Raw genomic sequence first — 144179 nt, forward strand, 5'->3', positions numbered from 1 at the left:
CGATGTCGACGGCACTGACTGTGCTGATGATGCTAACGGTACTGTTGATGCTGTTGGTAAAATAAGTCTAGCTTGTAAATCACGCGCCATTCTTGTCAAAATTTCTATTCTTCCTCTTATCATTTTGGTTCATTCATCTGATTTATGGTTAGGGCTAGAATAGATAATCTCTAAGACTTTAGAGATTACATAATTACCGCAGAACATTTCTCCAATGAAGTTATGAATCAATACTTCATCGTTTGTGGTTGTTGGTATTCCTTGGTATCTACAGGGTATAAGACGTCGATGCTCGTAGGACAGATTGTGAAGTTGAGGTTTGCGATGCGGTTGTTGTTGGTGGTGGTAATGGTTATGCTGCTGGTGCTGCTACTGGTGTTTGTAACCTTTGCACCATATTCTCCAAAGCCACTACCCAAGCGCGAAGCTCGTTGACTTCTTCTATCACACCGGGGTGATTGTCGGTTCGGACAAGCGGATAAATGAAATCTAGAATTTGATGTAATATGTAGTCGTGACGAGACACTCTGGAAATGAGAGAGAAAATGGTGTTTCAGATAGGTTCGCCGGTAAGTGCTTCAGGTTCTTCGCCAAGAGGGCAATGTGGCGGATGGAAAGGATCACCTTCTTCTTGTATCCAATGATTGAGGAGGCTACGAACCCATCCCCAATTCATCCAAAATAGATGATGGCTGATTGGTTGATCCATTCCGGTCACACTGCTTTCGGAGTTTGAGTGAGATTCCATTTCGAAATCCGAGGGACTTGAACTAATGACGAATTCCATTTCGTACGATTTGAATAATGGATTGATTTTTGAATATTGGATGGTACTCTAACTATATAGAATATCTATATATATATATAGAGCAAAAGGTTTCATAGATTAGGGCGGAATTTACGAGATATGTCAGGCAAAGTTTACAGTAATAGATACGATAAGATATGATTTAGCAGATACGCTAAGATATGAACTTTGTCTATACACTATTCATGCAATCAATGCAGAAAGACGTGTCTAGACTAAGAATGATAAGCAGATAATTTTCGACACCAAATGATAAGCAAAACTTTTTGACATGCAGACCAGGTTCAAGTCCAGACTTATTAATATAACCTAACAACTACTAAGTCGAAGTCCAGACTCACTAATGCATCCTAACAACTCCTAATTAGACACACTAATGCAAGACCTGGTTCGCTACGACCACGCTCTGATACCAACTGAAAGGACCCGTCCTAATCCATCCGGACGAAGTCTATATCGATTATAAACGATTCACAACAGTTGATTACATCGCGAGGTACTTGACCTCTATATGATACATTTTACAAACATTGCATTCGTTTTTGAAAAGACAATCTTTCATTACATCGAAAGTTGACGGCATGCATACCATTTTATAATATATCTAACTATAATTGACTTAATAATAATCTTAATGAACTCAATGACTCGAATGCAACGTCTTTTGAAATATGTCGTAAATGAATCCAAGTAATATCTTTAAAATGAGCAATTGCACAGCGGAACACTTCTTTCATACCTGAGAATAAACATGCTTTAAAGTGTCAACCAAAAGGTTGGTGAGTTCATTAGTTTATCATAATCAATCATTTCCATAATTTTAATAGACAACAAGATTTCAATTTTTCCATAAACATACATCTCATATCAGGCATTTCGCAAACTGCATAGAGATAAAAATCATTCATATGGATTGAACACCTAGTAACCGACGTTAACTTTAATGCATAGAATATCTCCAAAACATAACCTCTCGTCTGTATAATAATCTCGAAGTACTAAAGCATTCATACCCCGAATGGGACTTGTCAAGGTCCATAGATCTATCTTTAGGATTCGCGTCAATCAGGGGCCAGTTCCCTAAATTCTTAGGTTACCAGACTTGAAGGGCGATATTCGGTTTAATAATCCAACCATAGAATGTAATTTTAAGTACTTGTGTCTATTTCGTAAAACATTTATAAAAGCAGCGCATGTATTCTCAGTCCCAAAAATATATACTGCAAAAGCATTTAAAAAGGGAGCAAATGAAACTCACCTAATGTATTTTGTAGTAAAAATACATAGAACGACATTGAACAAGTATAGGGTTGGCCTCAGATTCAAGAACCTATATCATTTGTATATTTATTAATATTCATAGCTGTAATTGAGCACATATATATGTAAATGTATTAATTATATCATTTTATGTTAATAATAATATATATGTTTTACATGTTCATCTTGTATATAAAAAAATATTAAATTTTGTTATGTTATATGTGTCAAATATATATATTTATGTATGTATTTCATTTGTTTATCGAAACAGTAGTTCTAATTATACTAAGTTATTATTAGTAAAAATAATGGTAATAACATTAATAATATACTATGTTAATAATAACTCTATTAGTGATAACAACGATGATATTAATAGTAATACTTGTAAAAATATTAATTTTACTGTTCGTGATAGTTATGATATTAATGATAACTTGTATTATGTTCATAATAATATTAGTAATCCTAATCATAATCATAATAATAGTAATAATACAACTATTAGTGATAATAAAAAATTTCATATTTGTATTTATAATCATAATAAATGAGAATTTTATCCTAATACTTTTATTAGTAATAATAATGTTAATAACTATAATATTAATACTAATAACAATAATAATAATAATAATAATAATAATAATAATAATAATAATAATAATAATAATAATAATAATAATAATAATAATAATAATAATACTTAAATCTATTGTTAACAATACTAAATATAATACTTTTAATAATTATAACACTAGTAGTTTTAAAAATAACTAATAATAACAAAATAATAATAATAATGAAATTGATAATAATAATAATAATAATAATAATAATAATAATAATAATAATAATAATAATAATAATAATAATAATAATAATAATAATAATAATAATAATAATAATAATAATAATAAATTTTGGCATTAAAAACTACCTTAGAAGCCCTTTAAATAAAAAGTTGCATTAAGCAAGGATCGAACCCGAGACCCCTCGTTAACCTCAACACCCTCACAACCATTGAACCGCCATCTGTTTTTATGTTTAATTCTATATCCCAATTATTCTTATCTCATTTTATTTTTCTGTCATTACTTTCTACGTACATCATCATGCATCATCTCTGTCACTGTTCCAGCCCAACATGAGTTAAATTTACGGCCCAAAGGAAAACCGGAGCCCATCAAAATTCTATAGCAAACCCCAAATAAACGGCCCAACTTCTATTCTATTTGTTTTTACCCAATTCGATGGCCGATGGGTTACAGTTCATGCAGCAAAATTCAATCTCCAACAAGATTATCCTATTATTAACTTCAAGTGGGGTTTTGGGTTGATGATAGAAGTTTCAAACGGAAGGAACACAAAAAAAAAAAAAAAAAAAATATCGCATGCACTCAATAATAATTCATCATCATGGATTTTTCTAATCTTCATGACCCACCCTTTCAATAAAAAAAAAATTATATCCGCAAGACTTTGTATCATCTTGGCCTCAAACTTTAATTTATGATTAATTTATTATACTCTCCATTATTTGTTACAATATCAACGAAAAAAAAATTGAGCATGTGGGGGTGAAATGTCGGCCAACAAAGAAAAGGAAGAGCACTTAATTAAATTCTTGGTGTTTGTGGTTTGTAAACGTCAAAAAGAAGGAAAGGAGTCAAGAAAGAAAGTTTTCTATCCATTTTAATATACACTCCTATAATTCCACTAACTAATAAATTGCCAAGTGTGGTGTTTTGTTTGGTGAATGATGAAAAATGGCTGTAGCGGTTTGGTAGTTTATAAGATGGTTGATGTAGTGGCGTTTTCACTAAGAGGATCAAGAAAGAAGAAGGAAGAAGGTGATGCTCACTGTGGTGGTGGCCGTGGAGTTGGTTGATGTTTCCGTGGTTTATAATTCAAATTGTAGAGAGATACGATAAAGGTGAAGGTTCACGATGATGGTGTTGGTTGGTGTTTGCAAGGGTTTGAAACAGAAGGAAGTAGAAAGTCTTGCAGTAGCATGAAAGTGGAACAAGGGTTAGGGTCGATGGTGATTTTGTTTGGGTAACGAAAAAAAAATATATAAATGTATATCTGGTTTAGCTTCGGTTAATAGCAGGAGGTACACGCTTACAATTTGCAGTGATAGTTAACTTTGTATATAAGTTATAAGTGAATAATTAAAGCTGTAAAGATGGTACTATCAGTTTGTTTGTACTGAGAAAGGATTAGGACGTCTAACAAAATGGGGACGGGAGGATTCCTTCAGTACGTAAAATAAATTAAAAAAATTAAAAGCTGATAGTCCCTCAACTGCTCTTGTATGCTACTGGAACAAAAGGGAATCAAATTGTACTGGATTGGGAGCAAAAATCAAACAATACTATAGCTTGATCACGATTGCAAACAGATTACATATTCTTTAATTTCCTGTATGTATAATTTTGTATATATATTTATTTATATATATCTGGTTATATATGAATCTGATTATATCTATATTACATAAATCTGATTACATCTGTAACTGTATTTATATACGTAGTTATATATAATTTAAATCTGATTATCAATATATTAATGATTAATGATAATAATATTATTTATAATAATAAGAATGCTAATATTAATAATAATAAATGATAATAATAAAATCATAATAATAATAATATCATTACTAAATATGATAGTTTATATATTTCAAGTAGGAATGCAATTAATAATTATTAATAATAATACTAATTATAATAATACCAATGATCATAATCATTTTTGTATTAATAATACTATAACCATAAAACTTATAGTTATAGATTATATATATATATATATAATTTTTTTAAATTAGTATTAATACTAAAATTTCTAAAATAGTTTGTACATAATAAATTTCATATTTGTATCATATTTTTCATATTTAGTTTAAGCAATTAAATCATATATTATTATGTCAAATTATTTTATATACATATATTTATATTTATATTTATATTTATCTATATAAACATTTATTTACAATTAATAGTTAGTGAATCGTCGGGAATAGTCAAAAGGGCAAATGCATTCATGAAAAATTGTTCAAAATTTTGAGACTTGATTTAATAAACTTTGCTTATCGTGTCAGAATCATAATAAGATTTAAGTTTAATTTTGGTCGGAAATTCCAAGGTTGTCACATTCGTGTCAAAAAATTACCTGCTTATCATTCTTAGGGAATCACTTGCTTATCATTCTTAGTCTAGACACATCTTATTGCATTGATTGCATGAATAGTGTATAGACAAAATTCATATCTTAGCGTATCTGCTAATTCATATCTTAGCGTATCTGTTATTGTTACCTTTGCCTGACAGCTTCCGTAGATTCCTCCGTAACTTATGGGATTTTAGTATTATATATGCATATGTAAATTATGTATTGCAGGGTACTAATCTACATCCTATAATCTATTTCTTATCGAAAATTCTTCATCTGATCGTATGAGATGAATCCCTCAACCAGTTCGAGTCCCTCAGATTTCGATAGCTATTCCGATAGTTATTCCGACAACTATTCTGAGATGGAGTTTCACCTAAGCTCCGAAATCAGTGTTACCAGAATGAATCCACCAATTCATTTGATGGGTTCGTAGCCTACTTATTCATTGGAGACAAAAAGAAGGTGATCATTTCTATCAACCAAATTCACCTCTTGGCGAAGAACCTGGAGCACTTACCGGCGAACCTATCCGAAACACCATTTTCACACTCATTTTCCGAATATCGCCATGATTATATTCTATCCACAATTCTAAATCTCATTCATCCGCTCGTTCCGACCGACAATCATCCCGGAATAATAGAAGAAGTCAACGAACTTCGAGCTCGAGAAACAAATTTGGAGAATATGGTGCAAAATTTACCAGCTTCAGCAACATCACCGGTACCAACAGTACCATCAGTAACAGCACCAGTATCATCAACAATCCATGCCTCAACATCTCAATCTGTATCTCGAGTATAATCATCGTCCTACGTATTGTTCTACATCATTTACCTTCGTTCTACATAGCGATTATGTAATCTCTACAGTCTTAGAGATTATCTATTCTAGTTCAAACCGAAAAGCAAATGAGTTTCATATCATATTGACTCATTAAATCCATGATTACATCTGAAAAAATTATATATATGAAAATATATGTTTTCATAAAAATTGTAATTAAAAATTCTTTTGTACAAACTGTTAATGATGAAAATATTTTAACGGGTAGGTAATACCCGAGGAATATTTAGATTTCACATTAATAAGTTACACTGTACATTCTTTGAATCTGATTCAACGGTCATTTATTATCCTACTTACATCCACAGATATACGTATCCGTTCATCGCAGAATAACCATTTTCATTCAATTTCATATTTGGATTTTGACCTATCAGAATCCGACAAGTGGCATAATGAAGAAAACATTAGACAAAATAAAATTTGTTAGAAACAAACAAATTAACTATGAGAAATTTTGTTAAGAATCCACGCTAACAAAATCCTAGCTAACTGTTCCTAGCTAACTGTTAATTCCTGATTACATTTTAATTATCGCAATTTATTTATCGTAATTTAATTATCGCAATTTATTTTATCGCAATTTAATTTTCGCAATTTAATTTATCGTCATTTAATTTCTGTTATTTATTTTACGCACTTTAAATATCGGGACATGTATACAAGGTTTTGACATATCATATCGACGCATCTATATATATTATTTGGAATAACCATTGACACTCTATATGCAGTAATGCTGGAGTTAGCTATACAGGGTTGAGGTTGATTCTACAATAATATATATACTTTGAGTTGTGATCGAGTCTGAGACATGTACACGGGTCACGATACGTATTAATTAATTCGAATATTATATATTAAACTACATATGAATTATTGAATTGTTAACTGTGGACTATCAACTGAGGACTACCAACATTGGACAAATTAAAATGAATTAAAATATTGATTATAACATATGAAACTAAACATTTCTTCAAGTTTGCCACTTGATTTCATCTTAAACCGCATTTGTATCTCGACGATTACAATCTGCGTTCAAACCTTTCATGATTCTTGAAAACACCTCAATCGAGAGGATGAACCAACCATACTTCATCTATAGAAAGAAAGATTGATGCGTATAGTTATGCGCCTGAAAACTCTCGGAAACTGAGTAAACGTTTAACGCGTAGCTGTGCTAATTCCTTTAGCGTTATTATTACCGAAAATAACTTTGCAGTCTCTTTCCAATTTAGTCAATTTTGTCACAGCTCCAACAAGTCAACTTTGACTTTTCATTCGAAACAACCTTATTATAACATTGATATATATGCGTGCTCTTTTATTGTTACCAGGGAACCTTTTATATTCCATCATATTACCAGCAGACGTACCAGCAACCTCGTTGCTCCTTGGCTTAAATCTCTTCGACAAATCACTATATTTATCTATTGAAGTCTTATCATGAACTCATTGGCATCTTGTAACGAGAATTGCCATACCAAGTATCGAGAAATCAACAATCAGTATTTTGAATCTCGCGGCGTTTCTACATCAAAAGTTATACATATACATATAACATTTATCTCATAGAATTATCATCTTCCATTCTAAAATTTTGAAGAGCATTCAGTCTACAAATCAATACTTTGAATATTGAAAAGTTGAATGAAGTAGCAGAAACTGTAGACAACGTAAACGACCATAACAGTCAGAAGTTTGATGGTAAAGAAGGATACGTTGGAAAAGCTCAGAAAAGTTGGAACTGAAAAACGGATTGAACTAACCACGAAGGAGACCAAGGACAAATACAAGGACCAAACCCTATATTCAAAGAATCCAGGTAATTCTGGATCCGATGAAATCTTTAGAGAATATCTTGCTCCGAAGTCATGTTAAAATCTTGCGAAAAATTTTTTCTTATCAACTTTCGAACTTAGAAATTCCAAAATATCATCATAAATATCTTCGATATTTCTGAGGATATTTTCATAAATATTCTTGTCCGAAATTATCTACCTCTTCGTGATTTCTGTATTCTATTATATTGGAAACTTCTGTAAAATCTAAGTATAAACTATGAATGAATTGTGGAGAAGTGTTGGGAATTGAAGCATGGGTTGGTATAATATAATGATGCCCAGCCAACGTGATTATATTACAGTAAGTCATGCTGAGTTTCTAATGGGACGTGATGGTTCACAGTAGATCATACCATCATCATGTGTCATGTTACATAACTCTTTCATTCTACTTAACTTCTGAACATATCAAGAAAATGTATTCTTGATGGATCTATCTTCCGTGATGTTGATAAATTTGAAAATCAAATCGTGCTATCACCTTCATTCCTGCTTAGAACATTATAATCATTCGAAACTCTATACCTACGAATTCTGGACCGTTACTCGCTTTACTAGAGGTCGGGAGGATAATAAAAAGGCAAAGAGCTCCAAAATATAAGATAAAATATAAAGCCCAATAACAACACGGAGGTTACAAACCGTGGATATTAATACGAATAGCAATATAAAGACACGGTATAATTAAGAATGGTATCACCCAAGTTAATAGTAGAAGTAAACAGATTGTTCCAGTGGAAGTTGGAAAAGGAGAATGATTGTTGCGATAGTAAGGATAAGGACAAGGATCGGAACTGGATTAAGCATTTTTACAATCCTTTGATTTTGGGAATTGAGTATAGAAGTGGTTAAAATAATGGAACGAAAGAGGTTCATTTATAGTGGGAGTATCAGACGTTGAAATCAAAACAGATTATCACATTTAATTATAGAGATCTTAATTTCTTTAAATTCCGAAGAATCAAATCTTATTAGTAAGATTTTCTCTAAATCCCTTGAATTTCGGAATTCAATCTTGACTACGTCAAAAGATAAGGCAAATCTATATTTCCACATCTCGCTCTTTTGTGATAACTTTACTCATACGCTTCGGATAATCAAATTTTTTTATCTATATTACTCAACGATGATAAAACTCTATTTATCAGCTCATATTCGTCATGAAAGCATTTTTATTGTTAGCTATGACGACCTCACTCAAATTTCGGGACGAAATTTCTTTAACGGGTAGGTACTGTGATGACCCGAAAATTTCCGATCAAATTTAAACTTAATCTTTATATGATTTCGACACGATAAGCAAAGTCTGTAATGTTGAGTCTCGAAAACTTTGGAACAGTTTACATGAATACATCTTGTCCTCTTGACCATTCCCGACGATTCAAGAAACCAATGGGTAAATAATTATGTAAATATATACATATACATATAATATATATATATATATATATATATATATATATATATATATATATATATATATATATATATATATATATATATAAGTGTATATATAATAATTTAAATTAATAATTATACATTAAACAATTATAATTAATAATGTAAGATCATAAACAAAAAAAAATTAGGTTACTATTACAATAACATATATAAATAGATATATAATATTATTATGAATCTATATAATATATATATAAATGTAAGAACATATATTAATAAAATACAATGTAAACATTTGGAAATTTAAGATGTAAGGTTAATATATTATACGAAAAATACAAGTTAAAAGTATAAATGTTATATTAATATTATGATCATTACTTTCATTATTATTAATAAAATTAATATTAAATATCAATGTTTACATATAATTAACACTATTATGTTCCTTTATATAAATAAAATACAAAGATATAAATATGTGCGTTATATACAAGATATATATATACATAAGGAAATCAGTATTATTATTTATTATTATTAGCTTTATTATTATTAATTTTATTATTAATATTATTAGAAAATTTAATTATTATTAATATAATTATAATTAATTATATATATAAATTGTGCGTTTATATAACAACTCCAAAAATCAGATTACCAACTCAACTCCAAAATCAGATAAACAACTCAATCAATTACTGTATTAAACTTTGTTTGGATCTCCTGAATTATTAAACATCATAATCGATCGTACGAGGCCGTTAGAAGTCGAGTTCCTCTTTATTTTTTTATTATTATTCGTACATGTTGGTTTATTCTGTGTCGACAAGATCAAGACTACAAAACAAGTATAAACGAATCCTATGACTGTTTAATTCTCATTCTTACCTCATAAACACTTTAACTACAATTCAAGAGAGAAAGGAAGAGAAATCAATTCTATTACATAGCAAATCAATTCGTATCATACTTAACAGTTTCAATTATTCGATTATAATATATATAAAATGTCAATCGCTACTACAAATATATAAAAAGAAAAACAGAAAAAATAGAGGTCGACCTCTGTTTTAAACTCAAGAACACCATCTTCGAACTTCACTAACCGGATTCTTGTACACAACTATTATAATCCAAGAACACCACTCATTCACAACCTTTGGTCTTCATCATCACCAACGACAACTTTCCATCGCTTTCGAATCACCATCATCATCGAAACCATTTCTGTTGTTATAACCAAGAACCTTTCATCCACCACCATCTCCAACACCTAAACCGTCACCTTGTTTCACTTTTGGTTTTCTTCCTCATCATGTACAATCACCAAGACAATCATCACTTTGATCATTGTTTCTTCAACCATCGATCACCACCCTCTCTTCTCTCTCTTTTCATTTGTTTTGAGCCATGAAGCCATCACATAACCGCTGAAAACATTTTTGCTACTTACAGCTACAACCATCATTGCTACTATGAGTTAATGATGATGATGCTTCGAATATATTAAGAAACATTTATTTACTTCTTGTGGTCTTCCGCAAATAATGGTACAACGAAGGCAAAAATTCTTTTTATATTATCATCTTTTTGTTAATGATTTTCTTGTGGGACAAAGAATGAAGCTTATGGCCGACACTTTTATTCCCCACTTGCTAAAATCTTATGGTGATGCTAGTAATACAAATGGAGAATCCAAGAACTAATTCGTATCCTTTTATATAAACTGAAAACACAGCTGCATACAAACAACTAGATTGTCTTTTTAGTTGTTTTATTGCTAACCGAACCCTACCACACATTGTTCAAGTTAAATATATTGTTGGGCCGACAGTGGGTGGGAATAGATGGTATACAATCACTTCTTTTTCTTATTTAATTCGTATGATTGGTAGCGGTATTCAATTTGTTCGTTTGAGCAGCTGGAGGAAATCAAACAACCCACAATATTTTATTTAGACTACAATAATTAGTGGGGCTTTTAACTTGTGAAATACAACCGTGATTTTTGTTTTGGGCTGCCATTTCACTTTGTTTGGGCCATAAGCTTTGGCCAAGAACCAGCATATGTTATTGATAAAATGACGAGGGGATTTGGATTAGTGAAAATGATTATGAAGAACGAAGGTGGTAACGATAAAGTTGATTATGATGATGGAGGATAAGTGAGATTAAAGATTTTGTTGATAGTAGTGAAGACGAAAACAAAACAAATCGTGATTAAATGAAATAAAAATCGTAACTAGATAAGAAAAGTAACAATGGTTCAATGGTTGGGCGTGTTGTGTTTAACCGAGAGGTCGCGGGTTCGACTCCTGGCAGAGACAGTTTTATATTTTTTGGAGCTTATACTCTTAAAGTAGTAAATTATTATTAGTATTATTATTTTCATTATTAGTATTATTATTAGAAAAAGTATTACTATTATTATTAATATCATTAACATTATTATTATCACAAGTATTATTAATATCATTATTATTAACGTTATAATTATTATTATTATTATATTAGCATTATTATTATTATTATTATATTGTTTTATTATTAAAACTATAACATTATTATTAAAGTTATTATCCTTATTAAAATTTATATTTTTAAAATTTACATTTTTATTATTACTATTATTACTATCACTATTATCATTATCCTTAAGCTAGTATTACTACAAATTATTAATTTTGCAAACGAAAGATATATATATATATATATATATATATATATATATATATATATATATATATATATATATATATATATATATATATATATATATATATATATAAAGTATACTAATATTATATAAAATTTTGTTTTAACAAGTATTATTGGTGTAACATTAATTAAATATCAAATGAGTATCATAACGTATTATAAGTATTAATGAAATTATATATAAGAATATTAATCTTAATACATACCAGAATATATATGAACTTAGTTGATTTATATTATAATGTGTTAATATATATAAACGTGATATAGGTTCGTGAATCCGAGGCCAACCCTATGATTGTTAAATGTCGTCATATGTATTTTTACTACAAAATACAGTAGGTGAGTTTCATTTGCCTTTTTACCCTTTATATTTTTGGGCTGAGAATACATGCGCAATTTTTATAACTGTTTTACGAAATAGACACAAGTAATCGAAACTACATTATATGGTTGAATGATCGAAGTCGAATATGCCCCTTATACTTGGTAATCTAAGAATGAGTAAACCAGTCTACTAATTGACGCGAATTCTAAAGATAGATCTATTGGGCCTAACGAACCCCATCCGTTGTAGCGGATGCTTTAGTACTTCGATGTTGTTTTTATCATGTCCGATGGATGTCCCGGAATGATAGGGGATATTCTTATATGCATCTTGTTAATGTCGGTTACCAGGTGTTCAATCCATATGAATGATTTTTGTCTCTATGCATGGGACGTATATTTATGAGAAATGAAAATGAAAATCTTGTGGTCTATTAAAATGATGGAAATGATTATTTATGTTAAACTAATGAAATCACCAACCTTTTGGTTGACACTTTAAAGCATGTTTATTCTCAGGTATGAAAGAAATCTTCCATTGTGCATTTGCTCATTTTAGAGATATTACTTGGAGTCATTCATGACATATTTCAAAAGACGTTGCATTCGAGTCGTTGAGTTCATCAAGATTATTAAAAAGTCAATTATAGTTGGATATATTATGAAATGGTATGCATGTCGTCAATTTTTGATGTAAAGAAAGTTTGTCTTTTAAAAACGAATGCAATGTTTGTAAAATGTATCATATAGAGGTCAAGTACCTCGCGATGTAACCAAATGTAATGTATTCGTCCAGATGGATTAGGACGGGTCATTTCAACCAAAGCCATAAGGTGGACTTTGGACTGGTCTTGCAGTTGAAGGATATCCAGTATCTTCTTCGATAGCAGGTTTGAAGTGAGTCATTACTTCAGATGGTTTGAAAAGAATTATCTTGTCGTTTTTATTAACGCTTGGCATCCTATCATTAGGAAAGAGACTTTGATTAGCATTTTATGCCAAGATTATCAAGGCAAGGTTGTTAAGATTATAAGGCAATCCTAAGTGCTTTAAAGTCTAAGGCAGGAAAGGTTATAGTTTCCTAGATTGCTAAGGCACCCTAGCTAGCAAGTAAGGCACACATAAAGATGCAATCCTGTTTCTCTATAACAGCCTGGTTTGCTCTGATACCACTCTGTAACGTCCTCCAGATAGAGTCCGGAAGAAACGTCACTAATATCAAATAAACCAACATATTATAATATACGAGAACAATACTACATGATAAAATCAAACTTTATTGAGAGTACGCAGCGGAAAATGAAATGTCGTTACAAGAATTGAAATTACAATAAAGTAAATATTTCAAATGCAAGAATAGTAAATGCGATATCTCTTGTTCCTAAGTCCAAGTAGCATCACATAAGCAGTAAGTAAGTAAGCTTGAATCCATCAGCACCTGAGACAAATATGCTAAAGTGTCAACCAAAAAGGTTGAGTGAAATCATAGGTTTAACAAAAGTAGTTATTGTTGTTTTTAGACCACAAGATTTAGTTTATAAAGTTGATCTCCCGCAGGATCAAAAAGTAGATCTCGCAGATCCAAAAGTTATGCCAATGCGTGATATTTAGACTAAACGTTCAAGTTTGCCCCAAAGACAAGTTGTAGTTTATACTTTTCGGTTTAATTTCATTATTAAGTAATACAAAGACTTAGTCAAATGTATCGGGGGCGTTACTCCCAATAGGCCTACCCCCAATAATTAAGCATGCATTCAACGAGCAATTAAAAATATCACTGTAGGGACTTAGTCGAACGTAGCCGGGTATAGCATAGTTTTAATAGTTGGCACTTGTGTCTAAATTGTAAATAGTAAAAGTAGCATGTGTCTCACCCCAATAAAATTAAATAAGTTTGCTAGCAATAAAGAGTGGGGCTATGAATTCACCTTAGTAAGTAGAGAGAGAGAGAGAGAGAGAGAGAGTTATTCCTCGGAATAGAAAGTTAGATGAGTGAGCAGAAAAGTCAACCTATTGACATTTAAGAGTAGTAAGTGTTTTTGCCCAAGTTTAAGTAGATGTTTAAGTATGATAGTGTTGTAAGTATAGTTCGTTTTAATAAGTTTCCTTTCCTAGTAAGTTTCTATTTTTAGAAAGTTTCCACTTTTAGTAGATTTCTTATCTTAGTAAGTTTCTATAACTAGAAAGTTTCTACTTTAAGAGTGTTTTCCATTTTAGGATACTTGCCGTATTAGATAAGCTTCCAATCACCCATTTCCCTTCGAATGGCCATTTTAGGTCTAGGGGCTTGAGCTATAGGATCCTTTAAATCGGAAATCCAAACCCTTCCGCCTAGAGTTTCGTAGAAACCATTCATCAAGAAAGTTCGAAGATCTATACATCTCTAATACATATCCCAAAATGTTTTTATGTGTTATAATATAAGTAGTAGGTTATAGGTGTTAGTAATAGTAATAGTGTATACATGTTAATTAATAGTATAAGTAGTATTAGGGTTTCATTAATTAGGGTTAGTTAATTAAAGTAGTATTTTAATGATTATGGTTTAGGGTTTTGAGGATCTAAATAATATGAATGTTAAGATCATGCACGAATATGATTATGAATATAAACATGAATTGAAAGAAAGATTTAAAAGTTTTAAGATTTTGGATCATACCTTGTTAATGATGATGAAGATTAACAAGAAACAAGAAGAAAACTTGGTGATGAAGATCAAATAACCCAAATAATGAAGAACACGCTTGAAAATCTTGATAAACACGAAGAACAAGCTTGAAAATCCGAATACCACAAGAGAGGGAGAGGGAGAGATTGTTTTTGAGAGAGGATTTTGGTGTGATTTGTGAATGAGAAACTAGGAGTCTAAGGGTGTTTATATAGTGCAAGTATTAGAGTGTTAGTCAACATAAGGATGTTCTAATTAATGATTTTATTTTATTTTATAATTTTTAGTCAACAATAGGTGGTACAAGTTTATATATATATATGATTTTATTTTATTTTATAATTTTTATTTTATTTTTTAGTCAACATAAGGATGTAATTGTTTAAGATTCTTTAGTCTCATTATTATTATTATTATTATTATTATTATTATTATTATTATTATTATTATTATTATTATTATTATTATTATTATTATTATTATTATTATTATTATTATTATTATTACATTTACTACATGATAAGTATTATTTACTTTTTACTAATTCATGACTTATATATATATTTTTTTATTTAGTTCCCAATTGTTTTATTATTTATATAAATGTCACTTTTTATTTATTACTTATTGGTTATTAGTTATAATATTACATAAATGCATAAATTTTAATTAGCAGTGAGTGTCGACTAACAGTTTATTATTTTCATCTTTTATTAACTTGTCAATTATTGCACAAAGTTAATTAATATGTTTTATAACTCTTAACACTTAACAATTGTTGATTAAAGTTTAATCATTAAGTTTTAATTATATTGTTTGGGCATTTAATATTGAAAAAATATAGAATGGAAAAATGAGGGTCGTTATATTTCGCTAAGTCACTGCGGATGGTTAAACAATCCGCACACCGCTAATATTCTGAAAACTATAAATAGAGAGTTTGGCCTCTCATTTATAAGTTGTTGATTCTCTGCCATTTGCCGAGACCTTTGTAATTTTCACTTGTGACTTTGCCCAAGGAATATTTACATTGAGTTAAGGTGAATCATGCTAATTAACAATTAAGACCGGGTCGGGGTGGTTGATCACTTGATTGAAAAATGAAAGACGATCATCATGGCCCAAAATAATCATCAAACATCCCATTCTCCATCTTAATATCAATGCACTCGATCCTTAATTAAGTAACTCTTTAATATAGGATTGATCACTTTTGTCAACCAGAGCTTGCATGAGTGGTTACCTGAGTTGCCCAATGAAGCACATCACCCGAGTTCACTTCCTGGCTATGTCAAATTTTTCAGAAAGGGAGTGTGACAAGAGGATGTACACAATGTGCAATTCAGCCAGTATTAGATCTCGCGCTTGGGAGGCTTGATTACTCGAGGTTTTACTCTATGGAAGTCAATGTGTTTGTTCGGGATTTCCTCGCTTACCAAAAAATACTATGTATTTATCTAGTAACCCAAATCTAATTTTGTTTACAGAACTAATTTTTTAATTGTTGGAGTTGTAAACATTAGGGTTGATAGGTTTTAATTTGAGAAGATTATAATAAAGATGATAAAGAGGATGACCATTGCAATTTTAAATAAACTTTAGGGACTAATCGTGTATTTTTAACTAACGATTTTTAATGAATTTGAAAATGTTTACCTCAATTTTAACAATATTGAAATCATAGTCCTTTTCCGTGTCCAATTAAAAATCGTAATCTTTTTTAAGGACTTAAGCAAATTTAGAATTACCTTTATTGTCAAATTAAGTAACTTAAATTCTTTTTTGGGGTCATTTTTGCCCTTTACAAATACCTAACCCCCGCTAGTGTACATATTATTTTTTAATTTCATATTACAATTAGTCAATCAAAAGGAATTAATGTAAATTGAAGGTGATAATGTGCAATTTTTGAATTTACAGTTGCATCTTTACATACATTTTAAAATTGAGTACATAATTTGGAACCAAGAAAAGTACTAGTAACAATTACTACGGATTAGACCGGGGTAGATACCTCTCCAAATTTGAGATGATGAGTTCAAATTCTATAGCGGATATTTTGTGTTTATTGGTGTTAAAAGTTTTGTTTGAGTGTGTTTTTGCCTATAAAAAAATGTTAACACTTAACAGCGATACGCTCGTTAATTCGTATCATAACTAATTAATTATTATCTATAAATATGAACATTAAACATCGTAATACTGCTCATACATAAAATTAAAACACAAATTCTAATTGGGGAACTCCGATATCATCGTTACGAAACTAATTGATGTGAAGCAGCCGGAGAAGGATAAGTTCCGGCGGGGTGAACTTTCCGGTCCTGCAATATTTTATTCTGTTTGGTGGGGTCTGCTGCCGCAACCGCCGATTCTTGTGTTAAGTTCTTCAATTTCTTCTTCAAACGCTGCTGCCGCAAGTTTACCTGAGCATAACTGAATCCGATCGAAGACATTAATTTTTATTTATTTAGTTGTTTTTTATTGTTTATAATGTTTTTTTATTGTGATATCGTTTTGAAAATGTTGAAGGGTTATTTATAGCAGAAGATGGGAAGTTGCTATTCTGCCTACTCAACAAATCCATGGGCCGACAATTGATTAAATTTTTTTAATGTAATTATTAATTTATTTTACTCTAGTATAATACTAGTACTAGTATATTAAAAACATAAATAAATATAACAAATCAATTATTTTATATTTTTATTTTTAAGCACGTCAATTTACATAACAATTAGACCTTTTTTAACACTGTCTGAAACGTCACGGGTAGATTGTGCATTTTTTGGTCAAAATATGTAGTCTGTATGTGACGTGGCGGTGTCATTTTTGACACTCATTAACCCTGACGCCCCATTTCTGTGCCAAATTCTTATAGGTCCTACCAGTTTTAGTTTTTTTTTTTATTAAATATGAATACAAATTATATGCTATAAAATAAAATACATATAAAATAAAAAAAGTGACAAATTAATATTTCATAAAATTTAATCATTACATAAAATTTAACCATTACATAAATTAATATATGTCAAGAATACATAAAATAAACTAATTCATGGTGCGGAATGTAGACAGAAGATTCCAAATATGCTCGACAAGATCTTCGATAATGCGTCGTGCATCGCCTTATCTCTTATCTCTCGGATGATAATGTCTTGATCCTGACCTCTATTCGTTATACGTTCGGGACGATTCTCCATGTCCTCGGTAATGAAAGCTTCCTCCCATCACTTAGCGCAAAACCATTATCTTCTAAAATCATATTATGTAATATGACACAACATTCCATAACTTTTCGCATCTTGTTTACTGACATAGTTCGTGCTGTTAGCCTTAAAATATGAAATCAACCTTGAAGAACCCCATATGCCCTCTCTACATCCTTTCGAGCGCTAGGTTGAAACCTTGCAAACTTAATCCTTGGCTCATCTGTAGGACACGAAAAACCTTTGACCAGAGTAGACCAGTCGAGATATATACCGTCCGCTAGGTAATACCCTTTGATGTACTCATGATCATTCACCTCAAATGATACGGGTGGAGATGTTCCGTTTTTTAGTTTATCAAAAATAGGTGATTGATTCAAAATATTTATATTATTGTTGAAACCCGTCATCTCAAAAAATGCATGCCAAATCCACAAGTCATGCGAAACAACTGCTTCAAACATAATGGTAGGTTCTTTATGATCACCCCGAGTGTATTGTCCCTTCAAAGCAACTTGACAATCAAATCCCAATGCATCCAATCAATATTCCGAGAATACCCTTGAAACCATGTTTCTACTCATGTTTACTATATAATAGTTAAACATCATATGCATTGGGAGTTCTCATGTAGTAAGATTTGTATAAAATGGTAATACATTTACAAAAGTTGTCTAAACAAAGTATTGAGACCGCCTCACTCATTTTTAATTATTCATCAAACATATCGGCGCCGGTTCAATACGCCAATTGGCGTAGAGCCGAAGTACATTTTTGTAATATGGTAAAAGTCGGCTGACCGATAGCATCGAAATGTTCGGTAAAAAATCTAAAATGTTCGGGAATATCAAAAATACTGTAATTAGAAATACCTTGTAAAATTTGGAAAAATAATTGAATCCGCATACGAAAACGTCTTTTAAATTTATATGACGGAAACACGGTCGCCAGACAAAAATATGAAAGGACCCGTCCTAATCCATCCGGACGAAGTCCATATCGATTATAAACGATTCACAACAGTTGGTTACATCGCGAGGTACTTGACCTCTATATGATACATTTTACAAACATTGCATTCGTTTTTGAAAAGACAATCTTTCATTTCATCGAAAGTTGACGGCATGCATACCATTTCATAATACCTCTAACTATAATTGACTTAATAATAATCTTGATGAACTCAATGACTCGAATGCAACGTCTTTTGAAATATGCCATGACTGACTCCAAGTAATGTCTCTAATATGAGCTAATGCACAGCAGAAGATTTCTTTCATACGTGAGAATAAACATGCTTTAAAGTGTCAACCAAAAGGTTGGTGAGTTCATTAGTTTAACATAAATAATCATTTCCATCATTTTAATAGACCACAAGATTTCATATTTCAATACACATCCCATACATAGAGATAAAAATCATTCATATGGATTGAACACCTGGTAATCGACATTCACAATAAACATATACGAATCTCCCCATCATTCCGGGATCCTCCTTCGGACATGATATAAATTTCGAAGTACTAAAGCATCCGGTACTTTGGATGGGGCTTGTTGGGCCCGATAGATCTATCTTTAGAGTTCGCGACAATTAGGGCGTCTGTTCCCTAATTCTTAGATTACCAGACTTAATAAAAGGGGCATATTCAGTTCGTTCATTCAACCATAGAACGTAATTTCAATTACTTGTGTCTATTTCGTAAAACAGTTATAAAAACCGCGCATGTATTCTCAGTCCCAAAATATATATTGCGAAAGCATTTAAAAAGGGATTAATGAAACTCACCTAATGTATTTTGTAGTAAAAATACATAGAACGACATTGAACAAGTATAGGGTTGGCTTCACGAACCTATATCATTTGTGTATTCGTTAATATATATAATCGTAATCGAATAAATATATATTTTATTATTAATGATATAATTTTTATTTTTAATAACTTATTTATTTTATTAAATGTATTCATTTCATATATATATAATTATTTATATAGTTAAGTTATGTGTATTAACTATATTTTATATATACTATCGTTTGTTTGTTAAGTTAATGATAATAATAAAATAGTAACATTAGTAATATTAATAATATTAATGAAAAAGTTATTTTTAAATCAAATGCAAATTTCAAAGTTGATAGATTTTTAATGAAGTTGGAACTGATAATATCAAATAAAATGATACATTTAATATAACAATCCTACTTATTAATGAAAACTTTGATAATAATAATAATCTTAATAATATTGATAATAATACTAAAATAATACTACTGATAATAATAATAACTAACATAATAATTTTTATAATGCTGGTGTAGTTTTGATAATAATATTAGTAATAACAATAATAATAATAATAATAATAATAATAATAATAATAATAATAATAATAATAATAATAATAATAATAATAATAATAATAATAATAATAATAATAATAATAATAATGATAATAATAATAATGAAGTAATAAAATAAAAATAAAATACTACTATATCACAAGAATATGTTCCAAAAAGAATATAATCGCCCTTGCCCAGACTCGAACACGCGACCTCTCATTTAACTCAAACATTCCTTACCATCTATCCACTTTCGATTTTTCTGATTATTACTCCACATCATTTAATTAAATAGGGTTTCAGTCCAACTAGAACACAGATCAGCAAGCCCAATTAAGCAATCCATGAAGCAAATTCTTTTAGCTCGTGATTTGGCCCAACTCAGCCATTTAAACACAGTCCAGTACACATATCTGGTAAGCAGGTTAAATAGTACTCCGTAGGTATTACTGTTGTCGGTTCAGAAACAGATCGAGAGTAGCAGAGCAATATGCAGGCGATCAAAATCAAAGTTCAAGAGTTCCACGGTTCATTAATCAACGATCAATTAAGCAAAATTAAAAGTGTCGATTAGGTCTTCAATTCATCTCAGCCTTTAATATCCTCGTTAGTCGTCATCATCATCAATCGATCCAATGATCAGTCAATAAATCGATGCAAGTATTTACTCGATTCAATGATTGATGTTATAGGTAATTGGTTCCTTGATCTTCTCTCAATTTTCATTCCTCTATATATTCTTCTTATGGATTTGATTGTTAATTACAGCAATATGTTGTGGGGTTCGATGGTGGCTTCTTAATCGGGGTGTCGGATTTAAATTGTATAGAAGGTGTTGTAGGTTTGATAAAGGTATTGAGTGTGGTCTTGTGTTGAACCAGAAAGCAGGACGGTATATGGTGATCATTTATTTATTTACCTATTTATATAAGTAAATATTTCTATTAGCTATCAATGTTTAACATATGTTATTAACCGATACCTGATTTATCTGTTTGGTTTGGGATATGAAGGATTTGGGTATCAAATTGTAAACAGGTTCAATTTGGTTAATAATATTAGATGGTTTTATGGTTTGATGCATACCTTAACATCAGAATTTAGTTTTGATGGTTTGTAGGTGTAGCAGCAGCATGTTAATAGCATAATGATGGTGCTTGGTTTTTGTTTGAACTCGAAATAAAAGGTGTCGGACAGTATAACTGTAGTAGCAGCTTTCTCAATTGAAATAGTCATATGAAGCCTGGTATGTAGCAATAGCATTCTTAGTTTTAATGATTGTGAAGGTTGTTGAATAATAACAGAAAGTATAGCATAGCAGCAGCTCAATAGTAGGGTTTCTTGATGATTGTTATGGTGATTATGGTTCGACAAAAGAGAATGGCAGCAGTGAAAGAGGATAAGATTATAGTAACAACAATAACAGAATTAGAGTGCTGAGATGTTCATGGTTGTACAAGAACTCGGACAGCAACAAATGAATTGTTTGGTGATAACTTTGAGTTAGTTTTGATGGGTTGCAGACGACAGAGGTGATGAGGATGGTGATCCGGTGATGGGAATCATAAAATGGTGAGTGCGTGTGGGGATTGATGAATTTGGTAATGGTTGAAGTTCAATATGCATATGCATATTTATATTGTATTTTGTTTAAGTGATATATATATAAAGAGAGTTGTTAAATGTCGACGTTCAAAAAGTATACAAGAGTGGGACAGAAAACAGAATGAAAAGGAAGAAAAAGAATACAGATGGTGATTCTTGTAAATCTGATTCGTACAACATAAAGACTTTTGTGTCCAGCACTTTGTTTCCATTTGATGTTGATATTAAACAAAATTTGTATTCATCTACTTTTATATTTTATATTTATTTAATAAATATTAATAATTAATAAATATTTTAATAATTCTACTAATAATAATAATAATTACATTAATAGTATAAATAATAATGGTAATAGTTATTAGGAAGTTGATAATAATAATATTATTAATGATAATAATAATAATAATTTTGTATTATTTTAGATATGATAATATATAATATTAATGATAACAATAATTAATATAATAATAATAAGAACAATACAAATAATAATTTTTACTAATAAAATAATACCAATATCATTATTAATAAATATGAATGTAATAATAATATAATTACTATAATTAAACTTGTAATTTCATTTAATATATTAAATATTAATATTAAATTTATTAATTATATAATATTTAACAATCATATAATAACATTTATTGAATATTGGATATTTATATGTTTTATATGTATTACAATATAATAATTATCATTAATAGAAACTCATATATTTTGATTCATAATATTATCATTTATAGTATTTTAATTATTCTATCTAATTGATTAAAGATTATTTTATTAGTTCAAAGATATTATATACACTTGTACTTATATATATATATATATATATATATATATATATATATATATATATATATATATATATATATATATATATATATATATATATATATATGTATGTATATATGTATATATATATATATATACATATATACATATATACATCTATTTACAAACAATTGTTCGTGAATCATCGGTTATAGTCAAGGGTTGAAATGTATCCATGTAAACTATTCTAATGTTTTCGAGACTCAACAATACAAACTTTGTTTATGGTGTCGAAATCAATATAAGATTAAGTTTAAATTTGGTCAGAAATTCCCGGGTCGTCACAGTACCTACCCGTTAAAGAAATTTCGTCCCAAAATTTGAGTGAGGTGGTCATGGTTAACAATAAAAATGTTTTCAGGACGAATATGAGTTGATAAATAGAGTTTTATCATCATTGGGTAATATGGATAAAATGATTCGATTAATCGAAACGTATGAATGAAGCTATCACAAAAGATCGAGATGAAGAAGTGGAGATTTTTCCATAACTTTTGACATAGTCGTGATTGAATTTAGAAAACAGGATGCGTCTTAACTTTTGACGTTGTTTTGGTTGAACTCCGGAATTTAAGGGATTTGAAGAAAATCTTCGAAATCTAAAAGATTTGATTCTTCTGAGAATAAGGAAATTTAGATTTCTATAATAAAATGCGGTGATCTGCCTCGATTCCTCTGTCTGATATTTTCACTATAAATTTTACCTTTTTCGTTCCATTAATCTTCACCACTTCAATACTCAATTCCCAAATTCAAAAGATCGCGAAATGCTTAATCCAGTTCTGATCCTTGTCCTTATCCTGATTATCGCAACAATCATTCTCCTTTTCCAACTTCCACCGGAGGAATCCGTTTAATTCTACTATGCTTTAGGGATTATTGTATTTATAATCATCCCGTGTCTTTATATTTCTATACGCACTGATATCCACGGTTTGTAATTTCGATGTTGTTGTTGGGCTTTATATTTTCTCTTATATTTTGAAGCTCTTTGCCTTTTTATTATCCTCCCGACCTCTAGTAAAGCGAGTAATGGTCTAGGATTCGTAAGTATAGGATTTCAAATAAACATCGTGTTCTAAATAAGAACTAATGTATTAGCACGATTTGATTTATCAAATTACCAGAATCACTGAGAATAGAATTATCAAGAAAATACTTTCTTGATATGTTCAGAAGTTAAGCATAATGAAAGAGTTATGTAACATGGCACGTGATGACGTTAGGAGCTGTGAATCATCACGTCCCATTAGAAACTTAGCATGACTTACTGTAATATAATCACGTTGATCAAGTGTCATTATATTATACTAACTCATACATCAGTTCCCAACATTACTTCAATAACATTCATATTTTAAGCTCGAAAGTTTACAGAATATAGAAATGAGCAGTTTCTATATGATGTAATACTGATAGTACGAAGAGATTAATGATTTCAGATAAGAATAGTTACAAAACTATCTCCAGAAATATGGAGGATATTTATAATGAAAGATACGATGATTTCTCGGAATATCTAAGATCAGCGGATGATAGAAACTATTGTCTGCAAGGGTTTAGAGTAAGGAGCAAGATATTCACTAAAGACTTTAGCAGACATTGAATCATTTGGATTCTTTAAAGTCAAACTTATTCTTTGTGATTTGTCCAAGGCTTTCTTCATAGTTTCGCATAATATGCTTTTCGATACTAAATTTTCTATCAATGTTCCGATTTAATGATACACAGGAAGCACGAAGAGGTATATAATTTCGGATGAGAATATTTATGAAAATATCCTCAGAAATATCGAAGATATTGATGATGATATTTTGGAATTTCTAGGTTCGATTGTTGATGGAGAAAGATTTTCCGTAAGATTTTGACATGAGTACGGAGCAAGATATTTGTTGAAGGTTTCATCGGATCCTGAATTACCTGGATTCTTTGAATATATGGTATGGTCCTTGTATTTGTCCTTGGTCTCCTTCGTGGTTAGCTCAATCCATTTTCCAGTTCCAACTTTTCTGAGCTTTTCCAACATACTATTCTTTATCATCAAGCTTCCGACGACTAAGGTCGTTTACAGTTGTCCGCAGTTTCTGTTGCTTCATTCAACTTTTTCAAAGTTCAATGTATTGATTCGTAGGCTGGGTGCTTTCCAAAATTTCAGAATTGAAGGTCGTAATTCTAGGAGATAATTGTTATATGTATACATATAACTATTGATGTAGAAATACTACGAAATTCGAAATACTGATTGCTGATTCTCGGTAATTGGTACGACAATTATTGTTACAGGGTATAGATGTATACATGATGGGGTTTCAATGAATATAATGATTTTTCGGAGAGTTCAAATTCATTGAAGTTGCTGGTAAGTTTACTGCTAATGTGGTGGAATATAAACGGTTCCCCGGTAACGATGACGACTGGCAAACTTATATATCGAGGTTATAATAAGGCTAATTCGAATGGAAGTCGAAGTTGATTTGCTGAAGCTATGACAAAATTGGCTAATTGAAAAAAGAGTTGAAATGTTATTTTCGATAATAACAATGCCAAAGGAGCTAGAACGGACACGTGTTAAATGTTTACACAGGTTCCAAGTGTTTTCAGGTGCATAACTATATGCATCAATCTTTCTTCTTCCATAGATGGAATGCGGTTGGTTCATCCTATCGATTGAAGTGTTTTCAAGAATTATGAAAGGTTTGAATCGCAGATTGTAATCGTCAAGATACAAATGAGATTTAGAATGAAATCAAGCGGCAAACTTGAAGAATTGTTTATTTTCATATGTTATAATCAATATTTTAATTCATTTTAATTGTCCAATGTTGGTAATCCACAGTTGATAGTCCACTGTTAGCAATTCAATAATTCATATATAGTTTAATTTATATTATTCGGATGAATTAATACATATCTTGACCCGTGTACATGTCTCAGACTCGATCACAACTCAAACTATATATATTATTGTAGAATCAACCTCAACCCTGTATAGAGAACTCGATCATTACTGCATATAGAGTGTCTATGGTTATTCCAAATAATATATATAGATGCGTCGATATGATATGTCAAAACCTTGTATACGTGTCCCGATATTTAAAGTGCGTAAAATAAATAACAGAAATTAAATGACGATAAATAAAGTGCGTAAAGTAAATAACAGAGATTAAATGACGATAAATAAACTTGCAAGAATATAAATTGCGATAAATACACTGCAATAAATAAATTACGATAATTAAATTGCGATAAATAAATTGCGATAAAATAAAATGTAATACGGAATTAACAGTTAGCTAGGAACAGTTAGCTATGATCTTGTTAGCGTGGTTTCTTAACAAAATTTCATATTGTTAATTAGTCTGTTTCTAATCAATTTTTATTGTGTCCATTATTTCTTCATTATGCCACTTGTTGGATTCTGGTGAGTCAAAATCCAAATATGAAATTGAATTTGAATGAAAATAGTTATTCTTTGGTGAACGGATACGTATTTCTTGTGGATGTAAGTAGGATAGTAAATGGCTCTTGAATCAGGTCCGAAGAATGTACAATGTAACTTATTAATGTGAACTCTAAATATTTCTCGGGTATTACCTACCCGTTAAAATATTTTCACCATTAACAGTTTGTACGAAAGAATTTTTAATTACAATCTTTATGAAATATATAGATATATATTTTCTTCAGATGTAATCATGGATTTAATGAGTCAATATGATATTAAACTCATTTGATTTACCGTTGGAACAAGAATATATAATCTCTAAAACATTAGAGATTACACAATCGTCATATATAACGAAGATAAATGATATAGAACATCATGTAGAACGATGATTATGCTAAAGATATAGGATGAGATGTTGAGGCATGGATTGTTGATGGTACTGGTGCTGTTACTGGTGGTACTGTTGGTGCCGGTGATGTTGCTGTAGCTGGTACATTTTGCACCATATTCTCCAGAGCCACTACTCGAGCGCAAAGCTCATTGACTTCTTCTATTACGCTGGGATGATTGTCGGTTCGGACGAGAGGATGAATGAGGTTTAAAATTTTAGATAGAAAATAATCATGGCGATATATTCGGGAAATGAGGGTGAAAATGGTGTTTCAGACTAGTTCACTGGTAAGTGCTTCGGGTTCTTCGTCAAGAGACAAATTCTGTTGGTGAAAAGAATCGCCTTCTTCGTGTCTCTATTGATTAAGTCGACTACGAACCCATCAGATGAATTGGGGGTGGCTGATTGATGGATTCATTCTGGTGACACCGCTTTCGGAGCTTAGGTGAATATCCATATCGGAATAGCTGTCGAAATAACTATCGTAATAGCTATCGAAATTTGAGGGACTTAAACTGGTTAAGGGATTCATCTTGTACGATCAGATGAAAGATTTTTGATAAAAATAGATTATAGGATGTAGATTAATACCCTGCAATACATAGTTTACATATGCATATATAATACTAAAATCCCATAAGTTACGGAGGAATCTACGGAAGCTATCAGGCAAAGGTAACAATAACAGATACGCTAAGATATGAATTTTGTCTATATTCTATTCATGCAATCAATGCAGTAAGATGTGTCTAGACTAAGAATGATAAGCAAATGATTCCCTAAAGATGATAAGCAGGTAATTTTCGACACGAATGATAAGCAAAACGTTTGACATGAAGACACGGTCGAAGTCCAGACTCACTAATGCATCTTAACGACTATCAGTTAGATATACTAATGCAAAACCTGGTTCGCTAAGACCACCGCTCTGATACCAACTGAAAGGACCCGTCCTAATCCATCCAGACGAAGTCCATATCGATTATAAATGATTCACAACAGTTGGTTACATCGCGAGGTACTTGACCTCTATATGATACATTTTACAAACATTGCATTCGTTTTTGAAAAGACAATCTTTCATTTCATCGAAAGTTGACGACATGCATACCATTTCATAATACCTCTAACTATAATTGACTTAATAATAATCTTGATGAACTCAATGACTCGAATGCAACGTCTTTTGAAATATGCCATGACTGACTCCAAGTAATGTCTCTAATATGAGCTAATGCACAGCGGAAGATTTCTTTCATACCTGAGAATAAACATGCTTTAAAGTGTCAACCAAAAGGTTGGTGAGTTCATTAGTTTAACATAAATAATCATTTCCATCATTTTAATAGACCACAAGATTTCATATTTCAATACACATCCCATACATAGAGACAAAAATCATTCATATGGATTGAACACCTGGTAATCGACATTCACAATAAACATATACGAATATCCCCATCATTCCGGGATCCTCCTTCGGACATGATATAAATTTCGAAGTACTAAAGCATCCGGTACTTTGGATGGGGCTTGTTGGGCCCGATAGATCTATCTTTAGAGTTCGCGTCAATTAGGGTTTTTGTTCCCTAATTCTTAGATTACCAGACTTAATAAAAGGGGCATATTCAGTTCGATCATTCAACCATAGAACGTAATTTCAATTACTTGTGTCTATTTCGTAAAACAGTTATAAAAATAGCGCATGTATTCTCAGTCCCAAAATATATATTGCGAAAGCATTTAAAAAGGGATTAATGAAACTCACCTAATGTATTTTGTAGTAAAAATACATAGAACGACATTGAACAAGTATAGGGTTGGCCTCGGATTCACGAACCTATATCATTTGTGTATTCGTTAATATATATAATCGTAATCAAATAAATATATATTTTATTATTAATGATATAATTTTTATTTTTAATAACTTATTTATTTTATTAAATGTATTCATTTCATATATATAAAATTATTTATATAGTTAAGTTATGTGTATTAACTATATTTTATATATACTATCGTTTGTTTGTTAAGTTAATGATAATACTAAAATAATAACATTAGTAATATTAATAATATTAATGAAAAAGTTATTTTTAAATCAAATGCAAATTTCAAAGTTGATAGATTTTTAATGAAGTTGGAACTGATAATATCAAATAAAATGATACATTTAATATAACAATCCTACTTATTAATGAAAACTTTGATAATAATAATAATCTTAATAATATTGATAATAATACTAAAATAATACTACTGATAATAATAATAACTAACATAATAATTTTTATAATGCTGGTGTAGTTTTGATAATAATAATAGTAATAACAATAATAATAATAATAATAATAATGATAATAATAATAATGAAGTAATAAAATAAAAATAAAATACTACTACCTCACAAGAATATGTTCCAAAAAGAATATAATCGCCCTTGCCCAGACTCGAACACGCGACCTCTCATTTAACTCAAACATTCCTTACCATCTATCCACTTTCGATTTTTCTGATTATTACTCCACATCATTTAATTAAATAGGGTTTCAGTCCAACTAGAACACAGATCAGCAAGCCCAATTAAGCAATCCATGAAGCAAATTCTTTTAGCTCGTGATTTGGCCCAACTCAGCCATTTAAACACAGTCCAGTACACATATCTGGTAAGCAGGTTAAATAGTACTCCGTAGGTATTACTGTTGTCGGTTCAGAAACAGATCGAGAGTAGCAGAGCAATATGCAGGCGATCAAAATCAAAGTTCAAGAGTTCCACGGTTCATTAATCAACGATCAATTAAGCAAAATTAAAAGTGTCGATTAGGTCTTCAATTCATCTCAGCCTTTAATATCCTCGTTAGTTGTCATCATCATCAATCGATCCTATAATCAGTCAATAAATCGATGCAAGTATTTACTCGATTCAATGATTGATGTTATAGGTAATTGGTTCCTTGATCTTCTCTCAATTTTCATTCCTCTATATATTCTGCTTATGGATTTGATTGTTAATTACAGCAATATGTTGTGGGGTTCGATGGTGGCTTCTTAATCGGGGTGTCGGATTTAAATTGTATAGAAGGTGTTGCAGGTTTGATAAAGGTATTGAGTGTGGTCTTGCGTTGAACCAGAAAGCAGGACGGTATATGGTGATCATTTATTTATTTACCTATTTATATAAGTAAATATTTCTATTAGCTATCAATGTTTAACATATGTTATTAATCGATACCTGATTTATCTGTTTGGTTTGGGGTATGAAGGATTTGGGTATCAAATTGTAAACAGGTTCAATTTGGTTAATAATATTAGATGGTTTTATGGTTTGATGCATACCTTAACATTAGAATTTAGTTTTGATGGTTAGGTGTAGCAGCAGCATGTTAATAGCATAATGATGGTGCTTGGTTTTTGTTTGAACTCGAAATAAAAGGTGTCGGACATTATAACTGTAATAGCAGCTTTCTCAATTGAAATAGTCATATGAAGCCTGGTATGCAGCAGTAGCATTCTTAGTTTTAATGATTGTGAAGGTTGTTGAATAATAACAGAAAGTATAGCATAGCAACAGCTCAATAGTAGGGTTTCTTGAAGATTGTTATGGTGATTATGGTTCGACAAAAGAGAATGGCAGCAGTGAAAGAGGATAAGATTATAGTAACAACAATAACAGAATTAGAGTGCTGAGATGTTCATGGTTGTACAAGAACTCGGACAGCAACAAATGAATTGTTTGGTGATAACTTTGAGTTAGTTTTGATGGGTTGCAGACGACAGAGGTGATGAGGATGGTGATCCGGTGATGGGAATCATAAAATGGTGAGTGCGTGTGGGGATTGATGAATTTGGTAATGGTTGAAGTTCAATATGCATCTGCATATTTATATTGTATTTTGTTTAAGTGATATATATAAAGAGAGTTGTTAAATGTCGACGTTCAAAAAGTATACAAGAGTGGGACAGAAAACAGAATGAAAAGGAAGAAAAAGAATACAGATGGTGATTCTTGTAAATCTGATTCGTACAACATAAAGACTTTTGTGTCCAGCACTTTGTTTCCATTTGATGTTGATATTAAACAAAATTTGTATTCATCTACTTTTATATTTTATATTTATTTAATAAATATTAATAATTAATAAATATTTTAATAATTCTACTAATAATAATAATTACATTAATAGTATAAATAATAATGGTAATAGTTATTAGGAAGTTGATAATAATAATATTATTAATGATAATAATAATAATTTTGTATTATTTTAGATATGATAATATATATTATTAATGATAACAATAATTAATATAATAATAATAAGAACAATACAAATAATAATTTTTACTAATAAAATAATACCAATATCATTATTAATAAATATGAATGTAATAATAATATAATTACTATAATTAAACTTGTAATTTCATTTAATATATTAAATATTAATATTAAATTTATTAATTATATAACATTTAACAATCATATAATAACATTTATTGAATATTGGATATTTATATGTTTTATATGTATTACAATATAATAATTATCATTAATAGAAACTCATATATTTTGATTCATAATATTATCATTTATAGTATTTTAATTATTCTATCTAATTGATTAAAGATTATTTTATTAGTTCAAAGATATTATATACACTTGTACTTATATATATATATATATATATATATATATATATATATATATATATATATATATATATATATATATATATATATATATATATATATATATATATACATCTATTTACAAACAATTGTTCGTGAATCATCGGTCATAGTCAAGGGTTGAAATGTATCCATGTAAACTATTCTAATGTTTTCGAGACTCAACAATACAGACTTTGTTTATGGTGTCGAAATCAATATAAGATTAAGTTTAAATTTGGTCGGAAATTCCCGGGTCGTCACAAAATAATCATTCCATAAGTTTTGTGCCGCCGTTTCACGATCTCGTGGAATATAAATTCGGGCTCTCGGAACCCGCTCGGACTCGAATTTTGAATTATCATCTTCTAATACTTGAATAAGCTCAATAATACACGCATCTTCCGAATTGGATTCGGAATTAAACAAATAAGATGCCATATTTTTTTTTATATATTTGTAATTAAATAAAGAGAGAATACAGTGTGTTGGTGTGAAGATAAATGAAGTGAAATGAGGTTTATATAGAAAATGTTAATAAAAAAAAGAAGAACCGTTGCCAACGGTCAAAAAAATACGCACCAATTAGAAGCCGCCGCGTGCCCTGACGGTGACTAATGTCTCGGAGGCGTCAGGTGTGACGCTGCGTCGGGGGCATCATGGGGAGTCAAATTGCGACAACGTGGGCGACGAAGATCCAAGATGAAGATCCAAGAACTTAATCAAAAAAAGTCGTTTATTACTTCTCGACTTAAAAGCCCTGAAGCTAAGGTTCATCCCTCTTCTACCAAAAAGGGCACAGAGGTGCCTTCTACTGCAGACTCGGGAAAAAACGCAAATACGTCGGCCCTTCTGCATCTGAGCAAAGGCAAACCCGGTCAAACACAAAGAACCTTGTTGGAACCCCCATTGTTTCAGATTATTCTTCTGAAACAAAAACTCGTAAGTCCATTTGCCTTTTATACGCATACAATGACTTCGAAATTTATGTTACCATGCATTTACAACATTCAACTTAATCATGTATATTTTTTTTTTTTTTTTTTTTTTTTTGCAGCTGAGCAAGTCAGCACTCCTCCAGAGTCTGGTGACCTGGCTCTCACTAAATATGAAGAAGCGTTTCGCACTCCTCCCAACTAAATCAATTAAGTACGAATTGATGGCTTCCATGGGTACTTATGAGCTTCTCCAGCTGCTGCGGAGGAGCAATTCCAAAAAATGAAACTTGCAATTCCTGACGATCTGCGTCAGGAATTTGTCAAACTTAACTCTGTTTATGCACATAATTCATTTGTGCAGAATTTTTACATGGCTTTCAACTTAGGCGCTGATATGATTGCTCGTCAAGAGCAGTTTTATAATTTCTTAAACAACGAGAAGTTAAAGCTTGAAGAGGAGCGCAAGAAGGCAACTCTTGCTCAGTAACAATGCTCCACCCTTACCACAGACCTCAAAACTGCTAACGAGGCTGTGGAGGCTCTTAAAAAGGAGTTGTCTGAAAAGGCAACTGAAGAAAACAAACTAAAGGCGGCACTTGAAGCCGCTAATAAGACAATTGAAGAGCGCACTTCAGAGTGCGATGAAGAAAAATTTTCCAGAGTTGCTGCTGAGTTAGAATTTTCAAGACTACGCCAACATCTACCTGTTTTTGCGCAAAAGGTGATGGACTCTCATGCAGTTTCTGAGAGATTTGATGTTTACGTTGCCGCACTCTAGCAACGTGAACGTGTTAAATTTCGTGCTCGCCTTGGCAAAATTTGCGAGCTGCCAGAGCCACTACCCGAAGACATAACAAATATGCTCTGCAGCAGCAAAGAGGCTGACGAATTATATGAACTTGCCAAGGCAGACATTGCTAAGATTCCCATCCCCAAAGTTATTGCTATTAGCAAAAACAGGGATGCTACCGCTGGGGACATTATGAAACTTGACCTCAGCAAAAGTGATAAACAGGCGCAGTAGTTTTTGCGCATTTAATTTGTAACAGGTAACGCAGCTGTCTCTACGTTTTATTAATATTAATGAAGTTCCTTTTATCGTAATCAATTGCAATTGTTTATTTTTATAGCGCTTAGTTTCAATTTATATTCGCAATCACTAAACTTGTCCTTTGCATTTTCAATCATTTACTATTGTGCACATAATAAAGATTTACTTTAGCGAAACAATCTTTTACTTGTATAATATCAATATACCTCGCGAATCTTCCAAGTCCGCCGAAACGATCCTTGGGAAAAAAATATGTGTTATAGTGAAGCATCTAAGTTGGGCAAATTCACAACTTAGGAAAATTATACATATGTTCCATCATTTCGCTAACACTTTCATAAAATATGTTTCAATGTAGCGGTCTTTTCCTTCGCAATAAATTATGCGTGTTTAATAACATTATGCATGGACTTTAACGATTTTGCAATTGTAAGTATTAAGCCACTAATCAAAGTGTCATTCCATTTCAAAGAAATAAACAGTTATCATTTTTTTTACAAGAAACTGCACATGCATTTCGCAGTACAAGGTTACATTTCTGCATACTTTTTACAACTTATGCGTAATATTATTTTAACAGCGTAGCATGCCATGCATTAGGAATAACTCTTCCATCGAGGTCTGCAAGTTTGTAAGAGCCTACCACATTGATTGCTATTATTTGGTATGGACATTCCCAATTGGGTCCCAATTTACCAACATTTTCTGCGCGACTTGCTTCATTATTACGCAGAACCCATTTGCCAACATCGAAGGCTAAAGCACGCACCTTTTTATTATAATATTTCGCAATTTGCTGCTTGTTATTCGCTTCTCTTATTGCAACCATTAATATGCGTTCCTCCACAAAATTTAAATTTTCGCACAAAACATCATTATTTGCAGTTTCATCAAAATTGGCTACCCTATGTGTTGGCACAAAAATTTCTGCGGGGATCATTGCCTCCGAGCCATACACCAAACTAAAGGGCGTTTCGCCTGTGATTTTCTTAAATGTTGTGCGATGTGCCCACAGCACATTGGACAGTTCATCAACCCATCCAGTCCGCTTTTTATTCAAGCGTTTTTTAATGCCGCTAACAATATCATGATTAGTAACTTCGCATAAGCCATTGGCCTGTGGGTGTGCAACAGAAGTAAACTTCTGCACAATATTAAGTTCTTCACACCAACTTTTAAAGGGATCTTTTGCTATTTGCGCCCCGTTGTCACTTACAATTTCACGAGGAATCTCAAATCGACAAACAATGTGCTCCCAAACAAAATTTCGCACTTGCACTCCTGTGATTGTGCGCAATACTTTTGCCTCTACCCATTTTGTAAAATAATCAATTTCAACAATTAAAAACTTCACGTTTTCAGCACCTGCAGGAAATGGCCCGACAATATCAATTGCCCATTTATAATACGGCCATGGTGAATTAACTGGAATCATATCATGTCTCGACTTTCTGTTTTGAAGCGCATGCCTTTGGTAACTTTTGCACCTTTTAACTATTTTTGCAACATCACCATATAGAGTTGGCCAAAAGTAACTCATCCGCATAATTTTTGACGCAATAGTCTTATAGCCAGAATGCAATGCACAAGAGCCGCTATTCACTTCTTCAATGATCACTTCTGCTTCTGCGGGACCAACACAACGCATTAATGGCCCATAATAAGATTTGTGATATAAGATGCCATTTTTAATGGTATACATAGGCGATCTTATGCGCACTAATCTTGCTTCATCTTTATTCTCTGGCAGTATATTATTGCGAAGATTTTTAATAGTTGGACTCATCCAATTTGGGCATTCCTCTTCAATTACCGCAACAACTAAACCGCCATCAATTGCTTTGCTGGGCAACTCCTCTACCCAAACTTGCTTTTGAAAATGTGAAAAAGTTAAGGCCGCAAGTTTGCTTAATGCATCTGCCTTTTTGTTTTGACTCCTTGAAACTTGTGCAAGCTCAAAATGCTCAAATTTTTCCGCAGTTTATTTTATCAACTTTAAATACTTTTGCATAGAGAGCTCATGCGCATCAAAGGATCCATTGAACTGATTGAAGACTAACTGCGAATCAACATATGCGCGTAACTTAGTGATGTTTAATTTAAGCGCAATGTTCAATCCAGCAAGCAGCGCCTCATATTCAGCTTCATTATTTGTAACATCAAAATTGAATCGTAGCGCATATGTATGTTCTTCACCGTTCGGGCTTGTTAAAATTAATCCTGCACATGCGCCCTCTGCACATGATGTACCATCAGTAAATAAATCTCATGTTTCACCTCGCACTAGTTTCAATTCTGTTTGCTCATAAATTACTTCCAATTCACCAGTCATTTCTGCGAGATAATCTGCTAAAACTTGCCCCTTCACAGAAGTTCGCAGAAGGTAAGTGATTTCATAAGATCCTAATTCAATCTCCCATTTAGCAAGCCTTCTGGATATTTCAGGCTTGCTGAGAACATGTTTAATCGGAAAATCAGTTAGAACGTGAATAGGATGTCCTTGAAAGTATCTCCGCAATCTTCTTGATGTTAGGAGCAGTGCGTATACAAAATTTTCCATTGGAGCATAGTTAATATCACTCCCTGTAAGTGCCTTACTTACAAAATAAATCGGTTTCTGCGTTTTCTCACGCTCTGCAACTAATACTGAGCCAAAAGCTTCATTTGCAATAGTAACATAAAGATACAAAATTTCGCCCTTTATTGGCGCAGTTAATGTTGGTAATATCGCCAATAATTACTTCATTTCTTGAAACGCACATTATGCTTTCGCAGTCCAGACAAAATTCTTCTGATTTAAACATCCTTTAAGTGTCTTAGAAAATGGCAGTTGTCTTTCCGCGACCTTTAACAAAAATCTGGTCAAAGCCGCTAACTTGCCTGTTAAGCTTTGCACTTCTTTTATTGTTTTTGGCGCAGTCATATCTTCAATTGCGGAAATCTTTTTGGGATTAGCCTTAATGCCTTGTTCAGTGATGTAATATCCCAAAAATTTGCCCTATTTTTGGCCAAAACTACATTTGAACGGATTTAATTTCATATTTATTCTTCGCAGATTTTGAAATGTTTCTTCGATATCATCCAACATTTCATCCTGCATTTTGCTCTTGATGACCAGATCATCTACATATGCTTCAAGATTGCCCCCAATTTGACTTTCAAATGCGCTATCTATCAATCGTTGATATGTCGCGCCAGCATTCTTAAGTCCAAATGGCATTTTGATATAGCAATATATACCTTTGCCTGTATGAAACACAGTTTTTTTTTCATCCTCTTCCGCCATCGGAATTTGGTGATATCCTTTGTAAGCATCAAGAAAGCACTTAAAAGGATATTCATTCAAAGATTCAATTTTCCAGTCAATTTCTGGCAGCAGATAGTTATCTTTAGGGCACGCTTTATTGATATCCTTGAAATCAATACACATTCGCCACGATCCATCAGGCTTTTTAACAAGCACTGGGTTCGCAACCCATGTTTGATACTTTACCTCTCGCAAAATGCCTGCTTTTACAAGCTTAGCAACTTCTCTAGATAGCCATTGCATGCGGTCTGGAGCCATACCTCTGCGCTTTTGAATTATTGGCTTTAGCGTAGGATTTGTATTAAGTCTATGTTTCGCTATTTTTCGCGAAACACCAGTCATGTCTTACTCACACCATGCAAAGGCATCCATATTTGCAATTAGCAGTTGCACTAATTTCTGTTTGATATTCTCATCCAGATTACTACCAACTTTGATTGTCTGTTCTGGATAAGCATGATTTATAATAGCCAAATTATTCTGTGCATTAGCTATATCTATTACTGTGCCTTGCATGTTAATATTAGCATATATTGGTTGTATGATTGAAGAATTCATTGTTGCAACACCTTTACACGTTGCGAATTTTATCATTCCATGTATAGTCGAAGGGATTATACCAAATTTTGACAACGCAGAGCATCCCAACAACATATTATAACGTGAAGCAGATCGCATAACGTACAGATCTAGCCATGCTTGGTGCATCAATTTCGCATCTGTTTCATCAACAAGCTCAACTTTGAGCGGCAATTGTCCAACCGGCCATGCGGATTCTCCTGCAAAACCAGATAGCGAAACCGTAGTAGGTATCAATTCTGCTTTAATGCTTTCTGGCAATTTGAGAAAGCATTGCTCATATATGATATCTACACTACTTCTTGAGTCCACATGCACTTTCATAATTGTAATCCCAGTGTTTGCAATTTTACAAGATACGATTACTGGCGAATCAATCATGCCATAATTCTGTATTGGCGGGAACGTTATTGGCGCGAGCCGCCATTTTCAAGCATTTCTGCAGCTTTTCGCTTATAACCTTTTGTTTGCTTATTATTTGCACAAACTAATTAATTATTACACATTTGTAGCTCTGCTAGCCGATTTCGCTTTATTTTTGCCAAATTACCAACTTCTGAATCATTTTTGAATTTGTTATTCCGTTGACATTAAAGCTTTGACAACTTCGCAGTTCTCTTAGCGACTGCATTATCATTTAACTTTTTCATTTTCTTCTCAAATCAGATAACCAGGTGTTATAAATGTGTCGTCCTGCAAATCATTAAACAAGAACATGACTATGATTGAATTCGCAATAAAATCATTCGATTGTACAGAAAAGATTTATCGATTTCAATTGTAATTAATGTCCCACGGATGGGGCTAATTGATAAATCCTAAATTAGATGTTAAGATCTAATTTAGGAATTGAGTGCAATGAGGGGTGAATGGTGGTGTTGATAATGTTTTTGGGACCTTATGATCGTCTTTCACGTAGATTCAAGTGATCAATCACCATGTCCCGTTCTTGATCGAATTACCTTGGTTTGATTATGATTAAGGCTTGGGCATGTTCACAAGCAAACCATAAAAACCTTAGCAATTGCATATAATCAACAACCTAAAATGAGAGGCCAAGCTCCCTATTTATAGGCTTCGGATTTCCGCAGAGCTAACAACCACGCAACACAGACATATCCACAATATTTCTGCGGGATACTTTTGCAGACATACTTTGTGCGCTGCTCCGCAGAGTTTAAGCACAGCGCATAATTACTTGTTTACTTCTGTGGTTATGTTTGCTTTTGTATTTGAGTTGCTTTTTGTACTTAAACTATACATGTATATGCCTATATATATGATCAATGGGGTGGTGAAGCCTCGTTGTTTTTGATCTCAGAGATTTATCAATGAATAAGTTCATCATTATTGAAAGTCATAATTAATTTATAATATTTTAAGAATTTTTATAACACTCACGTTAACATATTTAGAAGTGTTGTACATATAAGTAACTTTCACCTTAGAAATATTAGTTGTTATACATTTTCTACTGTTTTAACAAATATAAAGGTTATCATTAGAAAAATCGCTTTTCTAGCTCTTCAAGTAAGGTCAACGTGCAAAAAATATGAAAAAAATATGTGTTTACTAATTAATTTATAGATAACAGTTTATTAAAATTATTTTATTTTTATTTGTATTATAGACAATTAAACAAGTTACGATTAAAAAATCTTTAATTTATCTGCAACTCAATAGTTAAGATGCGTAATAATGGAGTAGTAATTACAAATACAGCATTATTATGCGATGAAGTTGATAGCACGGAAGATAAGATAAGCTTACCATAAGTAATACTTAATTGTTGCTTAATGGTCGTTACATTTTCATTTTACTCGTAGCTGATAAATTCAAATAAGATAAGATTGAGAAAAAGAGTGTGTTGGATAAAACTGAATAATTTAGCGTTAAGATTTAAAATCTAAATGGTTCGAAGATTATGAATAAAGTTTGTTGTAAATAAAAATAAGTTGTTTGATAATCATTTTAAATGAATAATATGAATTGAGTATAATTACCTTATTAACGTAAAAAAATACAATATACTTGTTAGTTAAATGTTCTGCATATGATTTGAGAAGGATATTATAGAAAAATTAGGTGCTTAGTGATTAAGAGAGTGTTTCAACTCAGAATGGTTCAGCATTGAATTCTGAATCATTCAGCATCATATGTCATTCAGAGGTCAGAAACAAACATGCTGAATGTAAAATGGTTCAGCATTCAGCAATGAATCATTTCATTAAGAGGCAAACAAATGCACCCTAACATCGATTTATATATATATATATATATATATATATATATATATATATATATATATATATATATATATATATATATATATATATATATATATATATAAAGATTATCATGAATAAATACTTATTCAAAATTTAAATAATAAAATTTAGTATTAAAAATGAATATTTATACTTTATAATTTATTCAATTGCGTTTATAAATATCAATATAGTAAGTTTAAACTAATTTCATAAGGCGATTAGGGTGATCGCTATTTTCACGGATCTGATAAATTTCTTCTGTGCCAGTGGAGGGCCGGGAATCATAGAAGGTCACTATGCCTATCTTAAAGGAGATGACAGATGGTTCTACAAAGTCTATAACGGTGCCAAATCGGATTTACACCTTATATCCAATCCGTATCAATCAAAGCTAATTAAACCGTCTACGACTTCTTTCGTTACAAATCTGCCAGAGGGAGTAGATCGTAGAAGACTATGATTATTGTGTGAACCATACGGCAAAATCATCGACTCGTATGTGGCGTTTAAGCGTTCAAAAATTGACAAGCGATTCGGATTTGCAAGGTTCAAGGTTGTGACTGATGCAGAGTGGTTTGCAAAATTGTTATCTACGATTACTATTGATGGCATGAAGTTTTTCGTTAAGGTAGCAAGGTATCAACGTGGAGAACCGAAAGGCGAAACACCTACAATGAAGAATGTTGGTACATGTTCTAAACAGATAATTAACAAGAAAACTCAAAATGGTAATCATTCGCAATCTGCTTCTTCTAAGTAACAGTTCATATGCCAACATTATTTTTGGACATGCCAACCAGGTAAAAACACCTACTATTCCTATTATTTTTTTGTGTGAACAAGATCTTGTTCAAATGTCCAACACAATGGAATCAGTTTTAGTTAAACTTAAGGATGTGAAAACTATGACTAGTATTCGAACAGTTTGCAAATAAGAAGGTTTTGAAGTTGTTACAATTCAATATGTGTGAGGATTATGGCTTTGGTTTATGTTTCCATCGGTGGATGCGTATGTAGCCTTTAAAATGAGTAACACATTGTAATCTCTTTGTTCGATTGCTAGGCCAATCGTTAAGAATTTTGTGTTGGATGAAGGCTTACATGGATGGAGATTTCAGGTATGCCATTATGTGCTTGGAAGTTGAGTTCTTTTAGAAAAATGGCAAGTCTACTCGGTCTGTTTGTGTCTTTTGATAACGAAAGTAATAATGTTATGTGTTTGAGAAGAGTTTTCATTGCCACAAAACAGGATTTTATTATTGTAGAAATAAGGGTTGTATTAATGGTGTCAAGTATGATGTATCTGTTCACGAGGTAGGTTCTTGGTCAATTAAATTGGAGGAGGAAGAAAATGTTGATTCCAAAGATGCGTGCTCCACGATTCCTGATGATAAATCCGTTTCGTCTGTTGAAGAACAGCAGTGAATAATAAAAATATAAGTTTAATTCACCTATTCATGTGGAGGAATTTTCACATGTGGAAGATATAGTACCTGATACAAAAGAATAGGAACAAACATAAGAGGTTCATGGTGATGGTATTTTCATGGGAATGAGTTTCCTTCAATCTAAAAAGAAATATGGTGCATCTTCACATCCACAACATTTAATATATGTTAAGGGAGATCAAGAAAAGAATGAGTACGAGATGTTTATCAAAGTTGGAATTAAAGCTGGGTTAGATGAGGTAAAGTGCCAAGAAATGTTCGAAAATTTGGCACAATCGGTGGAAGTTTTTATGTTTGATTAATGAAACTGTTATCGATCAATATTGAAGAGATCAAAATGTAGTGACCCAAACTTTTTCATGTTTATATATATTAAATGAAGTTGATATTTACATGATTAAGTGTTTCCAACATGTTAAGCAATCAAACTTGTTAAGACTTGATTAATTGAAATAGGTTTCATATAGACAATTGACCACCCAAGCTGACCGGTGATTCACGAACGTTAAAACTTATAAAAACTATATAATGACATATATATGATTATATATATAGTTAACATGATATTATGATAAGTAAGTATCTCATTAGGTATTTTAACAATGAGTTATATACATAAAATTGTGTTTATTGAATTAAGAAACTCGGAAAGATATATATAACGATTATCGTTATAACAACGTCTTACTAATTACATATGAATCATATTAAGATATTGTTACACTATGTTTAATCATGATAAATGATAAGTAAATATGTCATTATGTATATTAACAATGAACTACATATTTAAAAACAAGACTACTAACTTAAGGATTTCGAAACGAGACATATATGTAACGATTATCGTTGTAACGACATTTAAATGTATATATATCATATTAAGATATATTAATATATCATAATATCATGATAATATAATAATTTGACATCTCATTAGATATAATAAACATTGGGTTAACAACATTTAACAAGATCGTTAACTTAAAGGTTTCAAATCAACATTTACATGTAACGACTAACGATGACTTAACGACTCAGTTAAAATGTATATACATGTAGTGTTTTAATATGTATTCATAAACTTTTGAAAGACTTCAAGACACTTATCAAAATACTTCTACTTAACAAAAATTCTTACAATTACATCCTCGTTTAGTTTCATCAACAATTCTACTCGCATGCACCCGTATTCGTACTCGTACAATACACAGCTTTTAGATGTATGTACTATTGGTATATACACTCCAATGATCAGCTCTTAGTAGCCCATGTGAGTCACCTAACACATGTGGGAACCATCATTTGGCAACTAGCATGAAATATCTCTTAAAATTACAAAAATATGAGTAATCATTCATGACTTATTTACATGAAAAAAAAATTACACATCCTTTATATCTAATCCATATACCAACGACCAAGAACACCTACAAACACTTTCATTCTTCAATTTTCTTCATCTAAGTGATATCTCTCAAGTTTTATCTTCAAGTTCTAAGTGTTCTTCATAAATTCTATAAGTTCTAGTTTCATAAAATCAAGAATACTTCCAAGTTTGCTAGCTTACTTCCAATCTTGTAAAGTGATCATCCAACTTCAAGAAATCTTTCTTATTTATAGTAAGATATCTTTCTAATACAAGGTAATACTCATATTCAAACTTTGATTCAATTTCTATAACTATAACAATCTTATTTCGAGTGGAAATCTTACTTGAACTTGTTTTCGTGTCATGATTCTGCTTCAAGAACTTTCAAGCCATCCAAGGATCCTTTGAAGCTAGATCTATTTTTCTCATTTCCAGTAGGTTTATCCACAAAACCTAAGGTAGTAATGATGTTCATAACATCATTCGATTCATATATATAAAACTACCTTATTCGAAGGTTTAAACTAGAAATCAATAGAACATAGTTTAGTTAATTCTAAACTTGCTTGCAAACAAAAGTTAATCCTTCTAACTTGACTTTTAAAATAAACTAAACACATGTTCTATATCTATATTATATGCTAACTTAATGATTTAAAACCGGAAAACACGAAAAACACCGTAAAACCGGATATACGCCGTTGTAGTAACACCGCGGGCTGTTTTGGGTTAGTTAATTAAAAACTATGATAAATTTTGATTTAAAAGTTGTTCTTCTGGGAAAATGATTTTTCTTATGAACATGAAACTATATCCAAAAATCATGGTTAAACTCAAAGTGGAAGTATGTTTTCCAAAATGATCATCTAGACGTCGTTCTTTCGACTGAAATGACTACCTTTACAAAAATGACTTGTAACCTGTAATTCTAACTATAAACTTATACTTTTTCTGTATATATTTATAAACTTAAGTTCAATATGAAACCATATCAATTGGATTCACTCAAAACGGATTTAAAACGAAGAAGTTATGGGTAAAACAAGATTGGTTATTTTTGCTTGTTGTAGCTACGTGAAAATTGGTAACAAATCTATATTAATCATATCCTAGCTAACTTATATTGTATTATACATGTATTCTAATATATTATGTAATCTTGGGATACCATAGACACGTGTGCAAATGTTTTGACATATCATATCGACCCATCTATATATATTATTTGGAACAACCATAGACACTCTATATGCAGTAATGTTGGAGTTAGCTATACAGGGTTGAGGTTGATTCTAAAAATATATATAGTTTGAGTTGTGATTTAGCCTGAGACGTGTATACACTGGGTCGTGGATTGATTCAAGATAATATATATCGATTTATTTCTGTACATCTAATTATGGACAACTAGTTGTAGGTTACTAACAAGGACAACTGACTTAATAAACTTAAAACAGTAAAATGTATTAAAAATGTAAATATATTCTGAACATACTTTGATATATATGTACATATTTGTTATAGCTTCGTGAATCGACCAGTGGCCAAGTCTTACTTCCCGACGAAGTAAAAATCTATGAAAGTGAGTTATAGTCCTACTTTTAAAATCTAATATTTTGGGATGAGAATACATGCAGTTTTATAAATGTTTTACGAAATAGACACAAGTAAATGAAACTACATTATATGGGTGAATGATCGAAGCCGAATATGCCCCTTTTGCTTGGTAGCCTAAGAATTAGTAAACCGATCTACTAATTGACGCGAATCCTAAAGATAGATCTATTGGGCCTAACGAACCCCATCCAAAGTACCAGATGCTTTAGTACTTCGAATTCGTTTTTATCATGTCCGAAGGATTTCCCGAAATGATAGGGGATATTCTTATATGCATCTTGTTAATGTCGGTTACCAGGTGTTCACCATAAGAATGATTTTTATCTCTATGTATGGGATGTATATTGAAATATGAAATCTTGTGGTCTATTATTATGATTTGATAATATATAGGTTAAACCTATAACTCACCAACATTCTTGTTGACGTTTTAAGCATGTTTATTCTCAGGTGATTATTAAGAGCTTTCGCTGTTGCATACTAAAATAAGGACAAGATTTTGAGACAATGCTTGTATGATATTATGTAAAAACTGCATTCAAGAAACTTATTTTTGATGTAATATAATTCTTATTGTAAACCATTATGTAATGGTCGTGTGTAAACGGTATATTTTAGATTATCATTATTTGATAATCTACGTAATGCTTTTTATACCTTTATAGATAAAATAAAGGTTATGGTTGTTTTAAAAATGAATGCAGTCTTTGAAAAACGTCTCATATAGAGGTCAAAACCTCGCGACGAAATCAATTAATATGGAACGTTTATAATCAATATGAACGGGACATTTCAGTTGGTATCCGAGCGTTGGTCTTAGAGAACCAGAAAATTGCATTAGTGTGTCTTACCAAGTTTGTTAGGATGCATTAGTGAGTCTGAACTTCGACCGTGTTTTTCTTCAAAAACGATTACTTAACATTTTTTTGTTGGAAACTATATATTATTAACATGTAAATATTATGTGATATATTAATCTCATAACGTGTTTGATATTGTGTGATAGATGTCTACCTCTAGTACAAATCCCATTGATTCACCTAATAATAATGAAGAGTCAAATATATTTTGGGAAGATTCACAAATTCCCGAAGAGGAACCGGAAGAGGAGGAACCGGAAGAGGACGAACCGGAAGAAGAGGAACCAGAAGAGGATGAATCGGAAGAGGAGGAACCAGAAGAAGAAGAGGTTCCGGAGGAAGAAATATTGATACCTATAGTAAATCGACTAAATAAAAGAAAATCCTCAACCAACGGACCAAAGTTAATAATGGTCAATGGTGTTTCCGCCGAGGAAGCAAAATATTGGGAAGATTACCAATTTTTTGATGAATCGGATCCCGATGAGGATTCTGATGATGTTATAGAAATTACCTCGACCTAATTTAATAAAGCGAAAGAAAATAATAAGGGAAAAGGTATAGAAATAGAGAAACCCGATTCCAACCCCGATGAACTTTATATGTATCGACAACATCCGTATTTCCTAAAATGTAACAATGACCCGGGAACCTCTAAACCACCAGGTTTTTCTAAACCATTATGGAAAACGACGGCTCGTATTAGAGGAACACCTTATATTCCTAGAAAATTAGGAAAACGAACCAAGTCCGAAGAAGAAGAAACCAGTGATTCAGATTAGAAGGTTGTAATCATGTTGTGTATTATATGTATTGTAGTGTGCTTGTACTTTTATGTTCTATGTAAAAATTGCTTGTATTGTTTGTTAATTATCTTTTACGAATCTAATCCTTGTCTATTTTACAGTATAAAAACAAAATGGACGTTAAGGGTAGACAACCGAATATTTTAGAAGACCTACCAGAGGATATGATTGAGGAAATCTTGTCTAGATTCGGTCAGAATTCATCAGCACATTTAGTTATGGTGAAATTAACTTGTCAAACATTTGAAAGACTTTCCAAAAATGCCTTAGTTTATAAAAGGCTTTCCTTTGATAGGTGGGGTATATCACATTGGGGAGACCGTAAGTTACGCCGTGTTTTCTTTAAAGCGTTAAATGCGGGGAATCCAAATGCAATTTTACGCTACGGGTTAAGAACCTATTTTGACTCAACATATCCCAACATAGGATTTCGTGAATTAGAAAGAGCTTCTAACATGCAATATAAAGAAGCATGTTATGCTTACGGGTTAGTGATGTTCGCTTCTTACCAAAGTGAGAAAAAGAACATTGGATTGTAACTTTTAAATAAAACCTTCCCACAAGTGACGGATTCATTGGGGTGAGAAACAAGGTTTTTAGATTATTACGGGGCTGTTGGACATTACGAAACCCTCATCCTTTTGACAACATTACAACATGCTGCCTAGCCAATGGTCATAACGGTTATTTTCCACAAGACCAAGGATGGGAAGTCGTCTTAGTAAAACCAGAATGCATGACTTGTTTCTGGACTTATGAATTACGTGTCTTTATTTCCTTTGCTGAACAACTTGCGTATTAACTAGATTTATCTTCAAAACTGTCATGTATCAAAGTGTACTATATTTCATATTATATGTAATATAGCAATGTTGTAAGATTAAAGAATATTTATATGTGATATATTATTATAATCAGATTTTCATATGGAATTGTAGTAGTTGAATTGTATATTAGCTACTAAGTATGAACTTAACGGGTAGGTAGTACCCGAATTTAAACTTATAAAACGCTAATATGAAGAAAAAGCTTTTATAAATGAGTTCATATTATGCTACGAAATACTATTGACTACTCTAAATATTCTGTATGATTAACTCGATTCAGTTGGCTATTTTGAAGGAAATGGCACCGACTACTCGATACACCATGAATATGAGCGAAGAGGAATTTCGTACCTTTCTTGCTGCAAACATAGCCGCAGTACAGGCTGCACTACATACCAACAATAACTCTGAATCTAGCAATGCAGCTAACGGCGCAAGAAATCGTGTAGGATGCTCCTACAAAGAATTCACTGCCTGCAAACCTTTGAAATTTGATGGAACTGAAGGACCAATTGGATTGAAACGGTGGACCGAGAAAGTCGAATCGGTGTTTGCCATAAGTAAGTGTACTGAAGAGGACAAAGTTAAGTACGCTACGCATACCTTCAAAGGTACTGCGTTAACATGGTGGAACACCTATCTTGAACAGGTACGACAAAATGCTGCTTATGCACTACCGTGGTCGGCATTCAAGCAATTGATAAACGAGTAGTACCGTCCTAGAAACGAAGTCAATAAACTCAAGGCAGAACTTAGAGAGTTACGAATATAAGGGTTCGACGTTACCACATACGAACGACGATTCACAGATGAAATGTCCCGTTCTTATTGATTAAAAACGTTCCATATTAATTGATTTTGTTGCGAGGTTTTGACCTCTATATGAGACGTTTTTCAAAGACTGCATTCATTTTAAAACAAACCATAACCTTTATTTCATCAATAAAGGTTTAAAAAGCTTTACGTAGATTATCAAATAATGATAATCTAAAATATCCTGTTTACACACGACCATTACATAATGGTTTACAATACAAATATGTTACAACAAAATAAGTTTCTTGAATGCAGTTTTTACACAATATCATACAAGCATGGACTCCAAATCTCGTCCTTATTTAAGTATGCGACAGCGGAAGCTCTTAATAATCACCTGAGAATAAACATGCTTAAAACGTCAACAAAAATGTTGGTGAGTTATAGGTTTAACCTATATATATCAAATCATAATAATAGACCACAAGATTTCATATTTCAATACACATCCCATACATAGAGATAAAAGTCATTCATATGGTGAACACCTGGTAACCGACATTAACAAGATGCATATATAAGAATATCTCCATCATTCCGGGACACCCTTCGGATATGATATAAATTTTGAAGTACTAAAGCATCCGGTACTTTGGATGGGGCTTGTTGGGCCCAATAGATCTATCTTTAGGATTCGCGTCAATTAGGGTGTCTGTTCCCTAATTCTTAGATTACCAGACTTAATAAAAAGGGGCATATTCGATTTCGATAATTCAACCATAGAATGTAGTTTCACGTACTTGTGTCTATTTTGTAAATCATTTATAAAACCTGCATGTATTCTCATCCCAAAAATATTAGATTTTAAAAGTGGGACTATAACTCACTTTCACAGATTTTTACTTCGTTGAGAAGTAAGACTTGGCCACTGTTGATTCACGAACCTATAACAATATATACATATATATTAAAGTATGTTCAAAATATATTTACAACACTTTTAATATATTTTGATGTTTTAAGTTTATTAAGTCAGCTGTCCTCGTTAGTAACCTACAACTAGTTGTCCACAGTTAGATGTACAGAAATAAATCGATAAATATTATCTTGAATCAATCCACGACCCAGTGTATACGTATCTCAGTATTGATCACAACTCAAACTATATATATTTTGGAATCAACCTCAACCCTGTATAGCTAACTCCAACATTCACATATAGAGTGTCTATGGTTGTTCCGAAATATATATAGATGTGTCGACATGATAGGTCGAAACATTGTATACGTGTATATGGTATCTCAAGATTACATAATATACAATACAAGTTGATTAAGTTATGGTTGGAATAGATTTGTTACCAATTTTCACGTAGCTAAAATGAGAAAAATTATCCAATCTTGTTTTACCCATAACTTCTTCATTTTAAATCCGTTTTGAGTGAATCAAATTGCTATGGTTTCATATTGAACTCTATTTTATGAATCTAAACAGAAAAAGTATAGGTTTATAGTCGGAAAAATAAGTTACAAGTCGTTTTTGTAAAGGTAGTCATTTCAGTCGAAAGAACGACGTCTAGATGACCATTTTAGAAAACATACTTCCACTTTGAGTTTAACCATAATTTTTGGATATAGTTTCATGTTCATAATAAAAATCATTTTCTCAGAATAACAACTTTTAAATCAAAGTTTATCATAGTTTTTAATTAACTAACCCAAAACAGCCCGCGGTGTTACTACGACGGCGTAAATCCGGTTTTACGGTGTTTTTCGTGTTTCCAGGTTTTAAATCATTAAGTTAGCATATCATATAGATATAGAACATGTGTTTAGTTAATTTTAAAAGTCAAGTTAGAAGGATTAACTTTTGTTTGCGAACAAGTTTAGAATTAACTAAACTATGTTCTAGTGATTACGAGTTTAAACCTTTGAATAAGATAGTTTTATATATATGAATCGAATGATGTTATGAACATCATTACTACCTCAAGTTTAGTAGGTAAACCTACTGGAAGTGACAAAAAATGATCTAGCTTCAAAGGATCTTGGATGGCTTGAAAGTTCTTGAAGTAGGATCATGACACAAAAACAAGTTCAAGTAAGATTTTTACTCGAATTAAGATAGTTTATAGTTATAGAAATTGAATCAAAGTTTGAATATGAATATTACCTTGAGTAAGAAAGATAACCTACTGTATATAACAAAGGTTTCTTGATCTTAGATGATTACTTGGAATGGATTAGAAAGCTTGGAAGTAAATTAGTAAACTTGAAGGGATTTTTGAAGTGTTCTTGAAGTGTTATTCCTATGATGATTATAGCTTGATTCTTGAAGTGATTTTTGATGAAGATGATGATTAACTACTGGAAAAATACGTTCATAATAGTGTGTGTGTGTGTGTGTGTTGAGAGAGAATTAGAAAGAGAATTGGAAGTGAAATGGAGTGAATGATGAGTGGTAATTGGTGAGTGGTGAGTGGGGTTAAAAGGAGTTCTAGTTAGTTGACTAGCTCATGGTAGAAGTTAAAATTGATTAGTAATACATGACATAATCAAGAGTGGAATCCCATGCTAGTTCCTATTGGTATATACCCATAGTAAGTACGTTTTGAAGCTGTGTATAATACGGGTAAGAATACGACTAGAATTCTTGATGAAAGAAAAGAATGGGAAAGTAACTGTAACCATTTTCATTAAGTATGAGTGTTTTGATATATGTCTTGAAGTCTTCCAAAAGTATTTTAATAGATCTAAATACACTACATGTATATACATTTTAACTGAGTCGTTAAGTCATCGTTAGTCGTTACATGTAATTGTTGTTTTGAAACCTTTAAGTTAACGATCTCAATTAATGTTGTTAACCCATTATTTATTATATCTAATGAGATGTTAAATTATTATATTATCATGATATTATGATATATTAATATATCTTAATATGATATATATACATTTAAATGTCGTTACAACGATAATCGTTACATATATGTCTCGTTTCGAAATCCCTAAGTTAGTAGTCTTGTTTATATGTATATAACTCATTGTTAATATACTTATGGAGATACTTACTTATCATCATCTCATGTTAACCATATGTATATCCATATATATATCGTCATGTCGTTTTTACAAGTTTTAACGTTCGTGAATCGCCGGTCAACTTGGGTGGTCAATTGTCTATATGAAACATATTTCAATTAATCAAGTCTTAACAAGTTTGATTTCTTAACATGTTGGAAACATTTAATCATGTAAATATCAATCTCAATTAATATATATAAACATGGAAAAGTTCGGGTCACTACAGTACCTACCCGTTAAATAAATTTCGTCCCGAAATTTTAAGTTGTTGAAGGTGTTGACGAATCTTCTGGAAATAGATGCGAGTATTTCTTCTTCATCTGATCTTCACGCTCCCAGGTGAACTTGGGTCCTCTACGAGCATTCCATCGAACCTTAACAATTGGTATCTTGTTTTGCTTAAGTCTTTTAACCTCACGATCCATTATTTCGACGGGTTCTTTGATGAATTGGAGTTTTTCGTTGATTTGGATTTCATCTAACGGAATAGTGAGATCTTCTTTAGCAAAACATTTCTTCAAATTCGAGACGTGGAAAGTGTTATGTACAGCTGCGAGTTGTTGAGGTAACTCAAGTCGGTAAGCTACTGGTCCGACACGATCAATAATCTTGAATGGTCCAATATACCTTGGATTTAATTTCCCTCATTTACCAAATCGAACAACACCTTTACAAGGTGCAACTTTAAGCATGACCATCTCTCCAATTTCAAATTCTATATCTTTTCTTTTAATGTCAGCGTAGCTCTTTTGTCGACTTTGGGCGGTTTTCAACCGTTGTTGAATTTGGATGATCTTCTCGGTAGTTTCTTGTATAATCTCCGGACCCGTAATCTGTCTATCCCCCACTTCACTCCAACAAATCGGAGACCTGCACTTTCTACCATAAAGTGCTTCAAACGGCGCCATCTCAATGCTTGAATGGTAGCTGTTGTTGTAGGAAAATTCTGCTAATGGTAGATGTCGATCCCAACTGTTTCCGAAATCAATAACACATGCTCGTAGCATTTCTTCAAGCGTTTGTATCGTCCTTTCGCTCTGTCCATCAGTTTGTGGATGATAGGCAGTACTCATGTCTAGACGAGTTCCTAATGCTTGCTGTAATGTCTGCCAGAATCTTGAAATAAATCTGCCATCCCTATCAGAGATAATAGAGATTGGTATTCCATGTCTGGAGACGACTTCCTTCAAATACAGTCGTGCTAACTTCTCCATCTTGTCATCTTCTCTTATTGGCAGGAAATGTGCTGATTTGGTGAGACGATCAACTATTACCCAAATAGTATCAAAACCACTTGCAGTCCTTGGCAATTTAGTGATGAAATCCATGGTAATGTTTTCCCATTTCCATTCCGGGATTTCGGGTTGTTGAAGTAGACCTGATGGTTTCTGATGCTCAGCTTTGACCTTAGAACACGTCAAACATTCTCCTACGTATTTAGCAACATCGGCTTTCATACCCGGCCACCAAAAATATTTCCTGAGATCTTTGTACATCTTCCCCGTTCCAGGATGTATTGAGTATCTGGTTTTATGAGCTTCTCTAAGTACCATTTCTCTCATATCTCCAAATTTTGGTACCCAAATCCTTTCAGCCCTATACCGGGTTCCGTCTTCCCGAATATTAAGATGCTTCTCCGATCCTTTGGGTATTTCATTCTTTAAATTTCCCTATTTTAAAACTCCTTGTTGCGCCTCCTTTATTTGAGTAGTAAGGTTATTATGTGTCATAACCCATCCTTAACCGTAAGAACGTGTTAGATAACGTATGATTTCATTGCGAGGTATTGACCTCTATATGCGACATTTTTAAAAGAAAAACTGCATATATTATACATTACAAACCATGATTCTTATTTTTGATACAAGCTTTGGACGAAATAAAGATGATTATCGTTTAGCGATAATCTTCGACTTACAAACTTTACAAATGATGATAACAACACGATTTCTAGCATATTTTACAACACAAGTTCTTGGATATGCAGTCTTATTTTTGACACAAATATGCGTACGCAAGATCCTGCTCAAATTCAACATAATGCAGCAGAAACTTCTAATTATCACCTGAGAATAAACATGTTTAAAACGTCAACATAAAGTTGGTGAGATATAGGTTTAGTGCCGGCAGCAATATATATATAGACCACAAGATTTCGTATATAAACAGTTTAATAAAAATATTCTAAGTGGTTGAGCACTTGGTAACCATACTTAACAATTAATCACGTCGCATATTCCCTTTAATATGAAATCTTACTACACTGTACCAAGTGTAGTCACGAAACGAAGTACTGTGCAACCGTTGAATACTGGTCGTCCAGTCCGGCTGGGGTTGTCAAGCCCGATAGATCTATCAACAGGATTCGCGTTTACAATACCGCTGTAAATATTAGTTACCAAGCTACAGGGAAGTATGCCAGTGGTACAACTCAACGTAGAATATATTTTTCAGTTACTTGTGTCCATAACGTAAAACATAAAATACATGTATTCTCATCCCGAAATATTTAGAGTTTAAAAGTGGGACTATATACTCACTTTCGTCTTGAAGATATATATATTTTGACTTGGTCTCCCGGTTGATATCACGAACCTATCCATATATAATATATCAATACCTTTTCTTTTTAAACAATGTCACATATATATTCTTGTTATACTTTTAATACTTTTTATAATTCCTTAGTCCGTAGTTAGCAGTTCGTTGTTAGTAATTCAATTTTAATGGTTCATATTTAGATGTTTAATAAACCCCCAACGAAATAAATAAAACCCCCAACGTATATGTATTGGTCGAGATTAATCTTGACCCACGGTACCGGCGTTGTCAAATGACGTGTTGCGTACATAAAGTACCGGTGTTGTCAAATGACGTGTTGCGTACAAACATGGGATCTTATGATTAATCTTCTCGTGTTGTTTACGGGTGATCCTGAACCATATAAAATTGAATTATGAGTACATATATATAAAATATCATGTTATCTTAAAAAGATGTGATTTATTTTAATTTTCTCCAATTAATCCCGAAGTTAAACTAGTCTTGGATAGCCAATTTTGTTTCGGTCATAGTTTCTTCGTTACAACTCCGTTTTCGTTGATTCAACTTGCCATCTCCTTGGATCGAGTTCCTCTTTAAGACTATGAACTGTAAATATCTTAGTTTGTATTCAAAATCACACGGCATAGGTGAAACTTTAGTGAAACTTATGAAGTTAAACCTTTTCCTTTATGTAGGCAACCTTAAATGATTATTTTTCTAAAAATACTTATACTTTGAATTAAATCATGAAATTTTTATGTGTTACCATATTCATAGTAAAAATCATTTTTCCAGAACATAAACCTTCAATTCAAAGTTTAAGATGGTTTTTAATTATCCAACCCAAAACAGCCCCCGGTTACACTCCGACGTCGTAAAAACAGTTTTTAAGGTGTTCTTTGAAAAACCATGTTATACCTTGTTAAATTAGCATATATTTAAGTTATATTACAGGTCTTGAAGTATTTTAAAAGTTAAGTTAGAAGGATCTATTTAGTTTGCAAACAAGTTTGAAAACATTCAAACTATGTTCTTGTTGTTAAAATTGTATACCACAAAATATGATAGCTATATATATATGAATCGAATAAGGTTATGAACATAGATACTACCTCAAGTTCCTTGGACAAGGTTTCTGTAAAAGAGGAGTAAGAACCTAGAACCAAAAGGGTGATGGAATTGGATGAAAGATTGGAAGTAAGTTTGTGTTCTTGGAAGGATTTCTTGAAGTGTTTTTGTAAGGTTTTCTTATGAGATTTAAGTGTTGTTTTTGAAGCTAAATGATGGAGAAAATGCTTGGAGATGATCAAGTATGAAGTTAAGAGTATTTTGAGAGAGAAATGGAAGTGTAAGTATGAGAAAATGGGGTGAAGAAATGGTGTGCATGCATAAAAACGTTTTTAGGTTATAAAGGAAAAAAAAGATACCTAACTTTGTTTTCTTGCTAAATAATTCATGCTACTTGACAAATGGTTGGTTCCACATGTTTCTTAATAATTTAAGGCTGCTAAGGAGCAGATTTTTATTGGTATATACCAATAGTAAATACATCTAGAAGCTGCGTATGATACGAGTACATATACTCTAGATATACGTATAGAAATTTTGTGAAAAATGGAATGAGGATTCAAATATAGCTATCTTTTGTGAATACACTTATATGGTTTTATGTATTTAAGTTCTTAAAAGTGATTAAATTCATTACTTATACGATATATGTATAAACATTATAGGTCATAAGTATTTAAGTCAAATAACGTTGCGTATGGTTATCGTTTGGAAAACTTAAGTTAGTAGTTTCAAAATATACATATAACTTATTGTTATTAATACAAAATGAGATATTAAAACATTCTTAGATCATGTTAAATATGTATATATACATATATATACACAAACGTATAATTATCATATGTTATATAGTTCGTGATATCATCGGTCAAACTAGACGGTCAAACGTTGTGTAAAACTCTTTTCAAAAACATAAATCTCAACAATTTGGATTGCTTATCATGTTGGTAAGGTTTAATTTATGTAAATATTAATCTTACAAGTATAGAATGATCGAAAAAGTGCGGGTCATTACAGTACCTACCAGTTAAATAAATTTCGTCCCGAAATTTTAAAATTGTACCTATTTTGCGTCATCGGGAAACAAGTGTGGATACTTTTGTTTCATTTGATCCTCTCGTTCCCAAGTAAACTCGGGACCCCTTCGAGCATTCCAACGAACCTTAACGATCGGTATGTTGCTCTGCTTGAGCCGTTTAACTTCACGATCCATGATTTCGATTGGTTCTTCGATGAATTGTAGTTTCTCGTCGACATGGATTTCTTCAAGAGGAATGGTGAGGTCTTCCTTTGCAAGACACTTCTTAAGGTTTGAGACGTGAAAGGTATTATGTACTCCGGCAAGTTGTTGCGGTAACTCGAGTCGATAAGCTACCGGTCCAATGCGTTCGATGATCTTGAACGGGCCTACATACCTTGGGTTTAGTTTACCCCTTTTTCCAAAACGTATTACACCTTTCCAAGGTGACACCTTTAACATAACCATGTCACCGATCTGAAACTCTAATGGTTTCCTTCGAACATCGGCGTAGCTCTTTTGGCGACTACGGGCTGTTTTCAATCTCTCCTTGATTTGTACTATCTTCTCAGTCGTTTCGTGTATGATCTCGGGACCAGTTAATTGTCGATCTCCTACTTCATTCCAACAAATAGGAGATCTACACTTCCTTCCGTACAATGCTTTGAATGGCGCAGCTTTAATGCTCGCATGATAACTATTATTATACAAGAATTCTGCTAATGGTAGATATTTATCCCATCCGTTTCCAAAATCGATCACACATGCCCTGAGCATGTCTTCAAGAGTCTGAATCGTTCTTTCACTCTGCCCGTCGGTTTGTGGATGATACGCGGTACTCATATCCAAACGAGTTCCTAGGGCCTCCTGTAGTGATTGCCAGAACTTTGATGTAAATCTACTATCACGATCGGATATAATGGAAATAGGTATTCCATGCCTTGAAACAACTTCCTTTATATACAATCGTAATAGTTTCTCCATTCTATCCGTTTCCTTTATAGGCAAGAAGTGTGCAGACTTGGTGAGACGATCAACAATCACCCAAATGGTGTCGTATCCCCAGGCAGTCTTTGGTAACTTCGTGATGAAATCCATGGTAATACCATCCCATTTCCATTCTGGGATTTCTGGTTGTTGAAGTAACCCTGACGGCTTCTGGTGTTCAGCTTTGACTTTGGAACAAGTTAAACATTCCCCAACATATGTTGCAACGTCTGTCTTTAAATTAGGCCACCAATAATGTGTCTTAAGATCTTGGTACATCTTTCCAACTCCAGGATGTATCGAGTATCTTGTCTTATGTGCCTCATTTAATATCAACTTCCTTAATCCACCCAACTTCGGTACCCAAATACGATTTGCAAAATATCGAATTCCATCTTCCCGCATAACGAGTTGCTTCTCATACTTCTTCATTATTTCATTTCCTATATTTTCTTTAGTAAGTGCTTCTCGTTGAACTTCTTTAATTTGTGAGTTGAGATTCATGCGAATTTTTATGTTCATCGCTCGTACTCGAATTGGTTCTCGTTCCTTTCTGCTTAAAGCATCGGCCACCACGTTCGCCTTCCCGGGATGATAACGAATTTCACAATCATAGTCGTTTATTAACTCGACCCACCTACGTTGTCTCATGTTCAGCTGTTTCTGATCAAAAATATGTTGAAGGCTTTTATGATCAGTAAACACAGTGCATTTAACCCCATACAAGTAGTGTCTCCATATCTTTAATGCAAACACGACTGCTCCCAGTTCTAGATCATGCGTCGTATAATTCCGCTCGTGAATCTTCAATTGTCGGGATGCGTATGCAATAACTTTCTTTCGTTGCATAAGAACGCAACCAAAACCTTGTCGCGAAGCGTCACAATATATTTCAAAATCATCGTTCCCTTCTGGTAACGATAAAATAGGCGCCGTAGTTAACTTCTTCTTTAGTAATTGAAATGCACTCTCCTGCTCAGAAGTCCATTCATATTTCTTCCCTTTTTGCGTTAACGCTGTCAACGGCTTAGCTATTCGGGAAAAATCTTGAATAAACCTTCTATAATAACCGGCTAAACCCAAAAATTGACGTATCTGCGTTGGTGTCTTAGGAGTCTCCCATTTTTCAATGGCTTCAATTTTTGCTGGATCAACCTGAATTCCTTTGCTACTAACAACGTGGCCAACAAATTGCACTTCTTTCAACCAGAAAGCACATTTAGAAAATTTAGCATATAGCTGTTCTTTTCTCAACAACTCTAATATCAACCTTAAATGCTGCTCATGCTCTTGCTCACTCTTGGAATAGATAAGAATATCATCAATGAAAACGATAACAAACTTATCTAAATATGGACTACAAACTCGATTCATGAGGTCCATGAATACAGCTGGCGCATTTGTCAACCCAAACGGCATGACCAAAAATTCGTAATGACCATAACGTGTCCGAAAAGCAGTTTTCGGAATGTCCTCTTCTTTGACACGTAATTGATGATAGCCCGACCTTAAGTCAATTTTTGAGTACACACATGATCCTTGGAGTTGATCAAATAAGTCGTCAATTCTCGGTAGTGGATACCGATTCTTGATAGTTAACTTATTTAATTCACGATAATCTATACACATCCTAAAAGATCCATCTTTCTTTTTAACAAATAGAATCGGAGCTCCCCACGGTGAAGTACTTGGTCGTATGAATCCATGATCCAGTAATTCTTTTAACTGACTCTGAAGTTCTTTTAACTCGGACGGTGCAAGTCTATATGGAGCACGAGCCACTGTTGCAGCTCCTGGTACTAAATCTATTTGAAATTCTACAGATCTAAATGGAGGTAATCCCGGCAACTTTTCCGGAAAGACTTCAGGAAAATCTCTTGCCACAGGCACGTCATTGATGCTCTTCACTTTTTCCTTTGTTTCGACTTTATTAACATGTGCTAAGATAGCATAGAACCCTTTCTTCAAGCACTTTTGAGCTTTCAAATAACTAATGAGTTTTAGCTTTGAGTTACCCTTCTCTCCATAAATCATTACTGGCGTTTTATCCTTACGAGGAATGCGAATTGCCTTCTTGGCGCACACAACTTCAGCTCCTATTTTGGACATCCAGTCCATGCCGACTATTACATCAAAACTTCCTAATTCTACGGGTATCAAGTCAATTTTAAACGTTTCTCCGGCTAAATTTATTTTACAATCACGACAAATTTTATCGGCTTTAATTAGTTTACCATTAGCTAACTCAATCATGTACTTAGCATCGAGAGGTAATGATGAACAATTCAATTTAGCGTGAAAGTCTCTACACACGTAACTTCTATCAGCACCAGTATCAAATATAATAGATGCGGATAAGTTATTAATGGTAAACGTACCCGTAACAAGCTCCGGGTCTTCACATGCCTCTTTAGCATTAATAACAAATGCTCTTCCACGTGCAGGTCCGATATTCTTCTCTGGATTCGGGCACTGGCTCTTATAGTGACCTTGTTTTCCACACCCAAAACAAGTAATGGTAGCCAAAGCAGTTCTATTTGCATTGGTGGCAGGAGTCTTGGTACCATTTGTATTTGTAACGAGAGCCCTACAATCTTCAGCAAGATGACCCTTTCGATTACATTTGTTGCATACCACATTACAGTAACCAGAGTGATGTTTGTGGCATCGGTTGCATAAAGGATTTTGTCCTTTATAACCAAAGCTTAAACCACTACTCGTACCTTGCGTGTTTTCTTGTTTCTTAAAAGATTGTTGTTGGTTACCTCGATCATAATTTCCATTCCACTTTCTTTTGTTACCTGATACCTTCACATCAGTATTGGATACTTTCTTATCCATGATGACCTGATCCATTAGCTCGTTTGCCATGGTTATAGCTTCATGAATTGTCTTAGGTTTCGATGCTGTAACATTTGCTTTGACCTTTTTGGGCAAACCATCTTTGTACATTTCAATCTTCCGTTCTTCGGTTGGAACCAATTCAGGACATAGCAAAACTAATTCCATGAATCGCTGATTGTAGTTGGTGATTTCAGTACCAATAACCTTCAGACTTCGTAACTCATCTTCCAACTTCCTAACCTCGTTCCTTGGACAATATTCATTGATTAACATTGTTTTGAATTCTTCCCACGGAGTATCATAAGCTACATCTCCTCCTACAGCCTTCACATAATTTTTCCACCACGTGAGTGCACTATCTTGTAAAGTGCACGATGCGTATTTGGTCATGTCCTTTTCAACACAACCACTGATTTTGAACACAGTTTCCATCTTTTCTATCCACCGGGTTAAACCGATCGGTCCTTCTGTTCCACTGAATGATGAGGGCTTGCAAGCTTGAAATGTTTTGTAAGTGCACCCCACACGAGGATTTGGGTTAACTGCAGCACCTCTTGCAGCCTCGACCCATAACATTCTGTCGTTCACTCGCTGATTGATGAGTTCCTGGATTTCTTGTTCCGTCATTCGGTTCAATCGCGCCATATTCTTCTATAAGAATGAAAAGAAAATAATTATTCACATGGAATATTATAGATGTAGTGTATATTTACAGTACATTATAGCTTATTAATAATATGAACCAGGTATTATTATAAAAGCCTTTTCTTCTTATTAGCGTTTTATAATTATATCTAGGGTAGTACCTACCCGTTAATGTCCATACTTAATAGCTTAGTACAGAATCAATTACTACCATCTAAATAATACTTAACCATGGAAAATTATTGCATTTCACACTTCACTATTTTACATATGCTTATCTTACATCGAACATTAAGCAAACCACACTAATAATATTATACAAAACATTATATGATCCCATGGTTTAATACGGCAGCGCATCGTTTGGTCTATTTTCTAGGACGTTTAGGTTCAAAGAATCGCTTAACGCTTATCCTGGCTGTCTGCCTATATTTTGGCTGTGGGACTGAAGAACTGGATGCCGGGATAGAACGAATAGGAATAGCGGGAATAGGGGTGGTAGTGTCTAGTGGAGTTGGTGCCACATCATCCTTATTAAACTCAGGATTTGAATTTTCTAATTCATTAGCCTTTCGTTTCTTTCCTAGTTCGAACACTTCTTTTGTAATTTCCTGTATTTCTTCCTCGGGTTCACTTTCCTCCTCGGGTTCACTTTCCTCCTCGGGTTCACTTTCCGGGTTCTCTATAGTCGGTTCATCCGGAATTTGTGAGTCTTCCCCAAAGATATTATTTTCGTCATCGGATAGGTTAATGACTGGAACACCATCTGAAGATTCTGGTTCGGAGTCGCTGAATGTGATAACAAGTTTTGAGCCCGACATCTATCACACAACAACTAACCCATTAGTACTACATAATATTTACATATAAATTTTAACCAACAATGATAAGCAATGGTTTTTAAATCAGACCCGGTCAAAGTCCAGACTTACTAATGTATCCTAACGACTTATCAGTTAGACACACTAATGCAAACCTGGTTCGCTAAGACCACCGCTCTGATACCACATGTCATAACCCGTCCTTAACCGTAAGAATGTGTTAGATAACGTATGATTTCATTGCGAGGTATTGACCTCTATATGCGACATTTTTAAAAGAAAAACTGCATATATTATACATTACAAACCATGATTCTTATTTTTGATACAAGCTTTGGACGAAATAAAGATGATTATCGTTTAGCGATAATCTTCGACTTACAAACTTTACAAATGATGATAACAACACGATTTCTAGCATATTTTACAACACAAGTTCTTGGATATGCAGTCTTATTTTTGACACAAATATGCGTACGCAAGATCCTGCTCAAATTCAACATAATGCAGCGGAAACTTCTAATTATCACCTGAGAATAAACATGTTTAAAACGTCAACATAAAGTTGGTGAGATATAGGTTTAGTGTCGGCAGCAATATATATATAGACCACAAGATTTCGTATATAAACAGTTTAATAAAAATATTCTAAGTGGTTGAGCACTTGGTAACCATACTTAACAATTAATCACGTCGCATATTCCCTTTAATATGAAATCTTACTACACTGTACCAAGTGTAGTCACGAAACGAAGTACTGTGCAACCGTTGAATACTGGTCGTCCAGTCCGGCTGGGGTTGTCAAGCCCGATAGATCTATCAACAGGATTCGCGTTTACAATACCGCTGTAAATATTAGTTACCAAGCTACAGGGAAGTATGCCAGTGGTACAACTCAACGTAGAATATATTTTTCAGTTACTTGTGTCCATAACGTAAAACATAAAATACATGTATTCTCATCCCGAAATATTTAGAGTTTAAAAGTGGGACTATATACTCACTTTCGTCTTGAAGATATATATATTTTGACTTGGTCTCCCGGTTGATATCACGAACCTATCCATATATAATATATCAATACCTTTTCTTTTTAAACAACGTCACATATATATTCTTGTTATACTTTTAATACTTTTTATAATTCCTTAGTCCGTAGTTAGCAGTTCGTTGTTAGTAATTCAATTTTAATGGTTCATATTTAGATGTTTAATAAACCCCCAACGAAATAAATAAAACCCCCAACGTATATGTATTGGTCGAGATTAATCTTGACCCACGGTACCGGTGTTGTCAAATGACGTGTTGCGTACATAAAGTACCGGTGTTGTCAAATGACGTGTTGCGTACAAACATGGGATCTTATGATTAATCTTCTCGTGTTGTTTACGGGTGATCCTGAACCATATAAAATTGAATTATGAGTACATATATATAAAATATCATGTTATCTTAAAAAGATGTGATTTATTTTAATTTTCTCCAATTAATCCCGAAGTTAAACTAGTCTTGGATAGCCAATTTTGTTTCGGTCATAGTTTCTTCGTTACAACTCCGTTTTCGTTGATTCAACTTGCCATCTCCTTGGATCGAGTTCCTCTTTAAGACTATGAACTGTAAATATCTTAGTTTGTATTCAAAATCACACGGCATAGGTGAAACTTTAGTGAAACTTATGAAGTTAAACCTTTTCCTTTATGTAGGCAACCTTAAATGATTATTTTTCTAAAAATACTTATACTTTGATTTAAATCATGAAATTTTTATGTGTTACCATATTCATAGTAAAAATCATTTTTCCAGAACATAAACCTTCAATTCAAAGTTTAAGATGGTTTTTAATTATCCAACCCAAAACAGCCCCCGGTTACACTCCGACGTCGTAAAAACAGTTTTTAAGGTGTTCTTTGAAAAACCATGTTATACCTTGTTAAATTAGCATATATTTAAGTTATATTACAGGTCTTGAAGTATTTTAAAAGTTAAGTTAGAAGGATCTATTTAGTTTGCAAACAAGTTTGAAAACATTCAAACTATGTTCTTGTTGTTAAAATTGTATACCACAAAATATGATAGCTATATATATATGAATCGAATAAGGTTATGAACATAGATACTACCTCAAGTTCCTTGGACAAGGTTTCTGTAAAAGAGGAGTAAGAACCTAGAACCAAAAGGGTGATGGAATTGGATGAAAGATTGGAAGTAATTTTGTGTTCTTGGAAGGATTTCTTGAAGTGTTTTTGTAAGGTTTTCTTATGAGATTTAAGTGTTGTTTTTGAAGCTAAATGATGGAGAAAATGCTTGGAGATGATCAAGTATGAAGTTAAGAGTATTTTGAGAGAGAAATGGAAGTGTAAGTATGAGAAAATGGGGTGAAGAAATGGTGTGCATGCATAAAAACGTTTTTAGGTTATAAAGGAAAAAAAAGATACCTAACTTTGTTTTCTTGCTAAATAATTCATGCTACTTGACAAATGGTTGGTTCCACATGTTTCTTAATCATTTAAGGCTGCTAAGGAGCAGATTTTTATTGGTATATACCAATAGTAAATACATCTAGAAGCTGCGTATGATACGAGTACATATACTCTAGATATACGTATAAAAATTTTGTGAAAAATGGAATGAGGATTCAAATATAGCTATCTTTTGTGAATACACTTATATGGTTTTATGTATTTAAGTTCTTAAAAGTGATTAAATTCATTACTTATACGATATATGTATAAACATTATAGGTCATAAGTATTTAAGTCAAATAACGTTGCGTATGGTTATCGTTTTGAAAACTTAAGTTAGTAGTTTCAAAATATACATATAACTTATTGTTATTAATACAAAATGAGATATTAAAACATTCTTATATCATGTTAAATATGTATATATATATATATATACACAAACGTATAATTATCATATGTTATATAGTTCGTGATATCATCGGTTAAACTAGACGGTCAAACGTTGTGTAAAACTCTTTTCAAAAACATAAATCTCAACAATTTGGATTGCTTATCATGTTGGTAAGGTTTAATTTATGTAAATATTAATCTTACAAGTATAGAATGATCGAAAAAGTGCGGGTCATTACATTATGAATCATTATATTCATAGATTTTACTCGAATGGGTTCTCTGTCCTTCCTGCTCAAGGCATCGGCTACCACATTTGCCTTCCCCAGGTGGTAACGAATCTCAAAGTCGTAATCATTCAATAATTCAATCCACCTACGCTGCCTCATATTCAGTTGTTTCTGATTAAATATGTGTTGAAGAGTTTTGTGGTCGGTATATATAATACTTTTGACCCCATATAAGTAGTGCCTCCAAGTCTTTAATGCAAAAACAACCGCTCCTAATTCCAAATCATGCGTCGTATAATTTTGTTCGTGAATCTTCAATTGTCTAGATGCATAAGCAATCACCTTCATTCGTTGCATTAATACACAACCGAGACCTTGCTTTGATGCGTCACAATAAATCACAAAATCATCATTCCCTTCAGGCAATGACAATATAGGTGCCGTAGTTAGATTTTTCTTCAATAACTGAAACGCTTTCTCTTGTTCATCATTCTATTCAAATTTCTTCCCTTTATGCGTTAATGCAGTCAAGGGTTTTGCTATTCTGAAAAAGTCTTGGATGAACCTTCTGTAGTAACCAGCTAGTCCTAAAAACTGGCGTATGTGTTTCGGAGTTTTTGGGATTTCCCACTTTTCAACAGTTTCTATCTTTGCCGGATCCACCTTAATACCTTTTTTGTTCACTATGTGACCGAGGAATTGAACTTCTTCCAACCAAAATGCACACTTTGAAAACTTAGCGTACAATTCTTCCTTCCTCAATACTTCTAACACCTTTCTCAAATGTTCACCGTGTTCTTGGTCATTCTTTGAGTAAATAAGTATGTCATCAATGAAAACAATGACAAACTTGTCAAGGTATGGTCCACACACTCGGTTCATAAGGTCCATGAACACAGCTGGTGCATTAGTTAAACCAAACGGCATGACCATAAACTCGTAATGACCGTAACGTGTTCTGAAAGCAGTCTTTGGAATATCATCTTCTTTCACCCGCATTTGATGATACCCGGAACGTAAGTCAATCTTTGAATAAACAGACGAGCCTTGTAGTTGATCAAATAAGTCGTCGATTCTTGGTAGTGGGTAGCGGTTCTTGATGGTAAGTTTGTTCAACTCTCGGTAGTCGATACACAACCTGAATGTACCATCTTTCTTCTTGACAAACAAAACAGGAGCTCCCCACGGTGATGTGCTTGGTCGAATGAAACCATGCTCTAAAAGTTCTTGTAATTGGCTTTGCAGTTCTTTCATCTCGCTGGGTGCGAGTCTGTAAGGAGCACGAGCTATTGGTGCAGCTCCTGGTACAAGATCTATTTGAAATTCAACGGATCGATGTGGGGGTAATCCCGGTAATTCTTTCGGAAATACATCGGGAAATTCTTTTGCAATGGGAACATCATTGATGCTCTTTTCTTCAGTTTGTACTTTCTCGACGTGTGCTAGAACAGCATAGCAACCTTTTCTTATTAGTTTTTGTGCCTTCAAATTACTAATAAGATGTAGCTTCGTGTTGCCCTTTTCTCCGTACACCATTAAGGGTTTTCCTTTTTCTCGTATAATGCGAATTGCATTTTTGTAACAAACGATCTCTGCTTTCACTTCTTTCAACCAGTCCATACCGATTATCACATCAAAACTCCCTAACTCTACTGGTATCAAGTCAATCTTAAATGTTTCGCTAACCAGTTTAATTTCTCGATTTCGACATATATTATCTGCTGAAATTAATTTACCATTTGCTAATTCGAGTAAAAATTTACTATCCAAAGGCGTCAATGGACAACTTAATTTAGCACAAAAATCTCTACTCATATAGCTTCTATCCTCACCCGAATCAAATAAAACGTAAGCAGATTTATTGTCAATAAGAAACGTACCCGTAACAAGCTCCGAGTCTTCCTGTGCCTCTGCCGCATTAATATTGAAAACTCTTCCGCGGCCTTGTCCATTCGTGTTCTCCTGGTTCGGGCAATTTCTAATAATGTGGCCCGGTTTTCCACATTTATAACAAACTACATTGGCATAACTTGCTCCGACACTACTTGCTCCGTCATTACTCGTTCCGACACCATTTGTTCCTTTCGTTCTATTAACCCCTGGTCCGTAGACCTCACACTTCGCCGCGCTATGACCATTTATTTTACACTTGTTGCAAAATTTGGTGCAGAACCCCGAGTGATACTTTTCACACCTTTGGCATAGCTGCTTCTGATTGTTGTTGTTGTTGCGGTTATTATTGTTGTTGGGATGATTGTTGTAGTTGCTGTTATTGTTGTTGTTGTTGTTGTTGTTGTTGTTGTTGTTGTTGTTGTTGTTGTTGTTGGGCCGTTTGTTGTAGTTGCGATTGATGTTGCGATTGTTGGGATAATTGTTGCGATTATTGTTGTAATTGCTGTTGTTGTTGTATTGGTGATTCTTATCACCGTTTTCCTCCCACTTTCTTTTGACTTGCTTCACATTGGCCTCTTCAGCAGTCTGTTCTTTAATTCTTTCTTCAATCTGGTTCACTAGTTTGTGAGCCATTCTACATGCCTGTTGTATGGAGGCGGGCTCGTGTGAACTTATATCTTCTTGGATTCTTTCCGGTAATCCTTTCACAAACGCGTCGATCTTCTCTTCCTCATCTTCGAATGCTCCCGGACACAATAGGCACAATTCTGTGAATCGTCTTTCGTACGTGGTAATATCAAATCCTTGGGTTCGTAACCCTCTAAGGTCTGTCTTGAGCTTATTGACCTCGGTTCTGGGACGGTACTTCTCGTTCATCAAGTGCTTGAATGCTGACCACGGTAGTGCGTACGCATCGTCTTGTCCCACTTGCTCTAGATAGGTATTCCACCATGTTAACGCAGAACCTGTGAAGGTATGCGTAGCGTACTTCACTTTGTCCTCTTCAGTACACTTACTTATGGAAAACACCGATTCGACCTTCTCGGTCCACCGTTTCAATCCGATCGGTCCTTCGGTTCCATCAAATTCCAAAGGTTTGCAGGCAGTGAATTCTTTGTAGGTGCATCCTACACGATTTCCTGTACTGCTAGATCCAAGGTTATTGTTAGTATGTAGCACAGCCTGTACTGCGGCTATGTTTGAAGCTAGAAAAGTACGGAATTCCTCTTCATTCATATTCACGGTGTGTCGAGTAGTCGGTGCCATTTCCTTCAAAATTATCAAATGGAACAAGTTAATCATACAGAATATTAAGAGTAGTTAATAGTATTTCGTAGCATAATATGAACTCATTTATAAAAGCTTTTTCTTCATATTAGCGTTTTATAAGTTTAAATTTGGGTAGTACCTACCCGTTAAGTTCATACTTAGTAGCTAATATACAATTCAACTACTACAATTCTATATGAAAAACTGATTATAATAATATTTCGCGTTCAAACTTTTATACAATATTTTACATCTTACAATACCGCTTATTTTACATAAAGCATGAAATATAGCACACAATAACTTTGATACAAGATAGTTGTGAAGATAATTCTAGCTAGTACACAAGTCGTTCAGCAAAGGCAATAAAGACACGTAATTCATACGTCCAGAAATAAGTCATGCATTCTGGTTTTACTAGGACTACTTCCCATCCTTGGTCTTGTGGAATATAACCGTTATGGCCGTTGATAAGACAGTGTGTTGTAACGTCGTCAAAGGGACGAGGGTTACGTAATGTCCAACAGTCCCGTAACAATCTAAAAACCTCATTTCTTACCCCAATTACCGACTCCGTCACTTGTGGGAACGTTTTGTTTAATAGTTGTAGGCCGATGTTCTTGTTCTCACTTTGGTGAGAAGCGAACATTACTAATCCGTAAGCATAACATGCTTCTTTATGTTGCATGTTAGCCGCTTTTTCTAAATCACGAAGTCCAATATTCGGATATATTGAGTCAAAATAATTTCTTAACCCATTGCGTAAAATAGCATTTGGGTTCCCCGCAATATATGCGTCAAAGTAAACACATCGTAACTTATGGATTTCCCAATGTGATATCCCCCATCTTTCGAACGAAAGCCTTTTATAAACAAAGGCATTCTTGGAACGTTCTTCGAATGTCTTACAAACTGATCTCGCCTTAAATAGTTGTGTCGAAGAATTCTGACTGACTCTAGACAAGATTTCAACAATCATGTCTCCGGGTAGGTCTCTTAAAATATTGGGTTGTCTATCCATTTTGTGTTTTTATACTGTAAAATAGACAAGAGTTAGATTCATAAAAAAAATACTTATTAATACAAGAAATTTTTACATATATCATAAAGCATAAGCACACTATATTACATATATTACACCACACGAATACAACTATCTTATTCCGACTCGCTTGTTTCTTCTTCTTCTTCGGTTTTGGTTCGTTTTGTCAAGTTTCTAGGGATATATGATGTTTCCCTAATACGAGCCGTCGTTATCCACATTGGTTTAGAAAAACCTGGTGGTTTAGAGGTTCCCAGGTCATTGTTACAACTTAAGGACTTCGGGGGTTGACGATACATATAAAGTTCATCGGGGTTGGAATTAGATTTCTCTATTTTTATACCCTTTCCCTTATTATTTTCTTTTGCCTTTTTAAATTCAGTTGGGGTAATTTCTATAACATCATCGGAATTCTCGTCGGAATCCGATTCATCGGAGAATTGGTAATCCTCCCAATATTTTGCTTCCTTGGCGGAAACACCATTGACCATAATTAACCTTGGTCGGTTGGTTGAGGATTCTCTTTTACTTAACCATTTTATTATTTCCCCCACCGGTTCTATTTCTTCTTCCGGTTCCGATTCTTCTTCCAGTTCCGATTCTTCTTTCGGTTCCGACTCTTCTTCCGGTTCCTCTTCGGGAACTTGTGAATCAGTCCACGAATCATTCCAATTTACATTTGACTCTTCATTATTATTAGGTGAGTCAATGGGACTTGTTCTAGAGGTAGACATCTATCACATAATATCAAACACGTTAAGAGATTAATATATCACATAATATTCATATGTTAAAAATATATAGTTTCCAACAAAAATGTTAAGCAATCATTTTTAAAGAAAACACGGTCGAAGTCCAGACTCACTAATGCATCCTAACAAACTCGATAAGACACACTAATGCAAATTTTCTGGTTCTCTAAGACCAACGCTCGGATACCAACTGAAATGTCCCGTTCTTATTGTTTAAAAACGTTCCATATTAATTGATTTCGTTGTGAGGTTTTGACCTCTATATGAGACGTTTTTCAAAGACTGCATTCATTTTAAAACAAACCATAACCTTTATTTCATCAATAAAGGTTTAAAAAGCTTTACGTAGATTATCAAATAATGATAATCTAAAATATCCTGTTTACACACGACCATTACCTAATGGTTTACAATACAAATATGTTACAACAAAATAAGTTTCTTGAATGCAGTTTTTACACAATATCATACAAGCATGGACTCCAAATCTCGACCTTATTTAAGTATGCGACAGCGGAAGCTCTTAATAATCACCTTAGAATAAACATGCTTAAAACGTCAACAAAAATGTTGGTGAGTTATAGGTTTAACCTATATATATCAAATCATAATAATAGAGCACAAGATTTCATATTTCAATACACATCCCATACATAGAGATAAAAGTCATTCATATGGTGAACACCTAGTAACCGACATTAACAAGATGCATATATAAGAATATCCCCATCATTCCGGGACACCCTTCGGATATGATATAAATTTCGAAGTACTAAAGCATCCGGTACTTTGGATGGGGCTTGTTGGGCCCAATAGATCTATCTTTAGGATTCGCGTCAATTAGGGTGTCTGTTCCCTAATTCTTAGATTACCAGACTTAATAAAAAGGGGCATATTCGATTTCGATAATTCAACCATAGAATGTAGTTTCACGTACTTGTGTCTATTTTGTAAATCATTTATAAAACCTGCATGTATTCTTATCCCAAAAATATTAGATTTCAAAAGTGGGTCTATAACTCACTTTCACAGATTTTTACTTCGTCGAGAAGTAAGACTTGGCCACTGTTGATTCACGAACCTATAACAATATATACATATATATTAAAGTATGTTCAAAATATATTTACAATACTTTTAATATATTTTGATGTTTTAAGTTTATTAAGTCAGCTGTCCTCGTTAGTAACCTACAACTAGTTGTCCACAGTTAGATGTACAGAAATAAATTGATAAATATTATTTTGAATCAATCCACGACCCAGTGTATACGTATCTCAGTATTGATCACAACTCAAACTATATATATTTTGGAATCAACCTCAACCCTGTATAGCTAACTCCAACATTCACATATAGAGTGTCTATGGTTGTTCTGAAATATATATAGATGTGTCGACATGATAGGTCGAAATATTATATACGTGTCTATGGTATCTCAAGATTACATAATATACAATACAAGTTGATTAAGTTATGGTTGGAATAGATTTGTTACCAATTTTCAAGTAGCTAAAATGAGAAAAATTATCCAATCTTGTTTTACCCATAACTTCTTCATTTTAAATCCGTTTTGAGTGAATCAAATTGCTATGGTTTCATATTGAACTCTATTTTATGAATATAAACAGAAAAAGTATAGGTTTATAGTCGGAAAAATAAGTTACAAGTCGTTTTTGTAAAGGTAGTCATTTCAGTCGAAAGAACGACGTCTAGATGACCATTTTAGAAAACATACTTCCACTTTGAGTTTAACCATAATTTTTGGATATAGTTTCATGTTCATAATAAAAATCATTTTATCAGAATAACAACTTTTAAATCAAAGTTTATCATAGTTTTTAATTAACTAACCCAAAACAGCCCGCGGTGTTACTACGACGGCGTAAATCCGGTTTTACGGTGTTTTTCGTGTTTCCAGGTTTTAAATCATTAAGTTAGCATATCATATAGATATAGAACATGTGTTTAGTTAATTTTAAAAGTCAAGTTAGAAGGATTAACTTTTGTTTGCGAACAAGTTTAGAATTAACTAAACTATGTTCTAGTGATTACGAGTTTAAACCTTCGAATAAGATAGTTTTATATATATGAATTGAATGATGTTATGAACATCATTACTATCTCAAGTTTAGTAGGTAAACCTACTGGAAGTGACAAAAAATGATCTAGCTTCAAAGGATCTTGGATGGCTTGAAAGTTCTTGAAGTAGGATCATGACACAAAAACAAGTTCAAGTAAGATTTTTACTCGAATTAAGATAGTTTATAGTTATAGAAATTAAATCAAAGTTTGAATATGAATATTACCTTGAATAAGAAAGATAACCTACTGTATATAACAAAGGTTTCTTGATCTTAGATGATTACTTGGAATGGATTAGAAAGCTTGGAAGTAAATTAGTAAACTTGAAGGGATTTTTGAAGTGTTCTTGAAGTGTTCTTCCTATGATGATTATAGCTTGATTCTTGAAGTGATTTTTGATGAAGATGATGATTAACTACTGGAAAAATACGTTCATAATAGTGTGTGTGTGTGTGTGTTGAGAGAGAATTAGAAAGAGAATTGGAAGTGAAATGGAGTGAATGATGAGTGGTAATTGGTGAGTGGTGAGTGGGGTTAAAAGGAGTTCTAGTTAGTTGACTAGCTCATGGTAGAAGTTAAAATTGATTAGTCATACATGACATAATCAAGAGTGGAATCCCATGCTAGTTCCTATTGGTATATACCCATAGTAAGTACGTTTTGAAGCTGTGTATAATACGGGTAAGAATACGACTAGAATTCTTGATGAAAGAAAAGAATGGGAAAGTAACTGTAACCATTTTCATTAAGTATGAGTGTTTTGTTATATGTCTTGAAGTCTTCCAAAAGTATTTTAATACATCTAAATACACTACATGTATATACATTTTAACTGAGTCGTGAAGTCATCGTTAGTCGTTACATGTAATTGTTGTTTTGAAACCTTTAAGTTAACGATCTCAATTAATGTTGTTAACCCATTGTTTATTATATCTAATGAGATGTTAAATTATTATATTATCATGATATTATGATATATTAATATATCTTAATATGATATATATACATTTAAATGTCGTTACAACGATAATCGTTACATATATGTCTCGTTTCGAAATCCCTAAGTTAGTAGTCTTGTTTATATGTATATAACTCATTGTTAATATACTTATGGAGATACTTACTTATCATAATCTCATGTTAACCATATGTATATCCATATATATATCGTCATGTCGTTTTTACAAGTTTTAACGTTCGTGAATCGCCGGTCAACTTGGGTGGTCAATTGTCTATATGAAACATATTTCAATTAATCAAGTCTTAACAAGTTTGATTGCTTAACATGTTGGAAACATTTAATCATGTAAATATCAATCTCAATTAATATATATAAACATGGAAAAGTTCGGGTCACTACAACAGAGTTGTGCCTATTGTGTCCGGGAGCATTCGAAGATGAAGAAGAGAAGATCGACGCGTTTGTAAAAGGGTTACCAGTAAGGATTCAAGAAGATGTGAGTTCACACGAGCCCGCTTCTATACAGAAGGCAAGTCGAATGGCTCATAAACTCATAAATCAGATTGAGGGAAGAATTAAAGAGCAGGCGGCCGAAGAAGCCAACACGAAACAACTCAAGAAGAAGTGGGAGGAAAACGGTGACAAGAGTCACCAGTACAACAACAACAACAATTACAACCACAATCGCAACAACTATCCCAACAACCGCAACAACAATCGCAACAATAACCGCAATCCTAACAATAACTACAACAAACATGCCAACAACAACAACTACAATAACCGTTTCAACAACAATAACAATCCCAACAACAACCTCAATAACAACAACGGCAACAAAAATCAAAAACAGCCATGTCATAGGTGTGAAGAAAATCATCAGGAGTTTTGCACGACATTTTGCAACAGGTGTAAAAGAAATGGTCATAGCGCGACAAAGTGTGAGGTCTACGGACCAAAGTTTAACATAACTAAAGGAACAAATAATGTCAGAACAAGTAATGCCGAAACGAATAGTGTCGGAGCAAGTAATACCAACGCTGTTTGTTATAAATGTGGAAAACCAGGCCACATTATTAGAAATTGCCCTAATCAGGGGAATACTAATGGGCAGGGCCGTGGAAGATTTTTCAATATTAATGCGGCAGAAGCACAGGAAGACCCAGAGCTTGTTACGGGTACGTTTCTTATTGACGATAAATCTGCTTATATTTTATTTGATTCGGGTGCGGATAGAAGCTATATGAGTAGAGAATTTTGTGCTAAATTAAGTTGCCCATTGACGCCTTTGGATAGTAAATTTTTACTCGAATTAGCAAATGGTAAATTAATTTCAGCAGATAATATATGTCAGGAGAGAGAAATTAAACTGGGGGATGAAATGTTTAAAATTGATTTAATACCAGTCGAGTTAGAGAGTTTTAATGTAATAATTAGTATGGACTGGTTGAAAAAGGTGAGAGCAGAGGTCGTTTGTTACAAAAATGCGATTCGCATTATGCGTGAAAAAGGAAAACCTTTAATGGTGTACGGAGAAAAGAACAACGCGAAATTAAATATTATTAGTAGTTTGAAGGAGCAAAAACTAATAAGAAAAGGTTGTTACGTCATTCTAGCACACATCGAGGAAGTTAAACCTGAAGAAAAGAACATCAGTGATGTTCCCGTCGCAAAAGAATTTCCCAATGTATTTCTGAAATAATTACCGGGATTACCCATACATCGATCCGTTGAATTTGAAATAGACCTTGTACCAGGAGCTGCACCAATAGCTCGTGCTCCATACAGACTCGCACCCATCGAAATGAAAGAATTACAAAGTCAGTTACAGGAACTTTTAGAGCGTGGTTTCATTCAACCAAGCACATCACCATAGGTAGCTCCTGTTTTGTTTGTCAAGAAGAAAGATGGTACATTCAGGTTGTGTATCGACTACCGAGAGTTGAACAAACTTACCATCAAGAACCGCTACCCACTACCGAGAATCGATGACTTATTTGATCAACTACAAGGCTCGTCTGTTTATTCGAAGATCGATTTACGTTCTAGATATCATCAAATACGGGTGAAGGAGGATGATATTCCAAAGACTGCTTTTAGGACGTGTTACGGTCATTACGAGTTTATGGTTATGCCGTTTGGATTGACTAACGCACCAGCTGTGTTCATGGACCTCATAAACCGAGTGTGTGGGCCATATCTTGACAAGTTTGTCATTGTTTTCATCGATGACATACTTATTTACTCGAAGAATGATCAAGAGCACGAAGAACATTTGAGAAAAGTGCTAGAGTTGCTGAGAAAAGAAAAACTGTACGCTAAGTTTTCAAAGTGTGCATTTTGGTTGGAAGAAGTTCAATTCCTCGGTCACATAGTGAACAAAGAAGGTATTCAGGCGGATCTAGCAAATATTGAAACCGTTGAAAGGTGGGAAACCCCAAAAACTCCGAAACACATACGCCAGTTTTTAGGACTAGCTGGTTACTACAGAAGGTTCATCCAAGACTTTTCCAGAATAGCAAAACCCTTGACTGCATTAACGCATAAAGAGAAGAAATTTGAATGGAAAGATGAACAAGAGAAAGCGTTTCAATTGTTAAAGAAAAAGTTAACTACGGCACCTATATTGTCATTACCTGAAGGGAATGATGATTTTGTGATATATTGTGACGCCTCAAAGCAAGGTCTCGGTTGTGTATTGATGCAACGACCGAAAGTAATTGCTTATGCGTCTAGACAATTGAAGATTCACGAACAGAATTATACGACGCATGATTTAGAATTAGGCGCGGTTGTTTTTGCATTAAAGACTTGGAGGCACTACTTATATGGGGTCAAAAGTATTATATATACCGACCACAAAAGTCTTCAACACATATTTAATCAGAAACAACTGAATATGAGGCAGCGTAGGTGGATTGAATTGTTGAATGATTACGACTTTGAGATTCATTACCACCCGAGGAAGGCAAATGTGGTAGCCGATGCCTTGAGCAGAAAGGACAGAGAACCCATTCGAGTAAAAGCTATGAATATAATGATTCACACTAACCTTACTACTCAAATAAAGGAGGCGTAACAAGGAGTTTTAAAAGAGGGAAATTTAAAGGATGAAATACCCAAAGGATCGGAGAAGCATCTTAATATTCGAGAAGATGGAACCGTATAGGGCTGAAAGAATTTGGGTACCAAAATTTGGAGATATGAGAGAAATGGTACTTAGAGAAGCTCATAAAACCAGATACTCAATACATCCTGGAACAGGGAAGATGTACAAGGATCTCAAGAAACATTTTTGGTGGCCAGGTATGAAAGCCGATGTTGCTAAATACGTAGGGGAATGTTTGACGTGTTCTAAGGTCAAAGCGGAGCATCAGAAACCATCAGGTCTACTTCAACAACCCGAAATCCCAGAATGGAAATGGGAAAACATTACCATGGATTTCATCACTAAATTGCCAAGGACTGCAAGTGGTTTTGATACTATTTGGGTAATAGTTGATCGTCTCACCAAATCAGCACACTTCCTGCCAATAAGAGAAGATGACAAGATGGAGAAGTTAGCACGACTGTATTTGAAGGAAGTCGTCTCCAGACATAGAATACCAATCTCTATTATCTCTGATAGGGATGGCAGATTTATTTCAAGATTCTGGTAGACATTACAACAAGCATTAGGAACTCGTCTAGACATGAGTACTGCCTATCATCCACAAACTGATGGGCAGAGCGAAAGGACGATACAAACGCTTGAAGACATGCTACGAGCATGTGTTATTGATTTCAGATGCAGTTGGGATCGACATCTACCGTTAGCAGAATTTTCCTACAACAACAGCTACCATTCAAGCATTGAGATGGCGCCGTTTGAAGCACTTTATGGTAGAAAGTGCAGGTCTTCGATTTTTTGGAGTGAAGTGGGGGATAGACAGATTACGGGTCCGGAGATAATACAAGAAACTACCGAGAAGATCATCCAAATTCAACAACGGTTGAAAACCGCCCAAAGTCGATAAAAGAGCTACACCGACATTAAAAGAAAAGATACAGAATTTGAAATTGGAGAGATGGTCATGCTTAAGGTTGCACCTTGGAAAGGCGTTGTTCGATTTGGTAAACGAGGGAAATTAAATCCAAGGTATATTGGACCATTCAAGATTATTGATCGAGTCGGACCAGTAGCTTACCGACTTGATTTACCTCAACAACTCGTGGCTGTACATAACACTTTCCACGTCTTGAATTTGAAGAAATTTTTTGCTAAAGAAGATCTCACTATTCTGTTAGACGAAATCCAAATCAACGAAAAACTTCAATTCATCGAAGAACCCGTCGAAATAATGGATCGTGAGGTTAAAAGACTTAAACAAAACAAGATACCAATTGTTAAGGTTCGATGGAATCCTCATAGAGGACCCGAGTTCACCTGGGAATGAGAAGATCAGATGAAGAAGAAATACCCGCACTTATTTCCAGAAGATACGTCAACACCTCCAACTGCTTAAAATTTCGGGACCAAATTTATTTAACGAGTAGGTACTGTAGTGACCCGAACTTTTCCATGTTTATATATATTAAATGAAATTGATATTTACATGATTAAGTGTTTCCAACATGTTAAGCAATCAAACTTGTTAAGACTTGATTAATTGAAATAGGTTTCATATAGACAATTGACCACCCAAGTTGACCGGTGATTCACGAACGTTAAAACTTGTAAAAACTATATGATGACATATATATGATTATATATAAAGTTAACATGATATTATGATAAGTAAGTATCTCATTAGGTATTTTAACAATGAGTTATATACATAAAATTGTGTTTATTGAATTAAGAAACTCGGAACGATATATATAACGATTATCGTTATAACAACGTCTTACTAATTACATATGAATCATATTAAGATATTGTAACACTATGTTTAATCATGATAAATGATAAGTAAACATGTCATTATGTATATTAACAATGAACTACATATGTAAAAACAAGACTACTAACTTAAGGATTTCGAAACGAGACATATATGTAACGATTATCGTTGTAACGACATTTAAATGTATATATATCATATTAAGATATATTAATATATCATAATATCATGATAATATAATAATTTGACATCTCATTAGATATAATAAACATTGGGTTAACAACATTTAACAAGATCGTTAACTTAAAGGTTTCAAATCAACATTTACATGTAACGACTAACGATGACTTAACGACTCAGTTAAAATGTATATACATGTAGTGTTTTAATATGTATTCATACACTTTTGAAAGACCTCAAGACACTTATCAAAATACTTCTACTTAACAAAAATGCTTACAATTACATCCTCGTTTAGTTTCATCAACAATTCTACTCGTATGCACCCGTATTCGTACTCGTACAATACACAGCTTTTAGATGTATGTACTATTGGTATATACACTCCAATGATCAGATATTAGTACCCCATGTGAGTCACCTAACACATGTGGGAACCATCATTTGGAAACTAGCATGAAATATCTCATAAAATTACAAAAATATGAGTAATCATTCATGACTTATTTACATGAAAACAAAATTACACATCCTTTATATCTAATCCATATACCTACGATCAAGAACACCTACAAACACTTTCATTCTTAAATTTTCTTCATCTAAGTGATCTCTCTCAAGTTTTATCTTCAAGTTCTAAGTGTTCTTCATAAATTCTATAAGTTCTAGTTTCATAAAATCAAGAATACTTCCAAGTTTGCTAGCTTACTTCCAATCTTGTAAAGTGATCATCCAACTTCAAGAAATATTTCTTATTTACAGTAAGATATCTTTCTAATACAAGGTAATACTCATATTCAAACTTTGATTCAATTTCTATAACTATAACAATCTTATTTCGAGTTGAAATCTTACTTGAACTTGTTTTTGTGTAATGATTCTGCTACAAGAACTTTCAAGCCATCCAAGGATCCTTTGAAGCTAGATCTATTTTTCTCATTTCCAGTAGGTTTATCCACAAAACCTGAGGTAGTAATGATGTTCATAACATCATTCGATTCATATATATAAAACTACCTTATTCGAAGGTTTAAACTTGAAATCACTAGAACATAGTTTAGTTAATTCTAAACTTGTTCGCAAACAAAAGTTAACCCTTATAACTTGACTTTTAAAATCAACTAAACACATGTTCTATATCTATATTATATGCTAACTTAATGATTTAAAACCGGAAAACACGAAAAACACCGTAAAACCGGATATACGCCGTTGTAGTAACACCGCGGGCTGTTTTGGGTTAGTTAATTAAAAACTATAATAAATTTTGATTTAAAAGTTGTTATTCTGGGAAAATGATTTTTCTTATGAACATGAAACTATATCCAAAAATCATGGTTAAACTCAAAGAGGAAGTATGTTTTCCAAAATGGTGATCTAGACGTCGTTCTTTCGACTGAAATGAATACCTTTACAAAAATGACTTTTAACCTGTAATTCTGACTATAAACTTATACTTTTTCTATATAGATTCATAAACTTAAGTTCAATATGAAACCATAGCAATTGGATTCACTCAAAACGGATTTAAAACGAAGAAGTTATGGGTAAAACAAGATTGGTTATTTTTGCTTGTTGTAGCTACGTGAAAATTGGTAACAAATCTATATTAATCATATCCTAGCTAACTTATATTGTATTATACATGTATTCTAATATATTATGTAATCCTGGGATACCATAGACACGTATGCAAATGTTTTGACATATCATATCGACCCATCTATATATATTATTTGGAACAACCATAGACACTCTATATGAAGTAATGTTAGAGTTAGCTATACAGGGTTGAGGTTGATTCCAAAAATATATATAGTTTGAGTTGTGATCTAGCCTGAGACATGTATACACTGGGTCGTGGATTTATTCAAGATAATATATATCGATTTATTTCTGTACATCTAATTATGGATAACTAGTTGTAGGTTACTAACAAGGACAGCTGACTTAATAAACGTAAAACAGTAAAACGTATTAAAAATGTTGTAAATATATTTTGAACATACTTTGATATATATGTACATATTTATTATAGGTTCGTGAATCGACCAGTGGCCAAGTAATACTTCCCGACGAAGTAAAAATCTGTGAAAGTGAGTTATAGTCCCACTTTTAAAATCTAATATTTTGGGATGAGAATACATGCAGTTTTATAAATGTTTTACGAAATAGACACAAGTAAATGAAACTACATTATATGGGTGAATGATCGAAGCCGAATATGCCCCTTTTGCTTGGTAGCCTAAGAATTAGTAAACCGATCTACTAATTGACGCGAATCCTAAAGATAGATCTATTGGGCCTAACGAACCCCATCTAAAGTACCGGATGCTTTAGTACTTCGAATTCGTTTTTATCATGTCCGAAGGATTTCCCGGAATGATAGGGGATATTCTTATATGCATCTTGTTAATGTCGGTTACTAGGTGTTCACCATAAGAATGATTTTTATCTCTATGTATGGGATGTATATTGAAATATGAAATCTTGTGGTCTATTATTATGATTTGATAATATATAGGTTAAACCTATAACTCACCAACATTTTTGTTGACGTTTTAAGCATGTTTATTCTCAGGTGATTATTAAGAGCTTCCGCTGTTGCATACTAAAATAAGGACAAGATTTGGAGTCCATGCTTGTATGATATTATGTAAAAACTGCATTCAAGAAACTTATTTTTGATGTAATATAATTCTTATTGTAAACCATTATGTAATGGTCGTGTGTAAACGGTATATTTTAGATTATCATTATTTGATAATCTACGTAATGCTTTTTAAACCTTTATAGATAAAATAAATGTTATGGTTGTTTTAAAAATGAATGCAGCCTTTGAAAAACGTCTCATATAGAGGTCAAAACTTCGCGACGAAATCAATTAATATGGAACGTTTATAATCAATATCAACGGGACATTTCAGAAAACCCGGTCAAAAAGGGTATGGGTTAAGGAGATGCTTTATGCTCATAATATTCAATTTTTGGGAGTTCGGGAATCAAAGATGAAAAGGCTTGAGTTGTTTCGAATAAAGTGAATGTGGGGTAACTACCCGTTTGACTATGCATGTAGTTTTTCTCGAGGGAGATCCGGTGGTATAATTTCTATATAGGACCCGAACTTTTTTATATAGGATTGTATATAGTGTGATGAGAATTATGTGATAGTTAAAAGTAAATGGGTAAATTTAAATTGAGATTATTTCATGGTCAACATATATGGTCCACAAAGATCAGGAGACAAAAGAGATTTGTGGAACAATTACTATGCTTCATTAACGAACACGTTGGAGAGTTTATTTTATTTGGCGACTTAAATGAAGTCAGAAATGAGCAGGAAAGATTTGGCTTGGAACTCAATCGAGCCGAGTAATTGTTTTAACTCTTTTATTGCTAATGCAGATTTGGGGGATGTCCATCTAGAGGGCCATAACTTTACATGAATTAATACACCGGCCACTAAAATGAGTCGTTTAGATAGGGTGTTGGTTTCTCGGAATGTGGAGGATTTTTCAGATATAAAATTAATTGCATTGCCTCGTGGGTATTCGGATCATGTTCCAAAATTGTTAATTGGACTTTGGTCCTACGCCCTTTAAGCCTTTTCAATCATGATTATCGTTATTCGGATTTAATGAGATGGTGCAAGACATTTTGGTGAGCTCGAAGTATAGTGAATAACACTACTTTAATGATAAGCAGGAAGTTTTAAAAGCTAATATCAAGCCTTAGGTGGCTACTACTCATGCTAATGCTTCAAGCAGGGTAGGTGTTACAAAAGAAAAGTTCAAGTCCATTGAGGTAAAAATAGAGTATAATTCTGTGGTGGAAAGTGAATTAGAAGAACATTAAAATCTTCTAAATGAGGTAAATGAATTGCAAAAACAAGAGGATCAATGTGATGGCCCCGTCAAGTACCCTTAACGGTTCCGTCACTTGGTCTCATAGCTTGATCGAACTTTAAAAGAATTTATTAAAAAACATTGCATTCTTTATTCAAAAAGTTTCCCTAAAAGGAAATTTACCAAAATAAGTAGTTCTAAACAAACTCAACTTATTAAAATATCTAAAGTTGACCAAAACAATGTCAACCAACACCCACAGTTTAAATAAACAAAAAGAGAATGCAAGTTTAATGTTTTATAAAATCTGCCCAAATGCATGCAGACACTCTAACACAGCGGAAGCTCAAATAATCAAGTACCTGTGAAAACATGTGAGTAAACTGTTAATAAAAATGTTGAGTGAATTATAGGTTTAAATAAACGAATAAACTTTAGACCACAAGATTTAAAATGTTAGAAAACATTAAACTATTATTCCATTAATCCATGAGTCATCTAGTAACCACTTAACCATTTCCATACTCTTACCAAACACAATATACACTGAACAGGTGTATCTTCAAATAATTACGAAGTACTAATACATTCCGATTATAAATTGCTAGCGCGACTAGCTCGAAATGGGGCTGTCAAGCCTGATAGATCTATCCATAGGGTTCGCGTTCACAGTAGAAACCAGTGATTACAGTTACCAGAGTAGGGAATATTTTCGTTCAACTCATAATGAATAATTTAAATTTAATTGCCACTTGTGTCTAAACGTAAAACAAAATGCATACAATCACATCCCAAAAATACTTTAAATAGTATGAAAAATGGGACTATAACTCACCTTAACGAAATCGAAGTAATAACACAGAAACCTGAACTGCAAATGAAATAGTGATCAAGAATGATCACAACGTCGACCTATAAATAAAGCAGGTCGATATAAATAACTATTTAGGTCAAGTCTTAGTATGATAGCTATAGTACTTATTGCAAGTAAACATAGAACAACACTCAGTATGTTTCAGTATGATCAGGACAACATATAACACATACTTTCTGTTTTTAGAAAGTTTCTATTTTTAGCAGGTTTCCATTTTTGGAAAGTTTCTATTTTTGGAAAGTTTCTATTTTTGGAAAGTTTCCATATTTAGAAGGTTACTATATTAGGAAAGTTTCTATAATTAGAAGGTTTCTATTTTTTAAAGTTTTTAACTTAGGAAAGTTTCTTTAATTAGAAAATCAACAAAAGTCAACTGAAAGTCAAAGTCAACCGAAAGTCAACTCAAAAGTCAACCTTGGTCAGACATAGTCGACATTGAATTTTAAAGTGTATATTATATTTATAATATAAGTCATAATGTTATTTAAAGTCCTATATGTATAATCATATCATATCATAAGTTTAATTAAATTAAATTGAATTAATAAGTTAACATAAGTTTAAATGATATAATTAATATAACATAATTATTTAATTAATTAATTAAATATTAATCATAACATAAGTATTATTAATTAATAATAAATTTTTAATCATTTCATAAGTATTATTAATTAATAATGAATTATTAATCACATCATAAGTATTTAATTATAATTATTAAACCATAAGTATTTAATAATTAAATTATAATTAAATAATAACTAAGCCTTATAATAATTAAATAATTAATTAATCTTTATTATAAGTCTTATTATAATAATCTCCTAACATTAGTTTAATACTTATCATAAGTATTTTTATTAATAATAAAAATATTATTAATCATAAATTTAATTAAATGTTTAATTAAATCATAATGCAATTAATAAATGATATAATAAATATATATATCATAAGTCTTAATTTTAGAATAATTACTTTTATATCATAAGTAACTTAATAATAATGAAAATCATTATTTTATGTCATAAGTTAAATTTTATAACCATAAGTTTAATTAAAACGTTCGCCGGGTCATATCTTGAGCCTCGGGTGTCGGTTTTCGACGAGTCTTATATATATCCTCGTCTAACCAAACCACCCGACACATTTGTGTACTTAATAACACCCTAAAATCAGTCCCCAAGTCATGACCTACAGCCATGAATCAACTTGGAACTTTAATCCGTTCAAAAACTTGTTTTAGTCATACCGGGTGATCCGTGGCTCGGATTTCGATGACCCGAACATGAATGTTCATCCAATCATCAATCCTAACACACTAGTACATCCTAGAGACTCCAAAAATGGTCACAAAGTCGGATCAAAACTGAATACATTCATTTTTATATTTTAATTCCATGAAAACACCAAATTAATCATAACTTAAGATCCAGGACTCGAAATAACATGAATCCGGAGTATAAAATCAATGTATTGATGAGAGGAACACATCTAAACACTTTAATTTATCAAAAACATCAGTTAAATGTACTGAAATGATCAAATAGTCCGCTGTCCAAAATTAATCAAACCGAAAACATACACAATCGAGCATTTCTACGCATACAATCATCAATATGAAAGGACCCGTTTATATACATTATAAACGATTCACAATAGTTGATTATATCGCGAGGTACTTGACCTCTATATGATACATTTTACAAACATTGCATTCGATTTTAAAAAGACAAACTTGCATTTCATCAAAGGTTGACGGCATGCATACCATTTCATAATATATCCAACTATAATTGACTTAATAATAATCTTGATGAACTCGACGACTCAAATGCAACGTCTTTTGAAATATGTCATGAATGACTCCAAGTAATATCTCTAAAATGAGCATATGCACAGCGAAAGATTTCTTTCATACCTGAGAATAAACATGCTTTCAAGTGTCAACCAAAAGGTTGGTGAGTTCATTAGTTTATCATAATCAATCATTTTCATCATTTTAATAGACCACAAGATTTCATATTTCAATTTCTCATAAACATAATCTCATATCAGGCATTTCACACGGCATAGAGATAAAAATCATTCATATGGTGAACGCTTGATAACCGAACTAATAGGATGCATACAGAATATCCCCATCATTCCGGGACTCTCATCGGACATGATAATCGAAGTACTAAAGTATTCATAACCCGAATGGGACATGTCAAGGTCCATAGATCTATCTTTAGGATTCGCGTCAATTAGGGGCCATTTCCCTAATTCTTAGGCTACCAAGCTAAAAATAGGCATATTCGATTCAATAATCCAACCATAGAATGTAGTTTTGATTACTTGTGTATATTTCGTAAAACATTTATAAAAGCAGCGCATGTATTCTCAGTCCCAAAAATATATATTGTAACATCATTTAAAAAGGGAGCAAATGAAACTCACTATACGATATTTTGTAGTAAAAATATGCATTCGACGAAACTGAGCAATGCAAGGTTGGCCTCGGATTCACGAACCTATATTAAGTATATATATATATCAATACACGTACTCGTAATCGAATAAGTTTAATGATGTTATTTTTTTTTTATAAACAAAACATTTTGTTATGTTATATGTGTTGAATATATATATTTATGTATTTCATTCGTTTACCCAAACAGTAGTTCTAATTATACTAAGTTAATATTAGTAATGATGAAAATACTGATAATAACCTTATTAACATACTTATTAACATACTTATGTTAATACTAATAGTTATACTATTTTTAAAATGATAATAATACTAATTTTTATGAAAGTAATAATAAATTGTATTATTTTTATAATAATATTAATAATACTAATAATATTCGTATTATCGATAATAATATTAAAATGGTAAGGTTAATAATATTAGTATTTACTTTTAGTAATGCTATTGATAATATTAATACTAATATGATATTACTAGTAATGATAATGATAATAATAATAGTAGTCATATTTGTAATTTTTACTTGTTAGTAATAATAAATGGTAACTTTCATTAGTAAAAATAATAATAATAATCATAATCTTAATAATAATAATTATAATTTCATTTATAATTATGACAATAATAAAAGGTAACTAATACTTATTAGTTACAATAATGATAATAATAACTATAATTCTTAGCAATAATACTAATAATTAATAATAATAATAATAATAATAATAATAATAATAATAATAATAATAATAATAATAATAATAATAATAATAATAATAATAATAATAATAATAATAATAATAATGGTAACCATAATGATAAAAGTAATAAAGAATTTAGTTAACTACGTCAAAGAAGCCTTTAAAAAAAATTGTTGCAAACCGGACTCGAACCCTCGACCTCCCGCTCACCCAAACATTACTCAACCATCTGAGCTATTTCACGTTTCTGATTTAATACCCAACAGAAATATATTTAACCCGTATCTATTGTGTTCATCATCTTCTTCTTCCTCTCTTAATTCAATCCATTCAAAATCATCTTCTAATCTTACTAATTATTACATAATCGAGTTTAGGACTTAATATACAACCTATAAATACTAATTTGTGATAGATTGGTTTGAAGAAAATAAAAAAAAATAAAGGAAACAGCATATGCTGCTCGTCGCTGCTTACCTTTAAAAAAAATTTGGTTTTTGATTTTGATAACATTTTAGATAAAGATTATAACACGAATTAGGTTAGAAAACATTCTTGGAAACTTTCAAAATCATCAATTTAAATTGAATCGTAATAGAAAACTCGAATTTGATTGAAGAACATTAGATGACTTTTAAAAAACCAAACCTTTGACTTTGAAATTCGAGTTCGTTTTGAGGAATTGTATCGTGAAATTTTGCAGAGAGATTGAGTGTGAGAATCCTAATAAAACTGTATTTATACATGTTGGAAATTCGTTTGATTTTGAGCTTTGGTTAAAATGAATCAAGAACAGGGCCGACTCTCTTTTTTTTATCTGTTTTCTTTAAAAAAATTTCTGTTTTAAACTGATAACCAGTTGCAGTGTATTATATAATGTGAAAATTTTCTGTTTTTAATTATGATGAGTACGACTGGTAACAAACTCGGCATATAATCACGGACCAAAAGAAAAACAAAGAAAAAACAAACATCAGATGTTGACTTTAATAATAAAAAAAACGTTTGAATCTGTTTATTAATTAGTATATAATTGTATTTATATGTATTTGTAGTTATTTATCTGTTTATATAATATTAATAATTTTTAATGTATTAATAATGAAAGGACCCGTTCATATACATTATAAACGATTCACAATAGTTGATTACATCGCGATGTATTTGACCTCTATATGATACATTTTATAAACATTGCATTCATTTTTAAAAGACAAACTTTCTTTACAACGAAAGTTGACGGCATGCACACCATTTCATAATACATCCAACTATAATTGGCTTAATAATATTCTTGATGAACTCAATGACTCGAATGCAACGTCTTTCAAAATATGCCATGAATGACTCCAAGTAATATCCTTAAAATGAGCTAATGCACAGCGGAAGATTTCTTTAATACCTGAGAATAAACATGCTTTAAAGTGTCACCCAAAAGGTTGGTGAGTTCATAGGTTTATCATAACAATCATTTCAATATATTAATAGACCACAAGATTTCCGTTTATAAATATATGTACACTCGCAAGTGTATAAAAGTATTCTATAAGTTATAGGCACCCGGTAACAAGCCTTAACGTTCATGTTTTACCCTCTGAAGTACACCAGATCAGGTGTGTTTAAAATAACCTCGAAGTACTAAAGCATCCCATAGTCAGGATGGGGTTTGTCAGGCCCAATAGATCTATCTTTAGGATTCGCGCCTACCGTACATAGACAAGTAGTTTAATGTTACCAAGCTAAGGGTATATTTATGGTTTAAACCCACATAGAATTAGATTTAGTTCTTGTGCCTATTTCGTAAAACATTTATAAAACAACGCATGTATTCTCAGCCCAAAAATATATATAAAAAGGGAGTAATGAAAATCACAATACTGTATTTCGTAGTAAAAATACATATAACATCATTTAACAAGTGCAAGGTTGGCCTCGGATTCACGAACGTATCAATATTGAGATTCAATATTGTAGGAAAGTACGTAGACGCAACGGAGATGATAAACACTAGATTGACCTCACGAGCATACCCATGAACCATACCCATCACCTCCATAGCTATAACCCATAATTTCCTTAGCTTCGACTCATTCAAAAAAACTATTTTGAAATCACTCGGACAGCACTCCATCGTAATATTTTATGTATACTAATAATATCTTGAAATAATACAGAGCAAATATATATATATATATATATATATATATATATATATATATATATATATATATATATATATATATATATATATATAAATCGATTGAGAGAGTTTAGAGAAATATATTTTCAAGTTTCTATGAAATAATGAAACCTATTGAATTCGATTTATAATAGATTTTTAAATTATTAAAGTGAATTATTAAAGTATGAATTATTAAAATGAATTATTAAAGTATGAATTATTAAAGTGAATTATTAAAGTATGAATTATTAAAGTGAATTATTAAAGTATGAATTATTAAAGTGAATTATTAAAGTATGAATTATTAAAGTGAATTATTAAAGTATGAATTATTAAAGTGAATTATTAAAGTATGAATTATTAAAGTGAATTATTAAAGTAAAAGTAAAATAAAGGTAAAGTTAAAGTATAGTAAAAGTATAAAAATTATGTATGTATAATACGCGTATAAATATATATAATATTAATTTAAATCGTTATATATATTTAATGAAATAAAATATAAATATCGTTATATTTATTATACTGATTAAGTAATGAGTTGTCAAAAGTGATTCTAGATATTTATAAAAGTTATATACATTTTAATAATAAAGTTCTTTTTAAACTGAAAACGTCTTTGTACGTTTGAAAATAGATTAATAGAATATTATGGAAACCAATTCTCCACTAACTTTTGTCCAACTTTCGTAAATGACACTTTTTGTTTTTATTTATAAATAGCTTTACAAATTATTCTGAATATCGTTAAGAGGAATAGATTTTCTCAAATCATAGTGGACCTCTCAACAGAGACTTGTAATCATAATTCAATGTTTCTGATAATTCAATCATTTAATATATTTTTTTTATTTCGTCAAAAATCATATTGAAACAAATATGTTTGTGTAAAGTATTATACGTTTAATACTTTATTAATATTCTCAAGTTATAATATATATATACATATACATATCTATTTATATATAACGGTTCGTGAATCGTCGGAATTTGGTCGAGGTTATAATGAATGTATGAACACAGTTTAAAATTCTTGAGATTTAACTTAACAAACTTTGCTTATCGTGTCGGAATAATATAAAGATTAAAAATTAAATTTGGTCGGAAATTTCTGGGTCGTCACAGTACCTACCCGTTAAAGAAATTTCGTCCCCGAAATTTGATAGAGGTTGTCATGACTAACAATGAGAATATTATTATAACGATTATAGAGTTTTATCATGTTCAAGAAGAATGGATAAAATAATTCGATTACTCGAAGCGTGTGAGTGAAGTTATCGTAAATGAATGAAATAAGATAATACTGATTCGTCGTATCTTTTGACGTCATCACGATTGATCTCCGAAAAGAAAATCTTTGTAATCTATATTGGATTTGATTATTCGGCGATTAAGGAAATTATGATCCTCTTCGAATTAATGCGATAATCCATTTTGATTTATCTGTCGGATATTTCACTATAAATCCACCTCATTTGTTTTCTTACAACTCACACCTTCTCAACTCATATTTTAAAGTATTTGTCAATATGCTTCATCCAGTGCTGATTCTTCATATACTCCTCACTTTCATATCTGTCGCTCTTCTTTTTCATCTGGCTCCGGAAGAATCTATTTACTTCTACTATACTCTTGGTTTTATAGTGTTTTTAGTTCTCCCATGTCTTTATATTGCTATATGTATTGATATATACGGTTTGTGATTTCTGGGTTGTTGTTGGGTTTTATATCTTCCCTTATATTTCAAAGTCTTGCTTCTTCTATAATCATTGTCATCCACAGTTAATGCTCTCTTCTATTTGCTATGATTTATACTCCCATTTCTAGTTCAGAGCTTTGTCCTTTCGTTTCTTTTTCTTGCGATTAAGCACCACTTGTAATGGTCTAGAATTCGCAGATATAAATTTCGGAATGAACATTGTTAATGTTCTAGGAAGGAAATTGTAATGGCACGATCTTGACTTATCAAATTACCAGAATACCTCGGAAAAGGCCGAATCATCAAGAAATATTTCTTGATATTTAGAGATCAAAGAGAATACAAGAGTCGTGTAACATAGCACATGATGATGTTATGATCTATGAATCATCATGTTCCATTTAGAAACTCAGCATGAATTACTGTAATATAATCAATCAAGTGTCATTATATTATAGTAACTCATGCTTCAGCTCCCAACACTTCTTCAAGAATATTCCTATTTTAAACTCGAATGTTTCAGAATTTAGAAACTAAAATAGTTTCTTTTATGATATAATACAGATAGCGTGAAGAGGTAAATGATTTCAGATAAGAATAATTATAAAAATATCTTCAGAAGTATGGATGATATTTATAATGAAAGATACGATGATATCTTAGAATGTCTAATATCAGAGGATGATGAAGGATATTGTCTGCAGGGGTTTAGAGTCAGGAGCAAGGTATTCGTTAATGACTTCAGCAAGTACTAAATTTTGGATTCTTTGAAGGCAGGTTCAGCCTTTGTGATTTGTCCACAGCCTCCTTCATACTTTGCTCAATCCATTTTCCAGTTCCAAAGCTTCTCTTTTTCTGAGCTTTACCAATATACTATCCTTTATCATCCAACTTTTTACTGTTAAGGTCGTTTACAGTTTTTCCTGCTTCATCAGCATTTTTCAAAATTTCGAGAACTGGTTCGCAGTTTAGGGTGTTTTTCAGAAATTTCTCATTCAAAGAATGTAAGTATTGGAGGTAGACGTTGTGTGTATATTTAATTGTTGATGTAGACATGTTGCGAGGTTTCAAAATACTGATTGTTGATTCTCAATAATTGGTATGGCAATTCTTGTTATAAGGTACGAATGAGTATATGATAGGGTTTCGATAATTATAATGATTTTTTTTTAGAAAGTCAAAGATCAGTGAAGTTGTTGGTAAGTTTATTGCTAATGTGGTGAATATAAACGATTCCCTGGTAACGTTGGCGAAAGGGCAACGTATCTATCGAGGTTATAATAAGACTGTTTTGATTGAGAAGTCGAAGTTGACTTGCTGGAGCTGTGACAAAACTGTCTATTTTGAAACGGAATTGAAAAGTTATTTTAGCTGGTAAATGCCAAAGGGTCTAACACGGATACGTGTCGAACTATGACTTGGGTTTTGAGAGTTTTTCAGGTGTATAACTGTGAGTAACATGTGGTTGGATCATCATCTCGATTGTTCTTTAGTTAAAGTGTCTTCAGGAATTTTGAAGGGTTTGAGCACGTATTGTAATCGTTAATACATATGATGTTCTAACACAGTTTTGAAGTCAAAGTATAGCTTTGAAAGATATAGGAATCTAAGAGTGATGATACTGGTTATATTTCGAATTGAATTATGCGATTTCAAAATCAGAATATGTAATTGAATTTGAATGAGTATGATTGTTTTGATTTATATGAAAGAATGGATATTGTTGTGAAAGTAGGGAGTATAGTTGATGATTGCTGAATCAGTTTCGAAAAATATAATATATTAATTGTGAATTTATATATCTCTCGAGTATTACCTACCCGTTAAAAAAATTTTCACAATTAATATTTTGTACAAAAGAAGTTTATTACAGTCTTTATGAAAATATATGTGTATATTTTCTTTAGATGTAATATAGATTTAATGAGTTAATATTAAATTAAACTCATTTGTTTTATGGTTGGAACAAGAATTGAGTAATCCCTAAAACTTTATAAATTGCATAAGTATTTCTTCAATAATATTGAAATTATGAATCATTACTTTGTTATTTGTTGGTTTTCGTGAAATTCTTGTGAACTTCGCAAGGTACGAATGATGTTATTTGAAAAGTTTCGAGTACATCGATGATGAAAGTGTAAAATCAAACATATATTCGAATAATACACTTAATTTATTATGAATTGGATTTTTATTGAATTGAGACAGAGATTGTAATTAACGATGGTTAAGTTGCGGACGAAGGACGTACATCATTGCATATTTGTAATATGAATTAACTGAGTAGTTAAGATTCACACATAATAGCTTAGTACGGGAAGTTTTATTATGGTTTAAAAAGTTATACATATAAAATATACATATAAATCTTTCGATTAGAAATGAGTTAATACTTCATAACTCGTTGATACAATATATTTGTTGTTGATTCGTAATGATGTCCACAATGATTTTTGAACTGACAGAGTTTGTGATGTTACAGGTGTTGTTGATTCTGACGATACTGATGGCACTGACTGTGTTGATGATGCTATAGTCCTGTTGATGCTGTTGGTAAAACAATTCTAGCTTGTAAATCGTACACCATTTTCGATCAAAGTTTCTACTCTACCATCTCCGTTCACTCATCCGATTTATGGTCAGAATTAAATAATCTCTAAGATTTTGGAGATTACATAACTGCCGCAGAGATATCTTTTCAATGAAGTTTATGAATTAATACTTCATCGTTTTTTGTTGTTGATATTCCTGGATATTTACAGGGCGTATGACGTTGATGTTTGAGATACATATTGTGATGTTGCGGTGTGGGATGTGGATGTTGTTGGTGGTGGTGGTGATGGTACTGTTGGTGTTGCTGATGGTGGTACTGTTTATGCTGCTGGTGCTGCTGCTGGTGTTTGTAACCTTTGCACCATATTCTCCAAAGCCACTACCCGAGCGCGAAGCTCGTTGACTTCTTCTATTACACCGGGGTGATTGTCGGTTCGGACGAGCGGATAAATAAAATCTAGAATTTGGTGTAGTATGTAATCGTGACGAGATACTCTAGAAATAAGAGAGAAAATGGTGTTTCAGATAGGTTCGCCGGTAAGTGCTTCAGGTTCTTCGCCAAGAGGGCAATGTGGTGGGTGGAAGGGATTACCTTCTTCTTGTCTCCAATGATTAAGGAGACTACGAACTCATCCCCAATTCATCCAGAATAGATGATGACTAATTGGTTGATCCATTCCGGTCACACTGCTTTCGGAACTTGAGTGGGATTCCATTTCGGAATCCGAGGGACTTGAACTAATGACGAATTCCATTTCGTACGATTGAATAAAAAAATTTCGATATGAAATGATTTTTCGGCTATCGGGTGGTATTCTAATTATATAGAGTAAAAGGTTTCGTAGATTACGGAGGAATTTACAGAATATCTCAGGCAAAGTTTACAGTAACAGATACGCTAATATATGAATTAACAGATACGTTAAGATATGAATTTTGTCTATACACTATTCATGCAATCAATGCAATAAGATGTGTCTAGACTAAGAATGATAAGCAGGTAATTTTCGACAAAAATGATGAGCAAAACTTTTGACATGCAGACACGGTCGAAGTCCAGACTCACTAATGCATCCTAACGACTATCAGTTAGACACACTAATGCAAACCTGGTTAACTAAGACCACCGCTCTGATACCAACTGAAAGGACCCGTTCATATACATTATAAACGATTCACAATAGTTGATTACATCGCGAGGTATTTGACCTCTATATGATACATTTTACAAGCATTGCATTCGTTTTTAAAAGACAAACTTTCTTTACAACGAAAGTTGACGGCATGCACACCATTTCATAATACATCCAACTATAATTGGCTTAATAATATTCTTGATGAACTCAATGACTCGAATGCAACGTCTTTCAAAATATGCCATGAATGACTCCAAGTAATATCCATAAAATGAGCTAATGCACAGCGGAAGATTTCTTTAATACCTGAGAATAAACATGCTTTAAAGTGTCAACCAAAAGGTTGGTGAGTTCATAGGTTTATCATAACAATCATTTCCATATATTAATAGACCACAAGATTTCCGTTTATAAATATATGTACACTCGCAAGTGTATAAAAGTATTCTATAAGTTGTAGGCACCCGGTAACAAGCCTTAACGTTCATGTTTTACCCTCTGAAGTACACCAGATCAGGTGTGTTTAAAATAACCTCGAAGTACTAAAGCATCACATAGTCAGGATGGGGTTTGTCAAGCCCAATAGATCTATCTTTAGGATTCGCGCCTACCGTACATAGACAAGTAGTTTAATGTTAACAAGCTAAGGATATATTTATGGTTTAAACCCACATAGAATTAGTTTTAGTACTTGTGCCTATTTCGTAAAACATTTATAAAATAGCGCATGTATTCTCAGCCCAAAAATATATATAAAAAGGGAGTAATGAAACTCACAATACTGTATTTCGTAGTAAAAATACATATAACGTCATTTAACAAGTGCAAGGTTGGCCTCGGATTCACGAACGTATCAATATTGAGATTCAATATTGCAGGAAAGTACGTAGACGCAACAGAGATGATAAACACTAGATTGACCTCACTAGCATACCCATGAACCATACCCATCACCTCCATAGCTATAACCCATAATTTCCTTAGCTTCGACTCATTCAAAAAAACTATTTTGAAATCACTCGGACAGCACTCCGTCGTAATATTTTATGTATACTAATAATATCTTGAAATAATACAGAGCAAATATATATATATATATATATATATATATATATATATATATATATATATATATATATATATATATAAATCGATTGAGAGAGTTTAGAGAAATATATTTTCAAGTTTCTATGAAATAATGAAACCTATTGAATTCTATTTATAATAGATTTTTGAATTATTAAAGTGAATTATTAAAGTATGAATTATTAAAGTGAATTATTAAAGTATGAATTATTAAAGTGATTTATTAAAGTATGAATTATTAAAGTGAATTAATAGAATATTATGGAAACAAATTCTCCACTAACTTTTGTCCAACTTTCGTAAATGACACTTTTTGTTTTTATTTATAAATAGCTTTACAAATTATTTTGAATATCGTTAAGAGGAATAGATTTTCTCAAATCATAGTGGACCTCTCAACAGAGACTTGTAATCATAATTCAATGTTTCTGATAATTCAATCATTTAATATATATTTTTTTAATTTTGTCGAAAATCATATTGAAACAAATACGTTTGTGTAAAGTATTATATGTTTAATACTTTATTAATATTCTCAAGTTATAATATATATATACATATACATATCTATTTATATATAACGGTTCGTGAATCGTCGAAATTTGGTCGAGGTTATAATGAATGTATGAACACAGTTTAAAATTCTTGAGATTTAACTTAACAAACTTTTCTTATCGTGTCGGAATAATATAAAGATTAAAGTTTAAATTTGGTCAGAAATTTCCGGATCGTCACAAATAATAATATTGTTAACATTTATAATCATATGTATAATAATATTAATAATAATACTAATTAAAATTATACTAATTATAATAGTACTAATATTATTAATGATAATAATAATATTGGTAATAATAATAATACTACAATAATTTATATATATCAATTTCATATTTATAGATTATATATTTAAAATAATATTAATGACACTATTATTGATATTAATAATAAAAGTAATAACCATATTAATATAACAACTATATATTTAATATATTAGTATCACATTTTTTATTGATTATATATTAAATAATAATTTATATTAAGTATCAAATTTTTATACACTTTAATATATATTAGAATATACATATAATAATCTTCATAGATAGAGATCATATATTTATATATAAATTCATTCTAATATTAATTTAATTTTTCAAATATTATTTTTCATTTTTAAAGTATACTTTATTAATTCACAATTATATATACACTTATATATATATATATATATATATATATATATATATATATATATATATATATATATATATATATATATATATATATATATATATATATATACATATTGTAACGACCTTACTTTTTCCATTATCTTTTATCGTTAATTATTTAACGACCGTTACTGTTATTCGTGCCACGTCATTTCTATGACCTATATTATTATTTTTGTAATAATATATTAATTATTATGTGTTATATGAATATTTGTATTCATATTTTAAGTTGTACGTTTCTACGTGTCGTGTATTTCTATCCGGCGAATCTTTTCGGTTTTCAAACCAACGGTCGAGCTTTTGGGATTTATAAATCCTAATTATTTTAAATATGATATTTTAATGTCATATATTTATATATAGTATTTATATATATTTTTCGTAGCGTATTTGTTATCTCTCAGAAATTTTAATCGCGTAATCGTGTTTTCGAGTTTCGGGTTTCGTTCGAGTGTTCGGGCTAAGAGATTTTAGTCCATACTTCAAGATGGCCCACAAGTGGGGCACACCCTACCTTTTTGGTCAAAATTGTCAAGGTGAGGGGGAATAGTTGTCAAACTCTCATTCTTGTGATCTTAATCCATAACCTCCTCATTTCACTTTCATTTTAACCTAAACCAAATTATTTTCTCCTCTCCTTTTCTCCCATTTTGGCCGTCGACTTCAGCACCCTCCATCATCATCATCTTCATCAAATTGTTGGTCATTTCAAAGGGCTTTCATCATAATCGGATTCACCGTATCGATCTCTACGCGTTCATGTCATCCATTTCTTGATTAGGGTATAAACCCTAACCCTATATTTTCAATTTTTCTTATATTTTTCTATTTTTAGATGTTATATTGATAGTATGATGATTACATGTTATTGTATTGATGATTGTATGCATAGAAATGCTCAAATATATATGTTTTCGGTTTGATTGAATTGGGACAGCATATTTTTCGTTCATTTATGGTTGTTTAAATGATATAAAAGTGAAATTAAAGTATCTAGATGAGTTCCTCTCATTAAGACATTAATTTTAGACTCCGGATTCATGTCATTTCGATTCCCGGAACTCTAGATATGATTAAAATGATGTTTTGTTAAGATTAAATTGTGAAAACGAATTGGTACAGGTATGGTCCGACTTTGTGATCATTTTTAGAGTCTTTAGGGTATACTAGTGTGTTAGGAATTATGATGGGATGAACGTTCATGTTCGGGTCATCGAAATTCGAGCCACGGATCACCCGTTATGACTAAAACACGTTTTTGAGCGGATTGAAGATCCAAACTGATTAGTGTCTGTAACTCATGACTTGTTTGCTGTTCTTGGGGTATTCTTGAGCACACTAAGGTGTCAGGTGAGTTGGTTAGGCAAATATATATATAAGACTCGCCGAAAACTGATTCCCGGGGCTCAAGTTATGACCCGATGAACTTTTAATTAAAACTTATGGTTAATTATTAAAACTTATGATAAATAATGATTTTAATTATTATTAAATTACTTATGATATAAAAAGTAATTATTATAATTTAAGACTTATGATATATATTTATTATATCATTATTTAATTACTTATGATTTAATTAACATTTAATTAAACTTATGATTAATAATGCTTTTATTATTAAAGGGAAAATACTTATGATAAGTATTAAACTTATATTATGAGATTATTATTATAAGACTTATAATAAGGATTAATTTATTATTTAATTATTATAAGACTTAGTTATTATTTAATTATAATTTAATTATTAAATACTTATGATGTAATAATTATAATTAGAAACTTATGATATGATTAATAATTCATTATTAATTAATAATACTTATGATATGATTAAAATTTATTAATTAATTAATAATACTTATATTATGATTAATATTTAATTAATTAATTCAATACTTATATTATATTAATTATATCATTTAAACTTATGTTAACTTTAAAAATTCATTTTAATTTAATTAAACGTTTGTTATGACATAATTGTACATATTTAACTTTAATTAACATTATAACTTATATTATTATTACAACTTACACTTTTAAAATTTATGTTGACTAGGTTTGACCAAGGTTGACTTTTGAGTTGACTTTCAGTTGACTTTGACTTTCAGTTGACTTTTGTTGACTTTCTAATTAAGGAAACTTCCCTAACTTAAAAATTTTCTAAAAATAGAAACTTTCTAAATATGAAAACTTTCTAAATTTGGAAACTTTCTAAAAATAGAAACTTTCCTAAATTAGAAACTTTCCAAAAATAGAAACTTTCCAAAAATAGAAACTTTCCAAAAATGGAAACCTGCTAAAAATAGAAACTTTCTAAAAATAGAAAGTGTGTGTCCGTACGCTGTTCCGATCAAACCGATGCATGTTGAGTGTTGTTCTATGTCAACTTGCAACATTTACAATAGCTATCATACTAAGACTTGACCTAAGTTAGTTATTTATATCGACCTTCTTTATTTATAGGTCGGCGTTGTGATCATTCCTGATCACTTTACTTCTTTTGATGTTCGCATATTTGTGTGGTTACTTCGTTTGCTATTAAGGTGAGTTATAGTCCCATTTTTTCTATTTAAATCTTTTGGGATGAGAATACATGCAATTTATTTTATATTTTGGACACAAGTGGAGGTTGGTTTAAATTATTCATTGTGAGTTGAACAAAAATATTCCCTAGTCTGGTAACTGTAATCACTGGTTTCTACTGGTGAACGCGAATCCTATGAATAGATCTATCGGGTTTGACAACCCCATTTCGAGCTAGTCACGCTAGCAATTTATAATCGAAATGTTTAGTACTTCGTATTTAGTTGAAGATACACTTGTTCGGTGTATATTATTTATTGTGTTTGGCAAGGGTAAATAAATGGTTAAGTGGTTACCAGGTGGCTCACGGTAAATGGAATAATGTTTTTATATGTTTTCTAGCATATAATTTTGTGGTCCAAAAAGGAGTTTTTATGTTTTCAAACATAAATTTTTATGGTTTAAATTAAATATTGTTTGAAATATTAAACCTATAATTCACTGATGTTATGCGAGGTGTATATAAAATAGCTTAAATTTTAGAAGGGAAATACTATTAAATACGATACAATTTTACACAAGATATTTATTTATTTAGAGAATGGATATACTTAAACCTTGCTACAACACTTATAGGCAGTGTACCTAATCGTACAGTAGTGTAGTTTTTAGTAAGTCCGGTTCGTTCCACAGGGAAAATCTTTTAATCAAAGCTTAACGCTATATTAGTTTAATTTATAAAAATACAAATATATATATATATATATATAAGTAATATTGTTATTATAAAGGGGGGTTTTTACCGTTTAATGACCGGTTTGTCGATTTTAAAACTTTAGTCGCAGTTAAAACCAAATGTAAAATATTATATAAATAAAAGACTTAATTTAAAGCGTAAAGTAAATAACGATAATGAAATTGCGAATAATAAAAGTGCGATAAAATAAACTTGCGATAATTAAAAAGTACGATAATTAAAAGTGCAATTAAATACAATAACAATAAATAAAAATGCGATAATTAGAAGTACAATTAAATATAAAATAAAGGAAATTAAATATGAAATAAAAGAATTATGCTTATTTAAACTTCCGTAATCATGATGTTTGACGTGTTGATTTTAGTTTTATGCCCATGGGTTAATTGTCCTTTGTCCTGGATTATTTAATATGTCCGTCTGGTTTTGTCCATAACAGTCCATCAGTCATAAATATAAAGTGCGAGTGTCCTCGTCAAATTATCCTTATACCCAAAGTCAAATATTCCAACTAATTGGGGACTTAAACTGTAACAAGATTTTAATACTTTGTTTAATAATTACACTAGGATGTCGACTGAGTGTAACCCAAGGTTTTAATACTTTGTTAACAATTATGCCAAGCGTCCTTGTACATAATTTCACCCCTGTTTTAATAATTCTAGTGGCTATTAATCCATTCCCGTGTCTGGTTAAATGAACGATTATTCGTACATATAAATATCCCGCCCATCGTGTCCGATTGAGTGTATATGGTTATTTATAGGGACGTCCAATTGTAAATCTTTATATTAACATTAACAAACTATCATTTAGTTAAACAAATATAAAGCCCATTAATAGCCCATAGTCTAATTTCCACAAGTGTCGTTCTTTTGTCCAAACCCCAATTATGGTACAAAGCCCAATTACCCAATTTTAGTAATTATCCCAACATCATGATTACTTCGGATTAAATAAGCATAATAATAACTTAGCTACGAGACATTAAATTAAAAAGGTTGAACATAACTTACAATGATTAAAAATAGCGTAGCGTTACACGGACAGAATTTCGACTTATACCCTTACAACATTCGCTAACATACCCTTATTATTAGGAATTAAAATTAAAATTAAAATTAAAATATATATATTTTACGTATACATATATAGAGAGATTGAATTTTTTGGATAATTTTTTACGATCAGAATGCGCGAGCTTTATAGGCAGTTTCAACATTTGGGGCTCCGCGACTCGCGGCCCTTTTCTTCTTCAAACTCCGCGAGTCGCGGAGATCGTATTTCCAGCCCACACATCTTTTTCTTTTAATCTGCCGACGGAATTTAATATATAAATATAATATAAATATATAATTTATATAATTAATTATATATTATATTATATTTATATACATAATTAATTTATAACTTTAGGTCCGTTGCGTCGAGCGTTGAGAGTTTACTCATGTCCCGGTTCCGGATTTTCGAACGTCCTTGCGTACAATATAATATCTTGTACTTTGCGTTTTGAATCTTGTACTCTTGTAATTTTGAGACGTTTCTTATCAATAATTGGAACCTCATTGATTGTATTTTGTACTTTTGAGCTTTTTGGTCGTTTGCATCTTCAATTCGTCGAATCTGTCTTTTGTCTTCACCTTTTATTATTTAAACGAATATCACTTGTAAATAGAACAATTGCAACTAAAAGCTTGTCTTTCTTGAGGAATAATGCTATGAAATATATGTTCGTTTTTAGCATTATCAAATATTCCCACACTTGAGCGTTGCTTGTCCTCAAGCAATATAGTCTTGAAATACTAGAATCACTTCTTTATTCTTCACACTTTGTACATTAGTGATTTCTTTACGGTGGTATAAACAATGGTAGTAACGATATGGTTTACAGTCCCACATGACTATAAAATTTAGATCCATTAAGGAAATTGGATCTTTATGAAAACATTTGATCTTTTGAAAATTTAAATCTAGTTTTTACCCTAGATAAGTTTTCCGGAATAACCCTTCACCGGTGTTTGCAAAATATTTTTGTGGGTTTGGTGGGTTTCAGATTTGAAAATTTTAGCTCAAAACTTGCGGTTTTGTGTCACCCACTTGCTAACCTTGTATTAGGAAAGCAACACGTCCAGTATACTTGCTCCGTATATTACCTTTCGGTAAACAACCGTCCGGTTATAAAGGAAAGCGTTGAACAAGCAACTGTTAAGGCAATGTCCCCTGACATGCTTTTAATTATGGTCTATAATGTGTCGGACGCAATTACTATCCTTTGTAGGAGCAATAGTAAGGCTCACCCTTATGATTTTTCGGTCTGGCACAAGGTCCTGTCTTTGACCATGCTATGCAACCACCGTTCTTACGGTTGACACCCGATTTGGTTCAGATGACCTAATGAATTCCAGGTGAATTCCTAGGATTTTACGTTTAATGGTAATGAATGCATTGAAAATGGGTTTTCAGAAAACAAATAGGTTTATAATTTGATCAAAATATTTTCTCGTTCAAGCTCGAGTTTAGATATCATTGAATTCCATGAGTTTGAATTCTCAATCTTTAAGGTCAATCTCTAGGATTGAGTAATATCAGGCTTAAAAGCTGATTTTTGATCTTTTAAGGAGATTATCCTTTCTGGAGATCTGATTCATTAGTCTTATCAAGCTAATTTGCACGGTGCCCCCCCCATTTTACGAGATAAATCCTTCTCATGGTTAGGATAAATCTGACCACTTGGCGACCCTGTTTTATGATGAGGTCCGTGGATTTCCTGTGGATTTTAGTGATGACTTTTCTAGATTTTTCATCAACCTACAGCTGGTCTGGACGACAACTTCCTGACCTAAATCAAGAAGCGCGTTTCTTTTTCGGAAGACTTTACTTCCTTTTAATGATGGAATTGATTCATCGTGTAGATCCATCTCTTCTTTTCTTTCATCGGGTAAAACAGTTTAGTTTAGTCCAAAGCAAAAGTATTTTCAGTTATTTGTTACAGAAATATGTGACATATGTTTAAAATATCTTGGTAAATTTTCCCACACTTGGCTTTTATTTTCCTTTTTATTGTCCTCTATTTCATTTTAAATGAATTTTAACATTTTGGTTTGTTTCTCAATTTATGTCCTTTCCGAGATAACAATAATTTCTGTGTTAAAACCTAGTTTTATCGTTCATAAATATGTATAAACATGATTTTGAGTTCATTTAATTGAAAATTTTGAAAAATTTTACTAGAATTGGGTAGTCAGTATATAAGACTAGGGCTGTTTTTTATTATCAGAGAGCACTAGATTCTAATACAACTACTGCTTTACTAGTATTTTTAATGGTAACCAAGTGTTTAAGATAAAAAAAATTTTAAAAATCCGAAAGAATTTAACCCCTTCCCACACTTAAGATCTTGCAATGCCCTCATTTGCAAGAAATCAGTAACAATTTAAATTATTGAGGGTGATTTGTGTGAAAATGATTAAATTTTACCAAAATTTCCAAACATATTGGCGTTTGTTTGCTGAATGATAAATGGTGCACATCATTTGTTCATTCCGTCTTGTTGTTATATCACATTTATTTTGCATCTTGTCGTCAAAATTAGTTGCTTTTGCTGAACTTAATGCCAGTCTTTGAAAATGCGTTGTTTTACCCTGTTGTGTACATAAGATAAACTGCAAACATATATACATATTTTTGAAGTTTGGCATATTACCCCACATTCAAAAATTATTAAAATCTAATAATAAAAGTTAGAAAATTATAAAAACTATTACAATATTAACATAAGTATTAAATGTATCAACATTACAAATAATAAAATAAATAAAACTAAGTAGACTAGGGATGATACTGATACCAGTAGGGGTTCCATGCATAACCGTATGTGTTATAGAATGCTTCGGCTGGGTTATACGTAGGATACGGTGGTTGGATCTCTATAGACCAGGGAGGAAATACGGGCGATGGAGTAGGAATATAGTTTCTACCTATTTGTTGGCAATAAGCTATGATTTGGTTTTGATGAACTTTCCAATCTTCAAATGCTCGATGTCTAGCATTTTCGTACTCTTGTGAAGCTATAAACCTTTGCATTTCTGTCATTTCATTTCCCCCTCCCACATTACCTTGCTGTTGGTTTCTCTCAACCTGTGGATGTCTACCATGGTATTGTACTGCGGCGTTATTTCGCCTCTTCAAAACGTTCGCACCATGGTATACATTTAAACCTATTGTATCACGGGGTTCTGGTTCTTCGACTAATAATCCCCCCGACTTATATCCACACCGAGATATTCAGCAATCAAAGTAATAAATATACCACCTCCTATTATGCTATGCGGTCTCATCCCCCTAACCATAGCTAATAAATAATAACCCACACAATAAGGTATACTTACAGCGCTTTGTAGGTCTCGAATACACATGTGGTAAAACAAATCATGTTCATTTACCTTTTCCTTATTCTTACCTCGTTGTGTAATCAAATTGGCTAAAAACCTATGAATTATTCTTAACTCTGCTCTATCTATATCCAAATAAGAGTAATTTCCCCCTTTAAATCGGTGATGGCTAGTCATTTGACTCCATACACCATGCGTATCAAAATTTTCATCTATCTTTCTACCATTTAGTATCAACCCTCTACAATCGGCAGATGCTAACTCCTCAGGAGTATATATACGTAAAGCCTGAGCCATGTCTAGTAAAGACATGTGGCGCATCGAACCTCCTAACAAAAATCTAATAAAAGATCGATCGGTTAAACTAACTACCGGATCATTTATTTCTACACTACACAATAATTCTTCACACCATACTTTTTATATAGGTCTACGCATGTTGAATAAACGTACCCAGTCGTTAAAAGTAGAATTACCATACCTCTGTGTAAGTAATTCCCTAATTGGCCCGGCTAATTCTACAGCTTCTAACGGTCCCCATTCTATGACCCTAGGTACTTCAACAGCTTTAGAATGAAGAGTATGCAAACCCCTTTGGTATTTTGGATAATCTATCCAACGTCTGTCAAATCTCAAGTTCGGGTGCAAATCTTCCAAGTGCATATCTGAAAATGTCATGACTGGATGAGGTATATCTTGTTTGTAGTAGTTATCAACCTCCTGTTGTTCCGCATTCTCAGCAGGAGCATTGCGAGCTTGGGATGAAGATTCACCCCTTTCAGTCATTTTTCTTGAGTGATTCCTTGATAGCATCCTTCTCAACATGATTTTAGTAAAAAATGTGATGATTTTTGGTGAAAAATTCGATTTTCGTGTGTGTTTTTGGTTGGTTTTTCGCAGTTTTGTGTTGTGGGTGTGTTCAACTGATCTGTTTCCAGCGTATATATTTTTTTCTGTAAATTTTGTCCTCCGCGAGTCGCGGTATTTTTACCCTTCAAACTCCGCAAGTCGCGGCGTTTTTTTTTTTTAATAAGCCTTAACTTATAAAACAAATATAAAATAAATTTAAAATTTTGTTTTCCTTTGTTTTAGGATGAGGTCGTTTCGGATCGATGTCCTAGTCCGTCCTTCGACAAAATTTTAAAATTTGTCTTTTTCAAGCGATTGTTTTAAAAGCTTAGATTTTTGGGTTTTTTTTAATGTTTTTGGCATACTTTAATTCAATAAGATTAAAAATAATGATAATAAAAGTTCTCGTCCCTCCCTCGGGTAAAGAAATTTCGGTTCAAAGACCTAGTCTTCAACTTACGACGAATTTTAAAAATCATATTTTTAACTTAGCGACATAAAGTAAATTTTTATTTTTAAATTCACACAACTTAAATTTAAAAATGCATAAAATTAAAAATTTACACCAAACTTAATTAAAAATGCATAATATTAAAAATGCATAATATTAAAAATTCACACCAAACTTAATTAAAAATTCATATTATAAATTCACACCAAACTTATATTATATTTTTGTTTTTATACATACAAACTTATATTAAAAAGATTAATTTTTCAAATATTTAAAATTTTAAATATATTGATTTAAAAAGTTTACAATATTATTTTAATTTTTATATATTAATTTTAAAACATGGTAAAAATAAAATTAAAAATCTTTTTGGCTTTTTATCCCACTTTAATCAATCAAATATTATCAAAAATATGCGCCCCTCTTTTCGGTAAAGTAATTTCGGTTCCATGACCTAATTTAACTCATGACGAATTTTTGAAATATTTTGGGTTGATTGATTAAAGATATTTATACCTTAAGAATAAACGTTAAATTTTGCAGTGATGTAATAAATTTTTGAATGATATCAATAATTTCGGTCGCCAAACCTAATTTTATTCAATACCAATTTAATACTTTATAGCGAACAAATTAGCGTTTATTATCAAAAGGTTAAAAATAAAAATAAAAAAAATAAAAACTGTACAGACTTACCTGTGAGATAGTATTCTTAGTTATATGATCTATCCCATTCATAAGATAGTCGGTTTAATTGGTTTTCCATGGCTACATAGGCGTAACCTCGAGCATTCAGTGTTTTTTCTTCTAAACATATGAACGGTTCGTCTCTGCATAAAGTAACAAATTCGGTGTTTGAATAGCTTTGATTATTTGAACATTTACCTCCATGTAACCATTTTCCGCATTTGTGACATCTTTCTAGGTGTCGTGCTCTTCTTTTCGCTGCAGATTTTGATTTTCCTTTACCAAATTGTAACTTATTATCTTCGCATCTGGATTCTTTTCTTACTCCGTCCAATCTTTCTCTGATTACTGATACTATTTCACTCGGAAGTGTGTCATTATTACGTTTAGTGATCAAAGCGTGTAGCATTAGACCATGGTTTAGTTCACAGGCAGTCTTCATTTCTTAAAAAAAATAAAAATTCAGAATGGGGGGAGAAGACTAGTTCTTTAGGGTCTGCTAGGGAAAAACCATTCGGGTTCCATTTTCGAGAACTACACGAAAACATACAATCTAACTCTAACAGAAATACATATTATCCTTTAAAGACTTGATTCTCCCCACACTTAGTTAGCTGTGGTATCGAAATTGTGATTAACTTCATTTTCAACTTCCATTGGACTATCTATGTAGTGTTTAACTCTGTGACCATTAACCTTAAATTCAATCCCATTTGAATTTATTAATTCTATCATTCCGTATGGGAAAACTCTTTTGACTATGAATGGTCCAGACCATCTTGATTTCAATTTTCCAGGAAATAGCTTGAATCGTGAATTGAAAAGAAGAACTATGTCTCCTTCTTTAAATTCTTTTGAACTTCTGATTCTTTTATCATGCCATTTCTTCGTTCTTTCTTTATAGATTAATGAATTTTTGTATGCTTCATGTCTTAATTCTTCTAATTCATTTAGTTGACTTCACCGTAGACGTCCAGCTTCATGTAAATCAAGATTACATGTCTTCAAAGCCCAAAATGCTTTGTGTTCAATTTCTACTGGAAGATGACATGCTTTTTCGTAGACGAGTTTAAAAGGTGTGGTTCCAATTGGAGTTTTGTAGGCTGTTCTAAAAGCCCAGAGTGCATCCTCCAATTTAATGGACCATTCCTTCGGATTTGATCCTACGGTTTTCTCTAGAATACGTTTTAAAGCTCGGTTGGTATTTTCAACTTGTCCACTTGTTTGTGGATGATATGCGGTGGAGATTTTATGAGTTACTCCATATCTTTTAAGAACTTTCTCAAGTTGATTATTACAGAAATGAGTACCCCGATCACTTATTAAAGCTTTCGGTGTTCCAAACCTTGCAAAAAGACGTTTTAAAAAGTTGACTACAACTCGTGCATCGTTAGTTGGGAGAGCTTATGCTTCCGCCCATTTAGATACATAATCAATGGCTACGAGAATATAGAGATTATTATGAGATTTTGGAAATGGACCCATAAACTCAATACCCCAAATGTCAAATACTTCACATACTTGAATAACATTTTGTGGCATTTCATCACGTTGACTTATTTTTCCTGCCCTTTGACAAGCATCACAGGATTTTCAAAGAAGGTGTGCGTCTTTGTAAATTGTAGGCCAATAGAATCCAGCATCATAAACTTTTCTTTCTGTTAGTTGAGGCCCATAATGCCCTCCTGTTGGTCCTGTGTGACAATGGTTTAAAATTTTACTAGCTTCATCTCCAAATACACATCGGCGTATTATTCCATCTGGACAACTTTTAAACAGATGTGGATCTTTCCAGAAATAGTGTTTTATATCACTAAAGAATTTCTTTCGTTTTTGGTACGATAATCCTTTTTCAAGGAATCCACATACTAAGTAGTTTGCATAGTCTGCAAACCATGGAATTTCATTATAATCTATCTTCAATAGATATTCATCAGGAAAGTTGTCTTGTATGGCCGATTCATTTAGAACTTCTAATTCAGGATTTTCAAGACGAGAAAGATGATCAGCGGCGAGATTTTCTGCTCCTCTTTTATCTCGGATTTCAATATCGAACTCTTGTAAGAGTAAGATCCAACGGATTAATCTTGGTTTGGCATCTTGTTTCGAAAATAGGTATCTAAGAGCAGAATGGTCGGTATAGACCACCGTTTTTGCTAGAACGAGATATGAACGAAATTTGTCAAAAGCAAAGACAATAGCAAGGAGTTCTTTTTCAGTAGTTGTATAATTTGTTTGTGTCCTTGTAACGTCTTACTAGCATACTATATAGGTTGAAATCGTTTTTCAATCCTTTATCCTAAAACGGCTCCCATTGCAAAATCACTTGCATCGCACATTAGTTCAAACGGTAGATTCCAATTTGGTGTTATCATGATCGGCGCATTAGTGAGTTTCTCTTTAAGAATATTAAAAGATTTGATACATTCATCTGAAAAGATGAATGGAGCATCCTTTTCTAGGAGTTTATTCATAGGAGTGGCAATTTTAGAAAAGTCTTTTATGAAACGTCGGTAAAAATCGGCATGCCCTAGAAAACTCCTAACTCCTCTAACATTGGTGGGATGTGTAAGTTTAGCAATTACATCTACTTTAGCTCTGTCCACTTCAATTCCTTCTTTTGAAATTTTATGTCCAAGAACAATGCCTTCTTTAACCATGAAATGGCATTTCTCCCAATTAAGTACTAGATTTGATTGTTCGCATCTAATCAGCATTCGTTCAAGATTAGCTAAACATGATTCAAATGTATCACCGAAGACTGAAAAGTCATCCATGAAAACTTCCATGCATTCTTCTATCATGTCGTGAAAAATCGCCATCATACACCTTTGAAAGGTTGCAGGGGCATTGCAAAGTTCAAATGGCATGCGTTTGTAAGCAAAAGTACCATAAGGGCACGTGAACGTGGTTTTCTCTTGATCTTCGGGTGCTATTGGAATTTGAAAATATCCGAAAAATCCATCAAGAAAACAATAATAACTATTTCCGGCTAATCTTTCCAACATTTGATCAATGAAAGGTAAGGGAAAGTGATCTTTTCTGGTGGCGTCATTTAATTTTCTATAATCAATACATACACGCCAACCTGTTACAGTCCTAGTAGGAATAAGCTCATTTTTTTCATTTGTAATGACAGTCATGCCACCCTTCTTAGGCACGCATTGAACTGGGCTTACCCATGGACTATCAGAAATTGGATAAATTAGACCTGCGTCTAGCAGTTTAATAATTTCTTTTTAACTACATCTTGCATATTCGGATTTAGTCTTCGTTGGCGTTGCACATACGTTTTATGACCTTCTTCCATAAGGATTTTATGTGTGCAATACGAAGGACTTATTCCTTTAATATCATGAATCTTCCATGCAATGGCTGGTTTATGAGTTTTCAACACAGAAATGAGTTGTGATTTCTCATTTTCAGTAAGAGAAGACGATATTATTACAGGTAATTCAGATTCACCATGTAAATAAGCGTATTCCAAATGGTTTGGAAGTGGCTTTAACTCTAATTTCGGAGGTTCTTCTATCGATGATTTATATCGATATCTGTCTTCTTCTTTTAGCATTTGAATTTCTTCTGTTGTTGGTTCATATCCATTAGCTATTAGTGTAGCTAACATTTCAGCTTCATCAATTGGTTCATTACCTTCTCCTAAAGAACATTCTCCTGTTCCTTGTAATTCTGGAAATTCTTCTAATAATTCTGCATGTGAATCTATAGTTTGAATATAATAACATGTATCATCTGCAGATTACGGTTATTGCATTGCTCTATCAACTGAAAAGGTAACACTCTCGTCCTCTATACTTAGGGTCAATTTCTTACCAAACACGTCTATCATTGCTTTAGCCGTGTTTAAGAATGGTCTTCCTAATATGAGAGGAACTTGAGAATCTTCTTCCATGTCCAGAACAACAAAATCTATTGGAAATACTAAAGTACCAACTTTAACTAGCATGTTCTCTATTATCCCTCTAGGATATTTTATTGATCGATCGGCTAGCTGTATGTTTATTCTTGTTGGTTTCAATTCTCCAAGGTCTAGTTTAGCATATAGTGAATACGGCATTAAATTTATACTTGCACCTAAGTCTGCCAATGCTTCTATTGAACTAAGACTACTCAGAAAACATGGAATTGTGAAACTTCCTGGATCAGATAGTTTTTCTGGTATCTTATTCAATAGCACTGATGAACAATTAGCATTCATAGTAACAGCCGAGAGTTCTTCCATTTTCTTTCTATTCGTGATCAGATCTTTCAAGAATTTAGCATATCTAGGCATTCCTGAAATCACATCAATGAAAGGAAGATTTACATTTATCTGTTTAAACATATCCAAGAATTTGGATTGCTCGGCTTCAAGTTTCTATTTCTTCATTTTACTTGGGTAAGGAAGTGGTGGTTGGTATGGTTTAACATAAGGTTTATCCTTAGCTGTGTTATCTTCATTAACCTTTTCAACTACCGGTTCTTTTTCCTTATCTTGATCAGGTTGTGGTTCTTGTGGAGTAGGAATAGCTTCATCAGAAGTTACAGGTATTTCAGGTGGTTTAAGTGTTGTACCACTTCTTGTGGTAATGGCTTTAGCTGTTTCATTCCGGGGGTTTGCATTTGTATCACTAGGTAAACTTCCCGGTTTTCTTTCACCTATTAACCTTGCTAGGTTACTTACTTCTTGTTCCAAATTTTGAATAGAAGCTTGTTGATTTCTAAATGCTTGAGCATTTTGTTCATTAGTTTGTTTTTGAGATGTGAAAAACTGCGTTTGAGTTTCAACTAGCTTCGTCATCATATCTTCTAAATTCGGCTTTTTATCATCGATTTATGGTGGTTTGTTTTGAAAATTAGGTCTTTGCTGGTTGTAAGTATTATTGGATACTTGTTGATTACTAGGACCTTGTTGGTTGTTGTATGGAATATTTCGGTTATAGTTCTGATTTTGATTGTAAATAGGTCTTGGCGGTTGATAATTATTCTGATAATTATTTCCAGGCCTTTGGTTTATGTATAAAATATTCTCTCTTTGTTCCATTGTTAGTTCAATACTGAGACAATCTTTTGTCAAATGTGGTCCTCCACACTGCTCACAACTAATTCGTATTGAGTGGATATCTTTTGTCATCTTTTCCATTCGTCTCTCCACAGCATCTATCTTTGCAGAAATGGAATCTAAGTCATGGCTAGAATTGGCTCTAGCTGCTTTAGATGATCTAACGATATCTTTTTCTTGGTGCCACTCATGTGAGTGGGAAGCAGTGTTATCAATAATTTTGTAAGCATCAGTTTCGGTTTTCTTCATAATAGAACCACCAGCTGCTATATCGATGTCTTTTCTTGTAGTGATGTCGCATCCTTGGTAGAATATTTGTACTATTTGACAGGTGTCTAAACCATGTTGCGGACATCCTCTTAATAACTTTCCAAATCTTGTCCACGCCTCATATAGAGTTTCATTCGGTTTCTGTGTGAACGTAACAATTTCTCCTTGAAGTCTTACGGCTTTAGATGCCGGAAAGAATTGTTTAAGAAATTTTTCAACTAAAACGTCCCATGTATCAATCGCCCCTTCAGGTAACGATTCCAACCAATCTTTGGCTTCTCCCTTTAAAGTCCAGGGAAATAACATGAGATATATCTGTTCATCCTCAACTTCTCTTATTTTAAATAGAGTGCAGATCCTATTAAAGGTACGAAGATGTTCATTTGGATCTTCCTTCGGCGCACCACTAAATTGGCATTGATTAGTCACCATGTGTAGAATTTGTCCTTTGATTTCATAATCTGGCGCATTAATGTCTGGATGAGTAATTGCGTGACCTTGGCCAGTGCGTTTAGCTCTCATTCGGTCTTCCATACTTAAAGGTTCCAGATTCTCCATAATTGAATTTGTTGAATCAGAATCACTAGAGGATTCTGATTTAATGGTTCGTTCCTCAACAATCTCTGTTTGAATGATTGGTGGTTCCGGAGAAAAATTTAATGGTTCAGGATCTATGAATCATCCCTGAATATTCTCCGGATTCTCAATTGTGAGGTCGGGTTCAAAAAATGGATTATCGGAAATTTGAATTGGAGTACTTGGTCGACTGGATGACGATTCTAAAGAAAAATCAACGGCGGTAATATTTGCGAAATGTCTTGATCTAGTTACAGGTGGTGAACGTACAAAAGGTGGTGAACGTCTTGCTCGGTGCATTCACTGAATATCCTATTAGTTTTTAAAAGGAAAGAAAAATTATATAAGTTATCCAATTAATAGACTTTTCTGATTTTGCCTACGTTTCGAATAGCCAAAAGATGCAGCAGAGGGGTAGGATTCGTTTGGTCTCAATATAATTGAGGACTGTTTGGCTCCAATAACCCGGTCCACGTACAAATCCAACTATTACTACGAACCAGAAAATTTTGATGTCTATCAATTTAACCACTTAAAATAAATTTTCGTAATTTTAAGAAATTTAGATAAGAAGTAGAAAAAAAAAAATCTATGTCCTAAAACTAGAATAGCGAGAAATAAGAAAGAAAAAGAGTGCGTCGAAAAAGAAAAAGAAAAGGGTTGAAAAATAAAAGGTGTCGAAAAATAAGAAAGAAAAAAAAAATGACTTATAAAACTTAAAAACACTCGACTAACCCAACCTTATTGCTATCACTAACTTAAAATTATAATCGCAAATTGAGATTACTAATTGGAATGATAATTGATACATAGGTAAAAGGCGTCGAAAAATATTAAAGCTTACAAGTAAAACTATATCCCAAATGGCAATATCTTAAAAAGGTATTAAAACTTAAAAAGGCGTTGCAAAATTCTAAAGCACCTATATCTTAGTCTAAAGAAAAAGCACTTAAGGAATTTTACGGCAAAGCCTAAAAATCTAGAAGTAAAAATAACTATGGCAAAAACTAAGTTTAAAACTAAAAACGAGCGAAAAATACAAATATTACGCTAAAACAATTAAAAAGGGACAAAATATAAAAATATACTAAAAGTTGTAAAAAGTACAATTTTTATAAAAATATCATTTTTATATTATTTATTTTATAAAACTATTAATTTTTATATATTAATAAAACTAATTTAACTAAATAATACAAATAATAAAATGACTAAACTAATTAATATAATATAAATAACCTAATTAGGTTTAAAGTTAATAATAATAATAATTACCCCGTATTAATTGTGATTAGGGTTTCTGGTCACGTGTGTCAGGGCGGCTCCGCGAGTTGCGGTGCCCGAAGCTGGAAAACTCCGCGAGTCGCGGGGTTCGAAAATTCAGATTAGGTAGCTTCGTTTGACAGGTTTCGGTTTTTTTTATTTATTTATATATATATTTTTTTTATTTTTCTGTTTTTAATTTAATTAAAATATTTATATAATTTAAATAAAACTTATATTTTAAAAACTAGAATAGAAATAAAAATATGTTACAATTTTATAAATAAAAATCTTAAAACTAGATTTATATATTTATTTATTTATTTTTTTTCGGTTTTTAATTTTATGTTCTAAATAAACACAAAATATTTAAATAAAACTTATATTTTTATAAAATAAAAATAAAGAAACTTTATAAAACTTAAATATTTAACAAACTCTTAAAAATATTATATTTTTGTTTTTCTTTTTATGTTTTCGAATATTTAAAACGTATTTTTACAAAAACGTATTTTTATAAAAGTAAACTAAAAATAAAAATCTTTTTTTTATATAATTAGCGTTGCGCTTCCGGCTTTTAAGCTAGATTGTCCCCGGCAGCGGCGCAAAAAATACTTGATGTTATGCGAGGTGTATATAAAATAGCTTAAATTTTAGCAGGGAAATACTATTAAATACGATACAATTTTACACAAGATATTTATTTATTTAGAGAATGGATATACTTAAACCTTGCTACAACACTTATAGGCAGTGTACCTAATCGTACAGTAGTGTAGTTTTTAGTAAGTCCGGTTCGTTCCACAGGGAAAATCTTTTAATCAAAGCTTAACGCTATATTAGTTTAATTTATAAAAATACAAATATATATATAAGTAATATTATTATTATAAAGGGGGTTTTTACCGTTTAATGACCGGTTTGTCGATTTTAAAACTTTAGTCGCAGTTAAAACCAAATGTAAAATATTAAATAAATAAAAGACTTAATTTAAAGCGTAAAGTAAATAACGATAATGAAATTGCGAATAATAAAAGTGCGATAAAATAAACTTGCGATAATTAAAAAGTACGATAATTAAAAGTGCAATTAAATACAATAACAATAAATAAAAATGCGATAATTAGAAGTACAATTAAATATAAAATAAAGGAAATTAAATATGAAATAAAAGAATTATGCTTATTTAAACTTCCGTAATCATGATGTTTGACGTGTTGATTTTAGTTTTATGCCCATGGGTTAATTGTCCTTTGTCCTGGATTATTTAATATGTCCGTCTGGTTTTTGTCCATAACAGTCCATCAGTCATAAATATAAAGTGCGAGTGTCCTCGTCAAATTATCCTTATACCCGAAGTCAAATATTCCAACTAATTGGGGACTTAAACTGTAACAAGATGTTAATACTTTGTTTAATAATTACACCAGGATGTCGACTGAGTGTAACCCAAGGTTTTAATACTTTGTTAACAATTATGCCAAGTGTCCTTGTACATAATTTCACCCCTGTTTTAATAATTCTAGTGGCTATTAATCCATTCCCGTGTCTGGTTAAATGAACGATTATTCGTACATATAAATATCCCGCCCATCGTGTCCGATTGAGTGTATATGGTTATTTATAGGGACGTCCAATTATAAATCTTTATATTAACATTAACAAACTATCATTTAGTTAAACAAATATAAAGCCCATTAATAGCCCATAGTCTAATTTCCACAAGTGTCGTTCTTTTGTCCAAACCTCAATTATGGTACAAAGCCCAATTACCCAATTTTAGTAATTAGCCCAACATCATGATTACTTCGGATTAAATAAGCATAATAATAACTTAGCTACGAGACATTAAATTAAAAAGGTTGAACATAACTTACAATGATTAAAAATAGCGTAGCGTTACACGGACAGAATTTTGACTTATACCCTTACAACATTCGCTAACATACCCTTATTATTAGGAATTAAAATTAAAATTAAAATTAAAATATAAATATATATATTTTACGTATACATATATAGAGAGATTGAATTTTTTGGATAATTTTTTACGATCAGAATGCGCGAGCTTTATAGGCAGTTTCAACATTTGGGGCTCCGCGACTCGCGACCCTTTTCTTCTTCAAACTCCGCGAGTCACGGAGATCGTATTTCCAGCCCACACATCTTTGTCTTTTAATCTGCCGACGGAATTTAATATATAAATATAATATAAATATATAATTTATATAATTAATTATATATTATATTATATTTATATACATAATTAATTTATAACTTTCGGTCCGTTGCGTCGAGCGTTGAGAGTTTACTCATGTCCCGGTTCCGGATTTTCGAACGTCCTTGCGTACAATTTAATATCTTGTACTTTGCGTTTTGAATCTTGTACTCTTGTAATTTTGAGACGTTTCTTATCAATAATTGGAACCTCATTGATTGTATTTTGTACTTTTGAGCTTTTTGGTCGTTTGCGTCTTCAATTCGTCGAATCTGTCTTTTGTCTTCACCTTTTATTATTTAAACGAATATCACTTGTAAATAGAACAATTGCAACTAAAAGCTTGTCTTTCTTGAGGAATAATGCTATGAAATATATGTTCGTTTTTAGCATTATCATTCACTCAACATTTTTGTTGACAGTTACTCGCATGTTTTATTCTCAGGTTCATGATTGATTGCTTCTGCTGTGCTTAGAGAGTCTGCATATTTATGATGGCAGCTTTTGTTAAACATTAACTTGCATTCTATTTTGATACATTTAATAGTGAATGTTGTTGACTTTGCTTTGGTCAACTTTTGGTTAAGTAATAATGTATAGTTTTTCTAAACTTACATATTTTGGTAGGTTTCCTTTAAAGGAAATCATTTTTAAATAAAGAATGCAAGGTTATTTATTAAATTCATATAGAGTTATGATCAAGCTGTGGGACCAAGATAACGATGGTCGTCAAGTGTACTTTGACGGGTCGTTAAAGTTGGTATCAGAGCTTTGGTTGTAGGGAATTAAGCTGCATTGATGTCGTTACCCGAGTCAATAGGGTGCATTAGTGAATCTAGTCTACAACCCGGCCTATAATATATTAGTATATGTGATTATTTGTATCGTATTGGTATATATATTGTTATCGTACATACACCTTTATTATGTTCTGAATCCGAGAGGAACTCCCTTTCCGATTTAAACGTATTCTCCGACTCTTGCGAACTTATCCTTATAAGAGCACCTCGGGTAGTGAAACCGAGGGATGTCATTCTTGACTTCTGAAATTCTCGACATTTCTATGTCATCTATTATGGTTATGTGTATAACGTTTGAGTTATATTACGCTAGATGTCATTCTTGACTTCTAAAGGCTCGACATTTCAATGTCAGCTATTATGTTTAGGTATATAACATTCTTGTTATATTACGTGCCTTTGTGCCTTGGTGCTTTGGTTTTCGAACCAAAAAAATGTCATTTTTGACTTTTAGAGATTTTGATACTTCGAGGACATTTTTATGTCCTGATTATTCGCGTTCATTATTCTTGATACTCTTGGCACTTCATGCTATCTTCAGCACACCGTTTGAGAAATCGTTTTAAGAAAATTGTGTGAAAATTTGAGGTTGATCACTTGTCTTGACCTTATGTAGTGATATTGGAATGGAGCTATGAATTAGTATAATATAATGACGTTATGCCAACATGATTATATTACGTTAATTCATAAAGAAGTCCCAATATTGTGACATGAGGAATAGAAAGCGAGTCAAAGAAAAAATTTTACACCACTCATTCAGAAATTCTGATGTATTACATGGGTAGGGAAAATATTCATTATCTTATTTGTTGATTTGCGAGGAGCTCGTTTTAACCAGATTATCTATCTCATGCTCTATCTTTCATAACTCGCTTGTTAGCAACAGCTTCGCTCGGGAACAGTTTTGGCCCAAGGACTTATGTCCTGATAATAGTCAAAACAACATTTAACTCATTGGTTTTCATGACCTCGTAACATCTGTTGGTCAAATGTCGCATGACGATTCAAGTCCTTTACTCGATCTTCCATTATCTTACTTCAACTTGTAACCTCTGAAATACAGATACTCTGTTTATCATCGGGATTTTTACACATTTGTTTAATTTGGCGGTTCTCACGAGATTTATGGGCGAATAGAAGTAATGAAATATTTTGTCATGTATACAATTTATAAAATCATATATATACGTATGGATTCAAATGAATAAATTACCCTTACCTATTTTGGCTAGTATATACTAAATCATACCTTCAAAATTATTTTAAAAACCACTCAATTATTGAGCTGTTTGACTAAGTCAATTTGTTTTATATAAAATGGTACACGTTGTACATACTTCTAAATTTACTAAGAACTTCGTTCCGTTTATGTTGTCACATCAAACGTTTAAAGCTTTTCAAAACTCCTTTGATTGATTTTATCAAATTTTCGCATTACTCTACAGAGTGTCTAGATCACAGTTCTTCTCATCCTCCGTTTAAGGATGAAACCTAACATTAAGTTCATTGATATAAACTCTTACACCACTTTGGATGCCGATTTTATTAAATTTTTTGGAAAGAATTTGCGCTCGTAAAAATTTACCCTCTTATGGTTGGACATGGCCGAAACGCGGACCGATAAAACAATTTTCTGGGATACACTCGGTGATCACCCTATTGTAGAAAAGGCACTAGGTGCAATGTCCCGTTCTTATTGATTAAAAACGTTCCATATTAATTGATTTCGTTGCGAGGTTTTGACCTCTATATGAGACGTTTTTCAAAGACTGCATTCATTTTTAAAACAAACCATAACCTTTATTTTATAAATAAAGGTTTAAAAAGCTTTACGTAGATTATCAAATAATGATAATCTAAAATATCCTGTTTACACACGACCATTACATAATGGTTTACAATACAAATATGTTACATCGAAATCAGTTTCTTGAATGCAGTTTTTACACAATATCATACAAACATGGACTCCAAATCTTGTCCTTATTTTAGTATGCAATAGCGGAAGCTCTTAATATTCACCTGAGAATAAACATACTTTAAACGTCAACAAAAATGTTAGTGAGTTATGGGTTTAACCTATATATATCAAATCGTAACAATAGACCACAAGATTTTATATTTCAATACACATCCCATACATAGAGATAAAAATCATTCATATGGTGAATACCTGGTAACTGACATTAACAAGATGCATATATAAGAATATCCCCATCATTCCGGGACACCCTTCGGATATGATATAAATTTCGAAGTACTAAAGCATCCGGTACTTTGGATGTGGTTTGTTAGGCCCAATAGATCTATCTTTAGGATTCGCGTCAATTAGGGTGTCTGTTCCCTAATTCTTAGATTACCAGACTTAATAAAAAGGGGCATATTCGATTTCGATAATTCAACCATAGAATGTAGTTTCACGTACTTGTGTCTATTTTGTAAATCATTTATAAAACCTGCATGTATTCTCATCCCAAAAATATTAGATTTTAAAAGTGGGACTATAACTCACTTTCACAGATTTTTACTTCGTCGAGAAGTAAGACTTGGCCACTGTTGATTCACGAACCTATAACAATATATACATATATTAAAGTATGTTCAAAATATATTTACAACACTTTTAATATATTTTGATGTTTTAAGTTTATTAAGTCAGCTGTCCTCGTTAGTAACCTACAACTAGTTGTCCACAGTTAGATGTATAGAAATAAATCGATAAATATTATCTTGAATCAATCCACGACCCAGTGTATACGTATCTAAGTATTGATCACAACTCAAACTATATATATTTTGGAATCAACCTCAACCATGTATAGCTAACTCCAACATTCACATATAGAGTGTCTATGGTTGTTCTGAAATATATATAGATGTGTCGACATGATAGGTCGAAACATTGTATACGTGTCTATGGTATCTCAAGATTACATAATATACAATACAAGTTGATTAAGTTATGGTTGGAATAGATTTGTTACCAATTTTCACGTAGCTAAAATGAGAAAAATTATCCAATCTTGTTTTACCCATAACTTCTTCATTTTAAATCCGTTTTGAGTGAATCAAATTGCTATGGTTTCATATTGAACTCTATTTTATGAATCTAAACAGAAAAAGTATAGGTTTATAGTCGGAAAAATAAGTTACAAGTCGTTTTTATAAAGGTAGTCATTTCAGTCGAAAGAACGACGTCTAGATGACCATTTTAGAAAACATACTTCCACTTTGAGTTTAACCATAATTTTTGGATATAGTTTCATGTTCATAATAAAAATAATTTTCTCAGAATAACAACTTTTAAATCAAAGTTTATCATAGTTTTTAATTAACTAACCCAAAACAGCCCGCGGTGTTACTACGACGGCGTAAATCCGGTTTTACGGTATTTTTCGTGTTTCCAGGTTTTAAATCATTAAGTTAGCATATCATATAGATATAGAACATGTGTTTAGTTAATTTTAAAAGTCAAGTTAGAAGGATTAACTTTTGTTTGCGAACAAGTTTAGAATTAACTAAACTATGTTCTAGTGATTACGAGTTTAAACCTTCGAATAAGATAGTTTTATATATATGAATTGAATGATGTTATGAACATCATTACTACCTCAAGTTTAGTAGGTAAACCTACTGGAAGTGACAAGAAATGATCTAGCTTCAAAGGATCTTGGATGGCTTGAAAGTTCTTGAAGTAGGATCATGACACAAAAACAAGTTCAAGTAAGATTTTTACTCGAATTAAGATAGTTTATAGTTATAGAAATTGAATCAAAGTTGAATATGAATATTACCTTGAATAAGAAAGATAACCTACTGTATATAACAAAGGTTTCTTGATCTTAGATGATTACTTGGAATGGATTAGAAAGCTTGGAAGTAAATTAGTAAACTTGAAGGGATTTTTGAAGTGTTCTTGAAGTGTTCTTCCTATGATGATTATAGCTTGATTCTTGAAGTGATTTTTGATGAAGATGATGATTAACTACTGGAAAAATACGTTCATAATAGTGTGTGTGTGTGTGTTGAGAGAGAATTAGAAAGAGAATTGGAAGTGAAATGTAGTGAATGATGAGTGGTAATTGGTGAGTGGTGAGTGGGGTTAAAAGGAGTTCTAGTTAGTTGACTAGCTCATGGTAGAAGTTAAAATTGATTGGTCATACAAGACATAATCAAGAGTGGAATCCCATGCTAGTTCCTATTGGTATATACCCAAAGTAAGTACGTTTTGAAGCTGTGTATAATACGGGTAAGAATATGACTAGAATTCTTGATGAAAGAAAAGAATGGGAAAGTAACTGTAACCATTTTCGTTAAATATGAGTGTTTTGATATATGTCTTGAAGTCTTCCAAAAGTATTTTAATACATCTAAATACACTACATGTATATACATTTTAACTGAGTCGTTAAGTCATCGTTAGTCGTTACATGTAAGTGTTGTTTTGAAACCTTTAAGTTAACGATCTCAATTAATGTTGTTAACCCATTGTTTATTATATCTAATGAGATGTTAAATTATTATATTATCATGATATTATGATATATTAATATATCTTAATATGATATATATACATTTAAATGTCGTTACAACGATAATCGTTACATATATGTCTCGTTTCGAAATCCTTAAGTTAGTAGTCTTGTTTATATGTATATAACTCATTGTTGATATACTTATGGAGATACTTACTTATCATAATCTCATGTTAACCATATGTATATCCATATATATATATATATATCGTCATGTCGTTTTTACAAGTTTTAACGTTCGTGAATCGCCGGTCAACTTGGGTGGTCAATTGTCTATATGAAACATATTTCAATTAATCAAGCCTTAACAAGTTTGATTGCTTAACATGTTGGAAACATTTAATCATGTAAATATCAATCTCAATTAATATATATAAACATGGAAAAGTTCGGGTCACTACAGTACCTACCCGTTAAATAAATTTCGTCCCGAAATTTTAAGCTGTTGAAGGTGTTGACGAATCTTCTGGAAATAGATGCGGGTATTTCTTCTTCATCTGATCTTCATGCTCCCAGGTGAACTCGGGTCCTCTACGAGCATTCCATCGAACCTTAACAATTGGTATCTTGTTTTGCTTAAGTCTTTTAACCTCACGATCCATTATTTCGACGGGTTCTTCGATGAATTGGAGTTTTTCGTTGATTTGGATTTCATCTAACGGAATAGTGAGATTTTCTTTAGTAAAACATTTCTTCAAATTCGAGACGTGGAAAGTGTTATGTACAGCCACGAGTTGTTGAGGTAACTCAAGTCGGTAAGCTACTGGTCCGACACGATCAATAATCTTGAATGGTCCAATATACCTAGGATTTAATTTCCCTCGTTTACCAAATCAACAACACCTTTCCAAGGTGCAACTTTAAGCATGACCATCTCTCCAATTTCAAATTCTATATCTTTTCTTTTAATGTCAGCGTAGCTCTTTTGTCGACTTTGGGCGGTTTTCAACCTTTGTTGAATTTGGATGATCTTCTCGGTAGTTTCTTGTATAATCTCCGGACCCGTAATCTGTCTATCCCCCACTTCACTCCAACAAATCGGAGACCTGCACTTTCTACCATAAAGTGCTTCAAACGGCGCCATCTCAATGCTTGAATGGTAGCTGTTGTTGTAGGAAAATTCTGCTAACGGTAGATGTCGATCCCAACTGTTTCCGAAATGAATAACACATGCTCGTAGCATGTCTTCAAGCATTTGTATCGTCCTTTCACTCTGCCCATCAGTTTGTGGATGATAGGCAGTACTCATGTCTAGACGAGTTCCTAATGCTTGCTGTAATGTCTGCCAGAATCTTGAAATAAATCTGCCATCCCTATCAGAGATAATAGAGATTGGTATTCCATGTCTGGAGATGACTTCCTTCAAATACAGTTGTGCTAACTTCTCCATCTTGTCATCTTCTCTTATTGGCAGAAAGTGTGCTGATTTGGTGAGACGATCAACTATTACCCAAATAGTATCAAAACCACTTGCAGTCCTTGGCAATTTAGTGATGAAATCCATGGTAATGTTTTCCCATTTCCATTCTGGGATTTCGGGTTGTTGAAGTAGACCTGATGGTTTCTGATGCTCAGCTTTGACCTTAGAACACGTCAAACATTCTCCTACGTATTTAGCAACATCGGCTTTCATACCCGGCCACCAAAAATGTTTCTTGAGATCCTTGTACATCTTCCCCGTTCCAAGATGTATTGACTATCTGGTTTTATGAGCTTCTCTAAGTAGCATTTCTCTCATATCTCCAAATTTTGGTACCCAAATCCTTTCAGCCCTATACCGGGTTCCGTCTTCCCGAATATTAAGATGCTGCTCCGATCTTTTGGGTATTTCATCCTTTAAATTTCCTTCTTTAAAAACTCCTTGTTGCGCCTCCTTTATTTGAGTAGTAAGGTTATTATGAATCATTATATTCATAGATTTTACTCGAATGGGTTCTCTGTCCTTCCTGCTCAAGGCATCGGCTACCACATTTGCCTTCCTCGGGTGGTAACGAATCTCAAAGTCGTAATCATTCAACAATTCAATCCACCTACGCTGCCTCATATTCAGTTGTTTCTGATTAAATATGTGTTGAAGACTTTTGTGGTCGGTAAATATAATACTTTTGACCCCATATAAGTAGTGCCTCCAAGTCTTTAATGCAAAAACAACCGCGCCTAATTCCAAATCATGCGTCGTATAATTTTTCTCGTGAATCTTCAATTGTCTAGACGCATAAGCAATCACCTTTGTTCGTTGCATTAATACACAACCGAGACCTTGCTTTGATGCGTCACAATAAATCACAAAATCATCATTCCCTTTAGGCAATGACAATATAGGTGCCGTAGTTAGCTTTTTCTTCAATAACTGAAACGCTTTCTCTTGTTCATCCTTCCATTCAAATTTCTTCCCTTTATGCGTTAATGCAGTCAAGGGTTTTGCTATTCTGGAAAAGTCTTGGATGAACCTTCTGTAGTAACCAGCTAGTCCTAAAAACTGGCGTATGTGTTTCGGAGTTTTCGGGGTTTCCCACTTTTCAACAGTTTCTATCTTTGCCGGATCTACCTTAATACCTTTTTTGTTCACTATGTGACCGAGGAATTGAACTTCTTCCAACCAAAATGCACATTTTGAAAATTTAGCGTACAATTCTTCCTTCCTCAATACTTCTAACACCTTTCTCAAATGTTCACCGTGTTCTTGGTCATTCTTTGAGTAAATAAGTATGTCATCAATGAAAACAATGACAAACTTGTCAAGGTATGGTCCACACACTCGGTTCATAAGGTCCATGAACATAGCTGGTGCATTAGTTAAATCAAATGGCATGACCATAAACTCGTAATGACCGTAACGTGTTTTGAAAGCAGTCTTTGGAATATCATCTTCTTTCACCCGCATTTGATGATACCCGGAACGTAAGTCAATCTTTGAATAAACAGACGAACCTTGTAGTTGATCAAATAAGTCGTCAATTCTCGGTAGTGGGTAGCGGTTCTTGATGGTAAGTTTGTTCAACTCTCGGTAGTCGATACACAACCTGAATGTACCATCTTTCTTCTTGAAAAACAAAACAGGAGCTCCCCACGGTGATGTGATTGGTCGAATGAAACCATGCTCTAAAAGTTCTTGTAATTGGCTTTGCAGTTCTTTCATCTCACTGGGTGCGAGTCTGTATGGAGCACGAGCTATTGGTGCAGCTCCTGGTACAAGATCTATTTGAAATTCAACGGATCGATGTGGGGGTAATCCCGGTAATTCTTTCGGAAATACATCGGGAAATTCTTTTGCGACGGGAACATCATTGATGCTCTTTTCTTCAGTTTGTACTTTCTCGACGTGTGCTAGAACAGCATAGCAAACTTTTCTTATTAGTTTTTGTGCCTTCAAATTACTAATAAGATGTAGCTTCGTGTTGCCCTTTTCTCCGTACACCATTAAGGGTTTTCCTTTTTCTCGTATAATGCGAATTGCATTTTTGTAACAAACGATCTCTGCTTTCACTTCTTTCAACCAGTCCATACCGATTATCACATCAAAACTCCCTAACTCTACTGGTATCAAGTCAATCTTAAATGTTTCGCTAACCAGTTTAATTTCTCGATTCCGACATATATTATCTGCTGAAATTAATTTACCATTTGCTAATTCTAGTAAAAATTTACTATCCAAAGGCGTCAATGGACAACTTAATTTAGCACAAAAATCTCTACTCATATAGCTTCTATCCGCACCCGAATCAAATAAAACGTAAGCAGATTTATTGTCAATAAGAAACGTACCCGTAACAAGCTCCGGGTCTTCCTGTGCCTCTGCCGCATTAATATTGAAAACTCTTCCGCGGCCTTGTCCATTCGTGTTCTCCTGGTTCGGGCAATTTCTAATAATGTGGCCCGGTTTTCCACATTTATAACAAACTACATTGGCATAACTTGCTCCGACACTACTTGCTCCGCCATTACTCGTTCCGACACCATTTGTTCCTTTCGTTCTATTAACCCCTGGTCCGTAGACCTCACACTTCGCCGCGCTATGACCATTTCTTTTACACTTGTTGCAAAATTTGGTGCAGAACCCCGAGTGATACTTTTCACACCTTTGGCATAGCTGCTTCTGATTGTTGTTGTTGTTGCGGTTATTATTGTTGTTGGGATGATTGTTGTAGTTGCTGTTGTTGTTGTTGTTGTTGTTGTTGTTGTTGTTGTTGTTGTTATTGTTGGGCCGTTTGTTGTAGTTGCGATTGATGTTGCGATTGTTGGGATAATTGTTGCGATTATTGTTGTAATTGCTGTTGTTGTTGTATTGGTGATTCTTATCACCATTTTCCTCCCACTTTCTTTTGACTTGCTTCACATTGGCCTCTTCAGCAGTCTGTTCTTTAATTCTTTCTTCAATCTGGTTCACTAGTTTGTGAGCCATTCTACATGCCTGTTGTATGCAGGCGGGCTCGTGTGAACTTATATCTTCTTGGATTCTTTCCGGTAATCCTTTCACAAACGCGTCGATCTTCTCTTCCTCATCTTCGAATGCTCCCGGACACAATAGGCACAATTCTGTGAATCGTCTTTCGTACGTGGTAATATCAAATCTTTGGGTTCGTAACCGTCTAAGTTCTGTCTTGAGCTTATTGACCTCGGTTTTGGGACGGTACTTCTCGTTCATCAAGTGCTTGAATGCTGACCACGGTAGTGTGTACGCATCGTCTTGTCCCACTTGCTCTAGATAGGTATTCCACCATGTTAACGCAGAACCTGTGAAGGTATGCGTAGCGTACTTTACTTTGTCCTCTTCAGTACACTTACTTATGGCAAACACCGATTCGACCTTCTCGGTCCACCGTTTCAATTCGATCGGTCCTTCGGTTCCATCAAATTCCAAAGGTTTGCAGGCAGTGAATTCTTTGTAGGTGCATCCTACACGATTTCCTGTACTGCTAGATTCAAGATTATTGTTGGTATGTAGCGCAGCCTGTACTGCGGCTATGTTTGAAGCTAGAAAAGTACGGAATTCCTCTTCATTCATATTCACGGTGTGTCGAGTAGTCGGTGCCATTTCCTTCAAAATAGTCAAATGGAACAAGTTAATCATACAGAATATTAAGAGTAGTTAATAGTATTTCGTAGCATAATATGAACTCATTTATAAAAGCTTTTTCTTCATATTAGCGTTTTATAAGTTTAAATTCGGGTAGTACCTACCCGTTAAGTTCATACTTAGTAGCTAATATACAATTCAACTACTACAATTCTATATGAAAAACTGATTATAAGAATATTTCGCGTTCAAACTTTTATACAATATTTTACAAACTTACAATACCGCTTATTTTACATAAAGCATGAAATATAGCACACAATAACTTTGATACAAGATAGTTGTGAAGATAATTCTAACTAGTACATAAGTCGTTCAGCAAAGGCAATAAAGACACGTAATTCATACGTCCAGAAACAAGTCATGCATTCTGGTTTTACTATGACTACTTCCCATCCTTGGTCTTGTGGAACATAACCGTTATGGCCGTTGATAAGACAGCGTGTTGTAACGTCGTCAAAGGGACGAGGGTTACGTAATGTCCAACAGTCCCGTAACAATCTAAAAACCTCATTTCTTACCCCAATTACCGACTCCGTCACTTGTGGGAACGTTTTGTTTAATAGTTGTAGGCCGATGTTCTTGTTCTCACTTTGGTGAGAAGCGAACATTACTAATCCGTAAGCATAACATGCTTCTTTATGTTGCATGTTAGCCGCTTTTTCTAAATCACGAAGTCCAATATTCGGATATATTGAGTCAAAATAATTTCTTAACCCATTGCGTAAAATAGCATTTGGGTTCCCCGCAATATATGCGTCAAAGTAAACACATCGTAACTTATGGATTTCCCAATGTGATATCCCCCATCTTTCGAACGAAAGCCTTTTATAAACCAAGGCATTCTTGGAACGTTCTTCGAATGTCTTACAAACTGATCTCGCCTTAAATAGTTGTGCCGAAGAATTCTGACCGACTCTAGACAAGATTTCATCAATCATGTCTCCGGGTAGGTCTCTTAAAATATTGGGTTGTCTATCCATTTTGTGTTTTTATACTGTAAAATAGACAAGAGTTAGATTCATAAAAAAAAATACTTATTAATACAAGCAATTTTTACATATATCATAAAGCATAAGCACACTATATTACATATATTACACCACATGAATACAACTATCTTATTCCGACTCGCTTGTTTCTTCTTCTTCGGTTTTGGTTCGTTTTGCCAAGTTTCTAGGGATATATGATGTTCCCCTAATACGAGCCGTCGTTTTCCACATTGGTTTAGAAAAACCTGGTGGTTTAGAGGTTCCCGGGTCATTGTTACAACTTAAGGACTTCGGGGGTTGACGATACATATAAAGTTCATCGGGGTTGGAATTAGATTTCTCTATTTTTATGCCCTTTCCCTTATTATTTTCTTTTGCCTTTTTAAATTCAGTTGGGGTAATTTCTATAACATCATCGGAATTCTCGTCAGAATCCGATTCATCGGAGAATTGGTAATCCTCCCAATATTTTGCTTCCTTAGCGGAAACACCATTGACCATAATTAACCTTGGTCGGTTGGTTGAGGATTTTCTTTTACTTAACCGTTTTATTATTTCCCCCACCGGTTCTATTTCTTCATCCGGTTCCGATTCTTCTTCCGGTTCCGATTCTTCTTCTGGTTCCGACTCTTCTTCCGGTTCCTCTTCGGGAACTTGTGAATCAGTCCACGAATCATTCCAATTTACATTTGACTCTTCATTATTATTAGGTGAGTCAATGGGACTTGTTCTAGAGGTAGACATCTATCACATAATATCAAAAGCGTTAAGAGATTAATATATCACATAATATTCACATGTTAAAAATATATAGTTTCCAACAAAATTTGTTAAGCAATCATTTTTCAAGTAAACACGGTCGAAGTCCAGACTCACTAATGCATCCTAACAAACTCGATAAGACACACTAATGCAAAATTCTGGTTCTCTAAGACCAACGCTCGGATACCAACTGAAATGTCCCGTTCTTATTGATTAAAAACGTTCCATATTAATTGATTTCGTTGCGAGGTTTTGACCTCTATATGAGACGTTTTTCAAAGACTGCATTCATTTTTAAAACAAACCACAACCTTTATTTTATAAATAAAGGTTTAAAACGCTTTACGTAGATTATCAAATAATGATAATCTAAAATATCCTGTTTACACACGACCATTACATAATGGTTTACAATACAAATATGTTACATCGAAATTAGTTTCTTGAATGCAGTTTTTACACAATATCATACAAACATGGACTCCAAATCTTGTCCTTATTTTAGTATGCAACAGCGGAAGCTCTTAATATTCACCTGAGAATAAACATGCTTTAAACGTCAACAAAAATGTTGGTGAGTTATAGGTTTAACCTATATATATCAAATCATAACAATAGACCACAAGATTTCATATTTCAATACACATCCCATACATAGAGATAAAAATCATTCATATGGTGAATACCTGGTAACCGAAATTAACAAGATGCATATATAAGAATATCCCCATCATTCCGGGACACCCTTCGGATATGATATAAATTTCGAAGTACTAAAGCATCCGGTACTTTAGATGGGGTTTGTTAGGCCCAATAGATCTATCTTTAGGATTCGCGTCAATTAGGGTGTCTGTTCCCTAATTCTTAGATTACCAGACTTAATTAAAAGGGGCATATTCGATTTCGATAATTCAACCATAGAATGTAGTTTCACGTACTTGTGTCTATTTTGTAAATCATTTATAAAACCTGCATGTATTCTCATCCCAAAAATATTAGATTTTAAAAGTGGGACTATAACTCACTTTCACATATTTTTACTTCGTCGAGAAGTAAGACTTGGCCACTGTTGATTCACGAACCTATAACAATATATACATATATATTAAAGTATGTTCAAAATATATTTACAACACTTTTAATATATTTTGATGTTTTAAGTTTATTAAGTCAGCTGCCCTCGTTAGTAACCTACAACTAGTTGTCCACAGTTAGATGTACAGAAATAAATCGATAAATATTATCTTGAATCAATCCACGACCCAGTGTATACGTATCTCAGTATTGATCACAACTCAAACTATATATATTTTGGAATCAACCTCAACCCTGTATAGCTAACTCCAACATTCACATATAGAGTGTCTATGGTTGTTCCGAAATATATATAGATGTGTCGACATGATAGGTCGAAATATTGTATACGTGTCTATGGTATCTCAAGATTACATAAAATACAATACAAGTTAATTAAGTTATGGTTGGAATAGATTTGTTACCAATTTTCACGTAGCTAAAATGAGAAAAATTATCCAATCTTGTTTTACCCATAACTTCTTCATTTTAAATCCGTTTTGAGTGAATCAAATTGCTATGGTTTCATATTGAACTCTATTTTATGAATCTAAACAGAAAAAGTATAGGTTTATAGTCGGAAAAATAAGTTACAAGTCGTTTTTGTAAAGGTAGTCATTTCAGTCGAAAAAACGACGTCTAGATGACCATTTTAGAAAACATACTTCCACTTTGAGTTTAACCATAATTTTTGGATATAGTTTCATGTTCATAATAAAAAATAATTTTCTCAGAATAACAACTTTTAAATCAAAGTTTATCATAGTTTTTAATTAACTAACCCAAAACAGCCCGCGGTGTTACTACGACGGCGTAAATCCGGTTTTACGGTGTTTTTCGTGTTTCCAGGTTTTAAATCATTAAGTTAGCATATCATATAGATATAGAACATGTGTTTAGTTAATTTTAAAAGTCAAGTTAGAAGGATTAACTTTTGTTTGCGAACAAGTTTAGAATTAACTAAACTATGTTCTAGTGATTACGAGTTTAAACCTTCGAATAAGATAGTTTTATATATATGAATCGAATGATGTTATGAACATCATTACTACCTCAAGTTTAGTAGGTAAACCTACTGGAAGTGACAAGAAATGATCTAGCTTCAAAGGATCTTGGATGGCTTGAAAGTTCTTGAAGTAGGATCATGACACAAAAACAAGTTCAAGTAAGATTTTTACTCGAATTAAGATAGTTTATAGTTATAGAAATTGAATCAAAGTTTGAATATGAATATTACCTTGAATAATAAAGATAACCTACTGTATATAACAAAGGTTTCTTGATCTTAGATGATTACTTGGAATGGATTAGAAAGCTTGGAAGTAAATTAGTAAACTTGAAGGGATTTTTGAAGTGTTCTTGAAGTGTTCTTCCTATGATGATTATAGCTTGATTCTTGAAGTGATTTTTGATGAAGATGATGATTTACTACTGGAAAAATACGTTCATAATAGTGTGTGTGTGTTGAGAGAGAATTAGAAAGAGAATTGGAAGTGAAATGGATTGAATGATGAGTGGTAATTGGTGAGTGGTGAGTGGGGTTAAAAGGAGTTCTAGTTAGTTGACTAGCTCATGGTAGAAGTTAAAATTGATTAGTCATACATGACATAATCAAGAGTGGAATCCCATGCTAGTTCCTATTGGTATATACCCATAGTAAGTACGTTTTGAAGCTGTGTATAATACGGGTAAGAATATGACTAGAATTCTTGATGAAAGAAAAGAATGGGAAAGTAACTGTAACCATTTTCGTTAAGTATGAGTGTTTTGATATATGTCTTGAAGTCTTCCAAAAGTATTTTAATACATCTAAATACACTACATGTATATACATTTTAACTGAGTCGTTAAGTCATCGTTAGTCGTTACATGTAAGTGTTGTTTTGAAACCTTTAAGTTAACGATATCAATTAATGTTGTTAACCCATTGTTTATTATATCTAATGAGATGTTAAATTATTATATTATCATGATATTATGATATATTAATATATCTTAATATGATATATATACATTTAAATGTCGTTACAACGATAATCGTTACATATATGTCTCGTTTCGAAATCCTTAAGTTAGTAGTCTTGTTTATATGTATATAACTCATTGTTGATATACTTATGGAGATACTTACTTATCATAATCTCATGTTAACCATATGTATATCCATATATATATATATATCGTCATGTCGTTTTTACAAGTTTTAACGTTCGTGAATCGCCGGTCAACTTGGGTGGTCAATTGTCTATATGAAACATATTTCAATTAATCAAGCCTTAACAAGTTTGATTGCTTAACATGTTGGAAACATTTAATCATGTAAATATCAATCTCAATTAATATATATAAACATGGAAAAGTTCGGGTCACTACACTAGGTGGGTTTCTACCCCAACTGTTGTTATAGTAGGTATCATGGATATATTTTAAACTATACCGTTTGAGGAGTTTCTACTCTCAATATTCGCTGTTAACCATAACACCCTCGTAAACATCAATCCTATGATTCAATACTTCGAGGTGCATGAAATTATTTTTGAAGATTCATCTCACCTGGAGTCGGCCATTCTTTATAACCCATGTTTCGCGTTCTTTTCATCCGCACATAAATTTAAGAATATGGATGAATCCTAGATTTCCTCACTCGTTGTACAAGGAAGTTCACTCTCGTGGAATTATCACACCTTTCGTACGTCTTCCTTTCAGAAATGTAATGAAAATTTACTTTGAAGTCCATGATCCTCGTTATCTCCTTTGAGAGAATTGCCTTAAATATCTATACCACCGATGTGACTACTCCTTGTTGCAACTATATTTCATTCGTCCCAGTTCGTCCCCTTGGGGAGCTCCTGTTTTGTTTGTTAAGAGGAATGATGGTTCGTTTCGTTTGTGCATTGATTATCGTGAATTGAACAAGCTTACTGTTAAAAACCGTTACCCTCTTCCGAGAATTGATGATCTGTTCGATCAACTTCAAGGTTCGTCCATTTATTCTAAGATTGGTCTTCGTTCTGGTTATCACCAATTGCGCGTTAAAGAAACTGATATTCCGAAAGCCGCTTTCCATACCCTTTATGGTCACTTCAATTCCTTGTTATGCCGTTCGGATTGATAAATGCACCTGCTGTGTTCATGGACCTCACGAACCGTGTGTGTAGACCCTATCTGGACAAATTCGTTATTGTTTTCATCGATGACATCCTTATTTATTCTAAGAGTGATGAGGAGCACGAAGAACATTTGAGGTTGGTGCTTGATTTATTGAGAAAAGAAGGGTTGTACGCTAAGTTCTCTAAGTGTGCCTTCTGGTTAAGAGAAGTTCAATTCCTTAGACATATTGTTAGTAAACAGGGAATACAAGTTGATCCTGCTAAGATTGAGGCGATTGAGAAGTGGGAGATTCCGAAAACTCCTACTCAGATTCGTCAGTTCCTAGGTTTGGCAGACTATTATAGAAGGTTCATTCAAGATTTTTCACGAGTAGCGAAACCTCTTACCGCTTTAACGCATAAGGGGATGAAGTACGAGTGAAAGAGTGTACGAGAGTCTGCTTTCTAAACTCTGAAGAAGAAGTTCATTTCTGCACCGATATTATCACTACCCGAGGGTAATGATGATTTTGTTATCTATTATGATGCTTCGTGTCAAGACTCTGGTTGTGTTTTGATGCAGCGAAAGAAAGTCATTGCTTACGTGTCACGTCATATGAAGATTCACGAGCAGAATTATACGACCCATGATTTAGAATTGGGAGCTGTTGTGTTGGCGCTTAAGATATGGAGACATTATCTATATGGGGTCAAAAGTACAGTGTACACTGATCACAAAAGTGTTCAACATATCCTTGATCAGAAACAGTTGAATATGAGGCAGCGATGATGGGTTGAGACGTTGAATGATTATGATTGCAAACTTTTATATCATCCGGGGAAGGCCAATGTGGTGGCCGATGCGTTAAGTCTTAAAGAGAGGGGTGAACCTCGTAGGTTTAGAGCCTTGAATATGACAATACAAACTAACCTCGCTAGGCAGATTCTTGAGGCACAACAAGAAGCCTTGAAGGAGGAGAATTTCATAACAGGAAGGTCAGAGGCATGAGTAAGAAATTTGCGGTACGAGCAGATGGCACACGTTATTTTGCGGGACGTCTTTGGGTTCCAAAATTTGGTGATTTGCGACAACTTGTGTTAGATGAGGGCATAAGGCGCATAAGTCTAGGTACTCTATTCATCCTGGTTCAGGAAAGATGTATCATGATCTTAAGGAGCTGTATTGGTGGTCTAATTTGAAAGCTGATGTGGCTACGTATGTGGCTAAGTGTTTGACCTGTGCCAAGGTTAAAGCTGAACATCAAAAACCGTCTGGACTTTTGGTGCAACCTGAGATTCCTGAGTGGAAGTGAGAAGGTATTACGATGGACTTATTGCGAAATTACCGAGAGTTGAGGGTGGTTATGATACCATTTGGGGTGATTATTGACCGACTCACTAAGTCAGCTCATTTCTTGCCAATTAAGGAAACATATTCGAAGGAGAAGCTTACTCGTTTGTATTTGAAGAAGATTGTTTCTAGACATGGTGTTCCTGTATTTATTATTTCGGACCGAGACAGTCGATTTACATCGAGGTTTTGGCAGTCCTTACAAGATGCTTTGGGAACTAAATTGTATATGAACACTGCTTATCATCCACAGTCAGATGGTCAGAGTGAAAGGACCATTCAAACGTTGGAAGACATGTTACGAGCATGCATCATTGATTTTGGTAATGGTTGGGATAAGTACTTGCCACTGGCTGAATTTTCTTATAATAACAGTTATCATGCAAGTATTATGCCGCACCTTTTGAAGCGCTGTATGGTAGAAAGTGTAGGTTTCCTGTCTGCTGGAATGAGGTTGGGAATGCTCAACTCACAGGTCCAGGAATTATTCATGAGACTACAGAGAAGATCGTACAGATTAAGGAAAGTTTGAGAACCGCCAGAAGTCGGAAAAAGAGTTATGCCGATAAGGGAAGGAAAGCTATGGAATTTCAGGTTAGTGACCGTGTTATGTTAAAGGTTTCACCTTGGAAGGGCGTGATACATTTTGGTAAAAGGGGAAAGTTGAATCCTCATTTTGTTGGACCTTTTGAGATTATTGAGAGAGTTGGACCCGTGGCTTATCGTTTGAAATTTCCACAAGAACTCAGTGCCGTTCACGATGTTTTTCATGTATCGAATTTAAAGAAGTGTTTGGCCAAAGCCGATGAGACTATTCCTCTGGAGGAACTTCATGTTGATAAGCAACTTCATTTTATTGAGGAACCTGTTGAAATCATGGACCGAGAGGTTAAGACTCTCAAGCAGAGCAGAATTTCTATTGTTCGGGTTAGATGGAACGCCAGACGCGGTCCCGAGTTTACTTGAGAGCGTGAAGATCAGATGAGGTAGAAGTACCCGCATTTGTTCCCAAATGATGAGGAAACCCCTGCACCTGCTTAAATTTCGGGACGAAATTTCCGTAACGGGAAGGTACTGTAACGATCCTACTTTTTCCGTTATCTTTTACCGTTAATTATTTAATGACCGTTACTGTTATTCGTGCCACGTCATTTCTATGACCTATATTATTATTTTTGTAATAATATATTAATTATTATGTGTTATATGAATATTTGTATTCATATTTTAAGTTGTACGTTTCTACGTGTCGTGTATTTCTATCCGGCGAATCTTTTCGATTTTCAAACCAACGGTCGAGCTTTTGGGATTTTTAAATCCAAATTATTTTAAATATGATATTTTAATGTCATATATTTATATATAGTATTTATATATATTTTTCGTAGCGTATTTGTTATCTCTCGGAAATTTTAATCGCGTAATCGTGTTTTCGCGTTTCGGGTTTCGTTCGAGTGTTCGAGCTAAGAGATTTTAGTCCATACTTCAAGATGGCCCACAAGTGGGGCCCACCCTACCTTTTTGGCCGAAATTGTCAAGGGGAGGGGGAATAGTTGTCAAACTCTCATTCTTGTGATCTTAATCCATAACCTCCTCATTTCACTTTCATTTTAACCTAAATCAAATTATTTTCTCCTCTCCTTTTCTCCCATTTTGGCCGTCGACTTCAACACCCTCCATCATCATCATCTTCATCAAGTTGTTGGTCATTTCAAAGGGCTTTCATCATAATCGGATTCTCTACGCGTTCATGTCATCCATTTCTTGATTAGGGTATAAACCCTAACCCTATATTTTCAATTTTTCTTATATTTTTCTATTTTTATATGTTATATTGATAGTATGATGATTACATGTTATTGTATTGATGATTGTATGCATAGAAATGCTCAAATATATATGTTTTCGGTTTGATTGAATTGGGACAGCAGCTTTTTTGTTCATTTCTGGTTGTGAAAATGATATAAAAGTGAAATTAAAGTATCTAGATGAGTTCTTCTCATCAAGACATTAATTTTAGACTCCGGATTCATGTCATTTCGATTCTCGGAACTCTGGATATAATTAAAATGATATTTTGTTAAGATTAAATTGTGAAAACGAATTGGTACAGGTATGGTCCGACTTTGTGATCATTTTTAGAGTCTTTAGGGTGTACTAGTGTGTTAGGAATAATGATGGGATGAACTTTCATGTTCGGGTCATCGAAATCCGAGCCACTGATCACCCGTTATGACTAAAACACGTTTTTGAGCGGATTGAAGATCCAAACTGATTAGTGGCTGTAACTCACGACTTGTTTGCTGTTCTTAGGGTATTCTTGAGCACACTAAGGTGTCGGGTGAGTTGGTTAGGTGAAGATATATATAAGACTCGCCGAAAACTGATTCACGGGGCTCAAGTTATGACCCGATGAACTTTTAATTAAAACTTACGGTTAATTATTAAAACTTATGATAAATAATGATTTTAATTATTATTAAATTACTTATGATATAAAAAGTAATTATTATAATTTAAGACTTATGATATATATTTATTATATCATTATTTAATTACTTATGATTTAATTAACATTTAATTAAACTTATGATTAATAATACTTTTATTATTAATGGAAAAATACTTATAATAAGTATTAAACTTATATTATGAGATTATTATTATAAGACTTATAATAAGGATTAATTTATTATTTAATTATTATAAGACTTAGTTATTATTTAATTATAATTTAATTATTAAATACTAATGATTTAATAATTATAATTAGAAACTTATGATATGATTAATAATTCATTATTAATTAATAATACTTATGTTATGATTAAAATTTATTATTAATTAATAATACTTATATTATGATTAATATTTAATTAATTAATTAAATACTTATATTATATTAATTATATCATTTAAACTTATGTTAACTTTAAAAATTCATTTTAATTTAATTAAACTTATGTTATGACAAAATTGTACATATTTAACTTTAATTAATATTATAACTTATATTATTATTACAACTTACACTTTTAAAATTTATGTTGACTAGGTTTGACCAAGGTTGACTTTTGGTTGACTTTGGCTTTCAATTGACTTTTGTTGACTTTCTAATTAAGGAAACTTCCCTAACTTAAAAACTTTCTAAAAATAGAAACTTTCTAAATATGGAAACTTTCTAAATTTGGAAACTTTCCAAAAATAGAAACTTTCCAAAAATAGAAGCTTTCCTAAAATAGAAACTTTCCAAAAATAGAAACTTTTCAAAAATGGAAACCTGCTAAAAATAGAAACTTTCTAAAAATAGAAACTTTCTAAAAATAGAAAGTGTGTGTCCGTACGCTGTTCCGATCAAACCGATGCATGTTGAGTGTTGTTCTATGTCTACTTGCAACATGTACAATAGCTATCATACTAAGACTTGACCTAAGTTAGTTATTTATATCGACCTGCTTTATTTATAGGTCGGCGTTGTGATCATTCTTGCTCACTTTACCTCTTTTGATGTTCGCATATTTGTGTGGTTACTTCGTTTGCTATTAAGGTGAGTTATAGTCCCATTTTTTTCTATTTAAATCTTTTGGGATGAGAATACATGCAATTTATTTTATATTTTGGACACAAGTGGAGGTTGGTTTAAATTATTCATTGTGAGTTGAACAAAAATATTCCCTAGTCTGGTAACTGTAATCACTGGTTTCTACTGCTGAACGCGAATTCTATGGATAGATTTATCGGGTTTGACAACCCCATTTCGAGCTAGTCGCACTAGCAATTTATAATCGGAATGTTTAGTACTTCGTATTTAGTTGAAGATACACTTGTTCGGTGTATATTATTTATTGTGTTTGGTAAGGGTAAATAAATGGTTAAGTGGTTACCAGGTGGCTCACGGTAAATGGAATAATATTTTTATATGTTTTCTAGCATATAATTTTGTAGTCCAAAAAGGAGTTTTTATGTTTTCAAACATAAATTTTTGTGGTTTAAATTAAATATTGTTTGCAATATTAAACCTATAATTCACTCAACATTTTTGTTGACAGTTACTCGCATGTTTTATTCTCAAGTTCATGATTGATTGCTTCCGCTGTGCTTAGAGAGTCTGCATATTTATGATGGCAGCTTTTATTAAACATTAACTTGCATTCTATTTTGATACATTTAATAGTGAATGTTGTTGACTTTGTTTTGGTCAACTTTTGGTTAAGTAATAATGTATGGTTTTTCTAAACTTACATATTTTGGTAGGTTTCCTTTATAGGAAATCATTTTTAAATAAAGAATGCAAGGTTATTTATTAAATTCATATAGAGTTATGATCAAGCTGTGGGACCAAGATAACGATGGTCGTCAAGTGTACTTTGACGGGTCGTTAAACACACACACACACACACACACACACACACACACACATATATATATATATATATATATATATATATATATATATATATATATATATATATATATATATATATATATATATATATATATATATATCCATATATATATTTGCATATTTATTTACAACCAATTGTTCATGAATCGTCGGGCATAGTCCAAGGTTAAATAAATCCATGTAAACAGTTCAAAAATTTGGAGATTCAATTAAATAAACTTTGCTTATCATATCGAAACCATTTAAAGATTAAGTTTAAATTTGGTCAAAAATTTCCGGGTCGTCAAAGTACCTACCCGTTAAAGAAATTTCGTCCCCGAAATTTGATCGAGGTCGTCATGGATAACAATAAGAATGTTTTCATGACTTATATGAGTTGGAAATTAGAGTTTTATCATCATTGAGTAATATGGATAAAACAATTCGAGTACGCGAAGAGTATAAGTGAAGCTATCACAAAAGATTGAGATGAGTAATTGTAGATTTGTCTTAACCAGTGACGTAGTCATGGTTGATTTTCTGGAATTTGGGGGATTTAAAAAAAATTTTCGAAATCTAAAAGATTCGATTCTTCGGCGAATAAGGAAATTAAGATCACTATAATTAAATACGGTGATCTCCCTCGATTACTCTGTCTGTTATTTCCATTATAAATTAAATTCTTTCGTTCCATTATTCTCCTCATTCCTATATTTTCTTTCTTAGTTCATACATCCAAACGATTGTGAAAATGCTTAATTCAGTTCTGATCCTTGTCCTCATCCTTACTATCGCACAAATTATTCTCCTTTTCCAACTTCCACTAGAGGAATCTGCTTTCTTCTACTTCGCCCTTGAGGTTATAATGTTTTTAATTCTCCCGTGTCTTTATGTTGCGATAAACATTGATATACACGGTTTGTAATTTATGTGTTGTTATCGGGCTTTATATATATATATATGTATATATCCATATATATATTTGCATATTTATTACACGCAATTGTTCATGAATCGTCGGGCATAGTCCAAGGTTAAATAAATCCATGTAAACAGTTCAAAGATTTGGAGATTCAATTAAATAAACTTTGCTTATCATGTCGAAACCATTTAAAGATTAAGTTTAAATTTGGTCAGAAATTTTCGGGTCGTCACACAATACAACAATACACAAGTGCTATACTATCATAATATCATTCAAAATTAGTAAAATTGAATAAAAATCAAAAATATACAGTTAGGGTTTATACCCTAATCGAGAAATGAAAGGTATAGATGCGTAGAGAACGATGCTGTAAATCCGGAAATGATGAAAGCCCTTTAATTTGCTTGATTGATTGAAGAAGAAGATGATGAAAATGGATGGTGGTGGCGACGGCACAAGGGAGCAAGGGAGGGAGAGAACAAAAAAAATAAAATGTGAAATTGGAGAAAATGAAGTAGTGATTAGGTTTTGATCCATAAAACTTCAAGTTTGGAAAAATGGCACAATACCCCTATCCATGAGGGTCTCGGACGAACCAAGGGTGGGATGGGTCCCACTTGGCCCAATTTTGATAATTGATAATTTACTTTTAGCCCGAACGCCCGATCGAAGCCCGAAACGCGAAAACGCTACTACGCGATTAAATCTTCGGAGAGATAACGCACACGCGACGAATAAAATATATAAACACTATATATGTTCATATGACATCAAAATATCATATTTAAAATAATTTGGATTTAAAAATCCCAAAAGTCTGACCGTTGGTTTGAAAACCGAAAAGATTCGCCGGATAGAAATCCACGACACGTAGAAACGTACAACTTTAAATATGAAAACAAATATTCATTTAACACATAATAATTAATATATTATTTCAAAAATAATAATATAGCTCATAGAAATGATGTGGCACGAATAACAATTAACGGGCGTTAAATTATAAACGGTAAAAGATAGCGAAAAAAGTAGGGTCGTGACAATCAAGATGTGATATAAAAGGCCAAGATCAAATGGAATTCAGAAGGTGACAAAAATACAAAATGTTTTCATGGGTTGTTGAAAGATAGAAGAAATGAATAAAAAATAAAAGGAATATCTTTATATGGGGTTTGGTTCACGGAGCCTTTAATCATCAAGAACGCATTCAAGGAATTCTACTCGTATAAATTTGATAGTGATTGGAATAGTGGTCAGATTGCATACCTGACCCCACAATGCATATTAACAGATGTGAAAAATGGTCTGATTCAAAGGGCGGTAACAAAGGAGGAAATTATAAAAAGCTGTTGGGATTGTAGAAATTATAAAGCTTAAGGACCCGTTGGCTTCACATTTTTATTAATATTAGGAATATTTGAAAGGCGATTTAGTGGAGTAGATTGTTACAACATTTAATTCATGTAGAATGCCAAAAGGTGCATCCTCGGAATTCATTACTCGCATTCCAAAGGTGGTGAACCCATCTGTTATCAATGATTACCGGTCAATCTCACTTATAGGTGTGCAATATAAAATTATCACAAATATTTTGGCTAACGGGATGGCATCAGTTGTTGATAAAGTCCTTAGTAACGTCCAATCGTCGTTTATCAAAGGTCAACAAATTTTAGACGGCCCTATGATCGTTAGTGAATTCATGGGATGGTTAAAAAAAAGAAGAAGAAATTAATATTTTTTAAAGTGGACTGTGAGAAGGCATATGATAGGGTAAGTTGGAAATTCTTGGATTATATGTTATTGACATTAGGATTCGGAGAAACTTGGTGATCATGGATTCGAATGTGTCTAGTCAACTCACGAACGTCGATCTTTGTTATTGGTGATCCACTTAGTCCTTTTTTTTCTTGTTGTTATGAAAGGATTACACACATGCTTACAAAATAAAGTGGATTCGGGTGATATTCATGGTGTTTAGATAAGTGTTTCTTTATCTAATATTTCTCATTTATTTTATGCATATGACGCAATCATTTTGTCTGAATGAAATAGAGAAAGTTTATCTAATACTATTCTGGCCCTGAATGAATTTTATTGGTATTCAGGACTTAATATTAATGTTTCTAAATCACATGTTTTCGGTCTTGGAGTTGATAATGATACGATATATACGTATGTTTGTGAATTTGGATGTTCAAAAGGTGAGTTCCCATTTTCTTATTTGGGAATGCATATAGGTGTCAATATGAACCTAGTGGAAAGTTGGAAGGACATGGAAGTAAATTCATTTCCTTAAACATACAGTTTAAGAAAAATGTCATAAAAGTACTGTACTTTTCATTTACTTTCCAGTTTTACCCTTACATTTTCTTTCAAAATTAATTCTATCCACATACATTAATGGAATAATAGAACTTAAGCTTCTTATTTTTTTCTATTTATAGAAGTAGACAATTAATTTGAGACATCCTATAATGGAATGTTGGACTACTAATATAGGACGGAGGGAGTAAAAAATTGCCTGGATGGAAGGCAAATGCCAATCTTCTTTCTTCAGGCGGGCGTCTTACTCTTATTATGGCTATTTTAAGGAATTTGGGGATTTATTATTTTTCTCTATTCTGTTTCCCGGAGATGGTAATTAATAAATTTGAAAAGTTAAGGGCCGATTTGTTTTGGGGAGGTGCGAATATAACCAAAAATGCATTGGGTAGGGTGGAATCAAACCTTAGATTTATTCGAAAAGGTGGTCTAGATATCGGAAGTTTGAGGTCTTTTAGTGGTGCACTTATGTTCCAGTGGATATGGCGGTTTTTGACGTATAGTAACTCGATCTGGCCAGAGGTGAGATTCATGGTGAAATGGCAGGAATCGATGTTTCGGGGTTAGAATTAAAAGGAGTGTGGGCGAACATTATCAACGCGTATCACAAAAATATTCGTTAAGGCAAACTACCTTCTAGCGTTCTTCGCGCAAAAAAGGCAATGTTCAGCCCATACGTTTTTGGCTTGACAATTGGCGGGGTGACGGTATATTGAAAGATAGGTTCCAATGTTTGTTCATCTTGAATCGAATAAAGAATGTATGTTGGCATAAAGGTGCGTGAATGGGAATTGGGTTTGGGCATGGAACCATGGGGATAGAAATATGGACCTGCTTAATGAAATGGTCAACATGATTGGTGTGTTATCTTTGAACGAGCGTTTTGTAGGCAATAATTGTTTTTATTCGGTGGCTGAAACACATTTATATATAAATGAGATTTATTTACAATAGATTGAGCCATATACTAGATGGGTTAAATCCATTCCACGAAAGATTAATATTCACATGGCAATGGATAGACTCCCTACTCACCTTAATCTTTCACGTCGGTGTTTGGAAATTGACATATCGGTTGTGTACGTGTCATGTCATCAAGGGATCATATCTATTAATCATGTGATTTTTGAGTGTCAGATTGCGACTGATTTATGGAGAAAGGTTAGAAGATGGACCAATGTTCCTATGCCTCTGTTTCGAAGTTGGGCCGAGTGGATTTCGTGGATCGATGATTGGTGGGAAAAAGCTGAAGTGAAAGACAGATTATACACGATTATAACTGGGATTGTGTGGCATATTTGGCGGTACCAGATAGTGTGCTTTTTCCTCCAAAGATCAAGACGAATTTATTGTTTGATACCATTTGCTTATATTCTTTTATTTGGTACAATAGTAGAGGAAAAAGTATTGTAAATTGGAACGGTTGGCTCTTGAAGTCGCTGTAGGCCGTTAAGCCTTTCCTAGATCCTTGCTATGATTTTTTTTTATTAATATAATTTTTGATGTCAAAAAAAAAGAAAAAAACAAGAAATATAGTAAGTTTAAACTAAGCTTTTTAAGTCTAGGTTTAAAATTGTCTTAATAAATTTTATTACTTGCATTTCGTTTAGTTTATTTTTCATATTCTTTAAATGTTTTATTTATTATCTAAATATAACTGGAAAACTTATCTTTAACAAATAGAAACATGGACAAATTATTGTATACTAAGAAAAAATGATTGTACACTAAAAAAAAAAAACCACAACTCTTTGTAGAAAACTACTTTCAACTAACTTATTTACAAAATAATTATATTTATATATAATAAATTTATGCCTTAATCGTATTCTATATGTCTAAAATTTATTGTATATGCAGTGAAAAAATAGTGATTATTACATGTACTTTTGGTTAACTCTCAAGTTTTATATAATTATTTTTACTTATTTTTTGTCTTCATGTATAAAATAAGCGCATAAAAGAATTTTATTTCATTATTTTAATCTGTTTATAAAAGCAGACAATTAACTAATTAATTTGATTTGTAACATAATAATTAAAAATAGAATTGAAATGGAAGGAGTAGTTATTTATAGAAATTCATATAGGAGTAATTAAGATGGTGATGTTGATATATCATGTCACTTGACGTGATCCGTCGAGAAAACGCGTGAGCGTATATAGGGAGCCGAAAATGGTAATTTGCAATGAATATGAGAGACACGTGCGCATTTTTAATCGCTTAGTCATACAGGGCGGTTTAAGTAGGTACGAGAGCACCCAGATTCCAAAACGTATGACTAGCCAACAACGGCATATTCCTTATAACCATTTAACGGAGTACGGAGCATAAAGGTTAACCATTTTTTCATAAACTTGTATAGTCACATGTTTTACGATATATCCATATTGATATTGCTACATGATCATAAGGTTCGGCATAAATAAGTGTCACGACGTCCCGTCGATTACAACTTTTCATGGGAACTCTATTCAATTTAAAAAGATTAGACCCTTTGTATACAAAAAAAAATTAGGTATAGTTTTAACATCAGTTAAAACATTATTTTTTATAAGTACTATATATTGTTAGATTATATGTCCCTTTGAATTATGAGCCATGTGCAGGGGCGAATTTAGAGGGGGGGCAGAGGGGGTGCCCGCCCCCAGTCGATTTCGAAATTTTAGTGTAAAAATTTGGATTTTTTTCATTTTGCCCCAAACCCAAAAGCCATTTGCCCCAAACCCAAAAGCCATTTGCTCCAAAATCTACATATTTTGCCTCAAAACCTTCAAATTTTGCCCACAATTCTCTAAATTTTGCCCCAAAACCTTCAAATTTTGCACACAAATCTTCAAATTTTATCCAAAAACCTCAAAATTTTGCCTAAAAACCTCCAATTTTTGTCCCAAAAACTCCGTATTTTGCCCAAAAAAGTTGCTACGGTTTTAAAAAAAAATTTCGCCCCCGGTGAAGAAAAATCCTGCTTCCGCCACTGGCTATGTGCAAGCGCACGCATTACACGCCCTCAAATCCGTCCCTGGTAAGTGTGCAAAATAAATTTATAAACCTGGGCATATAGAATTTAAAATAAGTGAATGACAATGGAGAGTGATATGTACACAATTATTTCTATTATTTACACAAACAATTATACTTTACAGTGTTGTACAATATAACACTGTAAAACCTGATTGGTTGTGTACATAACAAAATAATTATGTACATATGATCATCCAATGACAATAAGGTCCTATGTATTCATTTACGAACACTATAAATGGGATTGTAGTAATCTCCGTTAAAGTTTGGTTGCTCTCATAAATATTGACTGTATTAACTTTATGAGCGTGACATGGTGATTATACATTTTGAGATAATGAAATTGAAATGATAATCATAAGGTTCTTAAAACATAATAACAATCTCAACATCTTTTATGAACTCGGATTTATCTTGAATCTATATGGTTCGATATAAGTTCAATCATTTAGCGTCATTCGTTCGATAGAGGTCCTTTTCAAGAATTGTGGTCAAGAATTGGAGATAATGGCTCTCGACGAGCACGTTGATCATGAAGATATCAATGAAATTCTGGAAGGATTTGATTTTCGTCATCTAAATATCAATAATGTTGGACTTTACGTGTATTGATGATCATAAAGAAAATAAATAAGAAGCTGCAAAAGAAAAGGCAAATCTAGAAAACACTCAAAAAGAAAAATTCCATGAAGGAACGTTGAAGATCTGGAATTAGAAGATGTCGTACTCAAGTCTACGCAGAAAGCTAAAAGGGTAAAATGATTATGAGAAAACAATGTGCATGATAAAGACGTCGAATGATGTACCGACAATCAAGAAATTTATTACTCCAATGAATGCAGAGTAGATATGGGGTAAAATGGGCTTGGGAATAGTTCTAGGTCCTAACATGACATGGCCCACATAAGGTTTATTAAATGCATCTACATCACAGCAGAAAATTATCGATAATGATGAGAAAAAAGCTGCTATGGAGAAGGAAAAAGCGCAAAATGGTACTCACAGAAATAATTAAAAAGGTTGCGCCAATTGACATAAAAAATATGATGGAAAATTACTTTGCAAGTAACAAAGTAAGTAAACCAAAAACAGATGCAGAATTGACATCTGTTATAAATATGTTCGTAGATCACATTTCTCAATATCCCAATTCCACTACTAGAAACGAGGTCTTCCCGGACGAAAATTCCAGACGATAAGTCGTCCCCGAAATTGATCCCGGACGACTTTTCGTCCCTGAATGGTCGTCTGGGAAAGTCCGTCCTTGAAAGTATTCCCGGACGAAGATTTTTTTTCCCAGACGTGTACGTGGGCCCCACTTTGACTTTCAACACTGCATTCGTGAACGGTTTTCCCGGACGACTTTTCCCGGACGAGAAGTCGTTTCTCCCTTTTAATATTAAAATAATGACGCATAATACTTTTGCCGGACAACTAATCCCAGACGACTTATCGTCTGGGAAAGCCAGTATCTGCAGTTTTAGCAGATTTGGTTTCTGCATTTCCAGACTAATAAAACAGCACAAATTCTGCAGTTTCCAGCACATTTACAAATTAAAAACCTGCTATATAATAACGATTACGAATTCACAAAATACCATAATAACACTAAACAAAAGTCTTGAAACATATACTTATCCAAACATGCATTACAATATCCGAAAAACTACAAAATAAAATATCGTTTACAAAACGTACCAACCATTTCATAATTGTCTTGACGCACACCAAACAAATTACAAATCGTCAAATCCATCATTATACAAATCGTTATCAAAGTCATCGTTCGAGCTCGGGTTACCGGAAGTGGAAGTACCGGTATTGGAAGTACCGGTAGTGGAAGTACCGGGAGGATAGCCAAATCTTGGTCGAACATCGTCCGGGATTTGCATATTATTAAAAGCAATTATTCGTTCAATGTCTGCCGCCGTGTAGTATGGTTGTGGTGGTATTTCGGGTTGACGACTCCGACCGGTAGACGATGAAGATTCAGAATTAGTTACCAACTTTGGAATCTTCGGGCCCAATCCGCGTTGGTGTCCCGGTCGTTCGCCCAAAACTTGTTCCATGATAACTTCCTCGTCGGTGCCGGGAAATTGTTTTAACAACGTCTTCATTCGTTTCTACAAAGTTAAAAAAATATAAATATTACTAACATATCATTATTTATATATACATACATACATATAAAAATGTATCACTTACAAGACCATTATATTATATATATATATATATATATATATATATATATATATATATATATATATATATATATATATATATATATATATATATATATATATATATATATATCGGGAGTACACCAATTGACTTATACTATTATTTATAAGAAGTACACCATAATCTATAAAAATGTATCACTTACGTAATTAATT

The sequence above is a fragment of the Rutidosis leptorrhynchoides genome, chromosome 5, assembly GCF_046630445.1.
Source record: "Rutidosis leptorrhynchoides isolate AG116_Rl617_1_P2 chromosome 5, CSIRO_AGI_Rlap_v1, whole genome shotgun sequence".
NCBI classification, from domain to species: domain Eukaryota; kingdom Viridiplantae; phylum Streptophyta; class Magnoliopsida; order Asterales; family Asteraceae; genus Rutidosis; species Rutidosis leptorrhynchoides.